At 47.2% G+C, this 144,179-nt stretch overlaps 3 protein-coding genes across 3 annotated transcripts; all 3 read left to right on the forward strand.

Moving 5' to 3' along the window:
• Positions 1 to 5,130: 5,130 nt before the first annotated feature.
• On the forward strand, positions 5,131 to 53,580 carry LOC144148549 (proteasome activator complex subunit 4-like). Its single transcript, XM_077680070.1, has 20 exons — positions 5,131 to 5,504; positions 7,649 to 7,789; positions 12,066 to 12,182; positions 12,862 to 13,056; positions 16,972 to 17,035; positions 19,147 to 19,221; positions 20,769 to 20,888; positions 24,848 to 24,855; positions 32,144 to 32,330; positions 34,054 to 34,208; positions 35,652 to 35,799; positions 41,058 to 41,279; positions 43,140 to 43,297; positions 43,576 to 43,668; positions 48,223 to 48,242; positions 48,352 to 48,407; positions 48,468 to 48,566; positions 49,390 to 49,452; positions 52,149 to 52,244; positions 53,239 to 53,580. The coding sequence occupies exons 1-20, from the start codon at positions 5,131 to 5,133 to the stop codon at positions 53,578 to 53,580; spliced, it is 2,733 nt and encodes a 910-aa protein (XP_077536196.1).
• Positions 53,581 to 57,919: 4,339 nt separating this feature from the next.
• Positions 57,920 to 64,141, forward strand: LOC144148550 (proteasome activator complex subunit 4-like). Its single transcript, XM_077680071.1, has 3 exons — positions 57,920 to 58,038; positions 60,883 to 61,206; positions 64,127 to 64,141. Exons 1-3 carry the CDS (start codon positions 57,928 to 57,930, stop codon positions 64,139 to 64,141), a joined length of 450 nt encoding a protein of 149 aa, XP_077536197.1. The 5' UTR covers positions 57,920 to 57,927.
• Positions 64,142 to 65,200: 1,059 nt separating this feature from the next.
• On the forward strand, positions 65,201 to 93,900 carry LOC144149024 (proteasome activator complex subunit 4-like). Its single transcript, XM_077680568.1, has 11 exons — positions 65,201 to 65,308; positions 66,937 to 67,089; positions 67,748 to 67,852; positions 70,743 to 70,972; positions 74,440 to 74,678; positions 79,632 to 79,708; positions 81,462 to 81,590; positions 87,908 to 88,063; positions 89,974 to 90,048; positions 91,834 to 92,043; positions 93,730 to 93,900. Exons 1-11 carry the CDS (start codon positions 65,246 to 65,248, stop codon positions 93,814 to 93,816), a joined length of 1,524 nt encoding a protein of 507 aa, XP_077536694.1. The 5' UTR covers positions 65,201 to 65,245; the 3' UTR covers positions 93,817 to 93,900.
• Positions 93,901 to 144,179: the final 50,279 nt, after the last annotated feature.

Below are 144,179 nucleotides of genomic sequence, written 5' to 3' on the forward strand. Positions count from 1 at the left end.
TTTGCTGCCTCCGCGGCTCATAAATGTTTGTATTTCTCCCCTGATTTTTATATCCCCCCCACACACACACCGAAATCAGATGTCATCATTGTTCGGAAAAACCCTCCAGCTTGTACTCATGAAACTATGGATGTCACCCTCGAGGGGCACCTGATCACTCCGAACCCTTCACTTTATATCCATGGCCTTGCTGTCCAGGCCAACATTCGCGACAGCCAAACCATCGCTGATATGCCCACAGCCGTTAACCAAGTTTCCCATATGGTCCGTTGCATGTCTAACCGGCACTAGGGTATAAAGGAACTGAGCATTACTGCGCTCATTCGTGCCCTACTCAAATCGAAAATCGTTTATGTTGCCCACTACCCTACACTTAATTAGCGGTATCTGGATGACCTTAACTGACCCACCTGCAAAGCGCCCAGAAAAACTATTAAAAAGACCCGACAAATCAGCATTCCCCAAACTACGGCCAGTCAACCTTTCCCTCACCCCTGGCGACAACGCATTATGGTTCCACTTTTACCCAAGAATATGCGTCCCACACTTCACCTTAGGCCGCAGTGTCGCACGTAGCTAACCTCACAAACATTTACATGGTAACGCGCACCTCGCACATAAGCGCTAGACCTTACCTGACCCCGTCTCGCCACCTGGCAGTGGTCGCTACACAGAGATATCATTTGCGACTCCCAATATTCTATTACATGGGTCGCTGGAGGATTCGCCATAGCTCTGTTCATCAATCAAACTGAAACTATGATCATACTCGCCGACTCTCAGGCTGCCTTTGGTGGCTTCTTTTCGGGAAACTATGACATACTCGCAGACTCTGAGGCTGCCTTTCGTGACTTCTTTTCGTAAGCAACTATGATCATACTCGCAGACTCTCAGGCTGCCTTTCGTGACTTCTTTTCGGGCAAGGTGGCCAGAAAAAACCTTCACCTACTTCATCGTCTCACTCAGAACACTGGCCTTGTTTCTACTCCAGCACACTTTTCATTGACGGGCAACATCTAGCTCATCAGCAAACCTGCGTCCTTTCCTCCCAATACTTAAAAGTTGCTTCGGACCTTCCTAGCAAGGTTACCATTCAAACGTCCCTAGCCTTTCCTCGCTCTTCTGAGAGAGAGAGAGAGAGAGAGAGAGAGAGAGAGAGAGAGAGAGAGAGAGAAAGAGAGAGAGAGAGAGAGAGAGAGAGAGAGAGAGAGAGAGAGAGAGAGAGAGAGAGAAAGAGAAAACTTCATTGGTCGCAAGTAGGGTTATGGCGTCGGGGTGGGCAGGCTCCCGCCTGGAGGCGACTAGCGTAGCCCTGTCCATCCTTCATGTGAAATTTGGAGTCACGAGAAATGGCAAGGGATGTGAGGACTTCACACCATCAGAGATCTGTCGGAGCGGTTCACCACCACAGCTATGAACTAAGGTGCAGCTGGTTGTGTCCCAAGAGAGGCATGTTTTGTCTTGCACTCATTCTGTGAACATCTCAAGCCTGAGATCTGAGAAATAGTAGACATCTGAATAAACGTTTGAAATTAATCGTGCGAAGTTTTCTTATTTGGCTATTTGGGTTATCTTTGTGGGCGGGAGTTTGGCTACTTTTGGGCTATGTTAGCTCAAAAATTTGTCGGGTTGCTCTGTGACAACCTGGCATCCCTGCTGTCCATTGCGGAGAGTTGTATCGCCAGGTCAGAGCTACCAAGCGCCCCCTCCCGTGCTCTGATACGATCACTGTTTCTCCTCCCAGAAACTCCTCTCAGATCTCTCGTTTCTCTTCCCAGAATAAGAAATTATTCGAGCACCTATTGACTACTCTCTCTAGAATCCACACCAACAATTTTCCTCAACCCGCTTAGCCAGAGAGCTCCTATTACAGGGAAGATTTCTTTGCCTCACAATAGCGTTTGATGTAGCGCCAAAACACGCAGCAGGAAAGCCAACTTTACGCCATTGGTTTCACAAAGCGATGATGATGATAAGAGAAGGCACACCAAGTGCCTTAGGTGAAAAAAAAGCTGCTCGTGGTCGGAATCAAACCTGGGTCTATATGGTCTATATGGTTGCGCCGTTTGGAAACGATCGAAGAAGTTTGGATTTCAAGCGAAGCGTTGTTGCTCTCACTAATGGCGACTACTCGTCATCAAAACTGCGAACCACTACAGCCACAACGACGGTGAACGAATCCCCCAAGAGAAAGTTAAGCCTTTCAAACATTGTTGCCGTTAGACGAAGGCACCTTTCATCTTCTATGAAATGCACTGCGGTATGAGAAACCCGATTTTGACCGGAAACCTTACCCGTGTCATGATAGGGTGCGTTCGCAACTTAGCCCAACAACCCCTTGTCCTTTCTTTTTCCCAGGGGGACATTTACGCCTCGCTCCTACCTGGACGCCCAGAAAACTACTGGTATCTAGGGCACAGGCCACCAAACCGGCACTTGGGCCCTTGGAATAAATAAGGAACCCCATCCAATTTATGGCTAAAATAAGCTCTTTGCTTCCACTACTACTATACCCATGGAAAAATAGAAAAGCGATATAAAAGAAGTGGTGATGCAATTAGTGACGACCTAAGCACACAATAATTATGGCGTCCTTAGTAATTGAAGTGGCCAAAAAAGAACCATGGGCAAAAGTAGAAATCTCCCTATGTAATTACGCCAGATTTGCGGTCCCAAAAGAAAGGACGAGTGGCGTAAAATAGCTCGGCCCCTTGTGGGTAATCGTGAGGTCGAGGCGCCGAGAAGCGGCGGCAATGCATAAAACATTAAGAGGGTCGTTTCATAAAACGATCCATTATGTCGACGAGTGCTCTTGCTGTCATATCTGCCCTTATTGATGAAATATTCCCATTCTGTTTGGTTTACCACAGTGTCGATGTTGAATAACGTTTATTGGAGCCAAAAGAAACGAAAAATGGTGGCATCGTCCTATTGCGGAAAGCCATTGCAGATGCCCCAAACCGGGATATTAAGCTTACGTGACCTGCGAGCTGAACGCTGCTTAGCCTGCATTTCTACTACTACGGTGCGGGGGGGGGGGGGGGAGGTAGCGAGGATTATGGTGGTTGGGGAATTGCCATTCGTAGTTGTAGGTGTTATTGGGTACGTGACAGGCGTACACACGATCCCGCATAACAGGGGGGCAAATTTCACTAGAGTGCTCCCTCCCCCACCCACCATATCTACATCCTACCGTACAACATCCTTCAAAGCCGGGTACTCAACTGCCGAAGAAAAGATTTACATATCCCTAACACGCAACCGTAACTCACCACAACCATATTCAGGGACTTCAAAACTGCCGTATCTAATCACAGCTAGAGTGCCATATCCTCCCGAAGTCAAGACGTCCCTCCGACAAAAATACTACCATAAAATGCTCACCAACCCGCACCACTCACCCCGGCAATGCGGAAGCACAAGAGAAGGTCCCAGCTGCAGTCACCCGGGGTCTCAATGTGGACTGCCACTCTTCCGAGGACCCCTCCACGAGAGAAAGCCGCCTCGCCTGTAGGGACATTCTTGGGCATTATAGAAACGCAAGACGAAAATTCCCACCCTCACAAGCTTCACTCACGCGCCAATAAGCCAGCACACCAGAAAGGTCGACATTTGGGCAAGTTGGTGTTGGTTAAGAATCTTGAACGGCAGCGTAGTAAACCCAACACGAGAGTAAAAAGACGACGGCTCGGAAGCGTCGTCCTGTCGTCTTCTTTTTGTGTCTACTGTGTCCTGTCTACTACGCTGCCGTTCAAGATGCTTGGCCACCACACACCTTAGGCTACGAACGCAGACCAAGGCTTGCTATACATCCCCGAATCCACCGCGATGATTGCAGATCGCGATCACGGCAGAGAACAAAGACGCAAAAAGGATCAACTGATCAAGGGGAGTCAACACTGAGCACGAGATTTCGCCATCGAGGAAGCACTTAAACTGCATATACGTTTGAATATCAAGATCACATGTATGAAGAACGACATGTTGATTCATAACTGAGATTTCACATATTCGTCTGAAAAAAAATGCCGCTGATCGCCTCCCCTCCCTTGGCTTCGTTTCGCGGGATAGATCTCACTTCTTTCTTTCTTCTTTTCCTGTCTCTTAAAAACTCTTTTTGACTTCGGTCCAGTTTGTTTATTTTTAATTTGCGTCACCCGTGATACGTATGTGGTACGGGTTGGGCTTTTATTTTACTTTGTAGCCCTTTATTTTGTCTGTCTGTCTGTCCATATTGCGCAACCTAATCTGTTTCACTTCAATACATTCTATGGGTATGGTCATTCAATCCCTCGGAGCTCAAACGCCTACACTCCATCATCACCCGCATCTCCTCACCATCGTCATGGTAGGCCGCCTTGACGCCCGCAGCCCCTTCCCCACAGGAAGTGAGCCGCCTATCGGAGGACGCTGCATTGGCCTGGTGAGATGCCCTGCACCTGTGCCCACTGACGCATAGACCCTTGCAGAGTTGGAGGTTTCAGAATAAAGTTTCGACTCTCTCACACTCTTTTTGGAGCCCAGCAAAATATTACATATATACACACAGAGTGTACGCACATACCTGAAATAGCTTATTAATCAAAGCTGTATGAGCTGAAATGTGTGCTATTCTCGAACAATATTCCGTGTTTGGCGCTGCCAAACGACCTGCTAAATTCTTACGTCTTCCCAAAGTTAGTTTGCCTAAGAGCGCATAGCTTTTCTTTAAATATTCCTTTTTATATGTCAAGATCACTTCCGCTGTTTGCGGAGCAGACTTCCTGTTATTTCGCAAGGTTCGTATAAGGGTCCTATTTCCTTTGTTTGCAATGTTTAGGTTTGTTTTTATATCTTGTTCTAAAGTTATTTTCTCAACTTTAATTACGAGTGTGTGTTCCATCAGGATGTCTGTTTTATTCACTTCATTTTGTGTTGGTCACAAAATATTTTTATTTGGCCAATCTTCCGAAAAGGCTCGCGAAACTCTTTCTGATGGCCCCACCACCAGGAGGCAAAAGAGGACGTCGACGTTGGTACGCTTTTCTTGCTCCTCGCGCGAATCGTTCTAGGCCGCAGCCTTCTTGAGAGAGCAACGTCGTCATATTATTCACCATCGATTCACCAACGAAGCCAAACAACGTGAATTCTATGGGCAGCCTACTGTCGCTAACGGCGGCTTGCAAAGGCCAGCAAGACCAGAAAGACCAGGAAGGCCAGGAAGACCAGGAAGACCAGAAAGACCATGAATATAAGGAAGGGGAGAAAGACCAGAAATACCCGGAAGACCAGGGAGGCCGTGAAGACCCCGATTACATGAACGAGAATGGCCTCAGCCCCAACGAGGAGGGATTGAGTAGAGAGGCACAGAAGCCCTTCTTGTACAACCGGCTTCTGCCGTACAACAGCCGGATAAACGATGAAGCAGCCGAGCTGTTCGCCGAGATCAGGTCGAACTTGGCGCGTTCGGTAGCACTACACCAGGTGAATCCCGTCACTGGATGTTGGGCCAGCAACTTGGACAGGTTAGTATTTTATTCATGTTCTTTTAATGAGTAAACTTCCTTAGCTTCTGCAGATATTTGTGTGGCGCTGTAATAGGTCCCCATCTTGTCATTAACTGTGAGCAGTGCTACATTATGTACGCGCGCGAGCATGCACGCACACACTCAAACGAACATACAACTGCATGCACAGACAGACGTACATACGGAACTGGACGCGAAGCTGATTTCCGCAGATCATGAGAAATTTCAACGGTTTCATGACTGCTGCTGCAAAATCCCTCTCAACTTATGTAACACAACCTCTAAACACCGCCAAAATAAGCCGGCCCTCGTGTCATTTGACAGCGTTGCCATAAGCGGGCAAGGAAAGTCGCCAAGTGCCGTGTCTGTTATGTGTACAATTGGTGAGCGGAAAAGTAGCGTCTAGGGACAATTGGATGAGGTAAAATTGGATTGAGGGGAGGAGGAATAAGATTGGAAAAGTGTGTAGCAGGAAATTAAGAGGAATTGGAGGACTCAGATGAAGGAAATGTGAAGTGGAAAGGGGCGGGGTGCGATTGGAGTATTAAAACAACGAGGGGTAGGTGGGAGGGTAAGCGTGAGGGGAAGAGTTGGCATTTGGGATAAAACCACAGGAATAGGGCAAGAAAAGTAGTGGAAGAAGCGGAAAAAGAGTGAAATAGAGAGAGGTCGGAAGATAGGCGGGAAAATATGTAAACAGGATAGAGGAAGAATGCGGGGGTGGTGGAGAAAGAAGGGGCTGTAAGAAGAGCGTCGCAAAAAAGGTGTGGTTTGGGAGCACTCTGAATTGAGTGAAAGTTAGGGGAACCGATGAGGGAGGTCACAGTGGAGAAACGGGAGAGGAATTGAGGATTGGCCTCATGGAGGGCGAGGGGATACAGTGAAGCCGAAGGGAGGAGGGCTAGTAGGAGGAATGGATGCGGGAAGAATTAGGGAGAGGATGAAGAAGGCTGTGAAGAAGTGCAGCGAAAGGGAGTGAGGTCGGGGGAGGAAATTGGGCAGGTGGTGGGCGAGTGCGAATGGGTACAAAAAAACTGCGCTTGATTCCTCTTTCACTGGAGTTCTGTAAAACACGAAAGTGAAATGTGCAGCGAAATCTGCAGCGGAGCATGATTTGCGGGTAGGCGGCTGTCTTGAGGATGTGCTTGGCGAGCGACGTCCTGCTGGCGGTGCGCTTCTGCAAAGGTGTACTGGCGTCATTTTCGTGACGAATATGACGTCAGTGAAATCTGGGTGTATCCCGGCATAATACACTTTCGTGTTAAAATATCAAACCCGAAAAGTAACAACCCTGAATATAACGTACTCTTTAGTACTAAAGGTTGCTTCCCCGCAAGAAGACCTTTCGTGCAGGGGTGCACCTTTTACAGGCCGCTTGCTTCGTTGTACTGGCGTCACTTCCATGACGGATATGACGTAGTGAAATCTTCGTGAACCCGGAATAAAACATGTTCGTGTTAAAAAGGAAAGGGGAAAGGAGGCGATGAAGGAGAATGGGTGTAGGTGAACGGAACAGGAGGAGAGCGAAGATAGAAGGGGGGAAATAGATGAGACTTAGAGTTCTAGGAGAAGGATAATAGAAGAGGGTGAAGGGACTAGGAAGAGGGAAAAGGAAGGGGAGTGATAAAAATATTAGGGGAAGACAGGAGGAGGAGGGAAGGTAGAAGATATACACAGGATCGGGGAGTTTGGGAGAATAGCTGATGGGGAAATCTATGCACAAGGGAGGCTTAGGGAGAGAGAGCAAAGTGTTGGCGGAGTGCGAGAGAAAGGAGATGGTGAGGGGAAAGCGTACTGAAATAACACGTAAGAGAGCAGCCGTGTCGTTAGACGATGATCGTAGTGGAAGAGAGGAGGATGGGAGCAAAGGGATTGAGTAAGGGCGGTAAACAGCGGAGGACAGAGGGAAAAAGGGGGGCTGGGGGAGGGGGATTGGTGAATGCAAGGAGAAAGGGCGGAGGGAACGATTGCGAGCGTTAAAAGGGAGAGAGATTAGGAGGTATTGCATTACAGCGGAGTCAGTAACGCTCTCGTCTTTCGAAGGCGTTTGAAGAGAAGCAAGCGGATACCCAGCCTAATTTTCCTGTACATGGTGTCCTCAGATATAGCACGTTGATGGATTTCTTTTCTTCCACGGGCAGCTTCTTGTCTCTGTACGGATACCACTTCAGCAAGAAGCATCACGTAGAGCTTGTGGAGTTTCTTCTGGAGCTCATCGTAATCAAAGGACTGGATCTGGTCATCGTTGGAAAAGTGGCTCACACTATCAGCTTGCTGCTCAAGTGAGTCCTTTCACTTCACAGGCTCAGATCACCTGCATCGGTGATCTGAGCCCAACCGGCCCAACGTCGCCTGACATTACTAACGCCTTTTGCAGCAGGCTATCCCGTGCTTCAAAAATAGCTTCCCTACATCTTCTTCAGTATTTTTTTCCATGGCTGATGTCGCTTTTATTTGGAGCATACCCACATTTACATCTTCTATAAAAACATCTGCAGAAAGCAACCGGCAGGGATGGGCTGAGCATAAAATATTTTAGGCGCAGCCCTTTCGCGCCCGTTCGCGGGCTGACGGTGTCATCCACTCGCCGTCGATGTCATCTAATATTTAGTGGCTCTAGGTGTCATCAAACGAACGATGGCAAGTCCGAAGAGTGAAAGAAAGAAGCGGAGGATACTGTCGAGAAATTGGGAGGGGAGGGGGGTTCGCCGTGGCGGCGCGAGACGCTTCTCCGAAAGTGTACGGATGGGGGGGCCGGGGGAGGGGCAGTATGCTGTGGCCGCACGAGACGCTCGACTGCGCTATGTGTGTTCGCTGCCTAAGACGCAGTTCGCGGTCCTTAACTGAGACGCACTTCGCGCCGCCGATGTAGAGGCTCACCATAGCTGCCGTCGCGAGAACCCACGAGTGGGTGCTGCTTCAGCGCAATGTAGCCACCAGGAGTTTGGGCTGAACTGCGAGTGACGCAACCAGTCGTGCGCACCTGCAACGGCTGTTGTGGAACGCGCACATGCACTCTCAGCCGGTTCTTACTGAGCAATGAGCGACGCAATTGGTGGAACTTCGTCGTCTGCCGCTGCTAAAAAATGAGCGGCCCGAGCGGAGGCTCCGCACCGCCGGCGCCAGAACCAGGCGTGAGGTCTGAACAATGAGCGAGGCAACCGGTGCATGTGCTTCGTCAGCCACTGCAAATACAAGTTTTCTGTAACCATACAAACATGTCCTTGCGAAAGTCTTTGCCTTAACATATTTTGCACAGTCAAAACAGCTAAACAGCTGCGCCCAAATATCGCCTTAGGGAGCATCGTAATCTCCAGCCAATTTTTGTATGGTGAGCTACACTGGCCGAGGTTGAGCAGTTTCGCGTGGCCCCTGGAGAGCCGTGCTGCGCATGCGCGAGGAGCAGTGACGTCGCACGGTGCACAGAACGTTGCTCGTTGCCCGGCGTCTCTCACACACCCCACGCGCCCAGCGTCTTCGCCGACCTCCGTTCCGCACGTGGCGGCCCGGTCCACTTGATGATCATGCGAGGGGTGGCCGGGTGTGCAACCGATGGCTCGTGCGTCGCAGCAACACCGGCTTGCGCCTGTGGAACCAGCTTAGCTCTGGAGCGATTGGTGACGCTGGGACGGAGCCTCTGTTATCTCTCTGTCATCTTGAAGCTGGGACGGAGCCTCTTCATAGATATACATGTGTAACATAACGCATATACCGTGTGTGTGTCATTGAAGGAGCAGTAAGCATGATAATCAAGCTAATCATAGACAACCAGAAAGCTAAGAATAACCAGCTGAACCTTAGCTCAGGCTACCTATATCCTGGCATAGCCGAGCTGAGCCACTGCTAATTTTTTTCTTGAACAGTAATATTTGATTGATTGATTGATTGATTAGCCGATGAAGTGATTGATTAATTGATTGATTGATTGATTGATTGATTGATTGATTGATTGATTGATTGATTGATTGATTGATTGATTGATTGATTGATTGATTGATTGATTGATTGATTGATTGATTGATTGATTGATTGATCGATCGGGGTCTTTAACGCTATAAAGCTACACTTGGGCTATGACGCGCGCCGTAGTGGAGGGCACTGGATTGATTTGTACCACCTGGGATTAATAAATATGCACCGAAATCTCGGCACACGGACGTCTTCGCTTTTGGCCTCCATCAGAAAATAGTAATTTATCCAAGAAAATATTTTTTCCAGTAATTTTTTCAGTAATTTTTCCAAGAAAGAAAGAAAGCGGTTATCGTAAATTTTCGCGAGATTTCCGCGTGCTTGCATCGTGTCTGCCAGATAGGTCACACGCGGGTTCTTCCCCACGGGTTGCAAATTTCGCGGCCAGTGCATTTATCAACCGCCTTAGATAAGCAAACAAGGTACAAAACAATACGCCTTCATGACCATTAGCAGAGCCAATAAACATTTTTTGTTGGAGTTAGCCACCAGTAGTTACGAGCACTAGCAAAGCTACTTTAGTCGTCGCTACATATGGAAATCATGCAACTAACGATATGTTTTGACAAGCTCAGGGGTAGCGAAGGCAACAGAATTTTGTTGTTGTGGAGGTGCATTAGTTGTACGGCTGGTTAAGCATGCCTGTTGCCCTGCGCATGCGTATGAAAAAATCCCAAGTGCAGACTGAACTCGCCACAACCATAAAACCACCACGCCGGAACGCACGCCGATCAACGAACGCCCGCGCAGCTCCCCTGCCGTGGTTTGAACCGTGGCGACACCGACCGGAGCGGGCGGAGACTATAATGGCAAACTGTTCGCATGGCGACGCAGTGAAACACCCCCCTCGCGAGGGGCACGATCAAATGCAGAGCATTTCCGGGTGCGCACGACGTTAAGTAGTTTGCGTTACGTTAATGTTGTTGCACTTGTGGCAACTGCTGACGAGAGAGCGCTCGTCAGCAGTAATTTGAATGAGTCAAGGATATAAGGCGCGTTCGTAGCCTCCCATTCTGTGTCGGCTTTGTGGCGCAGTGGGTAGAGCACCATGTACATTGCGTTTCGCCCGCAGGGTCGAGGGATCGAAACCAGGCGCCGGATAGTATTTTGTTTATATAGTGTAGGGGGAGGGGTGCGGACTACGACTACGGACGACTACGGACGTCAACGCGGGTGACATCGTGAGTTACTGAAATGCTCTGCATTTAAAACTGATCAGTATAGATCGGCAAATGGGGTTTAGTCCAGCTGCAATATCTAGTACGAGTTTAGATATTTGGTTACGCAGTCAGCGCTCTTCGTGCAGCTTCCTATGCTTCATCTGTGCGCTATAACCAGCGGTACCATCGGCGGGATACTACCATCCATGCTCGCCACTATCACTAGCGGTAGACACAATTATCTCCATTATCATGATCTCCATCGCCGTTTATTGTCCAATCAACATCATCTTCTTGTTACTTAACCGAGTGCCGGAATAAACAGTCGCTCCAACTCTCGTCTCTCAGTATGCGAATAGATGTCGATGTAGGTCTCGATGAGCGTGTGCAGATAAAGGAAAGGCGCTCTACTTGACAGTCTGATTATGGAGCTATTAAAGAAGACCCGCCCGCAGCAGAACATGGACGTAAGGATCTATCTGAGCAACTCCATAATCCGAGCAAATAAGACCTTCGTGTGGTAGCTGGATTAGTTGCTTAAATATCGAGAATTCTGAACAAGCAAAAATTTACGCGTTTATGGTAGATTCCAGGACTAAATATATGCAATTATTTATATTCTTGTATACATGGTCTGGTGAATTCGGCGCCTAATGGCGGCGTTTAATAAAAACCAGAAGCATAGGCATGATACCGTCGGGTTCGAGAGCTATGACGTTGCTAAATGTTGCAAATTTTCACTGCGATAATGGTGCAACGCTTTTTTAGGTCAGCCGTTATTTTACCCTGGATTCCTAGTGCACTTCACTAACCCTCCCTGCCCCACGCAATTATTTCTAGTTTTGTACATGGTCTGGTTAATTCGGCGCTTAATGGCAGCGTTTAATAAAACCCGGAAGCAGATGAATGATACCGTCGCGTTCGAGGGCTATGACGTTGCTAAATGCTGAACATTTTACTGGGATAATGGCACAACGCTTTCTTAGGTCAGCCTTTATTTTGTCCCTCTGTGCCCCTGGTTTCTGGCATCGCCGTCGGTATAACAGCAAAAAACTTTTGTTTTATTTCGTTGCCGAACGTTCTCGACGTTCGCAGCGCTTGTCAAATACCATCACATATTAGGTCGTGGATTCTCAATTGCGACTAATTTTTGTGCTGATCTCTTGTATATACTTCAACTGTTGCCTAAGTGCAAGTGGGAGTAAACCTCACGCGTACACTCGTAAAATCTTCTGCCCAGGAAGTTCCACAGTTGGTTCAAGCATTTGAGATTGAGTGTTGCTTATACTGTCACTTCTTCGGAACCGTTGTTTCGAAAAGCCCTAGATGGATTGGCGAGAATTTTAACGAAGCAATGTTCGCTCCGTGCATCACGTGCACTACATGTAGCTGTGTTAGGCGCGCCCTATACTCTCTGGCTGCGCCGCAGGGAGCGAGATCTGCTTTCAAGGGCCGACCTGAGCATCGAGTGGAGACCGCTGTACCTACTCTACGAGCGGCTTCTCTGCTCCCGGGAACGAGAACTCAACATGTTGAGGCCTCCACCGTAAGTCTTATGCAGTGTTATCATGAAGTCATAGACGATGATAGGTTTGAACAAATATGAATCTTAATCGGCCGAACCTGCGCTCCAGGATGTAGTAAATGAACAAACGTTGACGGCACAAACGGTCTGACACCCCCTGTTGACAGTTGTTGAATTTAGCCCCACGGCATTTGATTTGCAGAAATTTGTACCTCAACGCAAATTTGTACCTCAACGCGGTACTTTTGAAAGGTATGCCATCAAATGTGGAACATTATCGATCAGGCCAGAATGATCGAGGTGCGTGAGAAGTAAGATGGAATGTGTCTATCTGAAACAAAATAGCCGGGTAGGGCCCGACGTCGGCCACAATGAAACACAAATACAACCATGAATTGTGCAATATACTGCTAATTGTCTGAACATGACGTCCTATTTACGGTAGTTGCAGCCTTAACCGAAGTTACCGCTGGATTAGTCTACAGGGCAAGTACAGTACTTACCATCTCAAAAGGAAAAGGACGTCAAGGGCCGCCCGCCTGCTCAGGCTACGCTTGCAGTGGCCTGATAATTTCGACAAGGAGCGGTTGGAGGTAAATGGGTGGGCGCTTCGTCCTGCAGTGGACCTGAATAGGCTGCTACTGCTGCTGCTGATGATGATAATGATGACGAAATTTCTTTGTTTTTTGCCGTCATGCAGTGGACTGCCGGCACAGTTGGAGCAGCTGGTGGCCTCTTGTCGGCCGTTTTTCCCGCCGACATCGACGCTGGAGATGCTGGACGAATGGGAGCCCCTCCTCTGCCCTTTCGACCAGAGCATGCAGAAAGCCATGAACTACTTCCAGCTGTTCCTGCCCACCACACTGCTCCCTGAGCACCACGATACTGGATTCAGGTGTGTGTTGAAGACTTTGAGGCCACTAAATGCTAAATAAGTGATTAGCTCACATCTTGCCCGTACTTTGAGCAGAATGTATACTCTTGTTTCCCTATAACCTGTGAAGACTCGTAAATTAATTTTGGTGGCAGATATTTAAAGCGCAGTTTGATATTACTAAGGTTCCAGGCATTTTTCCTGTGCGCGACCATAGATGCTTTGCGGAAAAGCTAACTTTGCCTCGAATGTTCAGCAAGAAACGGCTGTCGCCGTTGTTCCATCAAAACTTTCCCATATACACAATTTTACGACAATTGGCTCGTTAATACAAGTCTGGCAGTACTCTGAGTTTCAATTATGAATTAAAATTATTTAATGCCGAAGATGTGAGACCTACAGGATTCCGGTCTGCTGTCACTACACGGGTGTCTACCGGAGGAGTAGGCTTAGAGAAAACGGCTGTAACTTTTGTTTTATCAAAATTTGTAGACCGAAAGTTAGATAATAGCTGACCGCTAAGACGGCGAGGTTCATTTACTTGACATGATTAGTTTATACACGACAAAAGAGTTTGTGCATGTTTTCAAAATTTTGCCGCCTCTGTGTCGTGGGCTAAACAGCTTCGCTGCTCATCCACCCATGCAAAGTAGAATGATTCACGATTTTAAAGCAAAGCTGTCTATGGCTAGGATCCAGCAGATCACATCCGGCAACACAGCGATGTAGACAAGAATCGCATGCGAGTGTAGCGCCACGTTGCGGCGCCCACTCAAATCCCCGGGATCGTAAAACTGTGCACCTCACCTCATGCGATGGAAAAACTCATAAAAAATTAAACAAGTCCTAGGGCCTTCATATTTTAATATAAGACGGCTGATGTTTCGCCTAAAAATGTCTTTCCTGCAATATATTGTATTTCAAGGTGAAGCCGGCTTTAGGAAAATTGTGGTGAGCTTGTTTTTTATAAGATGGCTTTCCCACATTGATGGTTGCACAGTGAAGCACGTCCACCTTCGGAGGGAGTATCATTACAGAAAGTGGCTGTAACTATTGTTTTGTTAAAACTATCCCGAAACAAATTATGTTAACTTTAGCCACTAAGATGACTCTACCTATATGCCGAGTTTTATGTACTTTTCAAAATGGCATATTTTACAGGGGAATTATAAATATTATGGAATGCTCGTCCGTTGTCAATACATAGGTTTCTAGGGAAGGGAAACGGACAGCAGCATGTTTACCCTCTGGAATAAAACTCTGGTTCGTCGAAGTTTCATTCAGTTAATAAATCAGAAGTATGCTCAATCGCAAATTACCTAACAAACGTGTTTTACAGCTTCAAGCACCCCTTGGACTACGACCCGGTCAAACCATCGTCGCTTACGTTAAGTCTCGGCACCACAGCTTTGCCGGTCATCCTTCTTCACAGAGTGGAAGGGCACTGCATTTTTTCACACCGAAGCTTAACAAGGCATTTGTTTTGCAGCTATATCCACTAGCTAGTGGGGTAGTCAACAGGTATAGTTTTTGTAAAAATATTCTAGGCCAAGCCGAAAGCGTGCGGGTCGCAAAGAATTCAATGTACAAGCTAACGTCCAGAACGAGAATGAAATGTTTTATGCCGGAAAGCTAAACAAAGTACCTTTCTTTCTTACTGTCATAAAATACTTTTGTCACGTTTAAAGGCAGAGCTTATTCTTTGAATGATTGGCCTTCAAAAATTGTGACAATGTGTGTACCTGGTTTTTTACGTCAATATCTTCTCATTTGTACTTATATTCACTATGGCGATACCTTGCTCGTTTTTTCTGGCAAGTTAAGCCCTGGCATATTTGTGGCATGGCAGAAATTAAATAACAGGACGTGATCATCGTGGCAATGCTAGCGTTTCTGCAGTGCGAAACAGAACCGAGTCAATTAAGGGGCGAAGCTCCTAAGGTGGCTCGGGTGGTCGGCGTCTCATGTCGTCGTATTCTCATGTGTTCATGGTACTAAAACACCGGGACACTCGTTTTCCAACACCTGGCGCTACAACGTAACCGGTATTAAAAGTGTATAATGGATAAAACCGGTTCCAAACAAACTAACATGTTCTAAAGATTTGTGTAACGCTCCCTGTCCGCATCAACAATCGTCAGGCACAAGCCGAAGCAGTTTGTAGATGGGCTATAATTTAAGTTACACTCCAGTACCCCCCGGCTTTTAGCGCTAGGCCTGATCGGGGTTGGTCGGTCGAAGCAAGAAGTGTCATACATACCGGAGTGGGGTGAACGTTCAGCCCTTACCAGCCGCCAACATAACGGCTTAAGTTCTCCTTGGCGGTTTCCTCATCCAATAAAGTGTTTTCTCTTTCTCTCTGTCAGACTTACCTGGTGCTGTGGCTTATTGATCGCCAAGGACGAGCCTCCAGGGATGGCATTAGAGTTGCACTGCATAGCTCCCGCAGGGAGCTCTCGCGTTGGCACGTGGCACTACCTCAAACTGTAACATATTGGGCATGCAATTTGCTTAAATCCCTGCGGGGGCTATATAGAGGAATGTTAGTGGGCATTGCACTGTGCTCGCGTTGACACGTGCCACTACCTCAAACTGTGGCATATGGGGAATGCAATTTGCTTAAATCAGGTTTGACGCAAGAGAAGGCGGCAGAGCCTCAGCAAGCGCGCGATTGCTCCTCTCACGGGCGCTGCTTCGGCGCCCAATCAGCGCGCGCTGTGGCAAAAAGAGACTTACAATTTTTGAATGCACCGATACACGGCAGGCTTCGCCCCTCATCTGGTTTCACGTAAACGGAAATGGTCCGGGATTTTTTTTTTGTTTCCTTGTGACAGGTATGACTTTAAATGCTGAAAACATCGTAAAGAAGGTATGCGAGTCTATCTGCATACGTACGTTCAGTCTCCTCAGCGCAATGATACATGCTTATTCTCATGCGGGAGCTCATATATTCTTCTTTACGTTAAAACTTTTTGTAGGAACAATACGCACATAACTTTTGCATGGACAGAAACAGGCTGCTAAAAGTAAATGCACCAGTATAGCCTGCAGAATCTGGACGTATCCTAAAGAAGCCGCTTTTTCATCACAGGAAAATGTCAGCGCTAAGCTGGTAAATACAGCAAAAGCTCTTTAATTCGACCTAGGTTAATTCGAACATTCGGTTAATTCGAACTGACGCTCTGGTCCCGGCACAGCCCTGTTTATTTCAATGGAGGAAAACTCCCAATTATTCGAACATGTCGGTATCCAGAACGGTTAATTCGAACTTGGATCCCTTGCTTTCCATCGATACTCACAGAAGAAGTCGGCCCAGAGGGATTACAATGTGTTGCAAATCCAAGCCAAACCAAATTTACTAGAGATGAATGCAAATCAGCGTCGAGCCTGGATGTTGCAGCAGGTTAATTATTTCTCAGCAGATGAAAATTCTGACGTTGCGCTGGAGCTCTTCGTCAAGTTCCAAGGTATGCTCATGAAGTCGTGACAAAAGAAACGCAAGGGAATGCATATTTACGATTACTTCTTTTGATTGCCTCGACCCTGCCTAGTAAATAAACTTCTTTTCCCGCACAGACAGCGTGATTATTTCGACATTACGGCTCACTGCTCACATGAATGGAGTGTAGGTGCTTCTTTCAAGCGTATAACTGACTGATCCATTATTTTGTTCGCTGTTCAACCTCCACGAACATTTTTTTTAAATAATTCCTTGCCACAAACGTGTAGCATTCGCGGTAACAAGTCCAGAGGTGGCTTCTTTGTGTTCTGCCCGCGTAGTGTGGCGCGATTTCCATTCATTCTAGCGCCCGCCCGCTGACTTGAACTCCGCCTAATTCGAATAGTTTTATTACCCCCTTCGAGTTCGAGTTAACGAGCTTTTACTGCAATCGGTGATTTTTCTTGTTCTCTAACCTATTCGTTCTTTTGTTCCAGGCTTTGGTTTCCGAACTTCATTGGGCTCTGGCAGAACATCCACAACACGCCTGAGTGGGAGGCTGTAAGCACTGCGTGGTTGTACATTCGTTATATTTACACCACTTTCGAGCGTCCAGAAGTAAACCGGACCAGATTCGGGTTTAAGCCCACGCAATCAATATGGTGCTCTTCTCTTGACTCCTATACGTCCAAAGCAATCACGCTAGCTTCCTATGGCGCTACGTGGAAAAGGTCACGCGTAAATCCCAATTCTCTGCAATGGAGTTGAAAAAGCCAACGTTACGTGCCGCACCCCCCCCCCCCCCCCACCCCCCCACCTTCCCACTAGACAAATTCCACCATACCCTGGACGTATTAAAGCTACAAAAAATATAGAGTTGTCCGCTGCTTGTGCACGTCACCCCAATCTAAAGATATATTGAAGTAAAAGCCGCTAAGGCCTGTAGGTATCATTAGAAACTGTCCCTTATCACATGTGGGCAGCCTCATCAAGAGTGATTCCATGGAAGCGGACCTAAACTTGACAATATTGGGAATACTTTCCTGAACACGGAAGAACTGCGCGAGTACTAATAGTGCCAACCTACCTCCATTACCACCTATTCTGCGAATAGACGGATCGGTATCGAATAATCGACACTGAGAAAATATCGGCTGTACCATGAGTTGTCGACTACTGACAAACCATCGATTGTACCTTACAATGAAACCCTACGTAGAATGTTGTTAACAGTCGACAATGGCGAAACTAGTTACATAATCTTCTTCTGTCGACGGCCGCAAAACTGGTTACAAAGCACTATCACTGCTGGCTATATTCACCAATGGACCCGCCGCGGTGGCTCAGTGGCTAAGGCGCTGCGCTGCTGAGCACGAGGTCGCGGGTTCGATTCCCGGCCGCGGCGGCCGCTTTTCTGATGGAGGCGAAAAGCAAAAACGCCCGTGTGTACGAGATTTCGGCGCACGTTAAAGATCCCCAGGTGGTCAAAATCAATCCGGAGCCCTCCACTACGGCGTGCCTCATCGCCTGCGTTGCGTCGGCGCGATAAACCCCACAATCAATCAATATATTCACCAATGGTATTTTCAAAGGCAGCAAAAGTTGAAAAAGTTCACGTTTTTTATGTTGCCTCATATGCAACCGTTAAACAAATCATGAACCTAAGAATCAAGAAAAGGTATGAAATGGGTAAAAAGCAGTAATAGATGAACATTGAGCTCGATAACCGAGCTGTATACGCGTGTGAGGCCACATAAGTACCTGTTTTGTATAAAATATCGATAGCGAGCTTCCGGTGGGGTGAAGGTATGTATTCCAGGCTTTAGACCAAAGTAAAACAAGTCGGCGTATTTCTCCAGTGAATCGGATCCAAAATAAAATGCATGTGAGAATTGTAAATAAGAATGTGGATTCTATTCCTCATGAAATTTGTAGATTGACCACGAGCTTCGGACGGCAGTTTTTTATCGTCACAAACCAATCCCCCTAAATGGGTAGGACAGATTCAAGTCTGTATGTAGGCAGCTCGCTTAAACGAGAACGGGAAATAGCCCGTATGCCTTTGCAGGCAGGAGTCATAGTCAATCACCATATCACTTGCGTAGGTATACGTTGCTAGCCCTATGCGTAGCCTGAACGAAACCTATTGACGTGCAAAGCTACAAAAAGTTCCCAAGAATAAAAATCGCAACCAGTAAAGTTCCTGTGCCTTCCGTTTACGAAACACATCGCTATGGAGAAAAACCAATAGCACTGTCCTGCTTAAAAGCTTATTGATAGACGCATCGCGGAAAGAATTTCATTTTCACCTTCATGTTAACTTCTAATCCCCTTACAAAACATTTGCATCCTGTTAATACAACCAACATAGATTTTACCCGCACATTCAACCTTAATTCAAATGCGAAGCGATTTGCTTGGGGTGGGTGCTATGCCAATTTAATATGTAGGTTAAGGCGCGTAGACACGTTGAACCGCTGTTAGAATGTAGTTTATAATGCGTGAATGTAAATGTAGGCTGCCATAAAACTATTCATAGCACTGTCGATCTCCGACTATCGATTGTGAGTTTTGCACCTGAGGAGATATGTGTCCGCATCGCAGCCGCAGCTCTGCGAAATACGCAGGAAATAAGGCTTCAACCATGCTAATGTCTTGCGTTGGCATTCTAGAGCCTGGTGCGGCTATTTTCGAGGCTTGCAGAGGACACTATCGGCTACATTGAATGGGATCCATACATTCCTACGGTGAGTATTTTTTGTTACTGTATTTATTCGTACAACAGTACTTTACTGTCGATCACACTAAGCGTCATCAGGAAAGGAAAACAGAAGTATTTTAAAACTTTATATGATCAGCCTCAGCAGAAGGGCTCCTAACGATGCCCGTCGGAAAAACGTGGCGGGAGAAGTACCTAATAAGCATTCCGAGTTCAGTTGAGTGAGCTCATCCGGAAACTTACCGAGAATCAGTCCTTTTTGTCAGTTTTAAGGCCGGGGGGAGCTGCAACAAACGTTCGAAGCTTTGGAGTTGTGAAACTCAATTCGAAAACTCTTGTAAATTTCATCCATCTGGCTATGGTCATTCGTTTTTACACAACATGTGAGTAGTGTTGAATACATAAGGGCCGTTTATTCATTACTTAGAGTTTCTCGACGTCGGTTATTGCAATTGCCGCAAAATTTAGTCTGTAAAGTATGCCAAAGTGAATACAGTCGAACTCCAGCCAAAATCCAACCAAAATAGGCAGTTTACTCTACAGAGAGTGCACAAGCTTCGTGTGTGTTACCGGCTGCTCGGTTCACACGCTCGTCCGCTACGTAAACAAGGATGCTCGGTGCAACACGCTTCTGTAAACTAATGTGGCGCGGTTTAATCAATACCCACGCAAAACATTCCTCGATTCGCCGCGCAAGTATGGCCGCGCAGGGAATGTAGGCATGCAGACGTGGACCGAATCCAAAGGTTTGAGAATTTCGCTTAGTTTGCTTATTTCCTTTCCCTTCTGTGTCCGGCACGGCAGACACGATTCGTCGCATTTTTTTCTTATCCGACACAGGTTGCGCTTATGAACACTGCGCCACAAATTTCAAGCGTGTATTTGTGGCAGCATGTGCCTGCCTAATAGCATTTCAACTTCAATGTTAACGTCGCCCATTTAGATGACGCAGTAGCTATAGGCGCTGCTTTGCTGATCAGGAACACTTGGGTTAAATGCACGTTTTGCCGCTCGTGTCTTAATGAATGCGAGAGACGAGAACGCCGTTTATACAATATCTGTGCGCACGCTATTGAAGAATCTACATTGGTAATTCTGAAAACAAAAAATAGTGTTTTATGTGCACGTATTGCTTACTTAGGAACAGTGAAAATTGTTAAGACTTCCACTGAGGCGAGTATTGTAGCCCTAGCGTACTTGGGCTTCAATGTTAATCGTACAACTTCATGATGCCTTTTTTTCTGTTTAACTTAGTACCAACCACGCATCTTTTTTTGCCAATCATTTTCTTTTTCATATTCCTTCCTCTGCGCCAACTTGCTAGGCGCCCCAGAGTTTTCCTATTGGGGCGATGGAAAGCTGCGGCAAAGGGTAGAAGGGGGAACACAATGCCTCGATTCTTACGGTGGCTCAGCTATAGGAGCAAAGTTTTGCCTGAAGGCCTGAGTTCACGCGAAACATTCCTGTTTCAGCAAAATAGGGGTTACTCACGATGTAGCAGAGGTTCCACCCCTCCGGCCTCAGTGGTGAGTGTCTGACCATGTGCTGGGCTTAATTCTCAACTTGTTTGTGCAGCTATTCACACGTCTGCTACGAAGCTTCAATCTGCCGGAGCGGTCAAGCGACGTCTCGGAAAACCGGCACGGCAGCTGTTACACCAATGCAGCCGCAGTGAGCTGGGTCGCCGCCCTCCTGGTCAGTAATCTTGAGTTCACTTGAAAATTGAAAAAAAAAGTAGCGTAACGTCAAGTCTTCTCCTTATCCATTTAAAAAAATTTGCCTTAATCCACACTGTGAACGTATAGAGTTGGGCAGCGAAGCCAAATGGGTGCACGACACAATAAACGATTTACAGGTGAGCTTTTCAAACAAGGACCAGAAAGAAAGTATGATTGTTAGTAATTTGCCATTTAGCCGACTTCTGAGTTAATGATCTTAAAAATTTGCAAGGATTGAATTTTTACCCTAGCAGACACGAAAGGGGTGTCCGTTTCACGGTGGTTTTACAAAAACTGCAACTCATAATTATCCACGATAGCTACGGTGGAACGGATCCTCCCAAGTTACGCAGTCGTTTGAGCCGTGCAACCTCAAACACGATGTACAACACCATGCTCGGCGGCGGCGATGCGATGCGAGATAACGGCGGAGCAGCGTGCGCCGCCGTGGTTTCCTTCATCACGCGATGACTTCCTGAGACGCAGCAGCTATGCGCAGTGACCGAGAAGACTTCAGTTCGCTCTGCGCTAATATTTCGCATTAGGGAGTGTCGCAATCGTCAGCCAGGATAGCCAGCCATCTTTTTGCAGGCTAGGTCTGATAAAACATGCGCTATGGCTGTATTCCGAGACAACGCTGCTCCCATTGAAGCCCAAGTGGGGCACCCGATGGGAATTCGTAATTATTTACATGTAGGCGGTGAGCTAATAATTACCGGCAAATAAAATTTGCTGTATAGAAGAGTCGTCTTAGCATCCGATCGCCGTATAATTTTTTTTCCCGTTGCTATTTGAATGGAACACCAGTTACAGCCGTTTTCAGTAATCGTTGCCCTCGCTTCGAAGCCCCATTTATTGACCGGAGACGGGAATTTCGAATTGTTCGCAACTCAACGGTGAATAAGTCATAACTAGTAAATAAAACTCGGCGTAATTGTAGATCCGCCTCAGCGATCACTTGAAGTATGATGTTTTCCAGGATCATAAATTGAAGCTACAGGGCAACAGCGTGAAAGTGGGTTTTGGCGCAAAAGTTTTTCGTTCGGAGGCCACCATTTACCATTAGGGGGTACTGATATTCAGTGTAAAAAATGTTTTGGAAGACCAGCAACATGTGGTAAAACATGCCCGAAGCACAGCAAAGGCCACACGAGGCCTGGGCTGTGGGCCCCTCTTCGCAAAGGCTAAGGACATCCGCTAATGATTTAATAACTCCTCCCCCTCCCTGGTAGGTCCTTCTCAGTTAGTGCGGAGTGACGGAGTTCGACATAGATGTTGCAAGGTTATATTTTACTCAATCGCGGGTTCTCTCAACGGCAGCGATGATGAGTCTCTGCGTCGGCGGAGCAAAGTGTGTCTCAGGAAGGGACCGCGACCCGCGTCTTTGGCAGGGAACGCTCACCATTGTCACGCGAATGCCCCTCACGTTGTCGCCAGCGTCGCGCCGTCGAGCGCGTCGTACGGGCACAGCATACTGCCCCCCCCCCCCCCTCCCCCAACGCACACTTTCGGAGACTGCTGGCTCGCGCCGCCACGATGACCCCCCCCCCCCCCCCCGCCCCTCCCAATTTTATGACACTCTCCTCCTTTGCTTTCTTTCATTCGTCGGCCTTCCCAGCAATCGCCTCTTCTTTCACTCGTTGGTGTTTCCATTGTTCGCTCGGTTACGACGACGGCGACGCGGCTCAGCTCAGCCCAGAGACGGGCGACAAAGGGCTGCGCCCTAAAATGGCTAGCAATTACTACACTCCCTAGTGCGAAATTTGTGACAGCACGAACTGCAGTCTTCTCGGTCCCGGCGCATAGCTGATCCGTCTCAGGAAGCGATCCCGTGATCAGCGAACGCACGGCGGCACGCGCTACTCTGTCGTTATGTCGAATTCGCGCGTCACGGCCGCCGAGCATGGTGTTGTAAATCGTGTTTGAACTCCGCCCGCAAATGTCACGTGGTTCAGATGAGCCACGCAAGGAAGAGGGAAAAGAGAGTTGCTTTATTGGAAGAGAACGGAGGAACGACGAGGACGCCGAAGGATTTATGCAGGTGCATCACGCAGCACATGCGTGGCTTCTGTGGCGCCGCCTCGGCATACCGCCCTCCCCCTCACACTTTCGCCCCACTCTCCTCCCCCGCTTTCCTTCTGTCTTCGGTGTTTACTTCGTTCGCTCGGTCATGATGCCGACGAAGTCGCCAAACCACAGTAGAGGACGCTTACGTTCTGCGCACTAAAATGCATAGTTTAATGCTGCACCAAAATGAGCACATTTAGCGTTCTCCCTTTAGTGTACTATGTTATGCTACTCCTAAAGTTACCTAGGAACCGTTAGCGTGTTTATTCTTACCCGATGGCACGGATTTCTAGCATAGTACCCCGTCTTACTCGTATGCATTGTCGAACTGCCATTCACGCGCCATGAGCCGGCCCTTCTACCGCCAAGATATGCTGATGTACACCCAACAGCAGAACTTTACGGACCACGAAAGCAACAATGTTGAGCTTTTTCTCTGCCGCACGGCAGCCTGGAGTACTATGTGCGGTAGTTTTCATTAGTTCAGTACTTATACGACAGCTAGCTTGCATTCGACAGTTTGTCGGGCTGCTATAGGAAGAGAAATCCCCTAAGATTCCCATTTCCCTGGTCCGTAAACTTTTGATCGTGGCTCTACATAATGCGGTGGGTGAAATTCTTTTCGAAACCGTAAGCGTAGCTTCGATAAAGGTGAAGTGCAGAAACGCAGTGTTCGATTCGATTGTCGCGTGATAAGTAACTGAAATTTCAAGAAAAATATTCGGAGGCTTTATTGCCGATGTTGAACACCGACTTTTCAACAGGGAAATGTTTCAGTGGTTTTCAAGTACCATGCTTCCGGGTAACCTGTCCCCCTGTTGATTACTGTGAGTTTAACAGTTGACTCGTTCTTGCGCGGATTTTCAGGGTGGCGGCAGCTCGTGTCAGGAGCATCTTACCCAATTTCTCAGGGTTACCAAATCTTATTGGAATCCATCCTACAGGAGAGACTTGGTGAGCGGTTTTCTCGCGTATACTTTTGCATTGCTTACTCAGAACGTACACCGCGATTACGAAGCTCTCCATGAAGTTCGACAGAAGGAAATTCAAATGAAAAAATAACTAATATATTGTTGCGTTCTAATTAAGCACTGCATGCCATTACCTCGATCTTTAACGTATTTATTTCTTCGAGAAATTATGAAGTTCCTTTCATTGCAAAACTTGCCATTAACATAGATGCCAAGAGAAACATTCAACTTTTTTTTTATTACGACGTGTCTCGTAACCGACAATTTTTACTCGTTTTGGCGTGAAAATACTATGCAGTATTTAGTCCTCTGAAAAGTCACTAAAGGAGCATAAGAAAAATTTCTCTCATTTCAAGTTGTAAGTTATCTCAGTTGGAACGCACTTAAGTTTAACATAAATGGTATCGGAGTTTAATAACAACTTTTTAATCCTGCACAACGTAAGTGCCAATTGCCGGCTTTGTATTGTGCGGTGCATCTTGCCCGAACCTGACACTATGGTATGTACCCTGCAGGCAAACCTCCGCAACTTTCTCTACAAATTGACAGAAGGAGTGGTTAGGAGACGTCGCCGGTAAGCCTACCTAATTTCTTCGCAAGGTCCTCAAGCCAATTCCAAAACTTTGTGACTAGCCGTTTCTTCTATTTCGCTGAGGCAAAAATAAGCCGAGGGGGTACAAAAAAAATACCCATGCATGCAAAAGTAAAAGAAACACCTTAGAAGACCGCAAGACCAGGGAAAATGTACAAAAAGACCGCGCTTTGGATAGCTGTCGGGCAAAATTCTGCATTATTGAATTGCCGGCTTTATATACTGTATGAAGAAAAGTGCACCGCTTAGGTATCATCCGCTCAGCACCTGAGTTTTAATATCCGCTTTTATGCTTTACGGTTGCAGCGAGCAATGTGAGCCATCTTCGTGGGAGACGCCTGTGCCCGACTCTCACCGCATGTCTGAGGAAGAGGTTACGGTCTTTGTGGAGTCAATGAGGCCGGTGTTGCTCCTGTCGATATCTGTGGATAGAGGAAGCACTGATTCAGTCCTGGCGCTGCAAAACTTGGCTTTTCTTAAACCGGAACTAGTCATCCCACCATTGCTTCAAAGGTACGTACCGTGCACGATGTTTGCTAACAAACAAATCCCCGTACAAGATTGCATTCCCTGCAGTGGTAGTTAAAATGGGTCTATACGGTACTCAGGCCTCACTAACTTTAAAGCGAAACTTTCTGTGCCTTACTGATGGCGTATGTCGCGTAGCAACGCAGTGCAGCAAATCCAACTTTCTCTGACGATGATTATTACCTTGGGTGAAGTGGAAGAAAAGAAAGCTTCTCGCGGTACGATTCGAACCTGGGTCCCTCACGTTATGAAGCCAACGACGGTCCGATTACGCCATTCCGAGACGGTCGAAGCACTTTGAATTTGGGCGGGGGTGATGGACATGTGAAATTAGACAGAAAAATTATGCGCTCCTTTGTCTATCAACGAGGATGGTTGAACGCGAAGCTTTCTTCGTGCGAAATCGAATGGCCTAGAGTCAAACTCAAAGCCACTGCGATCAAAAGCTCAAGCTGCGGGCGAGTCGAAGTCAAAGCGTAAAGAGTCAAAGTCCGAACTGAGACGTCAATCAAAGAATCCCTCACGAGAAAGCTTCGGGTTCAGCGATCGTCGCCGTTAGAGAGAGGGTTGAATTATTTTATTCCTGTCTTCTAAGGGTTCTATGTAAACAAAAGCTTAACTGCAAGGATTTATGCTGGAGAGGCTTACGGGTTGTACTGAGTAATCGTGACTACCTGTTTCTTGTTGGAGTACAAAAAATTCTGCCGTGTATCCGCTTGGCCCGCTGCAAATGTCGTCGGAAGGCACTTGTTCTCTGCCGCCCCAACAACGCGGAGCGCATTCTTTCGCCCCTTCCCTCCCCTCTCACTCGTCGCATGGCTAATGCAAGGCGACTGTTTCCAATTCAAGTTTTCAACGCTTGCCTTGCTCGCGCGCCTTCTCGTGGTAGAGCGTAAAACTTTCCTCCGCCTTTTTTTAACGCGGTATTTTTTTTCATTTGCTCTCTTAAAAACGCACCGAAAGTTCATTCTCTATTAAAGGAACGTTGCTTTTGTCGGTCTGTAATGACATTTCACCCAAGTATGCCTGAGTTTTCTTTGGCGCTGCATAACGTGAACATTTATGATCCATACCAATAGTTGTAGTAGTTTATAATGGTGCTGTTTCGACATTTACCCGGCGGTTGAGTCGGGCGGCATACAAGCAGACAGGCATTAGAAACGCAAACCGAAATTTCCACGTTTGGGCAGCCCCATAATGACTATCTTCTTTAAAACACATTGAGAGATGGTACGTTGCCAATGACATCATTTTACACGAACGATAATGACACATTATCGTTGCAAAATTATTACCTGTCGCAGCAATACCAGAATAATTGTCATGTACAGCGAAGGCCCCAACAGAACATTTTGAAGAATATATACAGGGGTTCTTCTGGAGCCAGAAGTGAACCTTCTGAGCTAGACAAACAAAGCAGTCGTGTTGCCTTAATAATAGCATATAACCTATACCAGCTCCTAAAAATTGGTCGCTGTGTAAATAACGTAGTTTTTTTTCTCTTGGACAAATTAAAGAAACTGTGCGAGATTGTTAACCAATATAAAGGTGTCCGCCCTTTTTCTTTAAAGAGGCCATACATACAAAATACAAGTTTGTTTTATTGGAACGATTTGGTGTTTTCTAGTGCAACCAGCCTTTGTCAGGCGCCAAACAATACTTTATTCACCGAGGAAGTAAACAATATCAGGCAAAGTTTTGATTATTCCGCGAAATCGTGCGTTTAGTAACATCTGGGATTACGTAACCAGGACAGGTCTTCAAGCGAACATGAGTATGCTGCTTAGTTTGCAGTGGACTGGTAATGACTTGTTTACTGTCAGCCCTCCTGGATGGCCGCACCATACTGCGCAGAAGCGCTCTCCGCACTCCCGTTGTTTCTGACCGTATTTGCACCATACTTGTTTTTGTTATGGTTGGTAGTTTTCGTTTCGTGAAACATTGGCTATTCTCGACAAACAGGGTCACGTAAGGCTAGTTGTACCTTTCATTTCTGTTGAACTTCTTACAATTCCGACAGGGGGGCTAGTGTCGCACAAGAGCGCTTTTTGTACTTTTAGGTCAAAACATTTTTTGAATGCGTATTTTTTATTTGCTAACCCGAAAATCAAGCATCCAAATATTTCTAATTAAAGGAACACTGTAAGTGCCATTTATGTTTTTATATGTGGCTTTAAATATGCCTAATGTTTCCGTTTTCCTCAACAAAGTTAAAAAGTTTGAATATTCCCACCGGACTTAGTAGTTTACAACCCCCTTTCCAATACGGGGGGTTCCACCGATAAATGAAACACTAATTTTTTTCCTGAGCGAACTGCTGCTCCGTTTGCGTTCAAACTTCAGACAAAGGTCGCATTTGTGGTCAATTTTTTACACGTTTCGTCGTCTTTGGACCGTGCTTACACAAAGCAAACAGATACGCGGCCAATAAAAAATCAATCGGCAACAGTTACGAAAGGTTCCACTAGGTAGGTTCCACGTTCTGCTTGCAACGCACGTGGAGTAGGGAAACGCGGTTCTATAATAGGGCGCCTCGATTCACGCGCGTTGTTGCGACCGGGCGGGTGCACCCGATCCGAGCTCCGTGGCCTCCGACATACGAGTGGTAGCGTGTGTGATGCGAGCGGCCAGCCGCTGTTGCAGCCGTGAAGAAGTCCAGAAGCCGTAGGCTAACGTAACTGTTTACTTCATAGCGAGAGGTGAGCCGAAGCCAAAGAACAATGCCCCGACGGGCGAGGTTACAATACAGGACTCGAGCAGAGCGACAACACCGATTCGCTGCTCTAACAGGAATTAGTTACAACGCTTGGGCAGCTCTATTTATACCCAAAAGCGATAACGGTCAAACGCAACAAGTGGGAACACGCACAGCACTCTTTCCAGAGTTCGTAAGCCGTTCATAGCCTCGGGCACGTTGAGTCCGAGAGAGGGGAGAGAGGAGGACTCCGTTGCGATCGGCGGGGCTTCTGTGTCCTTGAAGAGCGTGGAGACGAGCCACGCCGCCAGCCGCCGAAGTTTTGATGGGCTGAGAGCGAAGTGTCTGACGCGGCTTGTCGCAACTTGCCACCGACATGGTTGCGCCTGTTTTCGAAGGAGCACGCAGGGGCTTCGCCGCACAGCCGAGGAGTGATGCGGGACAGTACGGCGGCGCTGGCCGATTCGTAACAGCTTCTCCGCCGGGGGTCCGAGATCCCGATGGACAAGGGTCTTCAACCGTTGTCCGGAAAGATGCTGTCGAAGTAAAGTGCTCGGCAGACGCTCGACTCCAGGCCTTGTCTGTACGACACCGTGCTGGAGCTTCACCGGGCGGGTCACTGGACGAGTAGTGGCTCCCCAAGAATGTCTCTGGCTTGGTCAGGCAAGCAACAGAACAACACAGGAAGACACAACTGCATCGCCGGCAAGTGCGAAGACAAATCAACACTGAAGATTTACCAGGCTTTTAGTTGCGAAAAAGTACGCGAATAACTGACTACTCTAGCTATATTTTTGCCCAGCAGTACTTTAGACAAGTGACAAACCTGAAAGGTGACATTTCGCTTGATTGGAAATGTCCCACACACAAAAAAAATGCAATCGTAAAGGGCGAAACCTGCGTCAGGAAAAACAATGAACTTGAGAAAGTCAGGCGTCTACAGGCCACTTCTCGCGCTGAGAGCTGCGATTCGAGCTCTCATCATTGCTCCGAGTTTTCCCCTTCTTGTATCGCACTTTAGGTGCGCCTGTTCTCTGAAAGAGACTGCTGCGACCGCGTGAAAAGACACCGGTCGTCTTGTTCGAATAAGGTCGAGCGCGCGGAGGAGCGAGCGGGATTTTCCAGCGTTCAAACGAGAGGCGCGCACTCCTTCTTGGAGGCGGCGTTGCCTTGGCGCGATGCGAGCTCACGACTTTGCCCCTTCGCGTGCCCGCACTGAAACGCGCGCCACAAGTACGCGCAGAAATTTTTTCTCTCTCCTCGTTGCTCGCCTTTTCGTGAACGCGTTCGGCAAGCGAACAACGGAACGTGTTTACGTTCTCTCCTCTAGGCTGGTCGGTTCCCGACTTCGGCTCAGCCACAGGCGGCCCGGGAACCTCAACTAGCTCAGCCAATGTTGGCCTATCATCGGGAGCATCAGCTGGGAGTGAAAAGGGCACGACGTGCTCATTAGACACCTGGTAGCTTCGAACAGTCACTACTTCGTTGCCCCTCGCGCTTTCGGCGACAGCCTCAGCAAGCGAACACCGAAGGGTGTTTTCGTTCTGTTTTGCGGCTGTCAAGGCTACACTAGATCCAAGCTGCCCTGTCTCAAAAGACGGCTCAGCCGCCCCAGACACCTGAATCTCTACGAGCTCGGCTGGCCGTTGCTCGAGGTCAGCTACATGAGCTAGTGTAAGAACAGAATCGGCTCGCTCAGTGGCGAGATCGTGATTACTCCCAACTGAGCCGTGCAAATCATTCGCTGCCTCGGCAGCAGGCTTTGCCACAACGTAGGTCTCTTCTGAACTGCCGCCGTCCGAAGAAACAACCTCCGTTTCAGCGGACTCGTGTTGCCTTTCGGTAGCCTCATGGTTTACGCACTCCAGCGAAACCTCGCTATCTCGCGAAATGTTCATGTTCAGACCGGTAGCCGCTTCCAAGGCCTCCCGCGAATTGGAACCGTCCGAACACTCCGCCGAGATCTCCAAAACAAGCGCCGGCACATTATCGCACTCAGTGGACACGCACTGCCCCCTGCCGCCTCTACCGACATGGAGGACCTCCATGTCTACCGACAGTCTGAGCTAATGCGCCGTCGTTATCTCTCTCAGCAACCCTGCCGCGCTGCTCGGCCGCAACCGTCACCTCCGACTCGCGCTCCCGAGCGTCTGCACCTGGCAGCGCTGGTACGGTGCTTTCCTCGACAACGAGGTCTTTTTCGAGCAACAATTCTAACTCGGGAATCACTTCATCCTGATCGAGTTGAATTTCATGCCCTAGGTGCTTGTTCTCTCGTTGCAGTCTCTCTCCCTCGAGCTCCCTTCTTTCCTGTTCAAGGCGCTCGAGCTCGAGGTCGTACCATCGCATCTTTTCCTGGTGCTGTCGTTCTTTTTTCTCGCGTTCCTGCTGTCGTTTCTGCCTCTCGAGCTCCTCACGCTGGCGCTCAGCCTTAGCCTCAGCCTCTGCCTCGGCGGCCTGACGTTTAGCCTCTGCCTCGGCGGCCTGACGTTTCGCGGTCTCCCTGCCATTGATCAGCTCAATGCATTCCGACAGCTCCTCATCGTCAGCCCCGACAGCGAGTATAGCCTGTATCAGCTCTGGCTTTCTCAGCGCGTCCGTAACATCTAAGCGCAACTCTTTTGCAAGCTCCAACAACTGCGGTTTTTTCAGCGCCTTCAAATTCATGGCCGGTCTAGAGTACTGCTTTCTTACTGCTCCAAAAATTGTTTTGCGCGAATAACCCACGCGACAAAAACACACGCCCTACCAGCTATCCTCAGAAGCCTGGTAAAACTCAGTGAAGAAAAGTCCCGCACTCACCCTTGACCGCCGTGAATTCTGCGAAGTCCGAAGCCGCCTTGACGTCCGTGGTGTTGGGTCTCGCACCGCTGGCTCCAGGTGTTACGAAGTTGCCATCCGACCGCTGCCAACCAGTTGTTGCGACCGGGAAGGCCGACTGCAGCCGGGAAGAGGTCCAGAGCTGATAGGCCAACGTAACTGTTTACTTCATAGCGAGAGGTGAGCCGAAGCCAAAGAACAATGCCCCGACGGGCGAGGTTACAATACAGGACTCGAGCAGAGCGACAACATCGATTCGCTGCTCTAACAGGAATTAGTTACAACGCTTGGGCAGTTTTTTTTATACCCAAAAGCGATAACGGTCAAACGCAACAAGTGGGAACACGCACAACTCTCTTTCTAGAGTTCGTAAGCCGTTCATAGCCTCGGGCACGTTGAGTCCGAGAGAGGGGAGAGAGGAGGACTCCGTTGCGATCGACGGGGCCTCTGTGTCCTTGAAGAGCGTGGAGACGAGCCACGCCGCCAGCCGCCGAAGTTTTGATGGGCTGAGAGCGAAGCGTCTGACGCGGCTTGTCGCAACGTGCCACCGACATGGTTGCTCCTGTTTTCGAAGGAGCACGCAGGGGCTTCGCCGCACAGCCGAGGAGTGATGCGGGACAGTACGGCAGCGCTGGCCGATTCGTAACAGCGTCTTCGCCGTACGGCAGCGTTGGCGTTGATACACCCGGTTTGGAGCAGGGGAACGCGGTAAATTTAAAATGATTTAAGCAAACCTTTGGCGTCTTTACCTTGGGAGGAGCGCGACGCAAGAGGAACAACATGATAGGTGAGCGAGAAAGCGAAGGGAGGCATTTACTTGACAAAACACGATAAAGACTGCCGTCTTTTGTCGACATTTGCAACGAAAGGAGCAGATACGCGGCCAACTTTTTTATTTCGGTCTCGTTTTTTGAGTAAACGCTTTTGAGCAAAATGTTTAGCAAACGGTCGCCCCGCTGCGACTCTTGGAGTTTCACCGTAAAGCCGGTGGGCACCCGCACATTGTGCGTACTTTACTGACCGAGTGTCTTTGCTCTTTGGGGTGTAAACGACGACACCACGCCGAAAACTTGACCGAGTTTCCAAGCACAACCACGCATACACTTAGTCGAACCAAGAATAAGCTAGGTGGGGCCGGCAACTTCGCTGTTTGCCCAGCCTTCGCGCCACTAGTGCGAAGCTGCGCCAACGTTTTTATCATCGGTTTAGTTTTCAAATAAAAGAAGAGTTCTAGCGTCTTTCGCGTGCTTGTGCATTACCTCAAAATTTTGTTATAGGTATCATTGGCGTCAAATAACGTTGATGTGTGTGAGCCAGCTGCTACCAGTTCGCATACGTGCTTCCATATATTATACTTGCGGTTTAATACCTCGACGGTAACGCTTCAGTGGCCGGACTTAGATTCCAGTAAGTTTCAGGTACCAGCAGTGGCCTAGAAAGAGAGCATTTCTCCCTGAAGTTTGATTGATCGTAATAATGTGCTGCCTTTGTGGCCACACTTGTTACCGCACATGATGCATATTTGTTAGAGCAGCTGAATGCGGTTATTGTTGATGCAGCCTGTACTCTTCGCTGGAGGCGCCATCAGAGCCGAATGATTTGAACGCCACCATCGCCTGCGTGGCAGCCGTTGGGAGGAATCTGGTGCGTGGGGGACCCTCCTTTCCTGAAGGTCCTGCCCACGTGGTGCGCATCCTCACCAGTTGCCTCCGTGAGATCGATTCTGACGACTTCGAGAAGACCACAGTGAGCACTGTGTTTGCTAGCTCTTTTCACGCCTTTTACCTGATGCTGTGTCACATTTTTACAGCGAAGTTGTATACGCGTCTATTACCACATGTAGACGGCGTAGATTAATCGGCGTATACTGAAAACTTTGCGCCCAGGAGTTAGGATTTAGTTTCTTTAGGAACGAGCTTGTGGTGTGACATTTTGGTCGTTTTAAGTGCGAATGAACTTCTTAAGCGAGCCTGAATCGTCCGCCGCCGTCGTCCGCATAGCAACAGCTGCGGGTGCGCGCGCTCCTCGTCTTCCTCCTCGTCTTCCCTAGCAACGGGGGGAGATGGGCGCGCGCTACTCTCCTCCTCCTCTCTCCGCTCAGTGACTGCGGGTGTTGGGCGCCTCCTCTCCACTTCGGGCGGGAGAGCTCTCGCTCGCGTAGCGGGCGCTCCGCATTCCGACGCGTGAGGGCGCTCGTGTAGCCCTCGCCGTAACGGCGGGCGCTACTCTCCTCCTCCTCTCTCCGCTCAGTGACTGCGGGTGTTGGGCGCCTCCTCTCCACTCCAAGATCACGATATCCACCGTAATCGCGCAATCAACAACCGTGCATTCGCACTTACACACTGTCCCCCTCGGGGAAGTGCGAGGGAATTTTTTTGTTTTCTCGTCGAGCTTAAAGGGCTTCCGGAGCGATATTTTGCCCGGTGTCTTTCACGTGTTAAAGGGACCCAGAAAAGCTTTTTGTAAAAGTTACAAAAGGCCTTTATTGTCGCGTACTACCAATATAGCGATGCAATGCCGTTGGAATTATTGATCTACATTCAGTATCAGCTGCGCCAGAAGCAATTAAGTGCACCTCTCCCCCCTTTCCGATCGATTCCTCCTCCCTCTCTGCTTCTTTCAAAACAGCTGGAAACACTGGGAATAGCCATGTGACATCGCGACGCTCGACTTTCGTTCTCCGCTAGCTAAATTCCTGCGGCACCAATGGCAAGTGACGTTGCTGGCGGCCGACGATCGGCCGAATCGCCGTTGCGTCAGCCGCGGTCGGCTCGCTGCGGCGGCGCGTTCATCGGCTGAGAAAGGCGATCTTCAAAAATTGTTTACAAATTATCCGTACAACGTATGGGGCTCACACTTGGCTCAAAAATGCCCCGTTATGTGTTCTACCACCTGAATGCATTTGATTGCCACCTTCACAAAGCTTTTCTGGGTCCCTTTAAGCCCGCGCACGTAATCGGGTGCCGGTAATGCGTGAAAGGATGTTGGAGGGGGGTGTGCGTGCACGCGCACCCAGGCTTCATGCGGTCACCCACGACGCGCCCGTTGTTTCTGGTGGGTGATTTAAACAAGGACGTTTCATGGCCCGATGCGACCTGACTGCTTTCCTCTGCGATTGAGATGTTTGTGTCGGCCTGTTACACAGGCCGTAAGATTCCAACGACGCGAGAGGGAAGTAGATAGCGCCATGTTTGTCACCTACAGTAAAGCTATTGTGCTTCCAAGTTTATTTTAGAAAAGTGGCTAGGAAGTATGCTCAATCGCAAATTACAAGCAACCGCGTTTTTTCATGCACTCCTTGAACTGCGGTCACCTTCGCTGGTAATTCTTGGTCGCGGAGTTGAAGGGCGCTGAAGTTTTTTTCTCGTGTTTGTGCAGGCCGCAAGTTAAACTTGTTTTATTCCTTTCAGATGAAACCCTGCGCCATTTACAGGTGGCAACTTGAACAAATTAATGATTTTCCACGCAGCTGACGCTTCACATGGTCAGGACATTTGTGCAACTCATTCCGCTGGTGGACTGCTCTGAAGCTGTTGTCCAGCGGACCGACCTCTCGGGCGAAGAAAAGGAGGTGTGCCTCACCACTGCAGGCTTCCGGAACTTTGTTCTCGACCTTATTGACCGGTACGCTTTCGGGCCGAGAACTCGCTAAATACGGTTCTCCTTCGCCTTACCTACGCGCAGTCTATGTAGTGCCGTATACCAGACTACGTGTCAAGGATAGAACAAAATCGGAGCGAGCGATGTCCCGGGCCCTTACACGGTTAACCCGACCCTGTATCTGAACGCGAAGATAAATGGACAGCCTGCTAGAAAAATGTTTTATCATCCGGACATTGCCTATTCCGTAAAAACAGCCAACGTACTACAGTACAATGCACCGACCATACTCATAAATCGATCTGACAATAGGCTCTTCCATTTTTGTTTCCGCTTGTTGAGTTGGAGGTCGATACTAAACCCTGCGGGAGCGGCCACTTCCAAGTCACCCTCAATAGTCTAGAAAAATTCCCCTAACGTTTTATATTTCACATAAAAACTTCAGAGAAGCTGGTGCCGACTCGGGAAAGTTTAAAGAAAAATAGAAACTCTTCTACACAACCACCAGACACTTAGGTATTGAGCAATTTTGCAGTTTCTTCACACCACATATTATTGAGTCTGCCCAAGTGTTTGACAGCCCTCGTACCTTCTGTGATCTTTTTTACAAAGATTACAAAACATAGATAAGCGTCACCATAAGCATCATCATAATATTGTAACACAGATAAGCATCATCATAATCAGGTTAAGTGTACTTCCGAACGAAGCCTCCCCATAGACCTCCATCTGCTACTGTCTCCGGCTGACCGAGTCCGTTCTTTGTCCTCCAATTCTTTACCATCTGATAATAGGAACAGTACAAGAGTTTTCTTTACATTGTCTGGAGGAATCGTCTCTTGAAATAGGCTAGGGCAGCGGTAAACGTCCTTCACATGTGAGAATATTTACATCGCGTTAATAAAAAATCTCATTGCTAACAATTACGGTGTCTGGAAACTAAAGCTGCAGAAAATAACTTCCCGGTTTTGTTACCATAATAACAGGTAACCAAAGCTGTGCAGATCCGCTATTTCCATCACGCAACAACCCTGTATTGAGCAACTGTTTTGACCTGTAATTTACAGCAAGATACCGTTATGTCATCAAATTAGAGGTTGCCAGGCAGTTCCGTACATCTCCACACAAAGGGATATGTACGGGACTGCGTGTGTGTTGTCCTTTGACTCGTGTTTCTATTGTACTTTCGCTGTTTTTTTTTTTTTTCAAAGCTTCAATATTTAGAAAGCAACACTCTTCAGGACGCCAGGGCACAGAAAGATTGCCACGTACTGATGTTGTTCAAATGTTCATATGTTATCATCTCTTCTAGAATCAATATTCTATTTACAAACACGGTTATAATGTCTGCTGTCGGTCTAGTGCCCTGTCCTGTAGAAAAAGGGCTACAGATGTTTCATCGATAATTCTTGCTTCCACCAAAAGCGTGGGAAATATTATTTTCTTCATTTATTTCTTGAATTCCAGCTGTTTCTCATTGATCGAGAAAACAAGTGCAAGTGACTTTACCCCGCCCGGAGTCGACAAGTGGCCCACCACGGGGAAAACCTTGGAATCCTACCTGAAGTCAACACTGAGCGCAGTGTTCCAGCAGTGCTCACCCGAAATTTTCAAGGTAAGTCTTTTAACCAACTATCGTACAATTTAGGCCGCTTAATTTGTTTTGTTGCGTAATAAAACATCCGCAAATGCATTTAAAATTGGTGCAAAAATTGCAAACTTTTCTGCGAAAAATATATGTCAGCAATGCCTATACGAGTAGTAATTCTTAGGAAGGTATTTTCTTATTGCTTGGATACCCAAAGGGTTATCGTGCGATTCTAGTGGCTTTAGCGCTTTTGAGTGCCAGGGAACGTGGCCGGCGTTCACAGCGCAGTGGGACCTTCCTCGTGTTATGCAGCCATGGGTAAACTATGAATTAAAACTAAACAACAGAATTTACTTGGTAACTATGGCTATGCTGACAAAGTTAAAGTTAACTTACTTCCAGTTAGACCTTCATCAACTGAAAGATGTTTTTTTGGCGGCGTCATATAGGTTATTTATTTAAAGAATTACCCCACGAAGGATCGGTGAACAAGAAGTAACATTCAGGAATACGAAGGAATGGTTGATACGATGAATGCTGGTACGGCATATAAAATGGGTTATCCGGTATCTCAAAAATGATAGCAAGAAGCATTAAAACTTTAGCGCCGAAAACAAAGAAAGTGACGGTAGCTGTGAAGAAAACTAAGCTAATGCTGAGGCATCATCCCCCTACAATTTCCGGCATTAGAGGTTATGAATTGATGGAAGAGGGTGAATATGAAAATTTTCTTTGACAGGTTGTAAGCGGTGACGGAAACCCCAAACACAAAATGAATGAGAAATGAAACACAAAATGAAAGTTAGATTGGCCCCAGTGCGCTCGGTAAAGACTGAAATTAACAGCAGTAAGCTAGCTCCATCACTAAAAAAAATGACATGCAACCAATGCGTACACGTATTTTGTGATGAATTACGGGATTGAAACCTTGGGTTTCGCTGAGCACATTGCAACAAAATTTAGGTCAGCTCAACAAGCGATGGGAAAGAAAGATGACAGGAGTTACGTTTGTGTATAATGAAAGTGGTGCAATTGATTAGAGAACCAACTCTCCTAGCAGACATCCTAACCGAAAATAGAAAAAGCAGTCGAGTTTGGGCTTGTCATGAAACGCAAGAGAATTGGCAATACCTAGTCTGCACAAATAACAAATTTTCAACCAAGGGAGCGGGTAAGAAAAAAGAAAAGGCCGAAAAATCAAAGCCCATTTCTTATGAGAAAGATGGGTAAAGCGCGAAGCTTTCTTCAATGCAACCCTTGATGAAAGTCCACAATCCAAAATGCTTCGACCACATGAAGTCGCACATGAGGCTGGTCGAGATCGTCTACCGAGCCCCTCAACCCGCTGCGGACGCACTCTTAGATGAAAAAGCGGATGAGAGAGACCCACTCACAACGTATAACGAAATCTTACACTACTATAGAAGTAGCAGGAAATAGTATCCAGAGTCACACGACAATCTGACTACATCTCAGGCCATCGCTTGGTGACAAATGCATGCAGGAACTTCCCCTAACCTACTTCTGCATAGCTGCTTTATCCCGGGACAGTCAGCGATTTTTGCAAAGACATGCTGCCAAAGGGCAGATAATATGGGAAACACATAATATGGGAATGCACAGAAAGGTACTGTTTGATTGTAGGTTTTAACGCACCGACGCAACGCAGGCGATGAGGCGCGCCGTAGTGGAGGGCTCCTGATTGATTTCGACAACCTGGGAATCTTTAACTGCGCCGAAATCTTCTACACACGGGCGTTTTTGCTTCTCGCCTCCATTAGAAAAGAGGCCGCCGCAGCCTGGAATCGAATCCGGAACCTCGTGCTTAGAAGCGCAACGCTTTAGCCATGGAGCCACCGTGGCGGGCATGCACAGAAAAGCAAAAATACGCACAAAGAATAAACATCTTTAACAAGGAGCAATGGGAGACGGCGCTGCTCAGCTCCGAAGATCTACTACAGAAACTACTGATCCAAGAAGCTGAAGAAGCCGCCAGAGATCAAGGACTCCTGGCCGACGACTGAAAAGGACCTGGCACACGCTTCCTGGTCTAGTTTTCTGGGGAAAAAATAGTTGTTTCTCTTTCTCCCTCTTCGGCCGCGTTGGAAAGGCACAGTGGGATAGACGTTGGCTTCCCAACAGAAGAGTCCCGGGTTCAATCACGGGAAGCGTTTTTTTCTGGAGGAGGTTGATGCGCCTTCTCTTATCATCATCATCATCATCGTTTTGTGAAACCCGTTGTGTAACGTAGACTTTCCTGCAGTGAGTTTTGGCGTGAAATCAAACTTGATCAATTAGGCATCCAGAGCTTCGCTTTAAAAACTTGATAGAGAGCCGAGAACATAAAATCAGGCGCAAGGAACCGACCCGGAAGACTCGGGATCGGAGCAGTTGCAATTCACGGTAAAGGCTTTCGCCATGCAATGAACTTAAACGCACTAACCTAAAGGATGATGATAGAGTGGTTTAAGTGTTGTAGTTAACTTTACAGTGGTTACTGTACACAATAAATGCGGTTTTGTGTTTAATCAGGAACCAACATTGGTATTTTAAAGCCTGAGATTTGAAACGCGCAAACTAACAAACAATCGTTCTCTTACTTTCATCCACAGGCAGCTCTTGAGAAACTGGATTCGTTCGCGTCGCACCTTGCAGCGGAGGCGAGCAGGTCGGGTCGTTACGTCGCTAACATTTGTCGCTGTATGGTCGAGGTAAGCTGGGGAAGAAAACTAAATTGGGGCTTTTTTAAAACGTGGGTACTCGTACCTATCAGCAGATGAAACAGTACTTGGCCAGTAGACATCTGGATTTCAAAGCCTATTTCAAACTAATCCATGCGTGAGCATTCGTTAACGTCATTACTCTTGCTCTCTTTGCGCAGTGCGACTTATGTGCATTTGTGGCGTAGAAGACATTTATTGGCCTCTCTGAAGATCAGCTTGCCGCCATAATGGAGGAATTCTGACCTTTTCATGCCGAGAACTAGGCTACACCCCTAACCCCCTATTGAGAAATTGTGCATAATAGTTGTTTCCTGTCGCTCTTTGAAGAAGCTTTTTCCCGCGGCTATGAAATCAGGCAAACAATGTTTTCTCAAGACACCTGAGCAACGAATTGATCTTATATTCAAATGCGCACCACCAGAAATTGTTCAATTAATTTTGCACAGACTAGGCACAGCTTGTCTCGCAAGGCAGACAACCAAGACAGTCTCCAAAAAAGTGTGGTACTTGGCATTTTCGCAAATTCTTGTATTCTTGTATTTTGTAGTCTCTTGTCCACTCCTGCTTGGGCTGTCAAGCCTGCAGTATTTAATAAATAAATAAATGAAATAAATAAAAAATGTACTAGTTAAATCATTATGTATATTATAAGCATATACCCACTTAAGGTTTATTTTTGGTTCACTGGGCTTTCTTTGCGTGTAACAGTGGGTTCTTCAGGGCTTGCTACATCAGTGTGTAGCAAGCCGGGCTTGCGGTCTTCCCTTCGATTTTTTTTTTCAACCTCCTTTCTTTTGTGTGCGTTGCTTCCGAGCACAGCCGCAGCGAGGTGTACCACTTAGGGGTGTGTTCGTCACCGTTTATGTTGTCGCACTTCTCGTCATTGTCTCTTTGCTGGCGTGCCTGGGCAACGCCAAATGTTTCTCAATGCGTAGGCCTCTAATGCGATGCTCCTCAATGTTACGGAGTAACCTCGGGGCATAAAACGGCTATTTCTATTCCTATTCTATTTCAATCTATTTTATTTCAATCGTTGCTATTGCAGGTGAACCCCGATATGGTTCTGTCCACTTTTGTACCCCACTTGGCTAAGCTAGTAACAAGTATAGCGGGCTCCATGACTGAAAATACCGACGAGAAAACAGAAGACAGGCTTCACTATCTGCTGCTTTTGCTATCGGAGGTAAGAAGCATGGCAGCCTGCTTACTTGCGTTTCTTCCATGATTCGTTTATGCACTTCCTTGCTGACGTATACAAAGGCAATGCCGTTGCGGCATTGTCTGCTTATCGGACTTCAAAATAGGGCGCAAGCATAATTTTACCTTTTATGCATGGTGTGGGGTCTAAAGCCGCCATTGAAGTCATTTATTATCTGATCTGCTGTTGGTTTAAAAGGATTATACTCTTCGGCAGATATTTTCAGTCTTCGACTGCGCACTGACTGCGCAAACCTTTGACTGTCCATCAGTGTGTTTTTCTGTCATTTTTTTTAATCATTTCGGAATTAATGTTGGCGTCAATACGCGGGCTCTATGAGTGAAATATGCTTAGAGGAAGCGGCTGTGGCTCGTGTTTCAGCTGGGACCATTTCGTGAAAAATTATTGCGTTTCACTGCTTACACGACTACTAGCCGTGAAAACTTTAATCTGGACAGAAATTCTGCATAATTACCATTCACACTTTTGACACGAATAAAATGAGATCACCGATCTTAAGCTGTTTCGGCAATGCCATAAGGTTTGGCAAAAACTGAAACTTACGGCCTTATGTTGGCGGTTTAAACTGCGCATTTTTAAATTTTAATTACGTTAATTTACTGGAAAGCCCAAACGAGCAACCATTGTGTTTTGTTTTCTACACTCTTTTGGTCTCGCACTTAGTTTTACAGCCCCCCCCCCTTCCCCCGAATAAACACGTTCGCTAATCACATATTGTCAAATTGCAATTCAAAAGTGCATCGGTCATTCATTTTGTGAGGCTACTTTCGTTGACATTTTAACAACATCACTGTGTATCATTTGAATGGAGATCGATTAGAAATAGTTTTTTTAAACGAAGCTTCAAATGTTCATGTTTTCGTGCAATTTTCATGTGAGCGAGCAAACATGCCCTCAGGCGCGCCAACTTTAACGCATTTGTTAAACACAAAACGGCTTTACTCTTGTCTTATCAAAAACTTTTCCAAAACAAGTAAATGACGATTAGCCACTGAGGCCACTTTATCATCACAACAAGTTCCATTTAATTTTCATAATTAGCTTGTCCACAGAGAAATTGTAAGCGCTGCAGAATTCCCCTCTGCTTTAAATATGTACATACATGGGCGTGTACGGGAGGGAAGCGGACCGCCCCATGTTGGTGTGCTAAGATAACACTCTAGCTTGTTTAGTTTCATTAATTAGTCGCAAATACCAAAGTCACTAACATTGCCAAATGATAAAAAAATACGTGTACATTGTACTACGATGTTCCTGATTTGCATTTGATACAGCTTCGCTTGTCATCGACTTTCACGAAGTTGGTAGACTTCTAATTCGTAAATTTTTTTTTCTTACGGCAGATTGTTGCCTGCGATGGAAAGGTGCTGCAGCGCTACATGCCATCGCTACGCAAGGTTCTGCGCCACACCCTGGCGTTGCCATCGGTGCCGATGCATCAGCTGTCTTGTAACCTGCTCAAGAACCTTCTGCGGGCATGCAGCAAGATCTTCCCCTCGGAGTACCGCAGCACATCGCTGACATGGGACAAGTGCCTGGACTTCGCCAACAACTTGCCGACGAGGGTACCCTTGCGCTCATTAACAGCGATGACCTAATATTAGTATTGCGTGGCTTCTATAGCCGGTGGTACATCCTAGCAATGCAAAAAGAAATGCAGTAGTGAACAATAATCATTGTAAGACGTTGCATAATCCAGCACACTTTTGGGGGAGAAGCGTTGCCGTATAGACTGGAAGCACCGAAGCTGATTTTATCGAACATATTGGCTCTCTCTCCTTTTATGGCGTTAGCAAATATCATCATCATCATAATTCCGAGCAGCAGCAGCCTGTTTATACCGACATCAGGACGACAGCGTCACCAGCATATTTGCATCCATTTCTCTCGTGCACCAGTCAAGTCCATTCTTTTCCCCCAAGCGCTCATATAAGTAAGAAGTGGCCGGCGTTGTTCTGCGAAGCACGAGGAAGGGGGTTCTAGGTGCTGGGGAAAGGATGAGGGAAGTGGAGTGCGATTTGTGGAGAAGTGAGTGACGCAGTACAGGAATAGCCCGTCAATCGCGCGCAGATGGGGGGACAGAAACTCCGCCACCGGCACCACTGCAGAATGTGCTCCACGTCACCCCAGAATTACGACCTCATATCCTAGGGCACGTTTGGAAGCGCCGCGTCACCACTTGTACGTGTTGCTGCTGAGTGCAAAAAAGAGTGTGAAGCGAGTGCAGGACCGGATTGAGTAGGTGGCAAAAGCGCAGGGAATGCGAACAAAGGGGGTGAAATGCTGAGATTGCTGAACCACTCTCACGACAGCAGCCAGTGCCTCTGGAAGGAGAGAAAAGGTGAACACGGAAGCAAAAGACAAACACAAAGCCAAGTTGTCACGGGGGGCAGCTTATGCGGCTTGTAGCGACTAGCGATAAATGCTGAGGCTCGGGCTCTTGAAACCGGAGCATAGCGTTCGCGTAGGGCGAGCCCTCAAAGTTTACGAAGATTCACACATTCAACGCAAGGAATGTGATGGTGCTGAGCTTTTAAGGCTCCACCAGTGAATGTTGCATTAATTTCTTGCTCATTTTTTTTAGCGAACTCCTCCTTTCGCACGTTTTATAAAGAAAGAGGTGATAAAATCTCAGCAGTTACATTCCATATCCTATAAATGTTCCATATCGCCCAACGTATCCGCGGACACGCAGAATTTGTTACGCACATCTTATCGGGTAAACAAGAAAGAGTTTTAGCTTAGCGTCTGTACCGTGTGTACTGTGTTTACCGTGTTTACTGAGACCCGACTGGGCGTGTGCGCATTCGTTTCTGTAGGGTGGCTTAGTTTGGGTGGCGGGCGGCCAACCCGCGTATTCGTTCCGCTGAGGAGTAGCCCACCTCACTTTGCCCGCGCGCATGCGTTACATACAGGTTCGTTACATCCAGGTTTACCTGGAGTTGAGAAGGGGAGGGGAGATAAGGATAAAACCCCTCAACCTTATTTCAAGCTAATATTTTTTTAATTCCTTAGCTTGTACTTTCTCCTCCTTTATAGAGCGGGCGGATTAGCCACGCGAGTAACGCTCACCTATCTTCGCGTACAAGCTATGAGAGAATTGAAATAGTCCCCGGAAAAGAGGTCATTTCCGCCAATGCAAGGCAAGATAACCTGTGCGTTCTGCGCTCACTCATATTTTGGGCCCTTATGGCTACAGCCGTTGTGTTCGGAGCAGGTTTCGCTCCACAGCATTACGATTTTCCTGGTAACCCCCATTCGTAATTTCAAGCTGACTTCTTAATGGGGCATACGTATCAGTAGTGTGTGCATGGCACTCACGGCTGCCCTGCAACACCGCGCACTCGGGTGCCTGTGGTATCATGGCGGTCAACAAACTGAAGCAAAACCCTTCAACGCGTGTCAACCCATCTCATTCTCGACAGGAGTGGGGCCAGAGGGCGCAGCTGCAGCAGATAGGAATCCGGTGGCACGTGCCGACGGCGCAGGAGCTAAGCTGCGTGCAAGATCTCCTCCAGGCCTTCTTGCGACCGCAGCTGCGAGAACTGTTCCTGTGGAGTTGCGGAGAGCACGATCTTTCAAGGTCAATACATCCTTATTTTGAGATCAACTGATGGCTCATGACTTTATTGATCATGTCGGACAGTAGCCGGCTTGTAGACGAAACCATCTATGTTAAATTCGATTCTAAGAAGCAAGTGGGGAGCCTGTGATTACTAGCTGAATTATTTGTTCTTTTGTGTCAAATGGAAAATCATGGACTCTGGTGTTCACTCTTTTGGTGTGAAATCCGCAGCTGTGGTCTCGTTGATGTTTAATTTGGGTTAACAGCTGCTAAATCAAGCGGTTAATATTTTCCAGCGACCAGGTGCAGCGCTGCCTCGCCATTGCCCGGGCGTGCGTGCAGGGAGCGGCCACTGTTCTGCCCATGTGGCCTGAGGAACCCGTGGACTTGTGAGCGCTGTCTTCCTCTTTCTTGGTATGATCGAACGGGCTAATCATGTCCGATAGTCTTAATTTACATCGATCAGTTCAAAAAGGCTCCACCCTATATTGAAATGAAACCCTTTCATTCGCAATGCTTCGGCGTAAAGATAGCGCATTTGTTGAATATTTGTTGAGCGCTTGTCCCGTCGTCCTTCTTTACTGTCGTTGTCCAAGTAGCGCTCTATTGTTTGAATCATAATGCACCAACTTGTCCAACAGATTTGCCTAATTGTTGTATACTGTTTCAATCGTTCTAGTCTGTAAGCGAGAAGAAAGTTCAAAGTATTCTAAACATTAACATTAAAATATTGTTATAAAAATTCTCGAAGCATTTTCTTTGCATTTAATAATGCAGTAAGTAGTTTTCTTCTCAAGTACGTTTTGTGTATGCGCTAACAGACGTTCTGATTTCAAAAAAAGCTGTAAATCATAGGTTTAATCCGCCAGTGAGAAAACAAGTATTTAGACTTTCCATGAAGAAGTAAGTGATTACACTTTTCTACCGGTCACGTGTACTTAAGAGGTAACAGCGATATAATCAGTTAAAGATGCAAGTGACCTCTGTTTGAACAGCTGCGAGCGAGTTTATCAGAATGTTTCGGAAACAAGGCAAAACACAGAATTTACACACTGTGCTCAGGACTTGCACTTAATTTCATATAAAAAACGTCTTAGGTAGCGTGAACTCATATTAAGCACCTTTTATACTGCGGGAGCAAAACTTCAGGCATTCCGGCAAAAGGTCTGTGGGGCTCTGTCCATTGTCGCGTAACCACAGGGAGGGACAGAGGAACAAATATAGCGAGAGCGCGGAGGTAAGGCGCGGAGAACCTTCGGAACGCTGGCCACGTTGTCACAGAGGCAAGTAGAAGCGCGGAACGCCAATGCACCTGACTGGATGGGTATTGCGACTCTCACGACCGCTTCTACGCGTTCGAAGTAACCAGTGCGGGCGGTAAAAGAGAAAGGTAGAGAAACAACGGTTAATAAATGCCGATACTGGTGGACCACGGAACGAACGACGTGGTGCCAACGGCGCCGCTAAAGCCAGCAAACATGAGCATTAAGACGGATACAACGCTAAGAGTGGTTGGCGCGGCGTACGAGGGGCAATCAGGAAGCACCGCGTTGCGGACTTCTACAGCGGGTCAAGGAACTTGCATCAGATCGAGAATCAAGTTCACAAGAGAGAAAAATGGAGAACAATGTTATGACATTCTTAAAGGGACCATGCAAGTGTGTTTTATTCCAAAGAATAAGTGTTTATAGTGACCTCAGCGCTTGTCCGGCAGCAAACGATGCTTCATTCAGTGAGAAATGAAACATTTTAAGCCAAAAGTTTAATTCTCCCGCTAAATAATGTGTTTTCATGACGTCGGCAGTGACATAGCCAGAGCATGGACTTAAAACTGAACCTGCTGACCAGGGCTGCTACCATCCCGCAGACTACCGTTCGGTTATCTTTTTTATCACTAACTTCCATAGATGACGCTGCAATACTGCTGAAGTGCCAGTGTTCACACTTTGCTTCTGGCCGAACTTCTATATTCACCGTACAGTACAATCTCGATAAATGGAAATCGGTTAAACGGAATCGCCGCTTAAACGGAACAGTAGCCTGTAAGTTGGTTGGTTTTGTATTGAGATAACGTAAAAAACCTATCGGTAATCGAAACTAAAATTTCCGCGCCACCGTGTAAACGGAACTAGAAATGGAACATCTTGTGAAACCCATCGGCATGAGAATCAGCTATTTACGATTCCGGCTGTTTAGTTTTTTTTTCTCCTTCATGTTTTTTAGACCTCGTTGCCTTGTAAGCCCCGTCTCATTAGTGGTCAGCCGTGTTAGCGCAACAAATGCAACATCGCAGTTCTTGTTCCAGTCGTTTGGTCTCGATTCAAGACGCTGAGGATATAGGGCTCAGCTCCTTCTGCCTTGTTTGTGCCATCGTGGTGCTATTCGTGCTTCATTACCGCGTTGCCGTATTCTAAATTCGGTGGCTCGTAATACTCGCGATGTGGAGGCCTCTAACCTCCGTGAAGACGCAGTTCAAGGACTCAAACAAAGATAATTGATGCATTTTGTAGTGCACAGCGGCTAATTGTTGCCAAATCAACTTTGTGAATGCTGTGCCTAAACTTTTTTTTTAGTTTTCTTGCTTTCTAAAAACCTATCAGCTACATTCACCTCCTAGTGCTTAGAGTTCCATGAAATGGTATGAAGAGTGCGTACGCACACAAATGTGCACTTTTACACATCTATCTCAGTAAACGTAACTCCTGTTAAACGGAACTAATTTTTTCGGTGCCTTGAAGTTCCGTTTATCGAGAGTGTACTGTATTTTTATTAGTGTTCATACTAATCGTTTCCTAAAACGTAAGCTATGACTCTAAAGATATGGTCATGTAAGCGACCACATGTAAGCGGTCATGTAAGCTTATGTCAGTTGGTCAGTGTCGTGGCAAACAAGTCCAACACGTTCGACGGCTGTATCAAGCAGCGCCAGCCGGCAAAGTGCCGCACTAACTGCTTGGGTGTTTACGTGTTTGTTCGTAACTATAATGTTCACCCCACAATTCGTACTGGTATAAAGAGAATTTGCTCTAAATTTAACCGCAAATAGCTCGTTCGGCACGCTTTAAGCCCTGTATAATTTGAGTTCGCTTTTGTCGGCCTCAGCCAATCGCACAGCTGGCCATATGACATCATGGGTTCTGCTGCGGGAAACAAGCTAGTGGGTCGCATGGCCATTCCCTTTTTCACTAATTATGCAGCTTATTTGACCAAAGTTTACGTTAAAATACGTTAAATTTTTTGAATAAACCAAACTTGTGTTTTGTCTGCATGACCCCTTTAAAGATGAACGAATGAACCTTAAATTGATTTTTACGTCTGTTTTCAGCCATGCCTGGTCATTGGCACATTTCCAGTTCTTACCTTCTTGTTTTTGTTTACAGAGCTTTAAACTACTGCTGTGACTGGAACTAAGTCTCAATGAATAATTTTTGCCCGGCTAAATAGTATTGCAACAATGACAAGATTTTTATGGTGTTCTTTAATATGTTGGTGAGCCAAACGAGATGTTTGTACATGGAAAACAAAGGCTACTCAGGGAAACATCGATATCGTGACATGAATTCGCCTTTTTCTTCCTTTGTTACGCTTTAATTACTTAATTGTGATTCAAGGCTTTTTAAGAAAAAAGCCTAAGTGTCACTGCGGGAAAAGGCGGCCTTGTCCCGTGACCGAGAGATTTTTATAAAGATACGTCATCATCAACATGAGTCATGAAGATACGTCATCAGAGACACGTCATACGCCTCAAATAAAGCACAAAGTAAAAGAGCCGCGCCTACACGCTTGGGCATGCATGCACACAAGAACGTGGAGGAGCTCACGGCGGCGCCCGCCCAATCATTCAGGCTCGCCTGCTGAACGGAAAAAGGCTGTCTACTACCGCTGTGTAATTATGCGTCAGCTGCGGCGATTTAATTACATGGGTGGCTCAACTGGGCGGAGCACATTTTTACGCTTTGTCGTTAAAATTATTCCAAGTCGATCCGGGTTTGTAACCCCTGCTTGAGAGCGGGTAAGTTACACGGGGCTCTCATTTTCGTCCTGGCATAGCGCAGCCGAGAGCAGTCAGTGCTTCTTCAAACTTTTCAGGTTACAAAACGTTTATGTATGCACTTTTACAGGCTAGGCACAACAGTTGCTGCGAATTTTCAGTCCAAGGTGTTTTTGGGAACAAAAAGTAAGTCACCACATCACTCGATTGTTTCACCTTGAAATTGAACATTGTTGCCAACAACAGCCAGCGTATATTAGGCCGAGTTGTAGACGCTGAGACGAACTTATGAGCCAGCAATGGAGCCAAAGATAGGTGGACAAAGCAAAAAAAAAACTTAGTAACACGATGAATCAATTTTATCGTGCTTACCGTGCTTTCCTGGGTCTTTTGGTTCCCAAAGTGGTAACACCGAGGCTGCCACCTTTTCAAGCGATATTTGTGGTTGTCGAGTTGTTCGTTCATCACTGAACATAACCGATGGTTATAAAAATACCTACACTAGTACTATAGGGCTGGCCATGTCGTGAGACGAATTAAATAACAACCGGTGGAGCACCAGGATAACAGTGAATACCGAGAGACGGGATTAGAAGAAGGAGAAGTCCAGTAACTTTATGGAGAGACGAAATAGGGAAATTCGGAGACAAAGAATAGACGCGGGCAGCGCAGGACAGCAGCTGTTGGGAGTCAATGGGAGAGACTTTCGTACTGCAGTGGACTTAAGTTGGTGTGATGATTACGATAATGAAGATGATGACGATGACGAGTCAATATAATAATTGCTTTTCAATGTTTTTTCACCAACCTCTAGTGTCCTCATGCAAATGTTCTGTATAGAGGCCTGAAAGCTATGAAACAAACATCGCCCCTACTTATTTGGCGTTTCCACGCAGAAAAGTTACTTTTGAATGCAGAGCAGATAATCTATACTGCGTACTTCACATTGCAGCTGTGAGCTTCAAGTCCGGGGTGAGCGTGCGCCAAGTGGTGGCATCCATAACACGTCAGGTTCTAGGTACGATGACCCTCCCTAACGGGCTGTCCATCCCGCTCAGCCCCCTTTTTTCCCCTTTTGCAGAGCACACCATGAAGGCTCGGGGAGACGACGTCGGCACCATCCGCATGATCATCAAGGTTAACAGAGAAGGTTCTCGATCGGAATAAAGGAGGCTTGTAAATGAGCGTTTATTGCAGGTGTACGATGACCTTATGTTCTTCTGGGGCGTGCCTGCAGACGTCCTCGAAGCTACGGAAAAAGAAGTCTTGAACTCGCGGAAGTGGCTCGGAAACTGGGTAATTGAGAAGCACCGAGCGTGTTAAATTTTTTACTGCTTTTGAGAACCTGCTGTTCACTCAATATATGCGTAAAATCAGTGTCCCAGAAAGCTAGCAATAACCGGACACGCTGGCGTAGGCCTTCCCGGTCTAAGACTGCAGCAAATTCGTGTCTTTAGGTCTTGCGCTCGACAGAATAACGCATGGATGCATGGGCTTTGGATGCCGCCACTACCCAACGTAGATCAGGAAACAAGTATGTTGACATAAAAATTAAAATTGTACACTAGAGATCAATTCATTGTTCATCTCAGTTTCCAAACGTGGAGATATCATTTATATTCTCGTTGTCTTTTCTTAATATCTCATTTGTGCCCGTCTAAGCCTAGGACACTTTCACACCTAGGTGCAGCGGGATACATCCAAGCTCATTGCGAAAGTGTTCTTCATATTATATAAAGACTGCATAAAAAATTAACAGTAGCGAAGAAATCACGCACGGTTTAAAATGTTAGATTACATTTATGCAGGGAAAGTGGAAATTGATATGGCCCACCCCTTAAACGTGCACTGAACACTCACACTCGCACTATAAATAATACCTGTAAGACAGCCGCTTTTAGACAGACTTCACAGAGTTACGTCACGGGCATACGCGGTAGTGTGGCAGTCTGCAGAGGCAGAGCAGTCGAAATAGTGCTGGCTGCAAAAGTGTAAGTATTCCGACAGTCACTTCTGTCAAAAGAGCAGCGCCTAAAAACTACAGGCGTGACCGCGTCAAATAGCTACATTCTTCCCATGTTTCGTATGAATGTAAATTAGCAGGTCTATTTCTGTGCAGCTTTGCAATCCCGAGGAAGACACCCGGGCACTGATGATTCAGCGGGCACACATCCAGCAAGAAGTGAGTTCCAAACTGCGATATGCACCCCTTAGGACTCTAGTTCAGCTCCTAAAAATCAAGAAAGCAGCACTGAGCGTGAAGGAAGCTTTGGCGTCCACAAAGAAAACGTGAACGGAAACACTATTGAGTATTTTATGGGAGGGTCCTAGATTAGTGCATTCGTTTTGTGATTAACATGAGCGCTTCAGTATATGGTTGGACGATACAAGAGGGGAAATCCAGGGAACAGCATTTTGTAACGGTGATGTGAATAAGGAACTTTGACGAGAGGAAATGTAAACAGTTTTATGTACTCGGGACAAAAAACCTTCCCTTCGTTCTAAGTGATAAAAAAAGTCCTAGAAAATTTTGAATTTTCATGTTTTCTTCATAGCTTTACTTGCATAGTACGAAAGGAAAATTGCGCTTGACGTTCGGCCAATACTTTACCTTTTACAGCATACAGCATTCCATCCAGGGCGCGACCACTTTTTTGCAAGCAGCAGTGTTTGGTATCTGGCTGATTTACTGGCTTCGCCGCAAATTATGGCAAAATGCGATAGTGTTTCGGCCACGCCAGCCACATTAAGTTCCAGATCTTTGTTTGGTTTATCAGGTTAAGCGTTTCAGACCTTCGGTTCTTTTGGAGAGAGCTGCGGACAACGCTCAACTACCGAGGTGTGCCTGTGGGGTGTACCGTCGCAGTCTCTGTTATGAGTGTTCTGAGCAAAGTATTAGCACTCCAGCTTACCTGTGGAGTGCAACATCGGCAGGCTATTTGCAAACTGCACATCCGAGCTGCCCTTAGCGTCATTAGCGTGTATCCGCGCAGACCTTGTAGCATGCAGGCAATGAATCATCCAGATAGCTTCGCCCAGTGCGCTCGAGCTATATGGTCGCACCTGCATAGCAATATAAGACGCCTTGAAGATATGAGCCGTTTTACTGCGCAGCACTTTGGTCCCCGTACAGGGTTTGAGGGCGGCGGCGAAGGCACCGAAGGTGATGTCTGCGTAACCGAGTGAGCAAACGAGACACCCCAGGCAGAAAGAAAACGGTGGAGAAGCGCTTGGCGAAAGTCTGAGGGGGAGGGCGGCACGCGCTGTTATGGCGTCATCTCCCAGCGGGTGTGAAGCTTAGTATGTGAAACTTTCGCCATGCGTCGCCCCCCTCACACTTTTGCCATGCGTCGCCGCCGGGGAGCGGCCTTCCCCTCACACTTTCGCCAGCGGCTCTTCCTCCGTTTGTGGCTCATCCGAACCAGGTGAGATGTGCGCGGGAGGTTCAAACACGATTTGCAACAACATGGTCGCCGGCCGCGAGCGCTGTGAGATAATGGGAGAGTAGCGCGCGCCACCGTGCGGTCATTGACCACGCGACTACTTTCTCAGACGCAGCAGCTTTGCGCCGTGACGGACAAGACTGCAGTTCGCGCTTCACCCAAATTTCGCATGAGGGAGTTCAGTAATCGTCAGTGCTTCTTTAGAATTTCGTATTAACTGATATTGCAATTTGAAAGTTTTGTTGTTAAGGCGAACGCGCGATATGCGCCGTCGTTCTGTGGACCTTGAACGCTCCCGACCTATCGTATTGCAAACAAAAGGGGTGGGTTATGAAACGTTTCGCGGTACGAATGTCTCGCGCTTGTAGTGCCTGTGCTACACGGCACCTCCCAATTGACAGTTGAATGCTCGCTTGAAAGTGCGCCTTATGGATTTGCTATGGGGCACTCGACAGACAATTGATTCGAAGGCCTTCGGAAGGCCTTTGAAACGGACGTGTAGCACCTGTATAAGGCACGCTAAGCCGCTGAACTCACCCTCAGAGTTCAAACAAAATATTGGTAAATGAGCTCGCTAATTAGGCAAAGTAATTTTGGTGATCGAATAGAGTGCCTAAATAAGCTAATAAAAGTGGGAAAATGCGTCTAGCAAAGTCAATTTGGGTGGAGGTCAATATCAGGGTATCGGATAGATAGCCTTTGAGTTGGTAGGATAGGAAGAGAAAGAGAGACATGGTCTGCTCGAAGGAGTCCACGTGTACAAACAAGTGCGCCAAACAAGTGTGCGCATCGCGGGGAGCCAAGGATGAAGTGAAAAAGTAGATCGTGCCTTGTCTTAGTTTGACGCATCGCCGCCCACGAATTCACCTTCAAGTTGTCTTGGGGATTACATAAGATAAACTGTGAATTTTTGCCCAAGCATTCGATCTAGAAATAGAGCAATGAACATTACATTAAAATTAAGAATTTAATAAGAAAAAGTGCGCCTGTTTCTTTGCGCAAGGGTGGGCATAAAAAAAATGATGTATTGTACATATACCTTAACTGGCTTGTCTTGAACTTACAGTAGGGTTGCGTCATATTTTTGTTACATTGGGGCTCCTAAAATGTTCACCAAGTACTTGCAGAGTGCTTTTTTAGTAGCTGCTTTTACTACGCACATGTCCTTTTTTTAGTTTCCGCCTGCCCTGATGCCTTCATTGAGGGCAGACAGTATGCATAGATGAAGTGAAACATGGGTGAGTGCAGCGTGTGAAAGCTACATTATAGTCAGCGGGACGCAGTGGAGTTCGAAATGTCTGATTCAAGGACATAACAAGGTTTTCTTGCTCTACTTGCGCAAGTTCTGGCGTGTACATGCATGCGCTATTTTGATTTGGGTCTCCCAAAACGCCTACACTCGTTCCATGAACCAACAGGTCGCATTTCTTCGCAGATGCGTGAGGTTCGTCAGAGCAAGGGCCACTTCACCAACACTCACCGATACATTATGCAAGACGTTTTCCGCCTCGGCGTCGGCACTCCGATGGAGGCAAGTTGTGCAGCCGCTTCAAGGCGCTGCAGTGCAGTGTCATTTAGGTGTGCACTTGACATTTTAAGTGCGTGATTTTGCGCCAGGTATATTGGTGCTGTATGTCCCCTGCCAAGACATTGCTACCCTTTATGCCGTAATATGTAGACGGGTAATTGTGCCCGAGCGCAGAATATTTCTAAACTGGCAGATGATCACTGATTTTCTGGATGACTGACATCTGGCATATTGACATCAATCCTTTTAGTCACCTTAAGCTGCGTAACAACCAACACTTAGAAACGGATGACTAAATGTTAAAGCTACGAATACGTTCCAATGGGAGCCTTGGTGATTCGGTGTAGCAGCATTCGTAACGTAAACCTACATACCACGTGTGTATAAAGCGAAAACTCCGTTTTGAGCTCGTTATTTACGTTGAGCTTGAAATATAGACCAAGGCGTCATAAAGAGGGAACATTGAATTCGAGAAATCCCACCTAGTTAGGTGCCAGAATTTAGGCTTGCTTTATTTGCCAAATCGGAATGAACGCCTCAATTTGATCTAGTTGCTTTAAAGAATAATTTCGTTATTTCGCCGGTGCTTTGTTTGTTGTTAGTTGGCCTTTTGAAATTTTTTTACTGCCACGCTCTGCTCTTTGGGTCGTTGGAGGAGGGATCACCGTCAAGCCGGTAGTACTGCGGCTTTTCCCCCCGCTTCCTCAGCCATTTCACGTGACTGGAAGTAAAGTTAAACTTCAACTTCAACTTCTGTTGATGCAATCATCGTTTTTTCTACGGCTACTTGGCTGATGCTTTGCTAATTGTTAGTTAAAACAAAAAAAAACTATTTGCTGGAAAATCGACGCATCGCCTGTTTACACCTTGCAGCATGCGGGGCGAAGAAATGACAAGTGACTGCTGTTTGGGAATTTTTTTCAGACTTTTTTGTTAAATATATACATCTATAATTTGCATTTTTCATTCTTTGATGTGCCCTTCTATTTCCGGACAGGTTCGGATGGATGCCCTGGAGCTGTTGTACAAATTCTTGGACAACTTTCCAGGCTCGCACAATCTGTTGATAGACGGCTTGGTCGAACTGCTCTCGCCGTTGCCCGAAAGCAGAGGTAACAACGAGCTGAGCGCGGCCTTGAGCATAATTCTCGGAGACAAGCACCGAACCCTCCTCCTGGTACGAGACTGGTCCTTCCTGGGACGCCTGTGGCCAGCGCTAGTCGGGGCCCAGCACTCAGAGGTGCCGGCCATAGTCCAGATACAGGAGGACATCATCGAGGTGCTGCTGCGACACCACGAGACCCTTCAGATCAAGCTTGAGGTACGGAACAAGTTTTAAGTTAATCATGTCATAAACATAGCAGGAGATGCTCTATCCATAGCGCCAATTTGCTGTGTGCGATAGTTGGTTATATATCACATCGTTTTTCTAAGAACTGGCTTATCTGCCCTGTCTGACTTTTACAGAAATATAAATGCACATCAGCTCCCTTGCAAGGGAGCACACAGAATTATGCAGACTTAATGCTCAGTTATTACTAAACTGCTGTCACAAAACTCCCAGCGTTACTCTGAAAAAATAAACGCGGTGAATCTCACAAAGATTTAATATAGCTTGTTTTGCTGTAAAAAAGCATTCTCGAACAATGATATAAACGTTACCAATTGCAAAAGTCAGTGGGGATAGCGCAGGCACCCTCGTGGCCAGTGGTTTCGTTGGAGCCATCTCAGCAGAGGAACCAGGCATTTGGTGACACCTTTGATTTCGTAACTACTAATTAATTAGTACAATTCAACGAAGTAAACAACAGGGCGCGTGTCGAGGTAAACGGGAATTAGGCGCGTACATGGAGAGAGGGAGAGAGAGAGAGAGAGAGAGGACTTTATTAAATGCCCGAGATGGGTTATGACAGGTAGGCGTCTTGGACAGTCTTCCCCCCTCAGCGATCAGGCAGGATTCCTTGGATCCTAGTAGCGGCTTCGGCGTATGGAATGGTGGCTTTTTTGTTCACTGAGCCATCTAATGCTTTTAGGTCTTGTGGAAATATAAGCGAAACCTGGGTGTATGTTCAAGGGGATCGATAATGAAATGGAGATAAGAAGGCGGTAATATCACAGGATATGGTGATTCCCTATCTATATGAGTGTGAATGTTTTGTCGCTGAAGTATGCGCTGTATACAGGGACACGTTCATCTCCTTAAATTCATGGGGACTACATTTATTCGTTTATGAAAACCAAATGATATACAGCTGTGCACGTTCCCTCTTGATTTCGTTAAAAGAAGCTGTGACTTCAATTCGTGCTGTTACGATTTCATCTTTTTAAAGGGGCGGCTTTCAATCTTTGATACTGATGGATTCTTGCGCAAGTGAAGCAACTGAAACGCTTGTAAATTAATGATTTTTTGCACACCAAATAAGCCGCATCGCCTCGATGGTAATAGCCGCAATGCTGACCTTGTAGTATCAAGGAACCCATGGAATCAATGATTGTTCACCAGCTATTCTCTTTCGCAGGTACCTCCATCCTTGAAAGAGCGGGCCCAACACCTCGAACTGAATGCAGTTGCAGATATGCAAGGACCCATTCAATATAACGACGATTGCAACTCTGCCCAGAGGTGCTTGGTTTGAATGATATTCCAGCACGGTTGCTGTCAAGCACGCTTGACAGTCTATGCGGTCGAGTTTCGGGCTCCTGTACTGTATAACGTCTTAATACGAAGCTGTGGAGTCATCAGCATAGTCACGTACATGTGTTTAAAGTGGGAAAACGATTCCTTGAGACGGGACTTCGGTGCAACCGCTGTGTTTTGGACTCCGTGCTCATAAAAAAGCAGTTTTGTCGGAAATTCGAAGAGATGATTTTACACTAGCCCAATTTTGTACGTATATTTATGCTCTATCACCGCTGGCGCAGTTCACGGCTCAAGCGGGCGTTATCGCTCAGAAGAGTCTAGTTGGCTACCGTTGTAGCTAAGGCAACGTTAGTCGTGTTAGGCTAAGGAATATTGTGACAAGGATGCAGCTGAGTGAACCTTACTTTGCAATATACGGTGTCCAAGTTAATATTTTTTCTGCGGCAAGCAGATAGACCAGCTAAAGTTGCGGGCACGTAGTTTGACTATATTAGCACGCGCACATACCTCCTAGTATCGAAAACTGCATGCTGTAACCAAAGAGCCATCATCGAAAGACAGCAGGGCCGAGTGCGAAATACTCTGACGTTTAAAATAGGCTGCGACTGTCTGTCTAAATCTTAGGCAGAAATGCAAATTCTCGGTATATATTAGAAGATATGACTCCAAAACTTCAGTTGCAGTAACGCCACATTTGTCTGTCTCTCTTGCGTTGACTGTTCTATGCTAACTGTGATTGCGAATACCGTAAACCAAAACTGTAGCCCAGCTGCAATTTTTATCAAGCTCCAGGAAGTTAACCAAGCACACTCGCCCCTTACATAGATACAAATTTTACTACTGCGACGCGAAAGAAGAGGCACAACACCTTATCACAACGGTAAAATAGTGCACGAAATGCAGCTCTGGATATTCTTGGAGCAATGAAAGAATCAGAAAGTCACACATACTATGATATAGTAAATATTTACAGATTACGATCAATAATCAATACTCAATGTGCTCTTTATGTATTTTTGCAGTGAGTACGGGTCACTTGTGGGCAAGCTGGTCTGTGAAGTACAGAGCGGATACTTGTAAGTAGTTACCCGGGCGTTGTCAGTTCATTGGCTCAGCAGCACATGGCACTTAAGATTGTAGGATTTGCATGAAAACGCTAGGGAAATTTTTTAGCGTTCCTTCGTTTCTCGAGAATGCATGAAAATTAAGTATTACAGAAGGAAAATTCTCTCTTCTTCTTGAAATTCTCTCTTTCTCTTGAACATTTTATTGATTGAACGTTAAGTGATTTGTAGGTTGATAGATACTGATATTCACACTCATTTCGTCGTTCTTTCGTAGGATTCAGCGACACTTTTAGCTTATGTCGATAGATTACGGTGCCGGGATGCTAAATGCACCGGTATCGCAATTAAAAGTCGTTTAGTGGGGCAAAAAATCTCGGAAACATGAAAACAAGGGTCGACGCCCCGTACGTGTTTTTGGGCACTGCAATTGGGTCCGTCACAAAAGTTGGGAACGTCGAGAGGTCATTGCAGAAGCATCTATAAATGTTTTCCTCAAACAAACAGTTCCTAAGGGGTTGAGCACGGGCAATAAATGGAAGTCAAAACTTTCCGTGAGCTGATCTAATTTAGAAAACACTGACTACAGTTATTACGCATTGCCCGACAGGCTGCTTCCATCATACTTCTCCATCGGCCATCATGCTTTCAGTTTCGTTTTGGAAAAGCATTGGTACTCTATTGCCGAAGTTGATAACCTACCATGGTGAACGCTCGAGCTTCTGCAAGCAGTAACCCCGGCAGGAAGAGGCAAAAGGAACAAGAAGCACTGCAGGTGCTTAAGCGACCCGCCTGAGCTACTAATCCGTTCTCCGCGCTCGGGTGTTGCTATAGGTACAACAAATCCGCGCTCGGTTCGAACTTTATTGCCCCTGAAAGGTTAGGGTACTTACGGAGGGGGTTATCCGACCGATTCTGCAGCCCCTGAAGGTAAATAAACCGTAAATCGTGCGCGCGTAGCTCTACTTTTATGTTTGGGCCTGGCGGAGCGTCGGCCACGAGGAGTACTCGAGACGGGTGCGGGAAGGGAGTGTGTATTTCACGCCAGGTTGGCCCGTCGCGTGATAGAAGAGAATTTGAAATGGACGTGATCTCCAGACGAGGTTAAATGAAGGCTCCCGCTTGAGGGACGCTTAGCAGGGCAGCCGCGCGTGCTCGATATTTGAAACGGCTTGTCGCCGCTTCGCTCACGGCCGACGTGATGATGTCTGGGTGTCCGGTGTAGGTGTGCACACGGGTTCTGGAGCGGTGAAAAGCATTTCTCGTTGCGTGAGTGACAAATATTAAAAGTGAAAGCCAGCTTCCTAAATCAAAGAAACGCTTTCGGGAATCGGCCATGGCTTGGTGACGTAAAAGCTACTGTTGCCACCCTGAGGGAGCCTAGCGCCATCCCCTTACGCACTAAACCGCACCGGTGCCTAGCTCCAACTTTGTTACGCGATGTCTACGTCATGAAAAAATGATCTGAAAGCGGTAAAAAGAAACGCCACCTTTCTCTACGGATTTCTTAGGAAATAGCGCATCGTTGCTCGTCGAACAAAAGCTGCGCGTGCTAGGAAATGTAAGATCTTTCAGTTTAAACAAAATTTTATTCAGCCTTTAATGTCCTTTGCGGCAAACTCAGGTATTAGGTTGGATGGCACAACTTATCATCAAAAGCAGTTTAAGAAACAGCGTGACAACGAAATGGAAGTATGCCCGCATTCCCCCTGCTTCCTCCAGTATCAACGCATTTATTTAATTTTGCCTCGTTTTGTACGGCAATGTTAAAAACACTGTCAGAATACCGTAATGAATACTTCTATCATTCGATAACAGCAGCGCAATCTAGAAATGCGGTATCACTGTGATTGCTACGAGAGGTAATAATTCCAACATTGTTTTCGATCCTAAGGTTGCCCTTAGTAAACGAGGATCCGAAGGCAAATGTTCTAAGTTCTTTATTATAATGTGTGCCTGCAGAGACAGCCTTCATTGCCACATGGCCCTGGTCATGCTCCAGCTGCTCATACGAAGTGATGTGATGTTGCCCTCGCCAGCGGTGCATACCCTCGTTCACCACCTCGTAAACGGAGCATCAAGGACACGCAAGGTGACCACAGGAATGAATTAACTGAAAATTTATTTCTGAATTGGAATGAAATGAAAATCGTGGGATAAAGAGTAATTTTATGCAGTACCCATATACGATCGTAATGTGAATGTATCTCAAATCGTCCTAAGTCGTGTTAGACTACGTGAAGGATTTTGGTCTCTGTAATATGTGGTATGGTAACATGCTTCGTAGACGCTGCCGTAACATTTTCGTTTAAACACCAGCGAAATATTGCGTTTACTATCTGGGAGAGACATCTAGCTGCTCATTTTTTGCTGCATGTTGGCAACTGCATGTTTGTTGAATGTCAATAGTAGAAGGCTTAGGCGAAAAAATGCACTGTTTAGAGTCAGCCTCACCAAGAAAAAAGGGATCGTGGAGGAAAATTTCTTTACCGCTTCAAGTAAGCAAGCCACCTGATTTACACTCTTTTGTAGACAAAGAGCCCATTTTGAGCTGGAGAAAATCAATCTGGAGAGAAAAGGGACAACGTAAGACGCCAAAAGACCAAGGGCATAATTATATTGATTTCGCCCGAATTTCACTTCTTTCGTGACTGTATTGATTGAGATGTGCATTTGCTCCTAGTTACTAAGGCTTTTTTTATTTAGAGTAGCCTAAAAAGAATACATCAAGATATCCTACCATACCTCCGTATGGTAGGATACTGATAGAATATCCTATCCCTATCCACAATAGGTGTGATATGTAGAGTATCCTATCCCCAAGTGCCTATTTACTGTAAACAAAATCGATTCACACTAATTGCTATAAACGTGACTTCTGTTACAAAAACGTAACTTGTAGATCTGTTCCTAGTTCATATAATTATTAAACAGGACGTTAGACTGTGATAAAGTAAACGTGATTGAGGAATGATGTCAAGGTAAACTCACGTGAAGACATCTGTCACTTATTTCTGCAACTAATAACATTTGTAAGATCTCCATATGAGGTTACACTTTATTACGGCCTATGAAAGGATCGACAATAAATTAGTTGGTTCTTCAAAGGCCCAAACGGCATACACCAAGAGTTGAGAAAAGCAGCTTGACAAATTGGTGACCAAAATATAAATGGGCAATATAATTCGGTGATGTTTGATCAAGTAGTTGGTTGAAGAGGGGGAAAATCTGAGCGGTAACTTTTCTGTCGTTTAACCTCGCTTCCATAGAATCCACTAGTTCCGGATCGACGGCTCCTCACTGCGATTACGTCGGAATTGATGAAACCACACCGATGCATGTAATGTCATGGTCGAAATACTTAACTTTGGCCTTCACATCAAGAATTTCTATCGTGGGGTTCTTGCATCACTTTCACTTACGTCTTCACCTCTGACGTTGAATGAGTACGGCAGCTCCTGTGCTAATCAGGGTAGTTTTCGAGCCAATGACTATGCAGTCTACTTACGAAGGTATTAAGGGGCCCTCTTTGTTGTCATTTGGGTTGTTGTCAGGCTGAGAGGTACTTGCAAATTAACTAACTAGTTTGACTAGTGAAAATTACTGTCTCTGATTTAAAATGAAGTTTATTTTGCAAAGCTGCCGCTGCTGCAAGTGGTTATTCACAGATGGCGCCAATGCTCTTTGTAAGTGCCATTGGTAAAACCAAAGAACGCCCCTTGAGCCAATGACCTTGCGGCATTTTACCGGTTTCCTGGAAGTAGCCTGTTTATCTGCCCTACCGCATGACTTTATATCGAAGTGACAGCTATGTGTGCCAGGGAATGTAACCCTGGGTTCCATGCTGTCATAAGTGCGGGGCCACCACGCCAAACAACAGCGTGTTCAGGATGTGACCCCACGGCCTTACAGACACAGACTAGCGATTTTTGCTGACTATACTTTCTTTATCCCAAATGAAAGGGCATCACTTAAAAACCTTAACCAGGAAGGGTTTTTCTTATAGCGCACTAGAACTTTCAAAATCGGAACTTTTAGATGTACCAGCCATACCTGTCCCTCCAAACGAAATGCTGGCCACCATGACAGTGATCCATGCGGCAACACACTTTTCGCTGCACGTGAAATTAAAAGGTATTTAAAAACTTGTGCCCGGCTACAACAACAATGTGCAACCTTTTCTATGTCTTCATGCAGTTTTTGAAACGCGTTGAAATAGAATTGTTCGGACACGTAACGTAGGGTCACTTTTAGGCGTGTCACTACTTTTCAGACTTCAGAAATTGTAGTAAAAAATTAAAATTACTTCCGCCTTTTCATTCAGAAACTAATCGCGCTTACCTCAGTATATAAAACACTGGCTTTCATTAGACCTAGACGACATGCACACCACAAAAGTTGGTTGTCTGTCCCTTTAGGTCCTCATTCAACTAGTCAAACTAAATAGTTTTCCTCTCCTAATTTCTAAGCTCCGAGTAGGAGTGCGGGTGTAGAAGAGGTACCCTCGTATACCGCTTGCGGAAGACGATAAAAACATATCACACGAAGTGCGTTGACATTTCTTTGGATTTTCACGCAACATCACGCAATTTTCACGCAACAGAACAATGGGAGGTGTGCCCTAGTCGGCTTCACACCGGAGCCAGAACTCCCAACACTCCGGATGGCCGAAGCCGCTGCAGGGATACAAACAATTCTGGTGGCCAAGGGAGGGAGATCATTCTAGAAGTCATCCTTCCAAAACTCGTCTCTGGCATGAAATAATCACCTGTGTCTCCTTCTCTCTCTGTCTGTACCGACCATAAGGGATCTGTCCACAGCCTCACACAGCCTGCTGTCCACATCAGCCTGTTTGTCCACAACCTGTACACAGTTTTCCACTCCGCATATTCGGTTGTGCTAAACCTAGCTTCATCCTGAACACTTTCATTCACAGGTAGCCGTTCGAGCGATGGGCATGGTCCTAAGACAACTTAAGCCACACCACGCGAAAAAGGAGCTGGACTTACAAACCCAGAGCTCGCTCCAGCTCAGTCCCACGCTGAGAACACTGGTGGAACGGGCGGGTGGCCGGAAGCCAGCCAACCTGTGGCTGCAGTACAACAGCTCCCTGCATTTCTGCAGAAAAGAGCAATGGGAAATGCACCCCTTTGTGCACGCGACGCACGTCGGCTTCTATAGGCTTCCACGGCCGTTCCTGGTTTATGCACCCGAGGAAGAGCAGCCCAGTCTTGACCGCACCATTGAAGACATGAATGCTGTGAGTGGTGAGGTGATTTACTACCCTAATTGCATGGTAAGGCAGACAAAAAGCCCATTTCTTAGTAAAACACAAAAATTCCCCACGCCAGTAATCAGAAGCCTCTGCGTAACAAGTGTCCGTGAATTCGTGAAATTTATTGTTCCTCACCAGGGGCGGTGTTCTCGTATTTGTCCCTTTTGAAAACGTCTGTTTTGCGTCCGTTTAATTGGGATGTACTTCAGTTGTAGGCGGGCTTTGGGTTGACTTTTGTGCAACTGTTGTTGTCAACGCATTTTAAAGAACTAAGCCTATTTTGAACTGTCTTTTATGAGTTTATTGTTCCGCCAGCAAACCAACAACAAGGCGACGAAAAATCATCTGCTACGAGTAGCCGCGCCTCATAGCTCCGCCGTGCTGGCATGGTGCCACATCCGGGTGTGCGCTTTTAGCCAATCAGGGCTTGCTCAAAACGGACACTTTTGAAACGAACACAACTTCCAAAACATGAGAATACCGCCCGGGAAAGGACATGGGAGCCCTGGTACAGCATTTTATCCAAAACCTCCCGTATCCGGAGTAGGCTACATTCTGGAATAGGCACAAAAAAAGCCATCTTCGTGATTAAGATGCGGATACTGAAGAAACAGCGGGTATTGTGGTGTTCACTGGCTTTAACTTGGCTTTTTCTATAGCTTTAACTTTGCAGTTTTATAGCTTTAAGTTGGCTGTCCTATAGCTCTAACTTGGTAGATAGATTGGACACTTGCACCCGAGCGCACTTCTTCTCTCTCAACTGGGAGAACACGTGCACGTCCGCGCTTACACAGACGCAGCCAGTACCCGACGCTCGCCTCCCTGCCCGATTATTGGCGACATGACACGCACTCCCCACACCTGCTTGTCGGCACTCCCTTCTCACCACTTCCCTCCACAATTCTTGGCCTTGCTTCCAGTTGCTTTCAAACTAGTTGCAACCAGTTGCGTTCCACATGTATTGGCGCGATTGCTGTTGGTGGGACAGAAATGCGGATTCAAACTTGTTATTATATTGAAAACCTGCAACGAAAAAGTGGTTTCCTCGCCCCTAAAGGTGAACCACTGTTCAAGTTGGGGGACGGCAAAGCTAGCGCGGACGCCAACGTGGTTTGTCTCTATTGAGGACAAGTGCCATGATTCCGCCCCACAGTCGGCAAGACTACGCGTTGCTGTGCCGTATGAGAAGGATCATATGCCCGCTGCACAAAATTGAGAGTCACTCATCGTTGTGCTCTAATATCCATAATGGTGCCATTGTCGTTTACGAGGAACTGGATGGCACTGCCACTTGTCCGGCGCTCCCCGCAATCTCTGTGCATCCAGGGCTGGCGCTGCTTCTCACTAGGAGTTGGATGCTCATCTCATGTGTCATCGCGCTCCTGACGATAGTGAAACACTGGTCATAGCGTGATTATTATTTCGGCAGCAACCAATGGCCAATTGGGCTAAAGAGCCGGCGTGCGGAATGGTAACAGCGTTTAAACTCCTTAAGAAGCGCTCCGTACCGCGCGGGGTTCATAGCGCGAGCTTATTTCAGCACTAGCGAGAGGTGGCTATCCACGCCAGAGTAGTACCCCGGAGATGAAGGGAGCGGAAGAACGTAGCAGAGCGAGCCAACATACGAACAGCGAAATTCAACATTGTCTTCAACTCTTCTATTACACGGCTGCAGAAACGAGCCGTGGTGCATTACATAGAAAAAGGTCGAAGCCATTAGAAAGTGTAAAGGCGGATCACAAAGCAAAGCGTCGCAAGCGGCGAGATTACAAAGCCCTTCAACAATTCCGGGCGGAAGCAAGGCGCCTCAAGATTTCAACTTTACACTCATGCTTTTGCATTGACAGCCCCTAAGAAAAGCCTAGAAGTATTCGCATTTGGAGCAGGTTATGATGATGATCCATAAACTGACAATGTCTTATACGAACGTATGCAAAACGTTTGCTTGGAGGGAGACATAGTGTTTCATGAGGAGATAGTTTCCACGCAGAACTCTGCGGAAGCCCAAATAGTGAGTGACATGTGGCTATTGATTTAGACGTTCCACCCTCATGTTTATGTGTTTAAGCTTCTGAACGCAGCTGTAGTGCTACTAGCAAGGTCTTTATATCCAGTCTTTCTTTGTTTTCATCCTGTATCACATACTACCAACTTGGCCCCTGCTTTTTGTTTTTAATATGCTCCCTGAATGAACGGAAAAAGAACAAGTAAAAATCCAAGGAAAAGACCCAACCACCAAGGCATCACGGGAATCTGATTGAAAAGAAATGAACAGGGGCCGTGATGCCCACAAAATTTGTTACAGCATAGGAAAAAAACTTTCAAAAGTGAGAGGAAGTTACAAATAAAATGCGAACACATTTGCGCACAAATAACCCACGCATGCATAATCCCCATCTTCTGCGGAGCCATCCCAAACATCGCTTCGTGCAGCCACATAACGAAAAATAATTAAAATTTCTGGCCGGTTGCACGGTTAGTGTACGGACTTCATAATTGAAGCTGATGTGAGTGTCCACACCTGCAGCACACACAGTCCGCGAAGAACCCGCACAGTCCTGTTTATTCTCTCTGACAAGTCACTTAATTCCACGGTGCGTGGCATCACCGCTTGAAGATCTCTCCAGTAGCGTCTCCTGCCTCTGGGACACCCAGCCGTGCGTTTGAAGCAGGAACCATGGCGCCGAAAGCAGACAATGTGGGGAACCACGTCCACGAAAACTTCCTCATCCCTGCAGCTGCCACAACGACAAGCCGGTCAAACAATACGGAGGCGTTGAGCGTTGCCTACACCCATAACCCCAGTCCACAGCTTGTTTTCAGAGTAGGAGTGCGCACGTGTGGAGGAGGCTGCAAGACCAGGGCCTCCAGTAAAGCCTTCCTGCAATCCTTGTGTGGTCTCCAGGTAGAAAATGAATAGAGGGAACGGAACGGCGATGAGAGAGGCCAGAAGATTGGGTCGTCTGCTTTCTGGTCGGGCTTTTATTGGTCGCAGTGTGCTGCGTGTTATGGTGGGGAACACCCGAAGCAAACTTTTGTGAGACCGAGGCCCAGAGGCCTGGAGGACATTTTTCGTCAGGGAATTCATATTTTTCAACTGTGTTCTTCACCTTATTTGCGCTGTTGTGTCCGTATGGAAGCTGTATGCGTTCTAGGTTGAGGGGGTTATTTCACTGATGTAAGAAGCATGAACTTTTAGTATCTTGAGCAGGTCGCTGTTGTCTAATGCCCATGGCCATTTGTTTGATGACAAGGGTCGTCCTAATTGCTGTTTCAGTAGATCCACAAATCAACGCGTTTTCTCGCATTGCCCCAAATAACAGTAGAAAGAAGGGCTATTGCTGCCACAGAATCAAACCGAGTTTGACATACAGCAGACGTGATGGAAGTAGTACGGTAAGCGCTTTTGAGCCGTGAGAGCCGTCAGCACGCTGCGTAAAGGTGGAAAACACTGTGGGATTTCGAGGAGACTGGGAACCAAAAGATCCGTGCCACTGTGGTCCTCTTCCCACTGTGCGTACCCCGTGCCTCGACTGCGAGCCTACATCGAGCGCACAACTCGTATGTAGTATTTGACACTCCTTACCTTGCTCGATGTTACAGTAGACATAGACAACATGTCAGTCATGTTGTTCCCCCACACACCAACGTGGCCAGGAACGTGAAGGAGCTCGGCTGTGACGACTAGACGTATTTCTCACGTGAAGACAAAAGTAACTGTACAAGTCTATGAAACACCATTGGTTTTACGTAAACACGTTTTTCGTATAGTTTGTATGCCTTAAATAACAAGTTCACTCCGCCCCCTTTCAATTTCTGTCACATATCCATGCAGATCTACACGGCTTTCTATACACTGCTCACTTTACCAAAGTAGCAACCGCCAATCTAACCTCTGCATCTGTGCACGGTCAAAAGGAAGATTTGACTAAATTTCTTGCTCCTTACTGTTTCTTCGCAGTCTGAAAGGGCCATATTTCAAGCGTTTAGTTCTGGAACGTTTGTACACCGACTCTCCTCGCACATGAGCTCGGACGAACGCAGCGACAAGGACAGGTTCAATTTCGACACCTTCTTCATGTTCAAGGTTGGTCATGCACCTTTTAAATTAACACCGTGCTACGTCGGTGACGTCACAATATCATGATTGAAGTGGTATTCACAGCTCTTAAATGCCTCCTTGTCGACATTTTGGCGCACATTAACGATGATTCCAGTAGTATATATGGCGCGTCTAGTTATACCAGGGGTAAATTAGCGCGTTTAACTCTCAGAACTTCAGTGTTGATCACCACTTTGATGTTTTCGACTGTATACAATTTCAGCAACAGCACGCACTCGTCCCTAAAGCTTTGAGTTGCCTTGGCATACATATACCTAGTTATTTAAGCACATTCAAGGAAGCCAGATCACAGCTTCTGCCCTTTGTTTCTCACCTGCTACTTTGAACACGCTCCCATTAAAATAAGTCCGCAACATTACTTTTTATAAATATTGTGAGCATCAATCTGTACGATGCGCTAGTGCCCACTTCGAGGAGACATGGATAAGTGCCCTTGCACTGTCGTGGCCAATTCATCGCATACTTCGTCTGCTTCTCATGACAGTTATCATCATCATGCCGTACCTCATCTCTTCTTCATACCCACCCTCATCATCATTCCTGGTGCTGGAGTTCTGGGTTGCCGCTTAGAATAAACGCGCTGTTTCCACTGCCTCTGCGACGTCTCTTCTGGGTGACAGCTGCCCTTGACTTCTCCCTCAATATCTTTTCTTGATCTGAGAGACCTCTTTTCTATGGCATGATGAGGGAGGATTTGAAACTACATATGTTGGCAGAGAGTGTTCTACTCCTCACTATATGTTCCCCATGCAGTCGAAATCATAAGCAAACGACCGTCGTAGCGCGATGAATCACGCAGGCCAAACTGCAGTTACTCACATTATTATGTACCAAGTCTATCAGAGCTGATATCAAATTCAAAAAAAGAAAACTAAGCAAGCCATGTAACAACCCGGGGCGTCCACAAAACGTCCATACATGCTAACCAGTCTCTACATTGCAAGTTAATCTTTAATATTAGGGCCAACTGGGGTGATTAACGTGGTGTGCGCTTGCGCTCTCTGTGCGTAGCCCAACTCGTTTCCATTTTAATTGGGTGAATAAATCACGGTGTTCAGCAGAAACGGCCAGTTCCGGCTTTGAAAAGTAGTCTGTAAATATATTTTTTATCGTTTTACGTCAATAAGCGAGTTAATTAACACACCAAAATAAAAATACGAAATACCCAAGCTGAATTGTCTTCTGCTTTGTCCTCTTTTAACAATACTGTATTGTAAGTTGCAAATGAATCTCGACATTTCTGACTATTTAGAAACTGATGCTCTACACATTACAGCCATTGGAAGCAGCCGGAAAAATTACTTGCTGTCCTGGTAAAAAATACTAACACGTTAGTATAATATACAATATAGGGTTATTGGTATCAAAGCCGGAAGCACTAACACATTTAGACATTCCGATTAGAGAGTGCTTGAGTACGTGGAGTGAACAAATGGATTAGTGGTGGTGGTGGTGGTGATGATGATGATGATGTTCAGTTCGCAGAAATTTTAACCTGTATTTTGGTAGTGGTTTTTAGTATGAAAGCCGAAAGATTTACACGTTTAGATGTTCCTATCATAGTGCGCTTTATTACGTGACCTTTATTCCAGGGCCTGTTCCGCAACTACGGGTCAGCATTTCTGCCGCATTTCGAGAAGGTGCTCCGCTATAAGATTTCCAGCAACGAGGCGGGAAACCAGCGCTACGCCCTAGAGATTCTCACTGGACTCATGCGCGGAAGCAAGCACTGGGGCTTTGAAAAGGTCTGTAAGAGAACACATGTTTGCGAGTGTACTTCAAGTCCTCATCGTTAGCATGGCAGCTATGTGCTCGAATCCATTCTGTGGGGCCGTGTTTCTGTACTACAATGAAGACTTCTTATGGGCCCTTGTCATAGCCCCTAAGAATTCATATGAATTTATATGTGAATTATTATGGGCGCAAATAAATTTGATGGGTCCCATATCAAAATCATGAGTTGTTTGAGGGGGTGCTGTTGTTTTGCAAGCCAAACTTAGAGTACAATGAATGAGAGCATGCGAATACATAGTGACTGCCGATAATACAGTATAATCCTTCAGGTAGTGTATTTCATCCATTCGTTGCATAGGGAACAGTTGCACCATTTGCTTGCTGTGGTGTCCTTTAAGAAGTTTTGTGTTATCGTACATTGAATGAGACTAATGCATTCATCATCATCAAGAGCCGGATAGGGTACATTTTTCCGCCTAAGTATAACTCAGACAACAGTTCGAATACCACGTAGCCTAAGTATATTACCAGAAAACAGTTCGAATACCACATAGCCTAAGTATAATACAGGCAAGAGTTCCAATACCACGTCGACAAACTCAAAAGGAGAAAAAGAAATAAATAAAAATATCCTTCCTAAAAATATAAGGGCCATTTTTTGGCTTTCAGATGCTGAAGCTGCGAACTACGCTGGAACCTATTCTACGGCTCGGCCTACCGAAGATACTGCCTGAAACTCTGGCGGACTGGGGAACTTGCGTGGCCGGAATATCGGTGAGAAAGCTGCGTTCGCGTGCGGCAAACGACAGCTGCTTTGCTGGACGCGGAGAAAAAACGCCAAAAGAAAACCCAATACCCCTAAACCTCACAGAGAAGTTCGTTCCCTTACATTTATTTCAACCTCTGAAGCGTGCCCAGTCATGGAAAAGGAGCCCCCTAGCTACCATGGCGTAGTCGTCGTCTTCATCATCATCGTCGTCGTCGTCGTGCTTTTGTGTCCACTACGAGACGAAGACCCAACCTCCTAACCTCTTTTACCCTGCGATGCTGGAATCCATCCTTCACTCCGGAATTTTATTTTTCCATTTCTCTATTTGCAGTCCCGTCTCTCTATAGCTTATCGGTTATTCCGATGGCTTGCCGGTTGTCAGTTATCAAAATTAAATCTCTCATCCAACTGCACTGCTTTCTCTTAGTTTGGCTAGGCTACTTTACGCCAGAGTTTGTGTCCTACTACTGTGTTCGGCCATACACAGGAGCGAGCGGTCCCAACTCCCTTTGCGGCCTGATGAACATCCGATATCCATCCGGGGTACTTTCACGGGAAGCTCCAGGCTAAAAAACTTTGGCCTCGATCTCGTGTGCAAGGCAGCTAGCATACCGAATCTGGTCGTCTCTCCCGAAACACGATCTTCTTTACCTCTGCTCATGACGGCGCTGACGAAGACGTCTTTCTTTGTGTTTCGGACACGTCCGCCCTACATCTAAAAGCAAGACAATCAATAACTCTGGACGCTCTTTTGCTTCTTAAGAGGACACACACTCCGCGTGTGTATGCGGTTTTTTGAGAATCGGTTGTCGTTCCGAATTCGTGGCTACATACACTGTATAGTAAATTGCGGCACTCAGGGTAAACGTTACCTGGTTGCTATTCGCGCTCCTGCTGAGCCTGTCACGACTAACGTAGGGCTGACACTTTGGATACACTGTTATGCTAACATGAATAAAGGGAAACAACCAGCTCTACCTTTCAGTGCGCTTCGCAAGTGCCACAATAACCAGCTGCGTAAAGCCCCACACCCCACACCACCGACTCACCGGCCCACTGCAGCCCATTCAAATCCCCCGATGCCGCTTCAGTAAGTCGGGATTGACCTTTACGAACCATTTTGTCGTCCTCATTTGATAAGTAGATTGCAATAGCCTCGAGTTGAACTCACTGGACTCACAATTTAACCCACAATGTCCGATTCCGTGCTCACCGCAGCCGTTTAAGAAGCACTGAAACACGAGGGAATAGAGGAAACCTACATAAGACTTCTAGGAGACATATGCAAGGGATGCATGGGCAGGACAACCCTCCACATGCAAAGCGATAAATTTCCAATACAAAATAGAATAAGACAAGGAGATATCATCTCTCGAAAACTATTCACAGCATGTCTGGAAGGGGTATTTAGAAAGTTAGACTGGGGAAACATCGGATTAAGAATTAACGGGTAATACTTGAGCCATTTAAGGTTTGGGGACGACATAGTCTTGATGAGTGAGACTGCAGAACCTCATGCAAACAATGCTTGAGGAACTACAATCCAAAAGAACGCCCGTGGGGCTACAAAAAATACGAACAATTGTAAAGTAATGAAGAATAAGCATACCAAAAACACCCTCTTCAGCTTAGGGGGCAAAACACTAGAAAGAGCAAAAGAATTTAACTGCCTCGGACATATGGTTACCGCTCACCCCACCACAAGATAGAAATCCGGCGCTAAATAGCTATCAATTGGGGATCACTCGGCAAGCACTGCCTAATAATGAACAGTAAGCTACTTGTGTCACTCAAACAAAAAATCTACAACCACTGCATACTGAAGCCGAATCTTGGCGCGTTACTAAACAACTTCAAAGTAAACTTGGGTCGGCTCAACGGGTCATGGAACGAATAATGTTAGGCGTAACACTCAGGGGCAGGAAACGAGCATCCTGGATCAAAGAACTAACTAGAGTAGGAGATATCATAGTTCAAATAAAGAAAAAGATTTGGACTTGGCCTGCCATTTAGTGAGACGAAGCGACAACCAGTGGACAACGAGAGTAACCGAGTGGATACCAAAAGATTGGTCTAGAAGAAGGGGCGGCAAATAACACGATGGACGGAAGAAATCCGGAACTTCAGGGGTAAACTCCGGACTCCAGTAGTTCAGGACAGGAACGAGGAAGTCGTTTGTTCTGCAGTGGAACTGAGCAGGATGATGGTGATGATGATGATGGTTATGATGATTATGAACTCACTGGTACATAGCAGCCGAGATGGGTGAGTGTTTCAAGCTCAAAATTATGCTACCGCATTATGCTCCCGCCGTGGTTATCAGAGACTGACGACGACAATCACTGACCAGCTCGTCGGAATAGTCATTCAGTTCATGGGCACATTCCTTCGGAAATGACTCACTACGGTCCATTAACATGTGCTATAATTGTTACAATACCATCCCAGACATGTTGAGCATGTCAATGAATGAAACTGACGACCACAACATTTAGGACGTGGCTCTTCGCAATGCTACTTTCACCGATAAGACGCGGCCTCAATGGCGCAGTTCTCTCCCCACCATGTTCGTCAGGTTAAAACAATGTTGGACTTCATGGTGCCTCACCACGGCAGCAACATCAGCAGGCAGCCCTTGGTACTTGACCTGAAGCCGAAAAACCCGTTAGCTTCCTTGCATGCGAACAACAAAGCAACAGTTCGACCGCACAATGTCCATCTGATTGGCACAATTGCCGTAGGTGCGTACACCTTAGCATGTTTGTTTACCAGGGGTCCGTGCAGCGTTGAACTGAAGAGCAAGGATCCTTGAAAAGCCAATTTGCTTATCCGTTCTGTTTCTCATCTCTGTTTTGTGATGCCAGTGACCTTTTGACGTATTTACGAACTATCCAGGAGCACCGCGATCCCAACAAGTACCAGTGGTTCTTCCAACTGCTCCTGGAGGAACCCAACGGCACCGAGGCAGTCGCTGACAGGTTTCTCCAGGCCAGCCACCTGCGCCTGCGGCTTGCAGCAATCGCTCAGCAGCAGTGGCGAGTGTGCGAGATTTTGGAAGACGAGCTCGAACGCCTGAAGCAGGGTCTCGCCAACGATCATCCCGACGTTCGCGAGAAGATCAGCGGGTGAGTGGCCTGCCCGCTGTGGAGCGCAGCTGTTTACATGTCGCTGTGGCGAAGTTTCCCTCGATTTACTGATTTTAACAGCGAAGCTTTTTTGGCTATTTACTGATTTCGGTGTTTCACAAAACTCAGTATAAACGTGTAAAGAAAAATCACCGGCACCAGCAGGATTTAAACATGTGTCTGGTAGACCAACGGAATCGGTCGTCTTACCCGCCGTGGTGGCTCATTGGCTATGGTGTTGCGCTGCTGAGCACGAGGTCGCCGGTTCGATTCCCGGCCGCGGCGGCCGCTTTTCTGATGGAGGCGAAAAGCAAAAACGCCCGCGTGTACGAGATTTCGGCGCACGTTAAAGATCCCCAGGTGGTCAAAATTAATCCGGAGCCCTCCACTGCGGCACGGCTCATCGCCTGCGTTGCGTCGGTGCGTTAAACCCTACAATCAATCAATCACTTGTCTTACCTACTCTTCTACGGCCGTGCACGAGTTAGTACCCTAGTCAAACGGCTTACTCACTCGGCTGTGGCTTTGGAGAGAGGAATCACTTCATCTACTCGAGAAACACGTGATAGGGTACACGTTGTACCTGCGGACCTCTAGTTTAAGTGGATGCGTTCCCTTCGTTCGTTCTCCTTCTTCGATTTGTTTCTTCGTAGCCGTCAGAGGAACAAAGAGCGAAGAAGAAGCAAATCAGCTGCAATCGTGAACTTAAACCGCCGGGATGGTTGCGTACAGCTTCGCTACCTTCAAGTCTTACGAGTTAGTGGGAGCTTCCTTCATTTTTACAGCGAAAGAGTTAGAGCGACTTTAGCCGGAATGTTTCGTGACCCCGTTTTTCATGCGCAAAAATAGTTCGAATCGAACAGAGCGACTACACCTGCGGCCGAAAGTGTTCACAGGGCAGCTATATGTGTTATTTGTGACTGTGCACAATAAACTAAAGATGTCGTAAATAAAATAAAATACAAGGCTAAAAAACAACAAAAAAGACGTCCCGGCCGTTTGATTGGATTGCGCTGAAATTCGGTGTAATGATGTTGCATTAAGCGTGCTGTCGTAACATCGACACAATGTGGTTGTAAACAGTCGCGGTATTGGTGTAACCCGCTGCCAAAGCACGGATTTAGTCTTCTAGAAATGTTTGGGAGCGTTTAACGTGCCGAAGCTATACCTGGGCTATGAGGCGCGCTGTAGTGGATGACTGCTGATTAATTTTGACCACATGGGGATCTTTAAGACGCCCCGGAAGCAGTCGCCTTTGAAAAAATCACAGCTTAAGCATGAATTACCTCGACCACTGATATAGGATCGCCAACGCAAAGTCAGAACTCCGGAAAACTATGCGAAGGCGAGTAGCGATTTAGGGGAGCTAAAGGTGTTAAGCTATTGCACAAACCACAGCTGTTTTCGTTTCTAGTGGCTACGTGAAAAACGGCCACCGCGGAGGGAACCCAACCAGGGTTCTTGGGCTCAACAGCACAACCATGTTAACACGAAAGTGTTTTATGCCCGGGTCCACGAAGATCTGACCGGCGCCATATCCATCACGGAAATGGCGTCGCCAAAAAAAGTTTAATTGACGCGGCTTCGCCCGGATTCGAGCCACGAACTCTCTCGCCACAGAGCGTTCTGCCCACTGTGCTATGAAATTCAAGCGCGAGTAGGTCTACGAACGCCCCTTATATATTTCCTAGTTCTTTCTTCATTCAGATGCTTTCATTCAGATGCTTCATTCAGAAGTGGAGCGAAGTAGTTCATCATGACACTAATGAGCGCCGACAGTAGGCGCCTGGATGCCAGCGTCTTCGTGTACGCGGGGCGCGGGTGAATTAAAGCACCCTCCGCCACCTACTGCTTTCGGTTTCGGTTTCGGTTTCGGTTCCGGTTCCGTTTCGTTCGCACGGTTTTCAAGGGGCTGTAGTTTCAGTCGGATATAAGCAATGTTCCGGCGCGTCCAATCCAGTGTCTAACGTTGATGCGTCTAACGGTGCCATAACGACGTAACATAATTAGTGATGCGGATATGGATGCACAATAAATGCTTCTGTGAAGGTACACTTCACTTTCATATTTTACCTATTCCTATGAAAGAGGCATCAACCACATTTTTTCCAAGCTCACCAGAGGAAAATATACGAAAAAAAAAAAACACTTGGAAAGCCATCCAGAGTACGGCATCATTCCGGGGTTTTTTTTTTGTATTTTTGGTTTGTGTGAATTTCCTGCTTTGGCGTTTCTTTGATGACTTTCCGACGTTTTTATGTTGTTGTTGATATTCTTCCTTTCTCTTTAGGGAGAGGGGCGTTATTTCCCTTTCCAGAACGGAAATCCTACGAACGTAACTGAAGGGTGCGACAAAACACCGGTGTGAGTCAAGGTTCCGATTCTGGCGGGCTCACCTTTACGCTTTCCACCTTTGTTTTTCTCTTACAAATCGGACGGGTTTGTGGAACCTGTAAACAACTGTACAGTGAAATATTGTGGATACAATTCGGCACACTGTGTTTTATGACCAGGTGTTCATTGAATGGAGGGGGTATGATAGATACCGATGCGGAACACGCGCGAGTCAGAAATATTGTCTTTGTCCCGGTGGACGAGTCGTAACGATAGGTTTCCGTTGCATGCTCAGATGAGACAGCCTCCTCCTGCATTTTTTGGTTACAAGCAGAGAACTACAAAAATGGCGCCATGTGCCTGCCCTAAGTGCCACGAGTAACTTCGCAAGCCTTCGGCATCTCGTGGTCAGGCATGACATTTGAGTGATATTACACCGTTCTGGTTTCACGTACGTAGAAGCTTCGTGTACGTAGAACTTTCATGGATGATGAGAGCGCATGCTCAGAACGCAAACGGTCGCCGTGAGTCTCACTGGTGTAGGTGAGATTTCGAATTTTTACGCCGCTCTCTTTACGTAGCTCCCGCACGTGGGGTTGACCAACATGGCAGCGCCCAGCCTTCCCTCTTCGCAGCGATGACAGCTTCGTCACTAATCCCTCGTGGTGATATCGTGTTCTAAGCTGGTGATTTTGTCTTGAATTTGCCCATTATAACCAACACCCAAAGTTTCAATTGAAAAACAGCTTTCGCTTTTTAGATAGAAGAGCGACTTTTCAGCTTGACAAGAAAGCGCGAGTAGCACCTCACGCTTCTCTGCTCGTTTCTGCAAATCAGCCCTGCGCACAGCTTTAAGCCTAACGAAGTAGTGTTTGTCGTCGTCATAGCAGCGGGCTCATAAGATCCCGAGTGTCTACAGTAGTGTCTGTCTCTCTTAGTAGGTGGCGCTAGGAATAACGGCGGAGAGCGCGTGCAACCAGGCGCCCTACGCGCGGTTGTGCGCGTGTACCTGCAACTATTAGGGTTTCAAGCTACATGCCCGTGGGCAAAGTATACTTTTCCCGTTTCGCGTACGTGAACTATGTACGCGCGTGAAACTAAAACTGCTTATTACCCTTTCTTCCGGGTTGCAGCCTCCTACGCCGCATTTTTATGTACGACGTGCACCTTCCGATGTTCGAGGATGCGCTAAGCTTAGTCCCTCGGGCGTCCCGCTTCATGGAGTACCTGCTTCCGCTTCTGGCGCCTCTCACGGTAGATGACAATCAAGCGCCGAAAGAGGACCTGCGTACTCCTATCAGAGAAGGGCTGGGATCGGGAGAAGGACATGCTCCTCCTTCGCGCAAGGCGGCTGCCAACGTTCTCAAGACAGGTGCGTGCCTTGAAATGCTTGATATACTGCTGGAAAGGTGTGTTATACCGTGTATGGCAACAATAAATGAGCGTATTGGGCTTTTTTTAAATCAAACTGTGGCATCGTTCACGCTGAAATTAATAAGATGGTTCAATCCACGGTCAATTTTGTATCCTACCAAGGTCAGCGAGGGTACTCAACTGTTTAATTAAAAATCAACTTAACAGCCGGTGACCATGATGAAAAAAAATGGCCGCGTATCTGCTGCTCACTTCTTTGCAAATGTCGCCGAGAGACGATAGTCGTCTAACGCCCCTGCCAAGTAAAGGCACCTTACTTCCGCTCTTCTTACTTCTTACTTCCGCTTCTATGTTGTTATTGTTGTTGTTAGCTTACTTCTTACTTCCGCTCACCTCTGATGCTGTTCCTCTCCCGTATAGCTCCTCCCAGTGTAAGCAGGTTAGAATTTCACTGAAGTAAGTGTAAATTTACCGCGTTCAACACCTCCATGCTCGAGCCTCTATGCCAGCGTCACCGTACGACAAAGACGCGCGTTCATCGGGGCACCTACACCTTTGGGTACAGTTTGAGCATGAACTAAGAAGCTGTTTGCGCACCAAAATATCTTGACGACAGTGATATACTGTCGCAGCACCATGCGTAGCAAGAAATTGGGAGGGTAGTTGGTTTAAGTATTAGGGGTAAATTTGCGTGCACTAAACGGAGTGCTCAAAGTGCACGCGTTTTTTGTGCGCGAAGTTACTATGTATATGACGAATCTTTCCGAAATGACTGACGGTAAAATTCGAGTACTACTACGTAATGTGCATCTTCAGTGTCAGCTGATCATGTAAAAGGTCTGGTAAGCTTTTTTGGCCATTCTTGCTTTTGGTTAAATAACAATTGGGATTTCGCCACTCAGCCAATTCCTGATCGAAGATGGTCGACGACAGTCGTGGAAGCTCAGTTCATTTTTTCGTCAATCCCATGATGACGCTGATGATCCCTGCTTGCGAAGAACAACGCGATAGTCCCTAACTTCACTTTAGCACCTGATGCAATGAAAGGGAGCTGGAGCTACAACGTTTTCAGCGAGAAAATTCCGGCACAGAAACGAGCGGCCCTAGCCGGCTGCTGTAGCTATTGTACGAGAATGTCATCAATTCTTTATTGCTGAAGTTTTTTCTAGACGGCATACGGGAGTGCTTGTAAAAAGCGGTGCAGGTCACTCCTTGGTTTTTATTGAGTACAGGCGTGGAGGGGCGTTCCTCAAATCAAGTCCACGTGAAGGGTCTTAGACTGGGCATGCCATTGAGATCACGTGTTGCGCGGTCCTGCTTCAAAACTGCTGCCGGTGTGGCCTTGATTAGAACTTGCTGGGAGAGGTCACTGCCTCAACGTGATTCTATCACTAGTACATTGAAGTGATGGCGCAGGATACGCACTTGCATTCATACGCATAGGGACCGGGCAGCTGGACGGGTGGCGCCACCACTCGGCGCTCCCCTCGTCAGTGGAATGAGCCGGTGCATTGGACTACACAGCCTCCCGTTGTTTTTGTCATGTTTGCTTCGGTGCTTTGAATTTTTTGGTGGTGTTGTAAGCGTATATGTGCGGTGAAACAAAGTCTAGACAGATGTGTTGGGTTCTTAGATGCAGTAATGACTACGTAAACTTGTCGGACGCTTCTAAAGTTGGGTATCGGCTGCAATGGCATGAGCGCTTTTTGCAGCGATCTGCGCTTGGCTACACCCGTTATGAGTATGAATAAAACTACTATTAGTAGTATTATTTTCTTCTTAAATTCTCTAACGGCTACGCAAACTTATTGGATGCTTGTAAGGTAGGGAATGGGCTACATTGACACGAGCGCTTTTTGCAGTGCTCTGCGCCTGGCTCCGCGCGATCTGAGTAGGAATAAAAGTATTAGCAATATTATTATTCATTTCTACCACTTTAAATTATCTTCCCTGGCTTCAATGACTACGGTTTCCACGCCAGCCTTAGCGCTGGGATACCTCGATACGTGTGCTTTAAATAGAAAGGCACCTGCATACGAGATGGATTACCGTGTAGCCGTAGAAATGTTGCAGTAGTTTACACTTTCTGTAACCGTGAGCTTTGTGCCTTCGGTTTTGGTGAGCGACACTGTGACAGCATGGGAGCCTGAAAGCCGAAGTGGAAATCCCACATTTGTGGTGGTCATTTTATCAAGAGCCAAAGTTATTCACCAACTCAACAGCCCAAGCTACAAACCATCCACCATCCCTCCTCCCCTTCCCTTTTTACCACCTGCGTAGAATAAAGGCTGGTACCGATAGTTAAAAAATGTGGCAGCGTTAACGTCAGCCGGTGTTTTTTAATGCTTAAGTATTCTTTACAGAGTACCCAAAAAAATCGTGTAATGCCTGGTGAAGACACCAAAAACGCGCGATTAGTTGCCTCAAATATGGGTGCATCATCCCGAGTGCTCCAGCACAGACACATTTACGACACGTGACAAAGTTTAGATTTGGAGAGGGGGGCATGGAAGTTCAAAATTAAACAGCAATATCACCTAGCCCTCCGTCTAATGATTATGATGGTTGAACGCAAAGCTTTCTTCCTGCGAAATCGAATGGGAAATGGTCAAAGTCAAAGACGCTGCGATCCAAAGTCCAAACTGCGTGCTGGTCAAATTCGACGCTTAACTAGTCAAAGTTTAAATCCAGAAGACAACCAAGGAAACCCATACAATAGAGCTTTGCGATAAACCCTCATCATCGTTACACGAAGGTGTGCATGATTTTTCAAGCGTAGGTGGCAGCTTGTAAACCGACCGCAGCATTCAGTTGTGAAGCTGAGTACAGGTTTCGGGCACCCTCCTGTCTTGCGTCCTTCAGCAACGCAGTATTGGTTTTTTTAAAAACCGTTTACCAACTAGCCAGCAACCGTTCTAATGTTTGTAAAGCAATGCTTCTCCACGACAAGCAATAACGTTCTACTATCATGCGGTATTTATTCTATCAACGATTCCCGATGACTGTAGTAAGAGCATTTCTGTGAAATTAAGCACGTTTCAGCCGTAGGTAATGAGGTTACAGAAGCGTCGTTCATCACAATTTCTGTTTTGAGGTAAATCTTAGAAGACACCCCCCCCCCCCCCCCCAACTTTGTCTTTCGCTTGTGCACGACGTCGACGCCATTTCGTCAACTCCCAAGGCCAGCGCCGCAGCATTCCTAGATCGGTTGCACACACCGGCTTTGTGGGAGCATTTAGCTGCAGTATACTCCTCGATACGCGAAACTGCATGCAGGCATAAAAAAATTGCATGAAGCAACGAACTTTCACTTCCAGCTTGACTTCCAGCTTGGCGCATTGAGCGTCGTCTGCTATTTGTAAATACTGAGTATGGGCGTAAATCACACACATGGCATGCCTCGTCACATCCACGTTCAAGATTTACCGATCTGAAAAATGCACGTGGGGTTACGTACGCTTTGCAAGCCGCACCGCAGAAAAACGACAGAAAGCCATGCACAATTACGCTGCGCGGACCGCCACCGGCATTCCACTGACGAGCGGTTCGCCACGGGCGGCGCTGTTCGCTGAAGCGACGGTGGTGCCATACAACGGCCGCCCGGTCCCTATAGCACAGCTTAGAAGTGTGCGGCAAAACACGGTAACGCAGAATAGAAAACGCACTGCACGATTCGCTTATTTTCCATTCTCCGTCGCTGACTTTTTTCCGCATCGGTCATATCGGAGCGGCGGAAGCTTGCCATGCTCCGGTGTCGTTACCACAAAAAAAAATACCAAGAAAAAAACCTGCGTCGCATTTAAAGGGTGTACAACGGCAGATAGGTTATTTTAACAGTAAAGCCGGGTTTCGCGCCTCGTCGAGTGTGAACACTAAAGGCATACGCTTATGCGCACCCCTTACTATACCATTTTAACGGTAATGGTCTTTCTTGGGCTACTAAAATGCAAAAAAAAATGGCGGCGCAACTTGCACTGGTGGTGAAAGGCTGGAGAAACAGCGGAGCTGGGGGTTGACCAAGCCTTACCCCCTGTGATCCGCAGTCAATGTAGGGGACCGAACGCAACGGCCTTGTAAAATGCGGCTAAACGTAGCCTCACCCCTCAACACTTAGCCTAGCCTATAGCAGGAACATCGCAACACCTAACAAAACTTAGCAAATGCTAGGGAAACCTAGCAAAACTTAGCAAAACCGTAAGAAGCAAAGTAGACCCCTAGCCACGCTGTTTCTCTCTGATGTCACATCAACAATTCAGCCAACTTTTCAACGTGCTGAGTCTTTAAAAAATCATGCACCCCTCCGTCTGACACCGACTAGTGTTGAACGCGAAACTTTCTCGTGACGGATTTTTCGGTTGTCGTCTGAGTTTAGACTGAGTTTTGACCACGTCAAAATGTACCAATCAGCAATAAGGGAAGGAATTGTAACAATGGGATTGACGCCGGCTTCATAACGTGTGGGACCCAGGCTTGATTCTGGCCACGGGAAGCGTTTTTTTTTTTTTTTCACTTCACCCGCGTTCAAGCATCATCAGCGTCTGAGAAAGTTTGTTTTCCTGCTCAGCGTTTCCGCATTGCAGACGCCATCATAGAGACCATTAAAGCTTCGCCCTAGTACAATTTCTTAAACCTTGCTGGAAAGCGTTCGATGGAAAGCGTTTCGTAATTACGTCTTCTAACACAAAGCGCAGGCAGGACCTTCTTTAGTCGTGCAATATACAATGTACCTCCGTTAAGCCTTAACACGGCCTCGTGGAGAGTTTTTTTGGCATGGCATGTTACAAGCCCACCTTTCATCAAGAATAAAAAATGCATATGCGCTCCAGGACTGAACATTAACGTTAAATGCGGACAGGAAAGAAAGATAGGGAAAGCAGCTTTGAAGGTTTCAAGCAGCTCAAACAGAATTTGGCACTTTAATATAGCATCTCCTACGTGTTCTTTTCCGCAGTGTGTAGGTGGATTCTGGCCACCATCGCTTACTCGCCGATCACCGATTTCTCCGAGTTCTTCAAACTGGTGCCAGTCGTGAGTGCTTTTTTTTTTTTTACATTCTGCAACTGAGCGTGTCATCACCTCTCAGAAAGGTTATGATTTTTACTCTCTTGCGACCCCCTTAAGTGGCAGATTTGTCTGAATTATATGTATTTAGCCTGTAATACGATGACAAAAAATGTGCGCCCTTTTACGTAGAAAGGAGTGACAATTTTGAGCGTTTACGCACTGGATATACACCTAGGCTATGGGGCACGCCGTAGTGGAGCGCTACGGAATATTTAAGACCCACACGGGATCTTTAACGTGAGCAGATATCTCAACATAAAAGCGCCTTCGTTCTCCGCCTTAGTCAGAAAAATAGCTACCTCGGTTGGTCTCGAACCCGCGCCCTTATGCTCAGCAGCACAATGTCCTTCACACTGCGCGGCCGAAGTGAGAGAAAAAAAGGGATCAGCAGTATGACTAACTGATAATTAAACCGAGGCCGTGTATCCAATTATGCGACACTGTTTTTACTACGCTGCTACAACATTGCTGGGACACTGCTACCGTCTTGCTGCGAATTCTAGGCTATGTCTGCAATCGATGTGAGTTCGTCTGCTCTCACGTAGCTCTTGACCATGTGTTTCGCATGAGGGTTACATCAGAACTGAATACGAATTATACGGATATTATTTGCAAGTGATATAAATATACTTCTAAGGTAGCCGCCACCATCATCATCATAATCATCAGATGTCTATCTAGTTCCACGATTTCCTGTTAGTTAGAGCTAGGATATATAATTTACGACCTACCACGATATCCTAAGGTATTATTCTTGGCAGCAGCTCCGGGCTTTTTACTGGCCTATGCTCAACTTTCCCCACACAGCGCCCGGAGTGGCTACATACCTCCGGAAACAATAAATTGAACATCTTAGTGACGTGGACACACATTAACACGGCCACCTTATGCATGGCGGAAAAAGTATGGGGTTGTTACTTTGCCTCTAAAAATCCACTGATGGAAAGAAGTTTAGTGAAATAGCAGACTCCTAAGGCACTTGTAGTAAAGAAACTTAACATTCGTGCGTATGAACGCCCTTCTTCGAAAGTGAATCTTGCCGCTTCTGATATACATGTTATGAAAGTGCTGCGAAACAAGCCCTGCTTGGTATTCCCGATTTGTGACGTAAACGCGAGGGCAATTATAATAAAATTCTGCTTTAATGTTTTATTTATGATCAGGAAAAAACACTAAAGTAGGCCACTGAAGCTTTATTTGTTTTACTTTTGCAACTTAATGAGCAAGTATGCCTTTCGTGTCGCCTAAGTCACTCCGTGACAGAAACGCTCACTTCACCGGACGTCGTACAAAGCAGACTTTAATCCTATCGTCCGTATAATCATTCTAGAATACAGTATATCGCTTCTATATGACTGCTAATGGCAACGTTTCCATCCTTGGCAATAATGTTGCCCTTACAGACATTTTCAATGCAGCATTTGCCTTATGTTATCGAAATTGAATTATAGAGGACCAAAGCGAGGAGGGTAGGGACCCTTTACTGGCGAAGGAAAGTAGTTGGCCGTGATGAGTGCCGCCGTGCCCCGTACGTACCGCAGTTTTAGCGGCAGCCACACCAGGTAGCCCTGAAGCATCTTTCTGCCTCTCGCAAAAGGCCCTTTGCCTTGCAACGGTTTTACTTCTGGTGTCGTTTGCTCTTATCGGATTGCAAGGACGAATGTTTGAAGGATGACATGGAGTGCGCACCTGCCTGATGGATAGGCATGCTTTCCAGCTGTGCCACGTTCAGAGCTACGACACCGATGCAGAAGTGCAGCGGGAGTGTGCGATCACCCTGGACAGCCTGGGCGATGCGCTTCTCCCACTTGACGCCATCCCGCAGGTCCTCGGCACGATTATTCAGGTAAACCTCACCGGCCCTTAGAGAACCTCCGTCACTGGTGGCCGCGCGTGTAAGACCAACGCTTTGACCATTGTTTAATAATGTCTGAGTGACAACTTGGCACAGTGAGCTGCGCTTGTGCGTTCAGTCCGGCTTTGCGAGAGGAATCACTTGATACAAAAAGTTGATCACCCCTCTAAAGCAGGACACTCCTCCTGTACCGCACTGCACGGAAACCAGTTGGACGCTCATATTCAACAGCGCAGGGTATATCTGAGGCCAAGTAGTGCAAGCAGTGTAAAAACATTAAAAGCGTATCTACTAATTTCATTCGAAACGACGGAGAAAGGGGATGCTGTTTTTGCTGTTCCTGCCGCATAAACCCTCTCTCCACTTCCACCTTCCCTTCATGTTCCTCTTCTATTCTTCACTTTTACCCTTCCAATCCCCACTCTCTCATTACTTCTTCTTCACCCCCCCCCCCCCCAATTTCCCCACACCGTCTTCTGCTTACTCTCAACATTCCGTTACTTCGTCAACATTCGGTCAACGTTACTTCGTCAGCATTCCGTCAACATCCGTCAACATTCTGCTTACTCATCTTTCCGTCTCATCCTTCACTTCCCCTCGCGTCCCCCGCTCCACATCCCACTACATCTCCCCCTCTGCTACTTTTCACCACCTCTCTCACGATTGCTCTTTAAGTCTCCCTCTTCCATTATTCTTGCTTTCCTTTTCGTTCTCTAATCCCTTAATGCTCACTCCCTCACTGATTTACTCCTCCTGCACTGCCCGCTGCACTCCTATTCCCGCAGACCTCTCCTCTCTCGTCCTTTACCTGTGCCCTACACACTTTCTTATCTTCCTCGTGCTACACTAATAAATCTGCTTCGCCTTACAGGTGACCCGTGGGTAAGCCACGACGGGATCACAGATGAAATACCAGTAAATTCTGTGTTTCTTTTTACTGGTCGGGGACTCGCACTTCAGTAACACGACCCGCGGGTGGGGCCACTCAGGGATCACAACTGGTGGGTAACCATCATCACTATCATCATCATTACCCCGGCCACCATTGACCCAGGCAGCACAGGACCATTCGGCCAAACTCAAGCTGCTGTACCTTGGCCGGCGATTTTTCATCCGGCCTTTCTCCGGCAGACGGGTACGGCCCGTGTCCAAATGTGGGCCTTTTGGCCGTACACGACCGTACTCCCAAGGCTATCCAATGGCCAGTCTCCGTCGGCCGGTCGACCGGCTTACGTTTATACGGCCAGATTCCCGCCGTAGTGTTCCGGCCATTCGTAAGCCACCCGTGTGTGGCCGAAGTACGGCCACCGGAGGTCAGCCGAGATGCGCTCGTCGGACTGTCCAGCCGGACTAAAGGTGCCTGAAGTTCGGCCATGCTACGGGCATTGGAGTTCAGCCACAGTACATTAACTGTGCTGAGGCCGGTGGACGACCACTGCATGCAGCGCAAGCAGATGACTCAGTCGCACTGTCAACAGCACAAACCCGCCCTTTTGGAAGAGCTTGTTGTTGGGCGAGTTGGCTCATATTGGTGAATAAACACGGACTTAGCGCGAACAAACAACGCATGCAAAAAGGACCGGACAAGCGGAAACTCTCTACTAACTTTTATTGGACACCGAACACACATATAAGTACACTTGTCTTCTGGTCGCCCATGCGCTCATAGCAAACTGTATCCCAAGTGCTGCTGAGCTCCGCATAACACAGAGCAACTAATTTAAAATACACGCTTCGTCATTGACAACGCTCTGTTATCGCGAATATAAAATAACACCTTTTTAAATAGGCAGTCATAAAATCAGATCAAAAAACAGTAAAGAGCACGAAGCTGAGCCTACAAATGCACAAGCTTAGCCTCTGAAAGATTTAGTATGAAAAACGTAATGCAACATTGTTTTTTGCCGCATTATTACCAGTAGAATTGGCGGTAACTTGCGCTTTTGCGCCTCTTGCCTTTCTTTGGTGGGGAGTCCCTGATATGGGGCCGGTTGAGCTCCTGCGGGGTGGCCGCTTGCTCGACGCCCTTGTAGGCTAGTTAATTTCGGCGAACCAGGGCCATCTCGAGTCGGGCAACTATGCCGCGTCGATGTCTCCAATGCTCTCCATTTCTCTAGGGGATGAATATCGTTGAGCTGATGCGTCGACGAGGCCGGCGGGCGAGGCGTGGTAGCGCTGCGACTGGCGAGGCTTAGCTGACCCGTAGGTGCGGCACAGTCTTTTTTTGGCAATAAATGGTATTCCGATGGCCTAAAAGGTTAACTGGTAATCCGCAGTGAGTCCATGCAACTTGCCGGTTCACCTAGTACCACTCATTACTGCTTTTTGTTCATTTAAAGCGTTGAAACACCGAGCGGATCAAAAAACGTGTCTGCATATCGCTCGGCTCCCTAACGGCTTTTTTCAAGACGCCAGTTTCGAGACGTGCATGGGTTCTTGGCGCCCAGATGCGTGCCGTTGTTCGGCTGTACCTCGCTTACCGAAGTAACGGCGGATAACCCGAGACTTTAAATCGGCTGATCTCCAGCTGAGCACTGGTTGCCAATTATTCTGCGGCCGTTCACTTGCCGTGATCCGGCCGAAGACCGCTAAACGAACGAAAAACGTACATTCTGGGACCGTACGTAGGCCGGTCTCATTTATTACACCGTTTTCCCGAAGAAAACGAATATTCTGCCGCAGGACGCTCAGTTCACCGTATAGAGAGCGAATGCACGTCAGCCGCACTCCGGCCGGTCTCCTTCCGAACACCAACTGCCACACGAATGCAAATATTCTGTGGCAGGTCGCTTGCCGCGCTTCGGCTGAACACCGTTTCCCGAAGGAAAAACGAATGCCCTACGGCCGGCCGTCGGCCTTTCTTTTTGTGAACGTCGGCCACGGGAAGTAAACTCGATATCTGGCAGCTACCTGCAGCTGTGTGTCTGAACACAGGTGAGCGGAGAAATACCGAAGTGCTGGTAGCCAAATGCTGGCTGTTCAACGGTTGAACAGTGGCTGCCAGAACCTGGATGCTGGCCGGACATGCCAGAAAGCGGCCATAGATGGGCTGGTCGTGGGACAGACTGTCTGTTCTGTGCTGCCTGGGGAGCCACTGGCAAGCAGACCCAGCAGTAACATTTCCGAGTGATTCTGGTGGCTCGCCTAAATGTTCTCTTGAAACCAGAAGTGGAGAGGTCTATTATTAAAAATGATGCAGATGAATGGGAGAGGGAATGAGAGGCAAAGCAGGGGAAGAGGAGTGTCGAAATAGGTGGTGGCATGTGGACGGTGGCAGAGAAGCAGAGGAAAAAGGGAGCAGGTAAGGGTGAGGTGGGGAACGTTGGAAGGATGCTCAGAGAGGAGGGAAATAAATGTGAGCAGCAGGATAAAGTGGGGAAGTAGGGCGTGTTACGAATGGGCCAGCGCCGCAGTACTTCCCCGCATCGCTCCTCGGTTGTGCGGCGAAGCCACTCGTGCTCCTTCGAAAACAGGCGCAATCATGTCGGCAACAAGTTGCGACAAAGCCTCGTCAGACGCTTCGCTCTCTGCGCATTCGGCGGCTGCCTGCGGCGGCTGAACTTCGGCGGCTGCCTGCACGGCTCGTCTCCACGCTCTTCAAGGACACAGAGGCAGGCCCCGGTGATCGCAACGGAGTCCTCCTCTCTTCCCTCTCTCGGACTCAACGTGCCCGAGGCTATGAACAGCTTACGAACTCTGGAAAGAGTGTAGTGCGTGTTCCCACGTGTTGCGTTTGACCGTTATCGCTTTTGGGTATAAATAGAGCTCCCAAGCGTTGTAACTCATTCCTGTTAGAGCAGCGAATCGATGTTGTCGCTCTGTTCGAGTCCTGTATTGTAACCTCGCCCGTCGGGGCATTGTTCTTTGGCTTCGGCTCACCTCTCGCTATGAAGTAAACAGTTACGTTAGCCTACGGCTTCTGGACTTCTTCACGGCTGCAACAGCGGCTGACCGCTCGCATCATACACGCTACCACTCGTATGCCGGAGGCCACGGAGCTCGGATCGGGTGCCCCCGCCCGGTCGCAACAGGCGTAACAGCCAAGTACGATTGGAGCATCGCCAAAACGAACACAGGCGAAGGGGCAAGAAACTGAAGGAGCAGGAATGGAGGGGAAAGGGGAATAGAAAGGGGATAGAAAATGCATTACGAGGAAAAGGTGAGAAACAAAGGGAACAAGAGTGTGAGGACGACTGTGCGAGGTACGTGGGAAAGGTGGCGTACTCACTGCCAGCTTTCGACATCCTTTGCAGCGAATCTAACTGATACGCCGGAGAGATGGAGTGAAATGTATTGGGACCGAATAAATACTAGCATCGTCTCACCGATGGTACTCCGGCCGTCGAAAGGCTGTATTATGGGAGAACAGTGGAAATCACCAGGAAGAATCATCAAGGACTAGCTACTTATCACGGGTAGAACTACACTCTACTACGGAATGCCGCAGCAAAATTTTCACTTCTCTTAGTGCACTGCTTGTAATATGAGGCGGGATGCTTCATTGTGAATGACGAAGTTCCTCCATGCGGCTGGCGCTTGTAACACAAGAACTGGCGGCGATACCTCTGCCAATATGCTGAAGGTCTGTTTTGCTCGCGAGACCACTAGAGCGGGTTCTTTGGAGATGTCATAGGATCTGACGTATTTCTTGGCGTCGGCATGCATGTTTGGCCAATAAAAGTGATGCAAGATCCTGGCGGTTCTTTTCCGAACGCCTTCATATCCAGGAGCCTTATGTACGTGCGCTGAGTAAAGCACTGGTTCTCTCAGGAAGTAGGGGGCCACCAGTTACTTGTATTGTCTCCCGGAAGGAAGCCGAGATTTGCGATACAGCAAGCCCTACTCTCGGATGAACCTTCAACGGGTTGCATTCCTTGAGGCGAACTCAATACCCGTTTTCTGGAAGTATTTTCTGCGTGTAGTCTTCCTCTTGCTTTGCCTTTAGTTCTTCTCTCTTAATTTCACTGACGGCAATGTGACTTGTTGAGGGTTTCTCGCTGTTCGTGACAAAAATCCTTTTGGGAGTTTCGGTCCTCTCACCATTGTTGTGGCGTAGGGAGTTTTCATCTGGGTCTCCAGAGGTGCCTTTAACTTCGGTTGAATGAGGCTGCCAGTTAGGGTCAGGATCGTTCGCATCTCTGACACCTGGTACATTACCGATCGCAATGTCATAAAGGGAGTATGGCATACAGCTCGCGAAAATGTTTCCCCAGGAGTGGGGCATGCGCACGGGATATATGCCTTCTCAAGATGGCGAATTGTCTTGTCCGAAAAAATTAGTCGTTGACTGACTCTTGAGACACTCTTTCGGGACCAAGTCCCTCTTTACAATGACAGCATTGCTGCCAGAATCTCGCAGAACGAATATTGGTTTTCTGGCAAATTATCCAACTACGACTGGGAAATCACTACTCAAGAATAGTTTTTTGGCTTGTTTCTGGCAAAAAAAAAAAAAAAAACAGATTCGCCAAGCGCAGTTCACATCAAAGATACACGCGCAGACGTTATCTGCGGGCTCCTTCGATCGGCAGTTTTTAGTTTTGTGGCCGGGTTCGCAACATTGAAAGCAATAAACTTGTTCGGACATGCGGCAGTCCTGGGCACGGTGGCCAATTCTGTGGCATAAAAAGCATGTGGGAGATTTTCTGGAGGGCTCCTTCTGGCGGCCAGGTGGACCAGGTGTGTACTTTGGCCCAAGTTTTCCGTGCCTACGTTTTCCACTGCGCTCTGCAATGTCAGCATATATGAACCGTTTCACCAGTGCTAGAAGTTGGCAAAAAGTTTTGAATTTCGTCTTTGATTGATTGTTGTAGGGTTTAACGCGCCGACGCAACGCAGGCGATGAGGCGCGCCGTAGTGGAGGGCTCCGGATTAATTTTGACCACCTGGGGATCTTTAACGTGCGCCGAAATCTCGTACACACGGGCGTTTTTGCTTTTCGCCTCCATCAGAAAAGCGGCCGCCGCGGCCTGAATTTCGTCTTCGTGCTCCTTTCAATGGCAGAAGATTTTGCAATGGTATACTCAGCCTTCTGAAGCTGGACACGGCTTTAAAAATCGACACAATGCAGCAACCCTAAAAGATAGGTGTAAAAAATCTGTCTTGGTTCACCTAGTTGAAATCGATCTAAATTTTTCGCATATGACATTGAGCCAGCCTTAGTTTAGAGAGGGTTCAACATTGGCTCGAAATATTTAACTCCACCTTGAACATCATCTACAGCCGTGTGCAGAAAACTGGCACGGACGCCGCAGTTAGAACCATTACACTTTCTCACTTGTTATCATTTCCATTCGCATTGCGTACAGGTGATGGGGAGCCCAGTGTGGCAGGCTCGCGCTTCCAGCTGCAACCTCTTACGATCCTTGGTGGACGCCAACCTGTTCCTTGTGAGCGGCTCCTCCAAGTGGAGGAACCTGGTTGTGCAACACACGCTCGCCCTTCTCAAAGACGATCACCTCGAGGTTGGTGTCCATAGACCTACTTTAGATTCTATTGTTTCTTTGGCTCTAATCGTGTGGTAATGTGGAAATAAAGAAGGGCGACATCTACTTAGACAGCCATCACTGCGGTCAACCCCATGTATATAGACTCGGATACTTCGAACTGTTGCTTATAGCGAATAGTATTACTGTTCCCTTGAAATGGTTTGCGTGCATCGTGTAATGTCCACAGCGAATTATAAAACCTGTTATTCAATCTGCTTTAAATGCCATACATCGTTGCTTAACTAGCTTAATGGTTTCTGTAGGATTAAAGTGCACATTCGCTCCCCCACCTCCCCCCCCACCCCCCTAAAAATGTGGTTGATCCCTCTTTCATAGGAATCGGTAAAACACGAAAGTGAAATGTGCCTTCACAGGAGCCTTTATTGTGCATCCATATGAACTTCACATCGCTATTTGTATGAGGTCGGTATGGCACCGTTAGACGCATCAACGTTAGACACTGTATCATGCGCATGAACGTTGCGTAAGTACAACTGAAACCACAGCCCCTTGAAAACCATGCGAACGAAACGGAACCGAAACCGAAACCTAAAGCAGTAGGTGGCGGAGGACGCCTCAATTCACCCGCGTCCCGCTTGCACAAAGACGCTGGCATTGAGGCGCCAACTGTCGGGGATTACTAGTGTCATAATGAACTACTTCGCTTCACTTCTCCTAGACGGCATCTGAATGAAGAAAGTAGTGGAAAATATATAAGGCGCGTTCGTAGACCTACTTGCGCTTGAATTCGTATAGCGGTGGGCAGAGCGCTAGTTACCTAACATTGCGGCGAGAGAGTTCGTGGCTCGAATCCAGGCACAGCCGCGTCAGTTAGAACTTTTTCTGGCGACGTTATTTCTGTGACGGATATGACGCCAGACAGATCTTGGTGCACCCGGGCATAAAACACTTTCGTGTTAAAATGAACGCATAAGCAATGGCAGGAGATAGATAGACGCCGCGCGTGGCGAGCAGTGTAGACGATTCGGAAAAGAGGCGGCGGCGGTGGAGACGAGTATAAAGTGCACCTGCAACCATAACTCCCTCCGTAAACGGCCATACTTCACTTCGCAGCACAACATGCGGGAAAGTCAGCTTACAAAAACCAAGATTACACTGATCTGTTTAAAGTCGACTTCACCTTCAAACACGCATGAATTCTTAGAATAACATTGTTAGGGTAATATAAGCCGTCTCAATTGTTTCAACGTGCAGGCCCTGGTACCTCGGTTTTTATCTTTTCGTGCATTTTTTTTTTTTTTTCATGGACTTACCACAAGTCCCCGAGTTTTCGTTCCACACGTCGTTTTCTTTTCCCGTGGGCTCGAGAACTCGGGGTATCAAAATACAGCGTTGCTGTAAAAAGATCAACTGAGCAGCCACCGTAGCTACGGAAACTTCTTAACAGTGGGCCGAAGTAACCAGCAGCACCACAGACAGTCCTATTTCCTGGGCTCCGTCAGCCGCGACGCTAATGCGTGTAGCAGCAGCAGAAGTACACGGCAGTTTGTGTTCTTTTTCAATGAGGATAGGATTTGTTGCGCTTATGATACGCAAAAATATCTGTCTGTCTGTCCGTTCCTCCTCCCTCCCTCCTCCCTCCCTCTCTCGATTCATCCTTCCATCCGAAAGTTGAAACATAATTCGCCAAAAAACGTAAACTATATAGAGAAACCTGTTCAAAACTCTTAGAACTTCTTGATTAAGTCACGCATGTTCGATTAGCATAAAAATAAAACATCAGGCACATTAAGAGAAAAATCGAGGTACTTAACCGAGACTACACGCGTCCATTTAGATAAAAACACACGTTAGTTTCTTAGAACCATAAATGCATATTATTTAATTTTTGCAGTGCATATTTGTGAACGAACGAAAAATTGCAGGTACGCGAGTCTGCTGCGGAAACCCTGACCCACCTCTTCCTGGGTGGACTCCTGGAGGTCACCGACGAGCTTGTAGTGAGTAGCATATGGGCTCCACGTTCCCCACTTTTCAAAGAGGAAGTTCTGTGCTTCGGGACATGCTTAACCTTTTCTTCACAGTAACGTTCAATCTGGACCGAGAAAGAGCTGGCGATATGATTTGCAGTCATATATGGCAGGACGAAATGCCTCCGTTGCTTCAAATAAAGACGACTTGGTAGATTATTAAAGGGTGTGTCTCCAAATGCCCGCTAGATATTCTGAGGCTTGCCATCCTGCTACTTTGAAGATGCCAGACAGCGCGTTTCTCAATTCCTTATTGTCATCTTTTCAACGATGCAAATTGGCAGCTTGTTCATTGTCCCAGAAAAGATCCCCGTAATATTGCGCCCTCAACGCACCATTTCGAAAATATGTTGACGTGTGGACAGGAAAACACGAAGGCAAAAAAAAAATAATTTGTCGAATTTGAAAAAAACTATGCTTTAGTAACTAACTCACTTTCGTAAGAAGCATTCGATTACGATATATGGAATATGAAAGGGGTCTCCCACCCCTAAAGTTCTCAATTTTCTATGGTTGACAGCATCGTTGCACAATTCGGAAAAAATAAGTAGACAAGAACATTTCAGTGACAGTAGTTACTGCTGAAGTCCCTTAAACGCAATGAAGCAGCTTTAGCTGCCCCATTCCTACGCCGAAGGAAGTCCAGCCAAATCCTTGCAGCTGACTGTTTCCCGTATTTAAGTTTACTTTTGTTTGGGTTCTAGCACAGAAATAGTCTCCCGCATTTCATGTTATTTCATAAAAAATGCGATGCGTTTCGTCCGGGATTCACTGACATGCAGTTTTGGGGCAACACCGACAAAAAATTTCTTAATTTTTATCGTTGTACACGCGGACTATAAGTTGACGTTTAGAATTTCTTGGCTCTTTATTGCGTGCTTTTGGTGAAACCAAACAGGTGCCTATGTCGTTAGGAATTATTACACTACAGCGATTAGGCAGGTAATCAACTTCACTTTTTCTCTTACTGTTAGAGATTTCGCGAAAGCATAACTTGGCGTTATTGGCTACCAAGCTCCCAAATTGGTCACTTCAGTGTTGCAGGGAGGTCGATATTTTTGTATACCTTACCTGTTTTCCATGGTACTGCACGGGGCTTGAAGAAGAGGGAGCTGGTTTGGGCCTGTTGGCAGGACATTGCAAAAAACTGTGGTTGATTCCTCTGTCATAGGAATCAGTGAAACACGAAACTGAAATGCGCAGCGAAATCTGCAGCTGAGCATGATTTGCGTGTCGGTGGCTGCCTTGTGGGTGTGCTTGGCGAGCGACGTCCTGCTGGTGGGTCGCTTCGGCAAAGGGGTACTGGCGTCATTTCCGTGACGGATATGACGACAGTGAAATATTGGTGTATCCTGGCATAACACATTTTCGATTTAAAATATAAAACTCGAAAACGAACAACGCGAAGTATAACGTACTCTTTAGTACTAAAGGTTGCTTCCCCGCAAAAAGACCCTGTGTGCAGGGGCGCACCCTTTACAGGCCGCTTGCTTCATTCTACTGGCGTCACTTCCGTGACGGATATGACGTATGTGAAATCTTCGTGTATCCGGGAATAAAACACTATCGTGTTATAACATTGGTAGCGCTAACACAGAGAAGGAAGAAGCGAGAAGTGAACACAAGGCGTTACTTCCAACTTGGAAGTTAGCGCCTTATATTTTTTGGACGAACCAATATTTTTTGGACGAACGAGGTTAAGGATAACGCGTCTTCTCCTGTGGTTCCAACTAGCAACGCGCCTTTCGTCTACAGGCATTGTTCCGCGACCAGTGCTTGAGCAAGGCGAACGGGGGAAGCGCGGATGTCCCAGGTCCACAGGAGCCAGGCGAACTTGTGGAGCGGCATGCCGGTATATTGGGACTATGCGCGTGCATCAACGCCTACCCGCTGGACCTGCCAGCCTTCCTGCGGGACGTGATGGCCATGCTGGAAGAGCGGCCGGAAGATCCCCCTTTCATATCGGTGAGTGCCCCCGTGACACCTGAGACTTCGTTATCCTTTGCAATAGCTAAAATTCTCAGAATGGAAACCCTGCCCTAGGGGTTATTATTCCCCCGGTAGGCTTAGTTAAGGAGAATATAGGATAGCAGAAAAGAGATCCATCGTTTTGCACAAGTGGTGCCGATTGGAGAGCAATGAAAGAATACATCTTTATCTTCCCCAAAATGCCGGCGAAAAAATTAGTCCAAGTCCTTCCGTGTAACCTCGCATAGCGCAGCTTTCGCGTGTGGGCTGTGAAGGCTATCACCCCTCCCGAAACGTTCCTGACATGCAGCACTACATGAGTACGGAGTTCTTACATATCCTGATTTGTGACCCATGCCGACATAGGCAGTAGGATATTTTTGAACGGTTTATACCATAACAGAAGTTTTAACCACGTGTTTTTGTCTGTAAGACTGTCATAACAGCCAAATCATGGTTATTTTGAATGCTGTATGATTCGGACTGTGTGCAAGACATACCAAGCATGATTGAAGATGGAGACATGAAAACTGCGTCAATCGTTCATACGAAGATAAATTCTTCAATTTTTTTTCGCAAAGAATATGTGCTTTGGCTTCACAATCAGAGCGCCATACGTCGCACTAATTCTGTATTCCCGTAATTCCATAATATAGGAAAGCTCCACTAGGAAAAAAAGCCCGCCTCGTGCCTCCACAGTGTGCGAGGCCCCATATGGTCTTGAACCTACTCAACGGTGACGCAATGGCAGACCAGTTCTCAATACACCGTTCGTTCGGAAGGTGTACACATGAGGAGTGGAGGCGACAACAACGGCAAACCGACTATGTGGCCGCGCACAAGTGATCCAAAGCGCTCTGCTGCTGAAACATTAGGCTCAAGCACGGCTCGATCGGAAGGTGTTCACGCAGTCACACATCTTGTAGCTAAAAGTGCCCAGACGAAGGACGTGGTTCTGAGCCACGCCAACTGTCGTCGGTTCTAAAACTATACCGGAACATTCACACATAACTCTGTGCCGGTTCCTTGGTTTTTTGCGCTCACAGCAAAACGATACCCAACAGCAGTTATTGGGTGTTGGGGAGACCGTAGAATTTCGCCACAACCGCCTTCTCAGGTGATGAGATGAGGAGAGGCCATTTCTAACTTTGTAGACTGCTCAAACATCACGTGTAAGGTTCCAGTTGTAGTTGGCAACTTTGAAAGGTTTCCAGCATTTGGACCTATTTTCGTAGCTCTGTGTTGTTTTCAATGCTTACGATTCCGCAGAAATACTGTAGCAGTTCCTCGCCCTATGACTATCTTACGTAAGATATGTAAATCGCTCAGATGCCACGTTTATTCTCAACTGTACACCATTTTGCGCGGCGTTGTCGTTTGTCCACAGCTCCATGATACCTGAACACCGTAGAACAAGGCGTGGACAGTCTTGAACTTGTCGGGAGGCAGATCCCGCCGGTTCTGCTTTGAAATCCGCTGGGGTTAAAATTGCGTGTATTAATGTAAGGCTGCAGTGGGTGCAAGTTTTGTGAGCTTAATTGTACTAATAAACCTACGTGACTTGAGGCTCGAAACTGTGTTAAATGTTATGCGCCCAAATTACGAATAACCAAATTGTGTATTATATGACAAAAAGTTCGCTGACTTGCATTTTGGGGTTTTTTTTGCCGTTTTTTACATGAGACCACCATCAAAAAAGGAATATCGGACTTCCATCGGAATCACCAATTGAGAAGGAGCACGGGGCGACATTTACCGGCGACAAGCTAACCGCGATCAACGACCGGCGGCTATTTCTCAGCTACAGCACCTCGTTGGACCAATAGCACGGCCTTTTCGCATAGCTCAAAATTTTCATGCTGTATTTTACGCCGTTTCGAAGGGAATTGTTTGGGTGCCGTACTCTTCGCATAATAAAACTTACGAGAAAACTCGGTAAAGTATCACTTACCTTGGGCAAGTGGTACTCAGGCCACTGTACTGCCCTATGACGTAGTGATGTGGGGTACGGGGTCCAGCACAGCTTATTATTGATACCCACTCTATGGCAATCCTAAAGCATTCTGTAAAACATCCGGTCAAGATTAGGAGTATGTTCTGTGGCAGCCGACCGTCGCCCAAGCAGAAGCTTGAGAAGCGCCCTTCGCAGTGTCCTGTTTAGCAAAAAGAGGATGGTAATACGTTGCTTTGGTGCCGATGTAATATTGTAATATTGCTTCAATATCGGTAAAAACGTAGGTGATAGGTACGGCGTGAACCAAGCATTGACTACCCCCGACAACCTGAGCAGCTTATTCCTAGTCGTAACAAAATATATAGCCCTACCACTAATGTAGATATGGAATATCAGCGAACGTATTGAATTGCATATCGCAACTGCCTGTATTCATCGAATATAAACGCATTCACATAACTTCGTTAGAAATCATTTTAAATCAATTGTGACGCTTTATTTTAGATAGTTTGAATAAAACAAGTAGTCTAGTGGCTCCTGCTCCAAGATAGCCTGTCTCTTGGTGAGGTCAGTACTTAAGCCTCGACTTGTTTATTAGGCGCAGTTCAAATGCATGACTGAGACGGAGTTTAACGGACTTGAGGTCATTAACAGAGCCGCAATGCGCACCATCCCCTGCCTCCCTGCACCCGATACCATCGCTCCTAGCTGAGGCTCAGCTGAACACGCTTGACGAACTGGTTGAACAACGGCGCTCAGCCCGTATGCACAAACGTACTTCTGTTGCGCAAGCAGCGGCCTTCGCTAGTTACATGGGCTGTTCTGTACCTGCTTCACCAGATCGCACTAACCAGGCTGACATGGCTGTATCACCAGGTTACCGACAACCGGCCATTCACTCTACTTCATATTTGACCGACAGGAAAAGCAAGTGCGATGGTATTACTACTGACTGCTGAGACCCAGTACCAGGTGGTAGAGGGCTTCGTGGATGCTGGGGGCAAGGATGCCATTTTACGTACTCTGATGCAGTGTCCCTTCTAGCTAGATGCCTCTCAAACTTGCCTTACCAAACCATCCGCACACTGCCATCTCTACTGGTGGAGCTCACAGCCATCTGGGATGGCCCACAGGCACTAACGCCGGCCCTATAGCGCGCCCCGGGGCTTCGATTCTGCGTCTTACCACCGCGCTACCACGCCCTGTTCAATGATACCTCCTCCTTCTGCACTGATCCTACCGAACAAGCTGATGCGGATCATCATCCATTATGGGCGTGTCCTTCAATGAACTCAGCCAGAAGTTGACACCTTAGAGGCACAGGCCTCCATTCTTGAGGACCCCGTGACCTCCAGCGGTGGCTCTGGGGACCCCACCACCACTCCTACTTGCCTTCTTCCGAGAGACGGATGCTTACCTGTACCTGTAAAAAGGTTATTTTATGTCAACGGGCATATTATTGCAAACAAAAAGAAGTTACAGTCGTTTTCGGTAATCATACTCCCTCCCTAAATGGCCATGAAATGACAGCAGGCTGGAATCCTGTAGCAGTTACAACTTCACAGGGAAGTAATTACGACGAATAAATAGACGCAGTGTCACGGTGAGTTGCCTTAACTTCCGATTTCTATATAATTTTTTCCAAGACACTGACATTATATTGAGAGCTACAGAGCATTTATACACTAACTGTGGAAACTATGACGATGAAAAACGTTTTTTTAATGAATGGCATAGAGAAGGGGCAGAGAAAGAGAATATGCTGTGGGCGGACATCCTAGTCCTGTAGGCCGCGGGCCTTCACAGCCGTACTGGCTCGCGATATTGGGAACTCTGGTTTTCAAGCCAGCTGCTGCGCAGCAAGCTGTCCCTTCGGTAGAGGCAGCAGGGAAAGGGGAATGGAGAGTTGGCGAGACAAAGCAGTACGAAGTGGGGAGTTGTGTTAGGAGTATCTGGGAAGTAAGGGCAGTCGTAGGAGTAGGTAGGTAGTGAGATTTCATGAAGTTGATGGGGATGGTAGTAGGTGTGGGTTTGCAGTCGCGCCAGATGCGAGCGTCCGCCGTGGAAACGGGGCGATGGGGAGGGGCAAAGGCCAAGCGGGAGGCTCTGTAGTGGTGGCGGATATCCATGTACGTTCGGGGGAGGGGCTCAGGACCGGAGGGTCGCAGAGAGGTTCGTCGTCTTCCCCTTCTGGAAATGTCAAGAAGATGAGATCATGGGTGGCATGTGCCACTTAATTCCAAAGAGCGGATGTATGGGCAGTAATTCATACAATGCGAGTCAGGTGTAGGTCAGGCCGCTTATAGAATACGGTCGCTGCTTGAGTCGGTATACTTCCTGATGGAAAGAACCGACAAGCCGCTTGCGAGTCCATCAGTGCGGTAACGTAAAAGGATGGGGCGTGCGTTATTTCTAGACCAATGGCTGCTTCTTTGGCTGTGGTGAAGGGGGTGGTCAAAAAGGTAAACTCGAGACGGAAGTTTTGATTCTGCGCGGCGGTGTTGACGGATGCAAGTTCTGTCGGTACCTAGCCTATACAGCTTGGTCTTTGAAAGCTGGTTTTCCCACATATTGTATCTGTTGAACAGTTAGAGCATGGCCATTTACGAAGGAACTATGGTTACAGGCCCAGTTTAGGTTATTTGCGACCGCAGCCGACTCTTTGGTGAATCGTGTGCTAGCTACGCCAAATCATCTCTCTCCCTCTAAAACAGTGCAATGGCGCACGTTCTTCAGCTGGTGGCGCACTATAGACCACGCCGTGACCAACGTAACAGCGATATAATAAAACGTCAATAGAGAATTTTAGCAGTCCATCTGTTGCGTCATGTACGTTGTTACCGTGATTACCGGAACCGGACTGCGCATGCGCGTGCGGAAGAGCGAGGGGGAAGGGCGAGGAGGCTCAACCCACCGTGGCGAATGCACGCACATGCCAAAAGCCGGCCCGCGGAGCTAATCCCCCTACCGCGACGAATGTCCAAGTGCCCAGACGTGTCCCAGTCAACTCACTACGTACACGACGGAACAGACGGGCTGCTAAAACTCTCGATTGTCTCTTCCCACCAACTGCGTGTCTCTTTAGTCTGTGATGTAGAGATGGCGCCACTGCCACCACAATGCAACTTAGCAAATTTCCAATATAACAAGACCCCGGCATATCATGTCCCAGCGGAGCGTCAGCTTCTCTGTGCTTCCCTCTTCACAGAGTTGAAGGTTTGTGATTTATACTTCATATGTCCTAACCACGTGACAGTAACACCTGCATAAATATTTCACATGTTTTCAACACAAAATGAATTGCCTTGGTATAGCGCTGATAATATGCTTCATATCTCCCCAAGGTAGATAGTGTACCTGTGTTTTTCGACTAATAATTCTAGCGGTGCTGTTACCAGCAGCCTCAAAATAACGTTTTCCGTTATGGTCATAAGCTGCTTTACGATGTATTCTCTTCTCTGATTTTTATCCAAGAGCATTTCATTAATGTACCAGTCACCTCTACAGCTCTGAAGATAACTTCCTTTTAAAATTGTTTTGAGTGGGCCGTCCGACTTCGCTCTAAGCTCTCCACTAAAGTGACGTCCGATCACGTTATCTTGCCTAAGGCCACTTTTGGCCCTACTGCGCACTCCCAAACGTTCCAGATTGGTTAATATCAAAGCGCCTAGTCCTTCCTGTAACCTCATTTAACCCAACCAGATCTGACCCCCCTAATGTAAGCCAGCCTAACGTAAACTGGGGTAACCTTATATCCCTGGGGTAACCTGGGGTGTACCCTTGTACTTTGTACCTTTGCATTTTGAACCTGTGCACAATGCAGCTGAATACTATACTTGTGCCGCATACTGTTCCGCATACTGTGTCGCACACATTCTGCGTTGCACTCGTGTCTGAGGCGGCAGTTACTGCCTCCATGTTCTCTGTTGTACATCCACCCTGTACCGGCCCCTGGGCTAACAGTATGAATAAATAAATAAATAAATAAATAAACTTAACCTAATACGAAGTTATCTAGCATTCAAACGGATCACCTAAAACGCTTGACACCAGGTTACAGGTCTAAACTAAGGCTAATTACCAAAACAACAAATAAAAAATTGCACCCACCTCCCCGCGAGGGGAACCCTATGTAGATGCGACGCATCGTGGGGTTGACTTGGTGCTTCCGTCGGATTGATTCTGAAATCGCGTGAAACGTGTCAGGAACGCGTATGATTATTATGTTTTATGAGTATTATTATGTTTTATTGGCCAATCTTGGTCAATCTCTCTAAGTGGTATGCTTGGGGCTTCGCTGTCGCAACGACCTTTACTCCATCATTGTTGCTGTAAGTGGGAGCGTCTTTTCTTTTACTGCACGTGTTAATCATTGCCCCATCATGCGTTGTATCAGTAGCTTCTTGACGTATTTTGAATGAGTCAAGGATATAAGGCGCGTTCGTAGCATTTGATTCTGTCTCGGTTTTGTGGCGCAGTGGGAAGAGCACCATGTACCTCGCGTTCCGCCCACAGGGTCGTGGGATCGAAATCGGGCGCCGCTAACTATTATTCTTTTTATAGTGTAGGGGGAGGGGTGTGGACGGACAGCAACGCCGTATGGAGGGACAAGGCAAGTGAATGAGATGCAGTCGCATCTAGAATAAAAAACAGCATAAAAGCTGGATCCGTATTAGCCCAGTCATAAAAATGCCATCGGACGACACTCTAAACAATGCGTTCCATGTATCACCTGTAAACCCCAGGTCTTCGGGAATCGGATATTCCTTTTATGGAATGGATGTGCTGAATCATTTGTGTTCTTTTCGCAGACCCCACATGCCAGATCATTTCAGTGTACGTTCCCAGAAGGCTGTTCGTTCTCGAGCAGCCTGTTATAGCCTAAAGCTAAACACGACGGTGTCACCACCCAAAAACAATCGTCATCACCATCATACTTTCCAAAAATGTGGGGTATAAGTGCCGTCTGGCGGTACCGTAAGCACTCCACTAAAGCGGCGTCCACAGGCGTTGCGATGAAACAATGCGCCTGTGGCACTACTTTGGCCTTCTTTAACGTGACGTAACGTAAACTAGCCTAATATAACCTAACGGACAGAAAAACCGAAGCCATGAAAATTATAATTAAAACTAAAACGGACAGAAAAACCGAAGCCATGAAAATTATAATTAAAACTAAAGATGTAAAAAATAAAAAAAACGGGAAATCCTCTACTCGAACCATTGCCCTTGATAACAGGAAGCTAAAACGCAACTTCTGCACTATAGGTTTCCCTGTTGCATGGGAGAATACCCTCAGACGTGACAGTACGAGGACTACATAGTCAAGCAGACACAAGAATACACTGAAGTTATGAGAAACACAAATACATCAAAATTCAGGCAAACACACACAAGCGTTCAAAAGAGGGAACCAGTCAGGTGGTTGGTCAAACGAATTATACCCACTTTGTATAAATACCACAGTTTCTCGGAAATATCGCTTTGTTGTTGGCTCAGCATACCTGTCACATAAGCGACATCGCCACAGACTGCACAAACCAATCAAAACAAACATGTCATAACATTGAGATTTAATTGTGCTCCAACCAATACATAGACAAAAACCCGACGTTTCGAAGCCGGCTCGGCTTCTTCTTCATGGGTGACTGGGGCCCCGCTGGGATTTTGAGACACGGGGGAAGCGGGGCGGGAAAACTGCGACGGGGGAAATGCGGCATGGGGAAACGTGCAACACCCATCGCCTTCCTCCCTTCGTGAATTTTGTTTGGTCTGGGTACCTGGACATGCAGGTATCTGGCTTAATAAATCGGTGGATGCTCTGGCGGGAATGGCATTGGGCGGTCCAGTAGTGGAGGTTCTGCCACCCATTTCCCTAATAACTTCGGCTCGCTTTCGTAGGCTGTGCTTACTTCAAAGTATGCCTGATTCTGCTTACGAAGACTCGGAGATCGAGCAACTCCAGTATTCATGGATGCCTGATTCTGCTTACGAAGACTCGGAGATCGAGCACCTCCGGTATTCATGGAAGTATAAGCCAATCGCGAGCTTGCGAAGTCACCCTCACTAGCTTTCGGTGTCACGTGCCAAATTTAAATTATTACTTGCACCACTCTAATCTGGCCCCGTCGCCGCTATGTGCTTTCTGCAAAGAATTAAACACCAGTCATCTTAAGGAGGAAACATTTGTAACAAGAGGTAATGAACTGTTACAAAAGTCGGGTATAGACGTCGAGGGGCACTGCATAGGAGATGTTTCAGGAAGAGGTTAAAATAAACGCAGGGGAAAGGTATACAATCATCAACAAGGAGACCGAAAAGGTGAAAAGGGACTTCTCATTCAACTGCAGGTAAAGAGGTAATAAGAATAGAAGAAAGTAGAAACCCAGGCGAGTTTGAACTCGAAATAAGAGACATTAAAAGCAAGCTTGACGCAATAAATGATGAGGTATATAGAGGAGCCATTGCACGAGTCCGAGCCTATACTCGGGAACAAATAAGGAACGGCAATAGCTCATATACGGTATCACTCCGCCTACGCGACGGACCCGGAGGTCAACGGGCACGGGCGTTTTGAACGGAGATGCTATGAAGGCGTGATATCGTCTGCCTTCCTCGCGTAGTTTGTCTGCCATCGCTTCAGTACTTTATAAGCATATTAAGTACAGAAAATTACGTAAATGGCTTGTGCCATGTTCAAAATATTCCCAGTAACGCACTACTTGCGTCACGTGGAGTAACATCCGGCTGCGGTGATCAGGCGCAGCGGCAACTTCCGTTGCAGTTCTTATGTTGTAACCGAGTACATCAGGTATGGTTCGGTGACATGCCCACAAAGCGTGCGCTAGGTGACGAAAAAAGATATTCGAAGCGAAATGAAATTGAAGAAATCAGCTCCAAGGGAGTTTATTAGAAGACGGTGTTGGCAAGAAGGATGCCTTTGTAGACTACTTTCACACACTCCTCGGAAAAAGTGCTCCTAAGAATAGAGCTTTAATTCGGAATTTTCTACACTCATGCCAAAGTTAGATGAACAGGTAAGTGAGCCCTTAGAGACACCATTTACAGTTAAGGAAATAGAAAAAACCATAGATGAGTTGAGTTCCGACAAGACTCGTGGGCCAGATGGCTTGAATGCTGAGTTTTATAACGCATTTAAATTCGAGGACTCCGCTTTCCTGAAACAGGTCTGGCTTTCTAGGAACATGCTTTCCTGAAGCGTATGAAAGGCGCGTGCTACCACTGCCTTTCACGCAGTCACTCATTATTTTAATTGCCAAGTATGAAGAAGCTGTGAAGCTACTTTCTGTTAAGTCTTATAGGCCCATCAGCCGTACTAACGTTGATTATAGGATACTTATGAAGGTGTTGGCAAGAAGGCTGCAGTCATTAATCCTGCAATTGGTTGGGCCATGCCAGGCGTGTGGGATAAGAGGGCGTACCATATGTGCAAATAAGTACGTAGCCAGGAGCACCTTAGAGTGTTGTGATGTCTTTGGAGGTCGTGTTGCAATGTTGCAACTAGACTTGGAGAAAGCATTCGATAGGGTGTCGCATGAAGTTATGACTGGGATATAAGAACACACAAATGTTGGTATCATCATAGTAGAAGGTCTCAAAATGGCATATCCAAACTGCACAACACGTATTCTAGTAAACAAGGCGTGAAGTGAAAATATTGAGGTACGTTCCTCTGTTAGGCAAGGCTGTTCGTTGTCGCCGCCGCTTTTTGCCTTATACCAAGAACCATTTTGTTTAAGTATAATAATCACCAAGACACCAGGGGATTTACACTTCAGTTCAGCCATGTTAAGTTTCTCGCATATGCAGACGATGTAGCTATATTTTGTGATGACCAGCAAAGTGTATGCACAGCGGTGAAAATCGCGAACTCTTTCTGCAAACTGACTAGCGCTATTATCAACTTTGATATGACCTTGGGTTTATGGCACGGAAAATGGAGCAACGGGCCAGCAATTTTTCCAAACATTAAATGGTCGGAGTCACCGAACAGTAGGTACCTCGGTGTGCCGTGTCAGCAGTATGATGAAAATTCACTGTATTGGGAAGAAGAAACAGAAAAGGTGAGGGAGAAAGTGAATAAATGGCAAGGACGTGATTTTTCTGTTTTCCCCAGCCTCTGCGTGCAATATTTTTTTGACCGAGAAGATGCGGTATGTTTTGCAGATATTAAGTATGTCGCGTGTTGGTGTGCGAAAGCGGAACGGGGTTTCCGCGGTATTTATTTTGGCGAATTCGAACAAACTTCGTGGAAGTAAGCGCGAAAGGAACCAGGACGAAGTGGACGGGACGTCCCTGTTCCTCTTGCGCTTACTTACACGATGAATTACCAACTCGCCCAAAAAACCACTCTTCCGAACTAACTTGTTTCGCTCGATGGAAAGCGGAGGTATCGGGCTATGTCATTTATTTCTAAGACAAGTTGTGTCCAGGAGTTTTTTCCTGCGGGATGAAAAAGATCCATTCTTGCTCACAGTGATACAAGTCAGAATGAAAAATAGGTTGCCTGAGTTTGTGGTATCCTCAAGTGATGTATTCTGTCCTGCTGTACGAGGATACTTACCGGAAGCTGTACTTTCTTTTCAATTTCTTAAAGTACGTTTCTCCAATGAATATCTGTGACCGGTCACTAAGAAAGAATTGTATTAAGATTTACTGGACAATTTTATCACTATCCTACTGTATAGAGCAATGTACTCTAAATGGTGAGGGCTGGACGTCGTTGAAAGGGTGAAAAATTGCTATAAAACGAGCCATGAAAACTTTTTTCTTTAAGCTGCATTGCAACACTCTGCTAGTTGCAACCTGGTTGGAGGAGAAGGGCATGCTTGTGTCATGGACCACAAACTGTAGGCTATGTAAGGTAGTACCTGAAACCATTTATCATGCATTCATTGATTGCTGGGATCTTATGTGTCATTGGGATATACTACAGCGAACACAGAAAAAGGAACTACCAATCACGCCCCATGAAATTCGCTTTCTGAGACGCCTGCAATGATTGAGGCGTCTCCAATGATGGAGGTCTTCACCCATCATTGGATGAAGACCTCCCATCTATCCATCATATCCAATGATGGATATGAGACGCCTCCAATGATGAAGACGTTTCATACGAGGTCTTCACAGTATATGGAAAACAGGAATGGCTGTGAATCGTGCTGATGTCGATGCACGACCTGTGCGCGAGAACTTCATTGAAAGTGTTCTGTATCTACAGGATGTGTATCACACTCAGGCGGAACCGCCCGATTGACTGACAGTTCTCGATGAGTTACTTGCTTTGAAAAAATTTTGATGTAAACGCGTCGGTGGAAAATCATTCACGCGTTATTTTGGTGTTTGTGCGGAGTACGTGTGTTCTGTCTAAGCAGGGAGTTGAGGTACGAGCGTATGCGGAGGTGGAGGAGACAGACGCTCTACTCACCGAGCACAGCTGGGAGTTTACCCCCTGAGTTCTCGCTGAATGCCACGTGATAACGTCACGCGACCTCTCGCTCCGCTGCGCGTTCCGCCCACGGCACGTGTAGCGACCGTGTGCGCGCCTTCCGCATGCACTAGGAGTTAGTAAAAATTAAAGGAAGTTGCCACCAACGCATGGCATCTGACTTTTCCGTGTCTGCAGCCGATCTACGGATTACTTGCATTTCGGAGATGCAGTAGACGGTTCAACGATCGATTCGTACGAAACAAACCAGGGCCCGTTTATCCTTACGGGATAAGTTTGGGAATAAGTTCTCAACTACAACATATGCGCTTAAGTCGTTTGCCCGAAACCGAAACAAGCACGCCCGCAAGGTGGCCGACTTATTCACCACCTTATACGCATAGGAAGGTCCCGACTAGCCTACGCAGCGAAGTCGCTGACTTATGCGCTTTCTAGGAAATACGTCCTTTGCCCGGAACCGAAACAATCACGCCGATAAGTTGCCCACTTATTCGCCGCCTTGCTTACATAGGAAAATCGCGGCCAGCCTACGCAGCCAACTCGCGGACTTATAATTTAAAAAAGGCCGCTCGCCGACATCGGCTACGAGCTCTGCTACTGGGGCTATCCTTGAGCAGACAGCGCGTGTCGCGACCGCATAAAGCAGACGACTTTATGCTTTAGCAGACGACTTTAGCAGACGATGGCAGTGTTTTCATCGGCTGCCACGGGCCTAGGTGACACCCACTTGCCTTCCGAAGCACCAACACGGGATGGATTGCATCAAACATTTTTGTTGTGTCGCCGTGCACATATAAACATTTAGGTTTGTTTTGCGTTTTGTTGTAAACCACTGCGTACATTTTGCCGGCATAAGTAAGTACAATGGAAGCATGTATTTTCTGATGCTTATACACACTGCTGACACCCGAAGGCTATTTCGGGAACTACTAAAAAATTGGCCCCGTATCTGCTCCTTTCTTCGAAAATGTCGACAAAAGACAGCAGTTTTTGTCGTAATTTGTCAAGTAAATGCCTCCCTTCGCTTTTCCCCTCACCTCTGATGTTATCACTCGTGAGTCCCGCGCCTCCAAAAATAAACACGCTAAAGGTTTCCTCAAGTCCGTTTACATTTACTGCGTTCCACTGCTCCAGGTCGCGGGTGAATCCATGCGCCCTACGTCAACGTTTATAGAACCGCGTTACCCTAGTCCCACGGCCGCTGGATGAGAGCGCACGCAAGGTGCGGCCTGCCGCGTCGCCCGGATTTCAACGGGCGAGGGCGTGAGTGGCGGTGGTTACGTTTGCCGCCGCTTGACTCCCTCGCGGCGCTAGCGTTCGGGGACTGGTTTCGGGGCGGAGCGGGGCGGTCCCCGCAGGCGAGCGCTTGCACCTACTGAGAGAGACAGCCAGCGCACGGGTTTTAAAGATGTGGTTGTCCTTCCTGGGCTACTCAACCGCGAAAACTGTCTGTCCGTACGTATGTAAGTCTGCCAATCTGTCGCTCGATCCAGCCGCCCGGCCGTGAGTGACTGAAGCAGCCAGAAGCTAAAATAATTCTTGAATGAGATATAGGCAATACATTTTCTATTTAAAAAATCTAAAAAGATGCTCCATATTCGACAACATTGTTAAAAAAGATAATATTCAACAAAAAGATAATAACCACCGGTTAGCTTTGTACAAAGCGTCTCACACACAGCACGTAAACCGCGTTGCACAGTTTAGAGCCGCAAGTTGATTAGTTACAGTTCAAGCGGCAGGTATTTGGTTGGACTTTATTCGTCCGAAATTTCAAAAATGTCACCTTTTCTCGGGAAACGCGGTGTCGACACACGGGAGAGCGATGAATATTTGCCGGCGACGGATTAAAGCTTGCCTAAAGACACTTGTTTGAAAAAACATGTTGGCCGGGCGGAATGCGCACCTCATAAAACGAGGACAGGCGATAGGATGGTCTAAAAAGGATTTGAAAAGACTAGACATTTTGCTATGCGTGTCTTTTTTTTGATACTCTTATACTGGCCCGATCATGTCTTGCCGCGCATAGAGGTTTGGGTTGTTTTATTTTCGCAGGCACGACAATGCCTTTAAACGCGCTACTGAAAACTTGATTACTGAGGTTGTATAGAATGAAAAATAAATGCACCTTGCTGTGTTTAAGAAACAGTGCGTACGCGGTCCACGTTGCTAAGCATTTTTCAAACTTTGCGATGAGAACAAGCGCTATATCCTCCGTTATTTCACCGCCGATTTAAACCAATACGCATTTATCCCAGAAGCTAACGGCCGGGCTCCTGGAGCAGCACCAGTATGCGCTCAAATTAGCGCGCTCTAAAGACGTTGTGGTAGTTTTGCTCTGTGAACATACTGCGCTTCAATTCGAAGTAAGTTTCGTAGCGTAGAAAAATTTTCACATACGTTGTTATTACGTCAGCTTTCTTTTTTGAGTACCCAAGCATAAACTCTACGTAATGCAACAAGTGCAATGCCTTGTATCTGCACGAATAATGCGTAATTCACGCAGTTAGAACAATTAATAATTATGATATTCAAGATGTACAATTGTTGGTTTAAAATAGCAAAGAAAACAAGAAAACGTGTAGTGGAAAAGCGGTGTTCGAATGCTTACGCATTATTAGGCAATTTTTGGAATTTCTGTACAATTTAGCTTTTTTCTTTCGTGTCCGGGCAAAAATTTAGCCTGCCAAGCTCGCCAAATATTTTTTTTAAGTTTTTTGTCGACCCGGAAATCCCATCTGCTCTTCTTAATTTTTTTCGAGGCTACAGGGAAGAAGTAAAAATATCAGGTAGAAACTGGAATCGCTTTTCATTCAACTGTATATATATATATATATATATATATATATATATATATATATATATATATATATATATATATATATATATATATATATATATATATATATATATATATATTCTCAAAATAAAAAAAGGCCGACATGATATTAGTATTACTTCATAACTAAATAACGTCTAATCAAGTCATATGTGCCGTGAGATTAATACGAATTGTAGTGTTTTATTTAGTGCACGAGGAAAACCCTACATAAAAGTTGGTTACGTCTTAAACATTGAGAAGTGTTGGCACTCATAAATAACAAGCGCCGTCACAAAAACATTGTTTCTGCTTGTCGGGAATTTTAATATATTCTCTGCAGTCGCAGCTTGCAGACAAAACGTAAATCTCCGCCGTGTGTGAGGTCACAAAGAGCATGCCGGGCGACGTGAGACGCAACGACACAGCAATGCAAGACAGAAGGCACACTATCAACGCGTAATGCTGCTGCTGTGAACGGAATTTAACTTCCACCTTGACCAAATTAAGCTCGGCCGCCGCTAATCATGATTGTCTTTTAACAGGCGTAACATTAGTGCTGGTAAATGCCTGATGCGGAGCGTGGAACGCCGATGATAAGCCCACACTTCGAAATAAGCGGCCCGAAAGCCGGCGTCCCGCGGGCTGCGCTCACCGCAACCAGTCCCGGAACGGTGGCGCCGCCGCGGCAGCGATGGGTACTAGGCACCCTCACGCCGGTTTGGGAGCACGCGGCAGGCCGCACGTCAGTGCGCCTCTCATCCAGTCTCATCCAGAGGCCGTGCTAGTCCACATGCGTTCCAAGCAGAACCTGGTACCTATCTAGTGGAACCTTTCGTAACTGTTGCCGCTTGAATTCTTAAAATGCCGCCGGAAGCTATAGTGGCCCGGGCGACAGCAAGCGACAGTGTGATTTTTTTAAAGTAGATGTAGTATTATATTTCGCACAAATCAAGCAACTGAATTTTTTTTTATAAAGGAACACGGTAAAAATCATTTGTGTATTAATTTTTTGTCTTATATTTGCGTAATGTCTTTTTCTTGTAGACAATGTTCCTTTGTGTATTAATTTTTTTACTTATATTTGCGTAACGCCTTGTTCTTGTAAACAATGTTGACAACTATAAACACAAAAACCAGACCTAAACGTTCAGATTTCCCTGTGAGTATATAAGACTATTGCGCAGACTTCGTTTCACTTTGGCCGGGTAGCTCAATCGAGTCACAGACAGACCGACAGACATACAAAAAGACCAAAATTTCTGGGTTTAATTAGCCCAAGGAAGACTATGGGCTTTATTAATCATTCGTTCTATTTTGCTGGATACACGGCATTTTTTCGCAGCGGTCCCTGTGCCGCCCTGAATTTGAAACTGGTTGAGACCGAATTTGAAACCGGTTGCAATAAACGCGGTATAATTAGTTCTATGTTGGCGGCTGACGGCTTTCGGCTCGATTTTCTTAATTACTGGGCCAATAGGTATTCTTTACAGCATACAAACTGAAAGCGAGAAATTTAGTGTCAGTACTCCTTCAACACGTTTGTTCACGCAACTTGAAAAAAAAAACGAAATAGAGCGCTCTCTATTTCGGGACCTCGAAGTTACTGTGCCGCCCTATAACAGGCCACCGTCCATCGCTCATCATTATTCAACATCGTTCAACATCATTCACTTCCCCCGTGTGGTCCTGCATAGTATGGAAACTTTGATCCGCTCGTTCTCCATTCATGGCCGCTCACCAGTAACCTCAATGCATATTGTATTAAGACGCTATATGAGTGGGTGGTAAAGGTTGTGAGTGAGAGCCGTTTGGCTCGGTGTGGATTGGGCCCAAGACAGCAGGAGTAGCCACTCTACAGTCACTCGCACTGACGCACGAGGGGCAAAGGGATGGCCTTCGAACGGCCATTTTCCCGAGCGGCGACCGAATTTGAAACTGGTTGCAACAAACGCGCTATAATTAATTGTATGTTGGCGGCTGACGGCTTTCGGTTCGATTTTCGTTATTACTGGGCCAATAGGTATTCTTTACAGCATACAAACTGAAAGCGAGAATATTAGTGTCGGCACTCCTTTAACACGTTTGTTCATGCAACTTGAAAAAAAAACGAAATAGAGCACTCTCTATTTCGGGACCTCGAAGTTACTGTGCCGCCCTATAACAGGCCACCGTTCATCGCTCATCATTATTCAACATCGTTCAACATCATTCACTTCCCCCGTGTGGTCCTGCCTAGTATGGAAACTTTGATCCGCTCGTTCTCCATTCATGGCCGCTCACCAGTAACCTCAATGCATATTGTATTAAGACGCTATATGAGTGGGCGGTCAAGGTTGTGAGTGAGAGCCGTTTGGCTCGGTGTGGATTGGGCCCAAGACAGCAGGAGTAGCCACTCTACAGTCACTCGCACTGACGCACGAGGGGCAAATGGATGGCCTTCGAACGGCCATTTTCCCGAGCGGCGACCGAATTTGAAACTGGTTGCAACAAACGCGCTATAATTAATTCTATGTGGGCGGCTCACGGCTTTCGGTTCGATTTTCGTAATTACTGGGCCAATAGGTATTGTTTACAGCATGCAAACTGAAAGCGAGAAATTTAGTGTCGGCACTCCTTTAACACGTCTGTTCATGCAACTTGAAAAAAAAACGAAATAGAGCACTCTCTATTTCGGGACCTCGAAGTTACTGTGCCGCCCTATAACAGGCCACCGTTCATCGCTCATCATTATTCAACATCGTTCACTTCCCCCGTGTGGTCCTGCATGGTATGGAAACTTTGATCCGCTCGTTCTCCATTCATGGCCGCTCACCAGTAACCTCAATGCATATTGTATTAAGACGCTATATGAGTGGGCGGTCAAGGTTGTGAGTGAGAGCCGTTTGGCTCGGTGTGGATTGGGCCCAAGACAGCAGGAGTAGCCACTCTACAGTCACTCGCACTGACGCACGAGGGGCAAATGGATGGCCTTCGAACGGCCATTTTCCCGAGCGGCGACCGAATTTGAAACTGGTTGCAACAAACGCGCTATAATTAATTCTATGTTGGCGGCTGACGGCTTTCGGGGTGATTTTCGTAATTACTGGGCCAATAGGTATTGTTTACAGCATGCAAACTGAAAGCGAGAAATTTAGTGTCGGCACTCCTTTAACACGTTTGTTCATGCAACTTGAAAAAAAAAACGAAATAGAGCACTCTCTATTTCGGGACCTCGAAGTTACTGTGCCGCCCTATAACAGGCCACCGTTCATCGCTCATCATTATTCAACATCGTTCACTTCCCCCGTGTGGTCCTGCATAGTATGGAAACTTTGATCCGCTCGTTCTCCATTCATGGCCGCTCACCAGTAACCTCAATGCATATTGTATTAAGACGCTATATGAGTGGGCGGTCAAGGTTGTGAGTGAGAGCCGTTTGGCTCGGTGTGGATTGGGCCCAAGACAGCAGGAGTAGCCACTCTACAGTCACTCGCACTGACGCACGAGGGGCAAATGGATGGCCTTCGAACGGCCATTTTCCCGAGCGGCGACCGAATTTGAAACTGGTTGCAACAAACGCGCTATAACTAATTCTATGTTGGCGGCTGACGGCTTTCGGTTCGATTTTCGTAATTACTTTGCCAATAGGTATTGTTTACAGCATGCAAACTGAAAGCGAGAAATTTAATGTCAGCACTCCTTTAACACGTTTGTTCATGCAACTTGAAAAAAAAAACGAAATAGAGCACTCTCTATTTCGGGACCTCGAAGTTACTGTGCCGCCCTATAACAGGCCACCGTTCATCGCTCATCATTATTCAACATCGTTCACTTCCCCCGTGTGGTCCTGCATAGTATGGAAACTTTGATCCGCTCGTTCTCCATTCATGGCCGCTCACCAGTAACCTCAATGCATATTGTATTAAGACGCTATATGAGTGGGCGGTCAAGGTTGTGAGTGAGAGCCGTTTGGCTCGGTGTGGATTGGGCCCAAGACAGCAGGAGTAGCCACTCTACAGTCACTCGCACTGACGCACGAGGGGCAAATGGATGGCCTTCGAACGGCCATTTTCCCGAGCGGCGACCGAATTTGAAACTGGTTGCAACAAACGCGCTATAATTAATTCTATGTTGGCGGCTGACGGCTTTCCGTTCGATTTTGGTAATTACTGGGCCAATAGGTATTGTTTACAGCATGCAAACTGAAAGCGAGAAATTTAGTGTCGGCACTCCTTAACACGTTTGTTCATGCAACTTGAAAAAAAAACGAAATAGAGCACTCTCTATTTCGGGACCTCGAAGTTACTGTGCCGCCCTATAACAGGCCACCGTTCATCGCTCATCATTATTCAACATCGTTCACTTCCCCCGTGTGGTCCTGCATAGTATGGAAACTTTGATCCGCTCGTTCTCCATTCATGGCCGCTCACCAGTAACCTCAATGCATATTGTATTAAGACGCTATATGAGTGGGCGGTCAAGGTTGTGAGTGAGAGCCGTTTGGCTCGGTGTGGATTGGGCCAAAGACAGCAGGAGTAGCCACTCTACAGTCACTCGCACTGACGCACGAGGGGCAAATGGATGGCCTTCGAACGGCCATTTTCCCGAGCGGCGACCGAATTTGAAACTGGTTGCAACAAACGCGCTATAATTAATTCTATGTGGGCGGCCGACGGCTTTCGGTTCGATTTTCGTAATTACTGGGCCAATAGGTATTGTTTACAGCATGCAAACTGAAAGCGAGAAATTTAGTGTCGGCACTCCTTTAACACGTTTGTTCATGCAACTTGAAAAAAAAACGAAATAGAGCACTCTCTATATCGGGACCTCGAAGTTACTGTGCCGCCCTATAACAGGCCACCGTTCATCGCTCATCATTATTCAACATCGTTCACTTCCCCCGTGTGGTCCTGCATAGTATGGAAACTTTGATCCGCTCGTTCTCCATTCATGGCCGCTCACCAGTAACCTCAATGCATATTGTATTAAGACGCTATATTAGTGGGCGGTCAAGGTTGTGAGTGAGAGCCGTTTGGCTCGGTGTGGATTGGGCCCAAGACAGCAGGAGTAGCCACTCTACAGTCACTCGCACTGACGCACGAGGGGCAAATGGATGGCCTTCGAACGGCCATTTTCCCGAGCGGCGACCGAATTTGAAACTGGTTGCAACAAACGCGCTATAATTAATTCTATGTGGGCGGCCGACGGCTTTCGGTTCGATTTTCGTAATTACTGGGCCAATAGGTATTGTTTACAGCATGCAAACTGAAAGCGAGAAATTTAGTGTCGGCACTCCTTTAACACGTTTGTTCATGCAACTTGAAAAAAAAAAACGAAATAGAGCACTCTCTATTTCGGGACCTCGAAGTTACTGTGCCGCCCTATAACAGGCCACCGTTCATCGCTCATCATTATTCAACATCGTTCACTTCCCCCGTGTGGTCCTGCATAGTATGGAAACTTTGATCCGCTCGTTCTCCATTCATGGCCGCTCACCAGTAACCTCAATGCATATTGTATTAAGACGCTATATGAGTGGGCGGTCAAGGTTGTGAGTGAGAGCCGTTTGGCTCGGTGTGGATTGGGCCCAAGACAGCAGGAGTAGCCACTCTACAGTCACTCGCACTGACGCACGAGGGGCAAAGGGATGGCCTTCGAACGGCCATTTTCCCGAGCGGCGACCGAATTTGAAACTGGTTGCAACAAACGCGCTATAATTAATTCTATGTTGGCGGCTGACGGCTTTCGGTTCGATTTTCGTAATTACTGGGCCAATAGGTATTGTTTACAGCATGCAAACTGAAAGCGAGAAATTTAGTGTCGGCACTCCTTTAACACGTTTGTTCATGCAACTTGAAAAAAAAACGAAATAGAGCACTCTCTATTTCGGCACCTCGAAGTTACTGTGCCGCCCTATAACAGGCCACCGTTCATCGCTCATCATTATTCAACATCGTTCACTTCCCCCGTGTGGTCCTGCATAGTATGGAAACTTTGATCCGCTCGTTCTCCATTCATGGCCGCTCACCAGTAACCTCAATGCATATTGTATTAAGACGCTATATGAGTGGGCGGTCAAGGTTGTGAGTGAGAGCCGTTTGGCTCGGTGTGGATTGGGCCCAAGACAGCAGGAGTAGCCACTCTACAGTCACTCGCACTGACGCACGAGGGGCAAAGGGATGGCCTTCGAACGGCCATTTTCCCGAGCGGCGACCGAATTTGAAACTGGTTGCAACAAACGCGCTATAATTAATTCTATGTTGGCGGCTGACGGCTTTCGGTTCGATTTTCGTAATTACTGGGCCAATAGGTATTGTTTACAGCATGCAAACTGAAAGCGAGAAATTTAGTGTCGGCACTCCTTTAACACGTTTGTTCATGCAACTTGAAAAAAAAACGAAATAGAGCACTCTCTATTTCGGGACTTCGAAGTTACTGTGCCGCCCTATAACAGGCCACCGTTCATCGCTCATCATTATTCAACATCGTTCACTTCCCCCGTGTGGTCCTGCATAGTATGGAAACTTTGATCCGCTCGTTCTCCATTCATGGCCGCTCACCAGTAACCTCAATGCATATTGTATTAAGACGCTATATGAGTGGGCGGTCAAGGTTGTGAGTGAGAGCCGTTTGGCTCGGTGTGGATTGGGCCCAAGACAGCAGGAGTAGCCACTCTACAGTCACTCGCACTGACGCACGAGGGGCAAATGGATGGCCTTCGAACGGCCATTTTCCCGAGCGGCGACCGAATTTGAAACTGGTTGCAACAAACGCGCTATAATTAATTCTATGTGGGCGGCCGACGGCTTTCGGTTCGATTTTCGTAATTACTGGGCCAATAGGTATTGTTTACAGCATGCAAACTGAAAGCGAGAAATTTAGTGTCGGCACTCCTTTAACACGTTTGTTCATGCAACTTGAAAAAAAAACGAAATAGAGCACTCTCTATTTCGGGACCTCGAAGTTACTGTGCCGCCCTATAACAGGCCACCGTTCATCGCTCATCATTATTCAACATCGTTCACTTCCCCCGTGTGGTCCTGCATAGTATGGAAACTTTGATCCGCTCGTTCTCCATTCATGGCCGCTCACCAGTAACCTCAATGCATATTGTATTAAGACGCTATATGAGTGGGCGGTCAAGGTTGTGAGTGAGAGCCGTTTGGCTCGGTGTGGATTGGGCCCAAGACAGCAGGAGTAGCCACTCTACAGTCACTCGCACTGACGCACGAGGGGCAAAGGGATGGCCTTCGAACGGCCATTTTCCCGAGCGGCGACCGAATTTGAAACTGGTTGCAACAAACGCGCTATAATTAATTCTATGTTGGCGGCCGACGGCTTTCGGTTCGATTTTCGTAATTACTGGGCCAATAGGTATTGTTTACAGCATGCAAACTGAAAGCGAGAAATTTAGTGTCGGCACTCCTTTAACACGTTTGTTCATGCAACTTGAAAAAAAAACGAAATAGAGCACTCTCTATTTCGGCACCTCGAAGTTACTGTGCCGCCCTATAACAGGCCACCGTTCATCGCTCATCATTATTCAACATCGTTCACTTCCCCCGTGTGGTCCTGCATAGTATGGAAACTTTGATCCGCTCGTTCTCCATTCATGGCCGCTCACCAGTAACCTCAATGCATATTGTATTAAGACGCTATATGAGTGGGCGGTCAAGGTTGTGAGTGAGAGCCGTTTGGCTCGGTGTGGATTGGGCCCAAGACAGCAGGAGTAGCCACTCTACAGTCACTCGCACTGACGCACGAGGGGCAAATGAATGGCCTTCGAACGGCCATTTTCCCGAGCGGCGACCGAATTTGAAACTGGTTGCAACAAACGCGCTATAATTAATTCTATGTTGGCGGCTGACGGCTTTCGGTTCGATTTTCGTAATTACTGGGCCAATAGGTATTGTTTACAGCATTCAAACTGAAAGCGAGAAATTTAGTGTCGGCACTCCTTTAACACGTTTGTTCATGCAACTTGAAAAAAAAACGAAATAGAGCACTCTCTATTTCGGGACCTCGAAGTTACTGTGCCGCCCTATAACAGGCCACCGTTCATCGCTCATCATTATTCAACATCGTTCACTTCCCCCGTGTGGTCCTGCATGGTATGGAAACTTTGATCCGCTCGTTCTCCATTCATGGCCGCTCACCAGTAACCTCAATGCATATTGTATTAAGACGCTATATGAGTGGGCGGTCAAGGTTGTGAGTGAGAGCCGTTTGGCTCGGTGTGGATTGGGCCCAAGACAGCAGGAGTAGCCACTCTACAGTCACTCGCACTGACGCACGAGGGGCAAATGAATGGCCTTCGAACGGCCATTTTCCCGAGCGGCGACCGAATTTGAAACTGGTTGCAACAAACGCGCTATAATTAATTCTATGTTGGCGGCTGACGGCTTTCGGTTCGATTTTCGTAATTACTGGGCCAATAGGTATTGTTTACAGCATTCAAACTGAAAGCGAGAAATTTAGTGTCGGCACTCCTTTAACACGTTTGTTCATGCAACTTGAAAAAAAAACGAAATAGAGCACTCTCTATTTCGGGACCTCGAAGTTACTGTGCCGCCCTATAACAGGCCACCGTTCATCGCTCATCATTATTCAACATCGTTCACTTCCCCCGTGTGGTCCTGCATGGTATGGAAACTTTGATCCGCTCGTTCTCCATTCATGGCCGCTCACCAGTAACCTCAATGCATATTGTATTAAGACGCTATATGAGTGGGCGGTCAAGGTTGTGAGTGAGAGCCGTTTGGCTCGGTGTGGATTGGGCCCAAGACAGCAGGAGTAGCCACTCTACAGTCACTCGCACTGACGCACGAGGGGCAAATGAATGGCCTTCGAACGGCCATTTTCCCGAGCGGCGACCGAATTTGAAACTGGTTGCAACCAACGCGCTATAATTAATTCTATGTTGGCGGCTGACGGCTTTCGGTTCGATTTTCGTAATTACTGGGCCAATAGGTATTGTTTACAGCATTCAAACTGAAAGCGAGAAATTTAGTGTCGGCACTCCTTTAACACGTTTGTTCATGCAACTTGAAAAAAAAACGAAATAGAGCACTCTCTATTTCGGGACCTCGAAGTTACTGTGCCGCCCTATAACAGGCCACCGTTCATCGCTCATCATTATTCAACATCGTTCACTTCCCCCGTGTGGTCCTGCATGGTATGGAAACTTTGATCCGCTCGTTCTCCATTCATGGCCGCTCACCAGTAACCTCAATGCATATTGTATTAAGACGCTATATGAGTGGGCGGTCAAGGTTGTGAGTGAGAGCCGTTTGGCTCGGTGTGGATTGGGCCCAAGACAGCAGGAGTAGCCACTCTACAGTCACTCGCACTGACGCACGAGGGGCAAATGGATGGCCTTCGAACGGCCATTTTCCCGAGCGGCGACCGAATTTGAAACTGGTTGCAACAAACGCGCTATAATTAATTCTATGTTGGCGGCTGACGGCTTTCGGTTCAATTTTCGTAATTACTGGGCCAATAGGTATTGTTTACCGCATGCAAACTGAAAGCGAGAAATTTAGTGTCGGCACTCCTTTAACACGTTTGTTCATGCAACTTGAAAAAAAACGAAATAGAGCACTCTCTATTTCGGGACCTCGAAGTTACTGTGCCGCTCTATAACAGGCCACAGTTCATCGCTCATCATTATTCAACATCGTTCACTTCCCCCGTGTGGTCCTGCATAGTATGGAAACTTTGATCCGCTCGTTCTCCATTCATGGCCGCTCACCAGTAACCTCAATGCATATTGTATTAAGACGCTATATGAGTGGGCGGTCAAGGTTGTGAGTGAGAGCCGTTTGGCTCGGTGTGGATTGGGCCCAAGACAGCAGGAGTAGCCACTCTACAGTCACTCGCACTGACGCACGAGGGGCAAATGGATGGCCTTCGAACGGCCATTTTCCCGAGCGGCGACCGAATTTGAAACTGGTTGCAACAAACGCGCTATAATTAATTCTATGTTGGCGGCTGACGGCTTTCGGTTCGATTTTGGTAATTACTGGGCCAATAGGTATTGTTTACAGCATGCAAACTGAAAGCGAGAAATTTAGTGTCGGCACTCCTTTAACACGTTTGTTCATGCAACTTGAAAAAAAAAACGAAATAGAGCACTCTCTATTTCGGGACCTCGAAGTTACTGTGCCGCCCTATAACAGGCCACCGTTCATCGCTCATCATTATTCAACATCGTTCACTTCCCCCGTGTGGTCCTGCATAGTATGGAAACTTTGATCCGCTCGTTCTCCATTCATGGCCGCTCACCAGTAACCTCAATGCATATTGTATTAAGACGCTATATGAGTGGGCGGTCAAGGTTGTGAGTGAGAGCCGTTTGGCTCGGTGTGGATTGGGCCCAAGACAGCAGGAGTAGCCACTCTACAGTCACTCGCACTGACGCACGAGGGGCAAATGGATGGCCTTCGAACGGCCATTTTCCCGAGCGGCGACCGAATTTGAAACTGGTTGCAACAAACGCGCTATAATTAATTCTATGTGGGCGGCTGACGGCTTTCGGTTCGATTTTGGTAATTACTGGGCCAATAGGTATTGTTTACAGCATGCAAACTGAAAGCGAGAAATTTAGTGTCGGCACTCCTTTAACACGTTTGTTCATGCAACTTGAAAAAAAAAACGAAATAGAGCACTCTCTATTTCGGGACCTCAAAGTTACTGTGCCGCTCTATAACAGGCCACCGTTCATCGCTCATCATTATTCAACATCGTTCACTTCCCCCGTGTGGTCCTGCATAGTATGGAAACTTTGATCCGCTCGTTCTCCATTCATGGCCGCTCACCAGTAACCTCAATGCATATTGTATTAAGACGCTATATGAGTGGGCGGTCAAGGTTGTGAGTGAGAGCCGTTTGGCTCGGTGTGGATTGGGCCCAAGACAGCAGGAGTAGCCACTCTACAGTCACTCGCACTGACGCACGAGGGGCAAATGGATGGCCTTCGAACGGCCATTTTCCCGAGCGGCGACCGAATTTGAAACTGGTTGCAACAAACGCGCTATAATTAATTCTATGTTGGCGGCTGACGGCTTTCGGTTCGATTTTGGTAACTACTGGGCCAATAGGTATTGTTTACAGCATGCAAACTGAAAGCGAGAAATTTAGTGTCGGCACTCCTTTAACACGTTTGTTCATGCAACTTGAAAAAAAAACGAAAAAGAGCACTCTCTATTTCGGGACCTCGAAGTTACTGTGCCGCCCTATAACAGGCCACCGTTCATCGCTCATCATTATTCAACATCGTTCACTTCCCCCGTGTGGTCCTGCATAGTATGGAAACTTTGATCCGCTCGTTCTCCATTCATGGCCGCTCACCAGTAACCTCAATGCATATTGTATTAAGACGCTATATGAGTGGGCGGTCAAGGTTGTGAGTGAGAGCCGTTTGGCTCGGTGTGGATTGGGCCCAAGACAGCAGGAGTAGCCACTCTACAGTCACTCGCACTGACGCACGAGGGGCAAATGGATGGCCTTCGAACGGCCATTTTCCCGAGCGGCGACCGAATTTGAAACTGGTTGCAACAAACGCGCTATAATTAATTCTATGTGGGCGGCTGACGGCTTTCGGTTCGATTTTGGTAATTACTGGGCCAATAGGTATTGTTTACAGCATGCAAACTGAAAGCGAGAAATTTAGTGTCGGCACTCCTTTAACACGTTTGTTCATGCAACTTGAAAAAAAAACGAAATAGAGCACTCTCTATTTCGGCACCTCGAAGTTACTGTGCCGCCCTATAACAGGCCACCGTTCATCGCTCATCATTATTCAACATCGTTCACTTCCCCCGTGTGGTCCTGCATAGTATGGAAACTTTGATCCGCTCGTTCTCCATTCATGGCCGCTCACCAGTAACCTCAATGCATATTGTATTAAGACGCTATATGAGTGCGCGGTCAAGGTTGTGAGTGAGAGCCGTTTGGCTCGGTGTGGATTGGGCCCAAGACAGCAGGAGTAGCCACTCTACAGTCACTCGCACTGACGCACGAGGGGCAAAGGGATGGCCTTCGAACGGCCATTTTCCCGAGCGGCGACCGAATTTGAAACTGGTTGCAACAAACGCGCTATAATTAATTCTATGTTGGCGGCTGACGGCTTTCGGTTCGATTTTCGTAATTACTGGGCCAATAAGTATTGTTTACAGCATGCAAACTGAAAGCGAGAAATTTAGTGTCGGCACTCCTTTAACACGTTTGTTCATGCAACTTGAAAAAAAAACGAAATAGAGCACTCTCTATTTCGGGACCTCGAAGTTACTGTGCCGCCCTATAACAGGCCACCGTTCATCGCTCATCATTATTCCACATCGTTCACTTCCCCCGTGTGGTCCTGTAGAGTATGGAAACTTTGATCCGCTCGTTCTCCATTCATGGCCGCTCACCAGTAACCTCAATGCATATTGTATTAAGACGCTATATGAGTGCGCGGTCAAGGTTGTGAGTGATAGCCGTTTGGCTCGGTGTGGATTGGGCCCAAGACAGCAGGAGTAGCCACTCTACAGTCACTCGCACTGACGCACGAGGGGCAAATGGATGGCCTTCGAACGGCCATTTTCCCGAGCGGCGACCGAATTTGAAACTGGTTGCAACCAACGCGCTATAATTAATTCTATGTGGGCGGCTGACGGCTTTCGGTTCGATTTTCGTAATTACTGGGCCAATAGGTATTGTTTACAGCATGCAAACTGAAAGCGAGAAATTTAGTGTCGGCACTCCTTTAACACGTTTGTTCATGCAACTTGAAAAAAAAAACGAAATAGAGCACTCTCTATTTCGGGACCTCGAAGTTACTGTGCCGCCCTATAACAGGCCACCGTTCATCGCTCATCATTATTCCACATCGTTCACTTCCCCCGTGTGGTCCTGCATAGTATGGAAACTTTGATCCGCTCGTTCTCCATTCATGGCCGCTCACCAGTAACCTCAATGCATATTGTATTAAGACGCTATATGAGTGGGCGGTCAAGGTTGTGAGTGATAGCCGTTTGGCTCGGTGTGGATTGGGCCCAAGACAGCAGGAGTAGCCACTCTACAGTCACTCGCACTGACGCACGAGGGGCAAATGGATGGCCTTCGAACGGCCATTTTCCCGAGCGGCGACCGAATTTGAAACTGGTTGCAACCAACGCGCTATAATTAATTCTATGTGGGCGGCTGACGGCTTTCGGTTCGATTTTCGTAATTACTGGGCCAATAGGTATTGTTTACAGCATGCAAACTGAAAGCGAGAAATTTAGTGTCGGCACTCCTTTAACACGTTTGTTCATGCAACTTGAAAAAAAAAACGAAATAGAGCACTCTCTATTTCGGGACCTCGAAGTTACTGTGCCGCCCTATAACAGGCCACCGTTCATCGCTCATCATTATTCAACATCGTTCACTTCCCCCGTGTGGTCCTGCATAGTATGGAAACTTTGATCCGCTCGTTCTCCATTCATGGCCGCTCACCAGTAACCTCAATGCATATTGTATTAAGACGCTATATGAGTGGGCGGTCAAGGTTGTGAGTGAGAGCCGTTTGGCTCGGTGTGGATTGGGCCCAAGACAGCAGGAGTAGCCACTCTACAGTCACTCGCACTGACGCACGAGGGGCAAATGGATGGCCTTCGAACGGCCATTTTCCCGAGCGGCGACCGAATTTGAAACTGGTTGCAACAAACGCGCTATAATTAATTCTATGTGGGCGGCTGACGGCTTTCGCTTCGATTTTGGTAATTACTGGGCCAATAGGTATTGTTTACAGCATGCAAACTGAAAGCGAGAAATTTAGTGTCGGCACTCCTTTAACACGTTTGTTCATGCAACTTGAAAAAAAAAACGAAATAGAGCACTCTCTATTTCGGGACCTCGAAGTTACTGTGCCGCCCTATAACAGGCCACCGTTCATCGCTCATCATTATTCAACATCGTTCACTTCCCCCGTGTGGTCCTGCATAGTATGGAAACTTTGATCCGCTCGTTCTCCATTCATGGCCGCTCACCAGTAACCTCAATGCATATTGTATTAAGACGCTATATGAGTGGGCGGTCAAGGTTGTGAGTGAGAGCCGTTTGGCTCGGTGTGGATTGGGCCCAAGACAGCAGGAGTAGCCACTCTACAGTCACTCGCACTGACGCACGAGGGGCAAATGGATGGCCTTCGAACGGCCATTTTCCCGAGCGGCGACCGAATTTGAAACTGGTTGCAACAAACGCGCTATAATTAATTCTATGTGGGCGGCTGACGGCTTTCGGTTCGATTTTGGTAATTACTGGGCCAATAGGTATTGTTTACAGCATGCAAACTGAAAGCGAGAAATTTAGTGTCGGCACTCCTTTAACACGTTTGTTCATGCAACTTGAAAAAAAAACGAAATAGAGCACTCTCTATTTCGGGACCTCGAAGTTACTGTGCCGCTCTATAACAGGCCACCGTTCATCGCTCATCATTATTCAACATCGTTCACTTCCCCCGTGTGGTCCTGCATAGTATGGAAACTTTGATCCGCTCGTTCTCCATTCATGGCCGCTCACCAGTAACCTCAATGCATATTGTATTAAGACGCTATATGAGTGGGCGGTCAAGGTTGTGAGTGAGAGCCGTTTGGCTCGGTGTGGATTGGGCCCAAGACAGCAGGAGTAGCCACTCTACAGTCACTCGCACTGACGCACGAGGGGCAAATGGATGGCCTTCGAACGGCCATTTTCCCGAGCGGCGACCGAATTTGAAACTGGTTGCAACAAACGCGCTATAATTAATTCTATGTTGGCGGCTGACGGCTTTCGGTTCGATTTTGGTAATTACTGGGCCAATAGGTATTGTTTACAGCATGCAAACTGAAAGCGAGAAATTTAGTGTCGGCACTCCTTTAACACGTTTGTTCATGCAACTTGAAAAAAAAACGAAATAGAGCACTCTCTATTTCGGGACCTCGAAGTTACTGTGCCGCCCTATAACAGGCCACCGTTCATCGCTCATCATTATTCAACATCGTTCACTTCCCCCGTGTGGTCCTGCATAGTATGGAAACTTTGATCCGCTCGTTCTCCATTCATGGCCGCTCACCAGTAACCTCAATGCATATTGTATTAAGACGCTATATGAGTGGGCGGTCAAGGTTGTGAGTGAGAGCCGTTTGGCTCGGTGTGGATTGGGCCCAAGACAGCAGGAGTAGCCACTCTACAGTCACTCGCACTGACGCACGAGGGGCAAATGGATGGCCTTCGAACGGCCATTTTCCCGAGCGGCGACCGAATTTGAAACTGGTTGCAACAAACGCGCTATAACTAATTCTATGTTGGCGGCTGACGGCTTTCGGTTCGATTTTCGTAATTACTTTGCCAATAGGTATTGTTTACAGCATGCAAACTGAAAGCGAGAAATTTAATGTCGGCACTCCTTTAACACGTTTGTTCATGCTACTTGAAAAAAAAAACGAAATAGAGCACTCTCTATTTCGGGACCTCGAAGTTACTGTGCCGCCCTATAACAGGCCACCGTTCATCGCTCATCATTATTCAACATCGTTCACTTCCCCCGTGTGGTCCTGCATAGTATGGAAACTTTGATCCGCTCGTTCTCCATTCATGGCCGCTCACCAGTAACCTCAATGCATATTGTATTAAGACGCTATATGAGTGGGCGGTCAAGGTTGTGAGTGAGAGCCGTTCGGCTCGGTGTGGATTGGGCCAAAGACAGCAGGAGTAGCCACTCTACAGTCACTCGCACTGACGCACGAGGGGCAAATGGATGGCCTTCGAACGGCCATTTTCCCGAGCGGCGACCGAATTTGAAACTGGTTGCAACAAACGCGCTATAATTAATTCTATGTGGGCGGCTGACGGCTTTCGGTTCGATTTTCGTAATTACTGGGCCAATAGGTATTGTTTACAGCATGCAAACTGAAAGCGAGAAATTTAGTGTCGGCACTCCTTTAACACGTTTGTTCATGCAACTTGAAAAAAAAAACGAAATAGAGCACTCTCTATTTCGGGACCTCGAAGTTACTGTGCCGCCCTATAACAGGCCACCGTTCATCGCTCATCATTATTCAACATCGTTCACTTCCCCCGTGTGGTCCTGCATAGTATGGAAACTTTGATCCGCTCGTTCTCCATTCATGGCCGCTCACCAGTAACCTCAATGCATATTGTATTAAGACGCTATATGAGTGGGCGGTCAAGGTTGTGAGTGAGAGCCGTTCGGCTCGGTGTGGATTGGGCCCAAGACAGCAGGAGTAGCCACTCTACAGTCACTCGCACTGACGCACGAGGGGCAAATGGATAGCCTTCGAACGGCCATTTTCCCGAGCGGCGACCGAATTTGAAACTGGTTGCAACAAACGCGCTATAATTAATTCTATGTGGGCGGCTGACGGCTTTCGGTTCGATTTTGGTAATTACTGGGCCAATAGGTATTGTTTACAGCATGCAAACTGAAAGCGAGAAATTTAGTGTCGGCACTCCTTTAACACGTTTGTTCATGCAACTTGAAAAAAAAACGAAATAGAGCACTCTCTATTTCGGGACCTCGAAGTTACTGTGCCGCCCTATAACAGGCCACCGTTCATCGCTCATCATTATTCAACATCGTTCACTTCCCCCGTGTGGTCCTGCATAGTATGGAAACTTTGATCCGCTCGTTCTCCATTCATGGCCGCTCACCAGTAACCTCAATGCATATTGTATTAAGACGCTATATGAGTGGGCGGTCAAGGTTGTGAGTGAGAGCCGTTTGGCTCGGTGTGGATTGGGCCCAAGACAGCAGGAGTAGCCACTCTACAGTCACTCGCACTGACGCACGAGGGGCAAATGGATAGCCTTCGAACGGCCATTTTCCCGAGCGGCGACCGAATTTGAAACTGGTTGCAACAAACGCGCTATAATTAATTCTATGTTGGCGGCTGACGGCTTTCGGTTCGATTTTGGTAATTACTGGGCCAATAGGTATTGTTTACAGCATGCAAACTGAAAGCGAGAAATTTAGTGTCGGCACTCCTTTAACACGTTTGTTCATGCAACTTGAAAAAAAACGAAATAGAGCACTCTCTATTTCGGGACCTCGAAGTTACTGTGCCGCCCTATAACAGGCCACCGTTCATCGCTCATCATTATTCAACATCGTTCACTTCCCCCGTGTGGTCCTGCATAGTATGGAAACTTTGATCCGCTCGTTCTCCATTCATGGCCGCTCACCAGTAACCTCAATGCATATTGTATTAAGACGCTATATGAGTGGGCGGTCAAGGTTGTGAGTGAGAGCCGTTTGGCTCGGTGTGGATTGGGCCCAAGACAGCAGGAGTAGCCACTCTACAGTCACTCGCACTGACGCACGAGGGGCAAATGGATGGCCTTCGAACGGCCATTTTCCCGAGCGGCGACCGAATTTGAAACTGGTTGCAACAAACGCGCTATAATTAATTCTATGTGGGCGGCTGACGGCTTTCGGTTCGATTTTCGTAATTACTGGGCCAATAGGTATTGTTTACAGCATGCAAACTGAAAGCGAGAAATTTAGTGTCGGCACTCCTTTAACACGTTTGTTCATGCAACTTGAAAAAAAAAACGAAATAGAGCACTCTCTATTTCGGGACCTCGAAGTTACTGTGCCGCCCTATAACAGGCCACCGTTCATCGCTCATCATTATTCAACATCGTTCACTTCCCCCGTGTGGTCCTGCATAGTATGGAAACTTTGATCCGCTCGTTCTCCATTCATGGCCGCTCACCAGTAACCTCAATGCATATTGTATTAAGACGCTATATGAGTGGGCGGTCAAGGTTGTGAGTGAGAGCCGTTTGGCTCGGTGTGGATTGGGCCCAAGACAGCAGGAGTAGCCACTCTACAGTCACTCGCACTGACGCACGAGGGGCAAATGGATGGCCTTCGAACGGCCATTTTCCCGAGCGGCGACCGAATTTGAAACTGGTTGCAACAAACGCGCTATAATTAATTCTATGTTGGCGGCTGACGGCTTTCGGTTCGATTTTCGTAATTACTGGGCCAATAGGTATTGTTTACAGCATTCAAACTGAAAGCGAGAAATTTAGTGTCGGCACTCCTTTAACACGTTTGTTCATGCAACTTGAAAAAAAAACGAAATAGAGCACTCTCTATTTCGGGACCTCGAAGTTACTGTGCCGCCCTATAACAGGCCACCGTTCATCGCTCATCATTATTCAACATCGTTCACTTCCCCCGTGTGGTAATGCATGGTATGGAAACTTTGATCCGCTCGTTCTCCATTCATGGCCGCTCACCAGTAACCTCAATGCATATTGTATTAAGACGCTATATGAGTGGGCGGTCAAGGTTGTGAGTGAGAGCCGTTTGGCTCGGTGTGGATTGGGCCCAAGACAGCAGGAGTAGCCACTCTACAGTCACTCGCACTGACGCACGAGGGGCAAATGGATGGCCTTCGAACGGCCATTTTCCCGAGCGGCGACCGAATTTGAAACTGGTTGCAACAAACGCGCTATAATTAATTCTATGTTGGAGGCTCACGGCTTTCGGTTCGATTTTCGTAATTACTGGGCCAATAGGTATTGTTTACCGCATGCAAACTGAAAGCGAGAAATTTAGTGTCGGCACTCCTTTAACACGTTTGTTCATGCAACTTGAAAAAAAAAACGAAATAGAGCACTCTCTATTTCGGGACCTCGAAGTTACTGTGCCGCCCTATAACAGGCCACCGTTCATCGCTCATCATTATTCAACATCGTTCACTTCCCCCGTGTGGTCCTGCATGGTATGGAAACTTTGATCCGCTCGTTCTCCATTCATGGCCGCTCACCAGTAACCTCAATGCATATTGTATTAAGACGCTATATGAGTGGGCGGTCAAGGTTGTGAGTGAGAGCCGTTTGGCTCGGTGTGGATTGGGCCCAAGACAGCAGGAGTAGCCACTCTACAGTCACTCGCACTGACGCACGAGGGGCAAATGGATGGCCTTCGAACGGCCATTTTCCCGAGCGGCGACCGAATTTGAAACTGGTTGCAACAAACGCGCTATAATTAATTCTATGTTGGCGGCTGACGGCTTTCGGTTCGATTTTCGTAATTACTGGGCCAATAAGTATTGTTTACAGCATTCAAACTGAAAGCGAGAAATTTAGTGTCGGCACTCCTTTAACACGTTTGTTCATGCAACTTGAAAAAAAAAACGAAATAGAGCACTCTCTATTTCGGGACCTCGAAGTTACTGTGCCGCCCTATAACAGGCCACCGTTCATCGCTCATCATTATTCAACATCGTTCACTTCCCCCGTGTGGTCCTGCATAGTATGAAAACTTTGATCCGCTCGTTCTCCATTCATGGCCGCTCACCAGTAACCTCAATGCATATTGTATTAAGACGCTATATGTGTGGGCGGTCAAGGTTGTGAGTGAGAGCCGTTTGGCTCGGTGTGGATTGGGCCCAAGACAGCAGGAGTAGCCACTCTACAGTCACTCGCACTGACGCACGAGGGGCAAATGGATGGCCTTCAAACGGCCATTTTCCCGAGCGGCGACCGAATTTGAAACTGGTTGCAACCAACGCGCTATAATTAATTCTATGTTGGCGGCTGACGGCTTTCGGTTCGATTTTCGTAATTACTGGGCCAATAGGTATTGTTTACAGCATGCAAACTGAAAGCGAGAAATTTAGTGTCGGCACTCCTTTAACACGTTTGTTCATGCAACTTGAAAAAAAAACGAAATAGAGCACTCTCTATTTCGGGACCTCGAAGTTACTGTGCCGCCCTATAACAGGCCACCGTTCATCGCTCATCATTATTCAACATCGTTCACTTCCCCCGTGTGGTCCTGCATAGTATGGAAACTTTGATCCGCTCGTTCTCCATTCATGGCCGCTCACCAGTAACCTCAATGCATATTGTATTAAGACGCTATATGAGTGGGCGGTCAAGGTTGTGAGTGAGAGCCGTTTGGCTCGGTGTGGATTGGGCCCAAGACAGCAGGAGTAGCCACTCTACAGTCACTCGCACTGACGCACGAGGGGCAAATGGATGGCCTTCGAACGGCCATTTTCCCGAGCGGCGACCGAATTTGAAACTGGTTGCAACAAACGCGCTATAATTAATTCTATGTTGGCGGCTGACGGCTTTCGGTTCGATTTTCGTAATTACTGGGCCAATAGGTATTGTTTACAGCATGCGAACTGAAAGCGAGAAATTTAGTGTCGGCACTCCTTTAACACGTTTGTTCATGCAACTTGAAAAAAAAAAACAAAATAGAGCACTCTCTATTTCGGGACCTCGAAGTTACTGTGCCGCCCTATAACAGGCCACCGTTCATCGCTCATCATTATTCAACATCGTTCACTTCCCCCTTGTGGTCCTGCATAGTATGGAAACTTTGATCCGCTCGTTCTCCATTCATGGCCGCTCACCAGTAACCTCAATGCATATTGTATTAAGACGCTATATAAGTGGGCGGTCAAGGTTGTGAGTGAGAGCCGTTTGGCTCGGTGTGGATTGGGCCCAAGACAGCAGGAGTAGCCACTCTACAGTCACTCGCACTGACGCACGAGGGGCAAATGGATGGCCTTCGAACGGCCATTTTCCCGAGCGGCGACCGAATTTGAAACTGGTTGCAACAAACGCGCTATAATAAATTCTATGTTGGCGGCTGACGGCTTTCGGTTCGATTTTCGTAATTACTGGGCCAATAGGTATTGTTTACAGCATGCGAACTGAAAGCGAGAAATTTAGTGTCGGCACTCCTTTAACACGTTTGTTCATGCAACTTGAAAAAAAAAACGAAATAGAGCACTCTCTATTTCGGGACCTCGAAGTTACTGTGCCGCCCTATAACAGGCCACCGTTCATCGCTCATCATTATTCAACATCGTTCACTTCCCCCGTGTGGTCCTGCATAGTATGGAAACTTTGATCCGCTCGTTCTCCATTCATGGCCGCTCACCAGTAACCTCAATGCATATTGTATTAAGACGCTATATGAGTGGGCGGTCAAGGTTGTGAGTGAGAGCCGTTTGGCTCGGTGTGGATTGGGCCCAAGACAGCAGGAGTAGCCACTCTATTGTCACTCGCACTGACGCACGAGGGGCAAATGGATGGCCTTCGAACGGCCATTTTCCCGAGCGGCGACCGAATTTGAAACTGGTTGCAACAAACGCGCTATAATTAATTCTATGTGGGCGGCTGACGGCTTTCGGTTCGATTTTGGTAATTACTGGGCCAATAGGTATTGTTTACAGCATGCAAACTGAAAGCGAGAAATTTAGTGTCGGCACTCCTTTAACACGTTTGTTCATGCAACTTGAAAAAAAAACGAAATAGAGCACTCTCTATTTCGGGACCTCGAAGTTACTGTGCCGCCCTATAACGGGCCACCGTTCATCGCTCATCATTATTCAACATCGTTCACTTCCCCCGTGTGGTCCTGCATAGTATGGAAACTTTGATCCGCTCGTTCTCCATTCATGGCCGCTCACCAGTAACCTCAATGCATATTGTATTAAGACGCTATATGAGTGGGCGGTCAAGGTTGTGAGTGAGAGCCGTTTGGCTCGGTGTGGATTGGGCCCAAGACAGCAGGAGTAGCCACTCTACAGTCACTCGCACTGACGCACGGGGGGAAATGGATGGCCTTCGAACGGCCATTTTCCCGAGCGGCGACCGAATTTGAAACTGGTTGCAACAAACGCGCTATAATTAATTCTATGTGGGCGGCTCACGGCTTTCGGTTCGATTTTCGTAATTACTGGGCCAATAGGTATTGTTTACAGCATGCAAACTGAAAGCGAGAAATTTAGTGTCGGCACTCCTTTAACACGTTTGTTCATGCAACTTGAAAAAAAAAACGAAATAGAGCACTCTCTATTTCGGGACCTCGAAGTTACTGTGCCGCCCTATAACAGGCCACCGTTCATCGCTCATCATTATTCAACATCGTTCACTTCCCCCGTGTGGTCCTGCATAGTATGGAAACTTTGATCCGCTCGTTCTCCATTCATGGCCGCTCACCAGTAACCTCAATGCATATTGTATTAAGACGCTATATGAGTGGGCGGTCAAGGTTGTGAGTGAGAGCCGTTTGGCTCGGTGTGGATTGGGCCCAAGACAGCAGGAGTAGCCACTCTACAGTCACTCGCACTGACGCACGAGGGGCAAATGGATGGCCTTCGAACGGCCATTTTCCCGAGCGGCGACCGAATTTGAAACTGGTTGCAACAAACGCGCTATAATTAATTCTATGTGGGCGGCTGACGGCTTTCGGTTCGATTTTCGTAATTACTGGGCCAATAGGTATTGTTTACAGCATGCAAACTGAAAGCGAGAAATTTAGTGTCGGCACTCCTTTAACACGTTTGTTCATGCAACTTGAAAAAAAAAACGAAATAGAGCACTCTCTATTTCGGGACCTCGAAGTTACTGTGCCGCCCTATAACAGGCCACCGTTCATCGCTCATCATTATTCAACATCGTTCACTTCCCCCGTGTGGTCCTGCATAGTATGGAAACTTTGATCCGCTCGTTCTCCATTCATGGCCGCTCACCAGTAACCTCAATGCATATTGTATTAAGACGCTATATGAGTGGGCGGTCAAGGTTGTGAGTGAGAGCCGTTTGGCTCGGTGTGGATTGGGCCCAAGACAGCAGGAGTAGCCACTCTACAGTCACTCGCACTGACGCACGGGGGGAAATGGATGGCCTTCGAACGGCCATTTTCCCGAGCGGCGACCGAATTTGAAACTGGTTGCAACAAACGCGCTATAATTAATTCTATGTGGGCGGCTCACGGCTTTCGGTTCGATTTTCGTAATTACTGGGCCAATAGGTATTGTTTACAGCATGCAAACTGAAAGCGAGAAATTTAGTGTCGGCACTCCTTTAACACGTTTGTTCATGCAACTTGAAAAAAAAAACGAAATAGAGCACTCTCTATTTCGGGACCTCGAAGTTACTGTGCCGCCCTATAACAGGCCACCGTTCATCGCTCATCATTATTCAACATCGTTCACTTCCCCCGTGTGGTCCTGCATAGTATGGAAACTTTGATCCGCTCGTTCTCCATTCATGGCCGCTCACCAGTAACCTCAATGCATATTGTATTAAGACGCTATATGAGTGGGCGGTCAAGGTTGTGAGTGAGAGCCGTTTGGCTCGGTGTGGATTGGGCCCAAGACAGCAGGAGTAGCCACTCTACAGTCACTCGCACTGACGCACGGGGGGAAATGGATGGCCTTCGAACGGCCATTTTCCCGAGCGGCGACCGAATTTGAAACTGGTTGCAACAAACGCGCTATAATTAATTCTATGTTGGCGGCTCACGGCTTTCGGTTCGATTTTCGTAATTACTGGGCCAATAGGTATTGTTTACAGCATGCAAACTGAAAGCGAGAAATTTAGTGTCGGCACTCCTTTAACACGTTTGTTCATGCAACTTGAAAAAAAAAACGAAATAGAGCACTCTCTATTTCGGGACCTCGAAGTTACTGTGCCGCCCTATAACAGGCCACCGTTCATCGCTCATCATTATTCAACATCGTTCACTTCCCCCGTGTGGTCCTGCATAGTATGGAAACTTTGATCCGCTCGTTCTCCATTCATGGCCGCTCACCAGTAACCTCAATGCATATTGTATTAAGACGCTATATGAGTGGGCGGTCAAGGTTGTGAGTGAGAGCCGTTTGGCTCGGTGTGGATTGGGCCCAAGACAGCAGGAGTAGCCACTCTACAGTCACTCGCACTGACGCACGAGGGGCAAATGGATGGCCTTCGAACGGCCATTTTCCCGAGCGGCGACCGAATTTGAAACTGGTTGCAACAAACGCGCTATAATTAATTCTATGTGGGCGGCTCACGGCTTTCGGTTCGATTTTCGTAATTACTGGGCCAATAGGTATTGTTTACAGCATGCAAACTGAAAGCGAGAAATTTAGTGTCGGCACTCCTTTAACACGTTTGTTCATGCAACTTGAAAAAAAAAACGAAATAGAGCACTCTCTATTTCGGGACCTCGAAGTTACTGTGCCGCCCTATAACAGGCCACCGTTCATCGCTCATCATTATTCAACATCGTTCACTTCCCCCGTGTGGTCCTGCATAGTATGGAAACTTTGATCCGCTCGTTCTCCATTCATGGCCGCTCACCAGTAACCTCAATGCATATTGTATTAAGACGCTATATGAGTGGGCGGTCAAGGTTGTGAGTGAGAGCCGTTTGGCTCGGTGTGGATTGGGCCCAAGACAGCAGGAGTAGCCACTCTACAGTCACTCGCACTGACGCACGAGGGGCAAATGGATGGCCTTCGAACGGCCATTTTCCCGAGCGGCGACCGAATTTGAAACTGGTTGCAACAAACGCGCTATAATTAATTCTATGTTGGCGGCTCACGGCTTTCGGTTCGATTTTCGTAATTACTGGGCCAATAGGTATTGTTTACAGCATGCAAACTGAAAGCGAGAAATTTAGTGTCGGCACTCCTTTAACACGTTTGTTCATGCAACTTGAAAAAAAAAACGAAATAGAGCACTCTCTATTTCGGGACCTCGAAGTTACTGTGCCGCCCTATAACAGGCCACCGTTCATCGCTCATCATTATTCAACATCGTTCACTTCCCCCGTGTGGTCCTGCATAGTATGGAAACTTTGATCCGCTCGTTCTCCATTCATGGCCGCTCACCAGTAACCTCAATGCATATTGTATTAAGACGCTATACGAGTGGGCGGTCAAGGTTGTGAGTGAGAGCCGTTTGGCTCGGTGTGGATTGGGCCCAAGACAGCAGGAGTAGCCACTCTACAGTCACTCGCACTGACGCACGAGAGGCAAATGGATGGCCTTCGAACGGCCATTTTCCCGAGCGGCGACCGAATTTGAAACTGGTTGCAACAAACGCGCTATAATTAATTCTATGTTGGCGGCTGACAGCTTTCGGTTCGATTTTCGTAATTACTGGGCCAATAGGTTTTGTTTACAGCATGCAAACTGAAAGCGAGAAATTTAGTGTCGGCACTCCTTTAACACGTTTGTTCATGCAACTTGAAAAAAAAAACGAAATAGATCACTCTCTATTTCGGGACCTCGAAGTTACTGTGCCGCCCTATAACAGGCCACCGTTCATCGCTCATCATTATTCAACATCGTTCACTTCCCCCGTGTGGTCCTGCATAGTATGGAAACTTTGATCCGCTCGTTCTCCATTCATGGCCGCTCACCAGTAACCTCAATGCATATTGTATTAAGACGCTATACGAGTGGGCGGTCAAGGTTGTGAGTCAGAGCCGTTTGGCTCGGTGTGGATTGGGCCCAAGACAGCAGGAGTAGCCACTCTACAGTCACTCGCACTGACGCACGAGGGGCAAATGGATGGCCTTCGAACGGCCATTTTCCCGAGCGGCGACCGAATTTGAAACTGGTTGCAACAAACGCGCTATAATTAATTCTATGTTGGCGGCTGACGGCTTTCGGTTCGATTTTCGTAATTACTGGGCCAATAGGTATTGTTTACAGCATGCGAACTGAAAGCGAGAAATTTAGTGTCGGCACTCCTTTAACACGTTTGTTCATGCAACTTGAAAAAAAAACAAAATAGAGCACTCTCTATTTCGGGACCTCGAAGTTACTGTGCCGCCCTATAACAGGCCACCGTTCATCGCTCATCATTATTCAACATCGTTCACTTCCCCCTTGTGGTCCTGCATAGTATGGAAACTTTGATCCGCTCGTTCTCCATTCATGGCCGCTCACCAGTAACCTCAATGCATATTGTATTAAGACGCTATATAAGTGGGCGGTCAAGGTTGTGAGTGAGAGCCGTTTGGCTCGGTGTGGATTGGGCCCAAGACAGCAGGAGTAGCCACTCTACAGTCACTCGCACTGACGCACGAGGGGCAAATGGATGGCCTTCGAACGGCCATTTTCCCGAGCGGCGACCGAATTTGAAACTGGTTGCAACAAACGCGCTATAATAAATTCTATGTTGGCGGCTCACGGCTTTCGGTTCGATTTTCGTAATTACTGGGCCAATAGGTATTGTTTACAGCATGCGAACTGAAAGCGAGAAATTTAGTGTCGGCACTCCTTTAACACGTTTGTTCATGCAACTTGAAAAAAAAACGAAATAGAGCACTCTCTATTTCGGGACCTCGAAGTTACTGTGCCGCCCTATAACAGGCCACCGTTCATCGCTCATCATTATTCAACATCGTTCACTTCCCCCGTGTAGTCCTGCATAGTATGGAAACTTTGATCCGCTCGTTCTCCATTCATGGCCGCTCACCAGTAACCTCAATGCATATTGTATTAAGACGCTATATGAGTGGGCGGTCAAGGTTGTGAGTGAGAGCCGTTTGGCTCGGTGTGGATTGGGCCCAAGACAGCAGGAGTAGCCACTCTACAGTCACTCGCACTGACGCACGAGAGGCAAATGGATGGCCTTCGAACGGCCATTTTCCCGAGCGGCGACCGAATTTGAAACTGGTTGCAACAAACGCGCTATAATTAATTCTATGTTGGCGGCTGACAGCTTTCGGTTCGATTTTCGTAATTACTGGGCCAATAGGTTTTGTTTACAGCATGCGAACTGAAAGCGAGAAATTTAGTGTCGGCACTCCTTTAACACGTTTGTTCATGCAACTTGAAAAAAAAACGAAATAGATCACTCTCTATTTCGGGACCTCGAAGTTACTGTGCCGCCCTATAACAGGCCACCGTTCATCGCTCATCATTATTCAACATCGTTCACTTTCCCCGTGTGGTCCTGCATAGTATGGAAACTTTGATCCGCTCGTTCTCCATTCATGGCCGCTCACCAGTAACCTCAATGCATATTGTATTAAGACGCTATATGAGTGGGCGGTCAAGGTTGTGAGTCAGAGCCGTTTGGCTCGGTGTGGATTGGGCCCAAGTCAGCAGGAGTAGCCACTCTACAGTCACTCGCACTGACGCACGAGGGGCAAATGGATGGCCTTCGAACGGCCATTTTCCCGAGCGGCGACCGAATTTGAAACTGTTGCAACAAACGCGCTATAATTAATTCTATGTTGGCGGCTGACGGCTTTCGGTTCGATTTTCGTAATTACTGGGCCAATAGGTATTGTTTACAGCATGCGAACTGAAAGCGAGAAATTTAGTGTCGGCACTCCTTTAACACGTTTGTTCATGCAACTTGAAAAAAAAACGAAATAGAGCACCCTCTATTTCGGGACCTCGAAGTTACTGTGCCGCCCTATAACAGGCCACCGTTCATCGCTCATCATTATTCAACATCGTTCACTTCCCCCGTGTGGTCCTGCATAGTATGGAAACTTTGATCCGCTCGTTCTCCATTCATGGCCGCTCACCAGTAACCTCAATGCATATTGTATTAAGACGCTATATGAGTGGGCGGTCAAGGTTGTGAGTGAGAGCCGTTTGGCTCGGTGTGGATTGGGCCCAAGACAGCAGGAGTAGCCACTCTACAGTCACTCGCACTGACGCACGAGAGGCAAATGGATGGCCTTCGAACGGCCATTTTCCCGAGCGGCGACCGAATTTGAAACTGGTTGCAACAAACGCGCTATAATGAATTCTATGTTGGCGGCTGACAGCTTTCGGTTCGATTTTCGTAATTACTGGGCCAATAGGTTTTGTTTACAGCATGCGAACTGAAAGCGAGAAATTTAGTGTCGGCACTCCTTTAACACGTTTGTTCATGCAACTTGAAAAAAAAAACGAAATAGATCACTCTCTATTTCGGGACCTCGAAGTTACTGTGCCGCCCTATAACAGGCCACCGTTCATCGCTCATCATTATTCAACATCGTTCACTTCCCCCGTGTGGTCCTGCATAGTATGGAAACTTTGATCCGCTCGTTCTCCATTCATGGCCGCTCACCAGTAACCTCAATGCATATTGTATTAAGACGCTATATGAGTGGGCGGTCAAGGTTGTGAGTGAGAGCCGTTTGGCTCGGTGTGGATTGGGCCCAAGACAGCAGGAGTAGCCACTCTACAGTCACTCGCACTGACGCACGAGGGGCAAATGGATGGCCTTCGAACGGCCATTTTCCCGAGCGGCGACCGAATTTGAAACTGGTTGCAACAAACGCGCTATAATTAATTCTATGTTGGCGGCTGACGGCTTTCGGTTCGATTTTCGTAATTACTGGGCCAATAGGTATTGTTTACAGCATGCGAACTGAAAGCGAGAAATTTAGTGTCGGCACTCCTTTAACACGTTTGTTCATGCAACTTGAAAAAAAAAAACAAAATAGAGCACTCTCTATTTCGGGACCTCGAAGTTACTGTGCCGCCCTATAACAGGCCACCGTTCATCGCTCATCATTATTCAACATCGTTCACTTCCCCCTTGTGGTCCTGCATAGTATGGAAACTTTGATCCGCTCGTTCTCCATTCATGGCCGCTCACCAGTAACCTCAATGCATATTGTATTAAGACGCTATATAAGTGGGCGGTCAAGGTTGTGAGTGAGAGCCGTTTGGCTCGGTGTGGATTGGGCCCAAGACAGCAGGAGTAGCCACTCTACAGTCACTCGCACTGACGCACGAGGGGCAAATGGATGGCCTTCGAACGGCCATTTTCCCGAGCGGCGACCGAATTTGAAACTGGTTGCAACAAACGCGCTATAATAAATTCTATGTTGGCGGCTGACGGCTTTCGGTTCGATTTTCGTAATTACTGGGCCAATAGGTATTGTTTACAGCATGCGAACTGAAAGCGAGAAATTTAGTGTCGGCACTCCTTTAACACGTTTGTTCATGCAACTTGAAAAAAAAAACGAAATAGAGCACTCTCTATTTCGGGACCTCGAAGTTACTGTGCCGCCCTATAACAGGCCACCGTTCATCGCTCATCATTATTCAACATCGTTCACTTCCCCCGTGTAGTCCTGCATAGTATGGAAACTTTGATCCGCTCGTTCTCCATTCATGGCCGCTCACCAGTAACCTCAATGCATATTGTATTAAGACGCTATATGAGTGGGCGGTCAAGGTTGTGAGTGAGAGCCGTTTGGCTCGGTGTGGATTGGGCCCAAGACAGCAGGAGTAGCCACTCTACAGTCACTCGCACTGACGCACGAGAGGCAAATGGATGGCCTTCGAACGGCCATTTTCCCGAGCGGCGACCGAATTTGAAACTGGTTGCAACAAACGCGCTATAATTAATTCTATGTTGGCGGCTGACAGCTTTCGGTTCGATTTTCGTAATTACTGGGCCAATAGGTTTTGTTTACAGCATGCGAACTGAAAGCGAGAAATTTAGTGTCGGCACTCCTTTAACACGTTTGTTCATGCAACTTGAAAAAAAAAACGAAATAGATCACTCTCTATTTCGGGACCTCGAAGTTACTGTGCCGCCCTATAACAGGCCACCGTTCATCGCTCATCATTATTCAACATCGTTCACTTCCCCCGTGTGGTCCTGCATAGTATGGAAACTTTGATCCGCTCGTTCTCCATTCATGGCCGCTCACCAGTAACCTCAATGCATATTGTATTAAGACGCTATATGAGTGGGCGGTCAAGGTTGTGAGTCAGAGCCGTTTGGCTCGGTGTGGATTGGGCCCAAGTCAGCAGGAGTAGCCACTCTACAGTCACTCGCACTGACGCACGAGGGGCAAATGGATGGCCTTCGAACGGCCATTTTCCCGAGCGGCGACCGAATTTGAAACTGTTGCAACAAACGCGCTATAATTAATTCTATGTTGGCGGCTGACGGCTTTCGGTTCGATTTTCGTAATTACTGGGCCAATAGGTATTGTTTACAGCATGCGAACTGAAAGCGAGAAATTTAGTGTCGGCACTCCTTTAACACGTTTGTTCATGCAACTTGAAAAAAAAACCAAATAGAGCACCCTCTATTTCGGGACCTCGAAGTTACTGTGCCGCCCTATAACAGGCCACCGTTCATCGCTCATCATTATTCAACATCGTTCACTTCCCCCTTGTGGTCCTGCATAGTATGGAAACTTTGATCCGCTCGTTCTCCATTCATGGCCGCTCACCAGTAACCTCAATGCATATTGTATTAAGACGCTATATAAGTGGGCGGTCAAGGTTGTGAGTGAGAGCCGTTTGGCTCGGTGTGGATTGGGCCCAAGACAGCAGGAGTAGCCACTCTACAGTCACTCGCACTGACGCACGAGGGGCAAATGGATGGCCTTCGAACGGCCATTTTCCCGAGCGGCGACCGAATTTGAAACTGGTGGCAACAAACGCGCTATAATAAATTCTATGTTGGCGGCTCACGGCTTTCGGTTCGATTTTCGTAATTACTGGGCCAATAGGTATTGTTTACAGCATGCGAACTGAAAGCGAGAAATTTAGTGTCGACACTCCTTTAACACGTTTGTTCATGCAACTTGAAAAAAAAAACGAAATAGGGCACTCTCTATTTCGGGACCTCGAAGTTACTGTGCCGCCCTATAACAGGCCACCGTTCATCGCTCATCATTATTCAACATCGTTCACTTCCCCCGTGTGGTCCTGCATAGTATGGAAACTTTGATCCGCTCGTTCTCCATTCATGGCCGCTCACCAGTAACCTCAATGCATATTGTATTAAGACGCTATATGAGTGGGCGGTCAAGGTTGTGAGTGAGAGCCGTTTGGCTCGGTGTGGATTGGGCCCAAGACAGCAGGAGTAGCCACTCTACAGTCACTCGCACTGACGCACGAGAGGCAAATGGATGGCCTTCGAACGGCCATTTTCCCGAGCGGCGACCGAATTTGAAACTGGTTGCAACAAACGCGCTATAATTAATTCTATGTTGGCGGCTGACAGCTTTCGGTTCGATTTTCGTAATTACTGGGCCAATAGGTTTTGTTTACAGCATGCGAACTGAAAGCGAGAAATTTAGTGTCGGCACTCCTTTAACACGTTTGTTCATGCAACTTGAAAAAAAAAACGAAATAGATCACTCTCTATTTCGGGACCTCGAAGTTACTGTGCCGCCCTATAACAGGCCACCGTTCATCGCTCATCATTATTCAACATCGTTCACTTCCCCCGTGTGGTCCTGCATAGTATGGAAACTTTGATCCGCTCGTTCTCCATTCATGGCCGCTCACCAGTAACCTCAATGCATATTGTATTAAGACGCTATATGAGTGGGCGGTCAAGGTTGTGAGTCAGAGCCGTTTGGCTCGGTGTGGATTGGGCCCAAGACAGCAGGAGTAGCCACTCTACAGTCACTCGCACTGACGCACGAGGGGCAAATGGATGGCCTTCGAACGGCCATTTTCCCGAGCGGCGACCGAATTTGAAACTGGTTGCAACAAACGCGCTATAATTAATTCTATGTTGGCGGCTGACGGCTTTCGGTTCGATTTTCGTAATTACTGGGCCAATAGGTATTGTTTACAGCATGCGAACTGAAAGCGAGAAATTTAGTGTCGGCACTCCTTTAACACGTTTGTTCATGCAACTTGAAAAAAAAACAAAATAGAGCACTCTCTATTTCGGGACCTCGAAGTTACTGTGCCGCCCTATAACAGGCCACCGTTCATCGCTCATCATTATTCAACATCGTTCACTTCCCCCTTGTGGTCCTGCATAGTATGGAAACTTTGATCCGCTCGTTCTCCATTCATGGCCGCTCACCAGTAACCTCAATGCATATTGTATTAAGACGCTATATAAGTGGGCGGTCAAGGTTGTGAGTGAGAGCCGTTTGGCTCGGTGTGGATTGGGCCCAAGACAGCAGGAGTAGCCACTCTACAGTCACTCGCACTGACGCACGAGGGGCAAATGGATGGCCTTCGAACGGCCATTTTCCCGAGCGGCGACCGAATTTGAAACTGGTTGCAACAAACGCGCTATAATTAATTCTATGTTGGCGGCTGACAGCTTTCGGTTCGATTTTCGTAATTACTGGGCCAATAGGTTTTGTTTACAGCATGCGAACTGAAAGCGAGAAATTTAGTGTCGGCACTCCTTTAACACGTTTGTTCATGCAACTTGAAAAAAAAAACGAAATAGATCACTCTCTATTTCGGGACCTCGAAGTTACTGTGCCGCCCTATAACAGGCCACCGTTCATCGCTCATCATTATTCAACATCGTTCACTTCCCCCGTGTGGTCCTGCATAGTATGGAAACTTTGATCCGCTCGTTCTCCATTCATGGCCGCTCACCAGTAACCTCAATGCATATTGTATTAAGACGCTATATGAGTGGGCGGTCAAGGTTGTGAGTCAGAGCCGTTTGGCTCGGTGTGGATTGGGCCCAAGACAGCAGGAGTAGCCACTCTACAGTCACTCGCACTGACGCACGAGGGGCAAATGGATGGCCTTCGAACGGCCATTTTCCCGAGCGGCGACCGAATTTGAAACTGGTTGCAACAAACGCGCTATAATTAATTCTATGTTGGCGGCTGACGGCTTTCGGTTCGATTTTCGTAATTACTGGGCCAATAGGTATTGTTTACAGCATGCGAACTGAAAGCGAGAAATTTAGTGTCGGCACTCCTTTAACACGTTTGTTCATGCAACTTGAAAAAAAAACCAAATAGAGCAGTCTCTATTTCGGGACCTCGAAGTTACTGTGCCGCCCTATAACAGGCCACCGTTCATCGCTCATCATTATTCAACATCGTTCACTTCCCCCTTGTGGTCCTGCATAGTATGGAAACTTTGATCCGCTCGTTCTCCATTCATGGCCGCTCACCAGTAACCTCAATGCATATTGTATTAAGACGCTATATAAGTGGGCGGTCAAGGTTGTGAGTGAGAGCCGTTTGGCTCGGTGTGGATTGGGCCCAAGACAGCAGGAGTAGCCACTCTACAGTCACTCGCACTGACGCACGAGGGGCAAATGGATGGCCTTCGAACGGCCATTTTCCCGAGCGGCGACCGAATTTGAAACTGGTGGCAACAAACGCGCTATAATAAATTCTATGTTGGCGGCTCACGGCTTTCGGTTCGATTTTCGTAATTACTGGGCCAATAGGTATTGTTTACAGCATGCGAACTGAAAGCGAGAAATTTAGTGTCGACACTCCTTTAACACGTTTGTTCATGCAACTTGAAAAAAAAAACGAAATAGGGCACTCTCTATTTCGGGACCTCGAAGTTACTGTGCCGCCCTATAACAGGCCACCGTTCATCGCTCATCATTATTCAACATCGTTCACTTCCCCCGTGTGGTCCTGCATAGTATGGAAACTTTGATCCGCTCGTTCTCCATTCATGGCCGCTCACCAGTAACCTCAATGCATATTGTATTAAGACGCTATAAGAGTGGGCGGTCAAGGTTGTGAGTGAGAGCCGTTTGGCTCGGTGTGGATTGGGCCCAAGACAGCAGGAGTAGCCACTCTACAGTCACTCGCACTGACGCACGAGAGGCAAATGGATGGCCTTCGAACGGCCATTTTCCCGAGCGGCGACCGAATTTGAAACTGGTTGCAACAAACGCGCTATAATTAATTCTATGTTGGCGGCTGACAGCTTTCGGTTCGATTTTCGTAATTACTGGGCCAATAGGTTTTGTTTACAGCATGCGAACTGAAAGCGAGAAATTTAGTGTCGGCACTCCTTTAACACGTTTGTTCATGCAACTTGAAAAAAAAAACGAAATAGATCACTCTCTATTTCGGGACCTCGAAGTTACTGTGCCGCCCTATAACAGGCCACCGTTCATCGCTCATCATTATTCAACATCGTTCACTTCCCCCTTGTGGTCCTGCATAGTATGGAAACTTTGATCCGCTCGTTCTCCATTCATGGCCGCTCACCAGTAACCTCAATGCATATTGTATTAAGACGCTATATAAGTGGGCGGTCAAGGTTGTGAGTGAGAGCCGTTTGGCTCGGTGTGGATTGGGCCCAAGACAGCAGGAGTAGCCACTCTACAGTCACTCGCACTGACGCACGAGGGGCAAATGGATGGCCTTCGAACGGCCATTTTCCCGAGCGGCGACCGAATTTGAAACTGGTGGCAACAAACGCGCTATAATAAATTCTATGTTGGCGGCTGACGGCTTTCGGTTCGATTTTCGTAATTACTGGGCCAATAGGTATTGTTTACAGCATGCGAACTGAAAGCGAGAAATTTAGTGTCGGCACTCCTTTAACACGTTTGTTCATGCAACTTGAAAAAAAAACCAAATAGAGCACTCTCTATTTCGGGACCTCGAAGTTACTGTGCCGCCCTATAACAGGCCACCGTTCATCGCTCATCATTATTCAACATCGTTCACTTCCCCCTTGTGGTCCTGCATAGTATGGAAACTTTGATCCGCTCGTTCTCCATTCATGGCCGCTCACCAGTAACCTCAATGCATATTGTATTAAGACGCTATATAAGTGGGCGGTCAAGGTTGTGAGTGAGAGCCGTTTGGCTCGGTGTGGATTGGGCCCAAGACAGCAGGAGTAGCCACTCTACAGTCACTCGCACTGACGCACGAGGGGCAAATGGATGGCCTTCGAACGGCCATTTTCCCGAGCGGCGACCGAATTTGAAACTGGTGGCAACAAACGCGCTATAATAAATTCTATGTTGGCGGCTCACGGCTTTCGGTTCGATTTTCGTAATTACTGGGCCAATAGGTATTGTTTACAGCATGCGAACTGAAAGCGAGAAATTTAGTGTCGACACTCCTTTAACACGTTTGTTCATGCAACTTGAAAAAAAAAACGAAATAGGGCACTCTCTATTTCGGGACCTCGAAGTTACTGTGCCGCCCTATAACAGGCCACCGTTCATCGCTCATCATTATTCAACATCGTTCACTTCCCCCGTGTGGTCCTGCATAGTATGGAAACTTTGATCCGCTCGTTCTCCATTCATGGCCGCTCACCAGTAACCTCAATGCATATTGTATTAAGACGCTATAAGAGTGGGCGGTCAAGGTTGTGAGTGAGAGCCGTTTGGCTCGGTGTGGATTGGGCCCAAGACAGCAGGAGTAGCCACTCTACAGTCACTCGCACTGACGCACGAGAGGCAAATGGATGGCCTTCGAACGGCCATTTTCCCGAGCGGCGACCGAATTTGAAACTGGTTGCAACAAACGCGCTATAATTAATTCTATGTTGGCGGCTGACAGCTTTCGGTTCGATTTTCGTAATTACTGGGCCAATAGGTTTTGTTTACAGCATGCGAACTGAAAGCGAGAAATTTAGTGTCGGCACTCCTTTAACACGTTTGTTCATGCAACTTGAAAAAAAAAACGAAATAGATCACTCTCTATTTCGGGACCTCGAAGTTACTGTGCCGCCCTATAACAGGCCACCGTTCATCGCTCATCATTATTCAACATCGTTCACTTCCCCCGTGTGGTCCTGCATAGTATGGAAACTTTGATCCGCTCGTTCTCCATTCATGGCCGCTCACCAGTAACCTCAATGCATATTGTATTAACACGCTATATGAGTGGGCGGTCAAGGTTGTGAGTCAGAGCCGTTTGGCTCGGTGTGGATTGGGCCCAAGACAGCAGGAGTAGCCACTCTACAGTCACTCGCACTGACGCACGAGGGGCAAATGGATGGCCTTCGAACGGCCATTTTCCCGAGCGGCGACCGAATTTGAAACTGGTTGCAACAAACGCGCTATAATTAATTCTATGTTGGCGGCTGACGGCTTTCGGTTCGATTTTCGTAATTACTGGGCCAATAGGTATTGTTTACAGCATGCGAACTGAAAGCGAGAAATTTTGTGTCGGCACTCCTTTAACACGTTTGTTCATGCAACTTGAAAAAAAAAACGAAATAGATCACTCTCTATTTCGGGACCTCGAAGTTACTGTGCCGCCCTATAACAGGCCACCGTTCATCGCTCATCATTATTCAACATCGTTCACTTCCCCCGTGTGGTCCTGCATAGTATGGAAACTTTGATCCGCTCGTTCTCCATTCATGGCCGCTCACCAGTAACCTCAATGCATATTGTATTAAGACGCTATATAAGTGGGCGGTCAAGGTTGTGAGTCAGAGCCGTTTGGCTCGGTGTGGATTGGGCCCAAGACAGCAGGAGTAGCCACTCTACAGTCACTCGCACTGACGCACGAGGGGCAAATGGATGGCCTTCGAACGGCCATTTTCCCGAGCGGCGACCGAATTTGAAACTGGTTGCAACAAACGCGCTATAATAAATTCTATGTTGGCGGCTCACGGCTTTCGGTTCGATTTTCGTAATTACTGGGCCAATAGGTATTGTTTACAGCATGCGAACTGAAAGCGAGAAATTTAGTGTCGGCACTCCTTTAACACGTTTGTTCATGCAACTTGAAAAAAAAAACGAAATAGAGCACTCTCTATTTCGGGACCTCGAAGTTACTGTGCCGCCCTATAACAGGCCACCGTTCATCGCTCATCATTATTCAACATCGTTCACTTCCCCCGTGTGGTCCTGCATAGTATGGAAACTTTGATCCGCTCGTTCTCCATTCATGGCCGCTCACCAGTAACCTCAATGCATATTGTATTAAGACGCTATATGAGTGGGCGGTCCAGGTTGTGAGTGAGAGCCGTTTGGCTCGGTGTGGATTGGGCCCAAGACAGCAGGAGTAGCCACTCTACATTCACTCGCACTGACGCACGAGAGGCAAATGGATGGCCTTCGAACGGCCATTTTCCCGAGCGGCGACCGAATTTGAAACTGGTTGCAACAAACGCGCTATAATTAATTCTATGTTGGCGGCTGACAGCTTTCGGTTCGATTTTCGTAATTACTGGGCCAATAGGTTTTGTTTACAGCATGCGAACTGAAAGCGAGAAATTTAGTGTCGGCACTCCTTTAACACGTTTGTTCATGCAACTTGAAAAAAAAAACGAAATAGATCACTCTCTATTTCGGGACCTCGAAGTTACTGTGCCGCCCTATAACAGGCCACCGTTCATCGCTCATCATTATTCAACATCGTTCACTTCCCCCGTGTGGTCCTGCATAGTATGGAAACTTTGATCCGCTCGTTCTCCATTCATGGCCGCTCACCAGTAACCTCAATGCATATTGTATTAAGACGCTATATGAGTGGGCGGTCAAGGTTGTGAGTGAGAGCCGTTTGGCTCGGTGTGGATTGGGCCCAAGACAGCAGGAGTAGCCACTCTACAGTCACTCGCACTGACGCACGAGGGGCAAATGGATGGCCTTCGAACGGCCATTTTCCCGAGCGGCGACCGAATTTGAAACTGGTTGCAACAAACGCGCTATAATAAATTCTATGTTGGCGGCTCACGGCTTTCGGTTCGATTTTCGTAATTACTGGGCCAATAGGTATTGTTTACAGCATGCGAACTGAAAGCGAGAAATTTAGTGTCGACACTCCTTTAACACGTTTGTTCATGCAACTTGAAAAAAAAAACGAAATAGGGCACTCTCTATTTCGGGACTTCGAAGTTACTGTGCCGCCCTATAACGGGCCACCGTTCATCGCTCATCATTGTTCAACATCGTTCACTTCCCCCTTGTGGTCCTGCATAGTATGGAAACTTTGATCCGCTCGTTCTCCATTCATGGCCGCTCACCAGTAACCTCAATGAATATTGTATTAAGACGCTATATGAGTGGGCGGTCAAGGTTGTGAGTGAGAGCCGTTTGGCTCGGTGTGGATTGGGCCCAAGACAGCAGGAGTAGCCACTCTACAGTCACTCGCACTGACGCACGGGGGGAAATGGATGGCCTTCGAACGGCCATTTTCCCGAGCGGCGACCGAATTTGAAACTGGTTGCAACAAACGCGCTATAATTAATTCTATGTAGGCGGCTCACGGCTTTCGGTTCGATTTTCGTAATTACTGGGCCAATAGGTATTGTTTACAGCATGCAAACTGAAAGCGAGAAATTTAGTGTCGGCACTCCTTTAACACGTTTGTTCATGCAACTTGAAAAAAAAAACGAAATAGAGCACTCTCTATTTCGGGACCTCGAAGTTACTGTGCCGCCCTATAACAGGCCACCGTTCATCGCTCATCATTATTCAACATCGTTCAC

Source organism: Haemaphysalis longicornis, unplaced genomic scaffold (assembly GCF_048455015.1).
Source record: "Haemaphysalis longicornis isolate Haplotype H1 unplaced genomic scaffold, Haemaphysalis longicornis Haplotype H1 scaffold_8, whole genome shotgun sequence".
NCBI classification, from domain to species: Eukaryota; Metazoa; Arthropoda; class Arachnida; order Ixodida; family Ixodidae; genus Haemaphysalis; species Haemaphysalis longicornis.

What these genes read in the sequence shown, in the direction of transcription:
- LOC144148549 (XM_077680070.1), top strand. Translation starts at nt 5,131, where the DNA reads ATGGGCAGCCTACTGTCGCTAACGGCGGCTTGCAAAGGCCAGCAAGAC. An exon ending in CCTGAGGAACCCGTGGACTT is followed by an intron (nt 43,669 to 48,222) that starts GTGAGCGCTGTC and finishes TTCACATTGCAG; the next exon opens with CTGTGAGCTTCAAGTCCGGG. An exon ending in GCGTCGGCACTCCGATGGAG is followed by an intron (nt 52,245 to 53,238) that starts GCAAGTTGTGCA and finishes ATTTCCGGACAG; the next exon opens with GTTCGGATGGATGCCCTGGA.
- LOC144148550 (XM_077680071.1), top strand. Translation starts at nt 57,928, where the DNA reads ATGGCCCTGGTCATGCTCCAGCTGCTCATACGAAGTGATGTGATGTTG. An exon ending in GAGCATCAAGGACACGCAAG is followed by an intron (nt 58,039 to 60,882) that starts GTGACCACAGGA and finishes TTTCATTCACAG; the next exon opens with GTAGCCGTTCGAGCGATGGG.
- LOC144149024 (XM_077680568.1), top strand. Translation starts at nt 65,246, where the DNA reads ATGAGCTCGGACGAACGCAGCGACAAGGACAGGTTCAATTTCGACACC. An exon ending in CTTGCGTGGCCGGAATATCG is followed by an intron (nt 67,853 to 70,742) that starts GTGAGAAAGCTG and finishes CGAACTATCCAG; the next exon opens with GAGCACCGCGATCCCAACAA. An exon ending in AGGTCACCGACGAGCTTGTA is followed by an intron (nt 90,049 to 91,833) that starts GTGAGTAGCATA and finishes TTTCGTCTACAG; the next exon opens with GCATTGTTCCGCGACCAGTG.